The 134,999-nt window shown below is 34.5% G+C and overlaps 5 protein-coding genes across 9 annotated transcripts; 1 reads left to right on the top strand and 4 right to left on the bottom strand.

Annotated features, from left to right (window-relative positions):
- Positions 1-13,306: 13,306 nt before the first annotated feature.
- Positions 13,307-78,712, top strand: LOC135839115 (uncharacterized). 2 transcript variants are annotated; one of them, XM_065354992.1, is made up of 7 exons: positions 13,307-13,834; positions 71,917-72,147; positions 72,230-72,427; positions 72,749-72,847; positions 72,947-73,161; positions 76,344-76,506; positions 76,579-78,712. In XM_065354992.1, exons 1-7 carry the CDS (start codon positions 13,768-13,770, stop codon positions 76,692-76,694), a joined length of 1,089 nt encoding a protein of 362 aa, XP_065211064.1. In that variant the 5' UTR covers positions 13,307-13,767; the 3' UTR covers positions 76,695-78,712. The 2 variants fall into 2 exon arrangements, with proteins under 2 accessions (XP_065211064.1, XP_065211065.1); XM_065354993.1 differs by lacking the exon at positions 13,307-13,834 and adding an exon at positions 67,213-68,106.
- Positions 78,713-101,469: 22,757 nt separating this feature from the next.
- Positions 101,470-105,121, bottom strand: LOC135839113 (uncharacterized). The gene is made up of 10 exons (XM_065354990.1): positions 104,960-105,121; positions 104,710-104,857; positions 104,520-104,631; positions 104,159-104,401; positions 103,134-103,239; positions 102,864-103,025; positions 102,568-102,715; positions 102,374-102,482; positions 102,031-102,279; positions 101,470-101,878 (listed from the first exon to the last, which is right to left on the bottom strand). The coding sequence occupies exons 2-10, from the start codon at positions 104,772-104,774 to the stop codon at positions 101,726-101,728; spliced, it is 1,347 nt and encodes a 448-aa protein (XP_065211062.1). The 5' UTR covers positions 104,775-104,857; positions 104,960-105,121; the 3' UTR covers positions 101,470-101,725.
- A 5,208-nt stretch (positions 105,122-110,329) lies between these two features.
- Positions 110,330-112,165, bottom strand: LOC135841398 (uncharacterized). Its single transcript, XM_065358338.1, has 6 exons — positions 112,061-112,165; positions 111,829-111,972; positions 111,616-111,763; positions 111,432-111,540; positions 111,075-111,317; positions 110,330-110,650 (listed from the first exon to the last, which is right to left on the bottom strand). The coding sequence occupies exons 1-6, from the start codon at positions 112,128-112,130 to the stop codon at positions 110,492-110,494; spliced, it is 873 nt and encodes a 290-aa protein (XP_065214410.1). The 5' UTR covers positions 112,131-112,165; the 3' UTR covers positions 110,330-110,491.
- Positions 112,166-113,123: 958 nt separating this feature from the next.
- Positions 113,124-115,981, bottom strand: LOC135840656 (carbonic anhydrase 3-like). Its single transcript, XM_065357283.1, has 6 exons — positions 115,915-115,981; positions 115,679-115,843; positions 115,444-115,591; positions 115,242-115,350; positions 114,912-115,154; positions 113,124-113,279 (listed from the first exon to the last, which is right to left on the bottom strand). The coding sequence occupies exons 1-6, from the start codon at positions 115,979-115,981 to the stop codon at positions 113,124-113,126; spliced, it is 888 nt and encodes a 295-aa protein (XP_065213355.1).
- A 4,052-nt stretch (positions 115,982-120,033) lies between these two features.
- On the bottom strand, positions 120,034-127,468 carry LOC135839112 (putative carbonic anhydrase-like protein 1). 4 transcript variants are annotated; one of them, XM_065354986.1, is made up of 11 exons: positions 127,268-127,468; positions 127,014-127,181; positions 126,755-126,944; positions 126,566-126,674; positions 126,208-126,450; positions 121,790-126,112; positions 121,516-121,683; positions 121,273-121,420; positions 121,090-121,198; positions 120,745-120,990; positions 120,034-120,298 (listed from the first exon to the last, which is right to left on the bottom strand). In XM_065354986.1, exons 6-11 carry the CDS (start codon positions 121,854-121,856, stop codon positions 120,134-120,136), a joined length of 903 nt encoding a protein of 300 aa, XP_065211058.1. In that variant the 5' UTR covers positions 121,857-126,112; positions 126,208-126,450; positions 126,566-126,674; positions 126,755-126,944; positions 127,014-127,181; positions 127,268-127,468; the 3' UTR covers positions 120,034-120,133. The 4 variants fall into 4 exon arrangements, with proteins under 4 accessions (XP_065211058.1, XP_065211057.1, XP_065211059.1 ...); XM_065354985.1 differs by having other exon boundaries at positions 126,755-126,902; XM_065354987.1 differs by having other exon boundaries at positions 126,755-126,902; positions 127,268-127,451.
- Positions 127,469-134,999: the final 7,531 nt, after the last annotated feature.

Raw genomic sequence — 134,999 nt, 5'->3', positions numbered from 1 at the left:
ACCGCTAAGCAAGGACATGTGAGAAAATCCCCCTCTCCTATTTGTCAATGAATTTCAAAGTAGTTATAGAAATAGACTCCCGATTATCCGACCAAAAAAATGCATCCGACATCTTCCGATTAATCATTCAAAAAAAGTCGGATAATGTTTTATTATTTTAAATTTCCATTTTCATGATTTGTTTTACTCATTAACGATGATTGCGTTTTATTTTACAGAATTTATTTTAACTGATTTCTCAAAATTTCAATTTTTCAAGGTACATAAGTATTTTCAGTCGCTTTGTACTTACTTGAAATTTTGATTTTTCCAATTGTACCTAGGTATGCTCATTTGTTCGAATTTCTGAATAAAAAATTTCAATTTTTGAAAAGATGTGATGAGCAGGAGTGCCTTAACCACCATAGGTGGTTCGTGATGTAATTCCTCTGTGGGAAATATTAGTGTACTTAATTCTTCCATAACAGTGGGAAAAACAGGTATACCTGGTGAATTCTTTAGATCTACAGTCTGGTGCAAAGATCTAAAACTAACGAGAACCACTTCTAGTTTAGCGACTTGAGTAAGCCAATGCTTTTTGTCAATAGTGAAAATACAAAGGCAGGTTAGGGCCACCCCCTCACCCCCTAATAGTGATGTTGTCATTTATTGGTTAATATGTGTTTGAATTTTAACGTAAATTAATGTGATGCCGATTTATTTTATGGTTTCTCGGATTATCTCTCTATCATCCGGACATAGATGAGATGTACCCAATTTTCAAGTTACCTACCCAAGTATAGCACAAGCGATGCCAAAGTCAATGGAAAAGACAAGATTTTTTTTTTTTGTTATCATACTGCACTTTGAGACTGCTCATTTCTCCTAAACACCAACCTAACCTGCCGCTCAGACCACCTCGTGCTCACTTCACCCCACATGGCCGAAAGTCCCAAGCCCTGGCCCGCCAAGGCCCCACCAAAAAACCTGAAACCCACAAATTACGACGGGACAACTCGCACAAGGGATCCACAGCCCTGGGAGAAGGTGCCGAGAATTTGAATTTACATATTTATTTTGTTTATTTCACTTCTGCCCCTTGGTAGAGGCAACCAGCAGCGGGCCAAACTCGGTGGCTACTGATGAATGGTGTCTTGCCTCCAGACAGCAAGGTTTGCAGCGGAGTGTGGTTCTACCTGGAACAGTTTAACAGCAGATAGCATAATTAAGTACATAACACATAAACATAACGCATAAAACATATTTACAAAAACGAGAGACAAGATCTCTGATCTGTCACTTGTCGACAGGAAATTTGTAGACACCAATGTCGATACATGACGATCAGTGAGAAGTTGATATCAAAATCGACTGTCGTCTCCCTCCATTTTTTGTCTCAACAAGGTCTCAACATTGGTGTCATTTTTTCGAGTGTAAAAGAGACATTTTGATTGAAAATGTGCGAAATGTGCCCAAACTCTTTTTTTGATTCAAGTGAAGTTATTCTCAAAAATATTTCACCCTAAAAAAATTGTTTGAAAGAAAAAAACTTGCCCTGGGTAGGGATCAAACCCAGGTCGTCACTGTACTACTTACTTCTTTTGCGTTCTCTAACCACTAGACCATTGCCGCTGTTGAGAGAAGTCGCCTTAAAAGAATATTTAGTCCATCTTTTATTTTGGACTTGGAAAATTTTTCTTATTGTGTTGTCGACTCAGACATCGACAAACGAGTCAGCAACACATCAAAATTTCTAAAAATATTTTATAGATCTTGTAATTGACATCAACTTACCTACTCATCAATATTAGCCAGATGGTTGATGTCGATTACAAGATCTACAGAAGTCTACTTGAAGACGACATTTTGTAGATACTTTTGTAGACCCTCAATGTAATCAATATCAAAATTCAGGTTGTCTTGCCAATGCCAAAGTTGATGACAATTATTAGATCTACAAAAGTAACTATACAAGATCAAAATTTTGCAGATGCTTTTGTCGATCTTATTGTTGACATCAACTTTGGAATTGGATCGACAAGACAACCTGAATTTCGATATAGATTAGAGGGTCTACAAAGGTATCTACAATAAGTATATCAAAACCTTACACATGACTGTAGATACAAATGTAGACAGCAATGACAACCATTTTCATCATAATTTTTGAAAATAGTGTCAATTTTTAATAAATTATCTTAAACGTACTTAGATTAACCCATTTGTGGATAGTGTTCCGACTTTTTTCAATCAACAATCATGTAAAATCATGTTGATACTTTTGTCAAGGCCACTGACAATCTTGTCAGTGCTATGTGAGTACATGCCATCTTTCCACCAATAGCTGCCATTGCACCTAGTATTGGGGGATGCAAGGGAGAGGCAGTCAACATGTACAGAGTTCGGGGAAAGTTGAAATACCTTTCCTATCAGTTGTGTTTGCCCATCTGAATCTTCAATTAGTCAAATAAATATCAAAATGGTGAGTGTTTAACAGTCATTAATTCAATATTTTAGGCTAGAGATATGTTTTTAATGTGTCTCTGATTGATCTGCCATACTTTTTCTGTGCAATTTTCAGGTTTTCCTGCGAACATTGTAATCTATCTAGTCAGATTGGCATCTGACCATAGAAGCAAGGTAAGTAGTATTCGCTTTGCTCACACACAAGATAAATATTTATTTAGTTTAATTTTGCTGAACTGTTTATAATTATAATTAATAATTACATCATTAAAAGTGTATAAACTGTTCTGTCAAGGTGTTTTATTTCAGTTTGAGACCTTTCTGCTGTTGTTGAGACTGTTAAGGATCTAAAAGCCTACTCTCGGAACTAGTCAAGTAAGTAGAAGAGAAATGTTCCTTTCACTGATCTTTCTCACTCTCCTCTTTACAAAGAAAAGTTTTTCAGGATTTTGGGAATCAAAGGATTAGGGAAAATAGTACATATTTGGGAAATATCTCATTTGGGAAATGTCCATTCGGAAATTCGGATTCGGGAAAATGACTGTAATTTGCAAAAAAAAAAAACTTCAAAATTACCCGTTTAAAAAAAAATCATTACTGCTAAAAAGTTATGTTTTTTGCCTAAATTGAATAAAAACTCTTTTTTATGGTCAAAATTTCCAAAAAAGTTCTGTTTTTTTTTTGCTGAAATTGCAGATAAACTGTTACCTACTACGTGTACGTCCTCTTTGCTAAAACACCAACCAGAGAATTGAATATTCTAAAAATTTCACAAAAATTTTGCAAAATTTGAAAACTACTGTCTGTTTAGATTATCGCAAAAACTTTTGTTATGTACATTGTAGTGTACTCTCTCAAAACTACCACGCAAGCTAAGTACTCGACGTAGGTAAACTTTGAACCAAACTTTTCTCCGATCTCCTCAAGAGTGACCAATCATTCGCATGGTTTATCGCTAATTTACAATATTCTTTCAACCAGTTTACCATACTTACCATTGGCATAATGAACCGTACACACCACCGAAACTGTACCGAAAACTCAATTATACGTTAGGTATTCCTAGAACCGAATTAGATTATCTATAGGTGAACCTTTTCTCGACACGTGTAACCCTCTTTCGTAGGCATACCTTATGTATCATGAGTATATAGTACCACCATCCACGCACCGCAGGCAAATAACATGAGCACGCGGAGAGATAGAGACACATCTACTCGTACATCGAGCCAGAACAGAGACAGAGAGAGAAAGACAGATACTCCCACTTTAAATCTGTTTTCATCACATTGTCACCGTCACCTCCGACTAAAAAGGAGCTTACCGAACAAATACCAATCCCCTTTATAAGCTCATAAATAGATTAATGTAAAATAGTACACCATAGTAGATAACTCGACAAACCAAAGCTTTCCAAACTTACTGTAGCGTAGCCGACGATGCTGCTGTAGCGGTTGATGTGGCGTTTATAAAGCAAGTATTTCGCCTGCAGACACATACGACTCAACTTTCTTCGCCGTAATATACCTTACCTACATGGTAAGCCACTCACCTATCCGGGATAATTCGCGTATAGGTACCCTCAACTCATATTCTCGAACCATGCTGCTAAACTCGTACAATTTGAAAAAATATTCTAACAGGAAGTAAGGTAGGTGGAATTGACTACATATAAACCTTGAAACATTCTTTAGAAAACTTCAACGTTGGTAATTTCTTTCCTAAAATGCCTACAATAAAAATGAGGAAAAAAATCTCGAAATCTTCAACTGTTGCTTAAAGTATCATTGAAAAATTCATTTCGCGAACCAAATCCGAATATACCTACTTTCTCGCAGTGTCTCAAGCAGCAGAATCTACCACCGACATTGAAGCTGAACCAAGAATACAAAAAAAAGAACCAACGAGAAAATTCCAATTACCAAGAATCGTAGCTCGCCACGTCGTCGCCGCTTCGATAAAAAGCAACATTTTCGTAAATGAAAATACACACAGAACGAGTGGAACTGCAATAGAGTGAGACGGGGCTGGAGGACTTTTGTATAAATGTTAACCAACGATTACAGAAACAAGAAATCATCCGAGTGTAAAATGAACAACAGCAGTTAATGATTTTACCCAGCACCGCATCCCGACCGTATTATGTACAGGGATGCGGATTATTGAAACACGAACAAAGTTCAGCAAATTTAATTGTTTATCCTTGATTTTATAATACGAAATATCATTCCTTCTGTCTTGTTCTTGTGCTCTCTTTCTCTCCATATCGTATCTCATCGTTGCTATCTCGCTTCATCTTTTCTTAGCTGCTCGTTAACGCGACGCAACGTGATGAGAGAGAAATGTGCATCTTTACGTGTGTTGTACGTACTAGCTCCACTGACTTTGAGTTGAATTTATTCGGTTATTCTTCGCCTCGTCTTATATATCGCATTCATCAGCATTCGGCGCGCCAAACGAGTTATTATAATGTATCTTGCCTTGCCATAGGTTCAACTCATTCATTCGTTCGAGTACGTAACTGAAAAATTAGAGGAATTGTTCTCTTACACTGCAGAAATGCAGAATAGTCGTATTTGTCGGAACAGGGTCCATAATATTGCTACAAAATAATGTTACATGTAGTCAGTCGGGAACCCGGATATTAGGGATCGATTGCAACCCCCCCCCCCCCTCCACAAACGTCGATCCTCCGTGGTAACTTTTTTCTTAAAGGGGAAATCCTAAGGAACATTTCTAGCCCTTGTCCTCAAAAAAGTGGCACACTTACAAAATGGCGACCATTTTGATTGACAGGATCAGCCAAAATCGCAGACATTGCGTTCCAACATAGGACTTGGACGAAATTTTTTAAACCGTACAAGAGTAGATCGAAAGAGCAGGCAAAAATTCATCATCTGTCAAAATTTCAAGTGCTAAAGTGCCTTTTTAGATTTTTGGTGAATTTTTGAAAATCAATTTCAGGCCAACAAAATGAGGGAAGAAAATCAAAATTTTACCAAATTGACCTAGAAAGCTGAAATTTGGGATATACCCTATTTCTCACCTGCCAAATCGATTGGAAACTGTTTCAAACCGTGTTGAGTAGTTCTGGAGCCTCCAGTAGATTTTTGAAACTTGAAATTCCCACTAAATTTCATCAAAATGGAGTTGGAAAGCCGAAATTCATTCTGCAAACTAATTTCAATTCGCTACCTAGTCGACTGCAGGTGGATTTCAAGTCGTTTTGGAGCCTCCTGCACTTTTTAAAAATTACTAAAGCCTCCAATAGATTTCTGAAACTTGAAATTTTGTAAAATTTTATCAAACAGAGATGGAAAGTAGAAATTTACTCTGCACTCTATTTTTAACACCCTCTGAAGACGACTCCAGGTGGTCATTTTGGAGCCTCCAGTGACTTTTTTAAAATCCCTGGAGTCTCCAGCAGATTTTTGGAATTTTAAATTTCCACAACATTTTACCAGATGGAGTTGGAAAGCCGAAATGTGCTCCCCAAACTAATTTCAATACTATATATGAAGTCGACTGCAGGTGGATTTCAAGTGGTTCTGAAGCTTCTAACCAGTTTTTGGGAAACCCAATTTTCCAAAAAAAAAAACGTTATAAATCTGATCAAATAATCTTATAAGCACGCGTGCTCGAGATTGGTGCTTGTTAGTAACCTTGATGACCGATAAAGTACCCCTTTATTTCTGTGCGTCGATTTCATAGGTACTTAATACATATTTGAAAATTTTAAGAATTCACCCTTCCACCGCCGTTTGAGGTGAAAAGATTAAATTCAGTTGACACCCAGTTTTTGGCATTATTTCGAAGTGGATTTTAGGCAGTTTCAATTCATTTTGAAGCCTCTTGTGCTTTTTATAAAAATTCCGATTTTTAAAAAATGCCACAAAATCTGTCCGCATTAACTTTGGCAAGTAGGTACTTACTGTGCAGAGTGAACTTCGGCTTTCCAATTACATTTGATGAAATGTTGTTGAAATTTCAAGTTTCAAAAATTACCGATGGCTCCAGCAATTTTTGAAAACTCGTCGGAAGCTTGAAAACGACTTGAAATCCACCTGCAGTCGACTTCATGTTGTCGTATTGAATTGAAATTAGTTTGCAAAATGAAGTTCGGCCTTCCAACTGTGTTTGATGAAATTTCGTGGAAATTCAAGTTTCATAAATCTGCTGGAGACTTCAGGAATTGTCAAAAAGTCGTTGGAGGCTTCAAAATGACTTGAACCCACCTGAAGCAGTGGCGCCCAGAGGTTGCAAAAGTGGTATTGCAGAAATTTCAGAAGGGCCCCAAAATTTTTTTCAGGAGGGCCCCCATTTCTTCAGAAAAAGCCTAATGATTGCTATGGGTATACTTAATTGTGCAATATTTTTTATGGGAAATTTGGATGAGTCATATCTTGTCTAAAACTATCCCCTAAATTCAAATTTCTCAATTTCCATTCTTTTTTAGAGCCCTGTATTGATTTGGTTATGTTTATTAAACTGAAGTTGAATTTCCATTCTTGAAAATTTTTGAAAAATTGTGTACATAGCAGAACTTGAATTTGCGAAGGCAAAATGATGAAAAAATTAATTATTCAAAAAGTAAAATAACTGATGCAAAAAGTTGATTTTTGTAGCTTCAACATTTAAAAATTTCAACAATAGTTTTCAGGAAATTACAATATGTTCAAAAACAGAAATAGGTAAAGGCCCGAGCGAAGCGAGGGCAAAAGCTTTCGAAAATTGATAATTTTTAAAGTAAAACAACATCATTTTCGACGTGAGAAGTTAGGTTTTTTACCCCCAACTTTGGTCGGAGAAAAGAACAGGAAAATGATGATTCGAAACGTGAATACCTAGCATCATTCTTGAATATTCTTGATAATGCAAAAAAACTGGTTTTCATGACTTAGGCATTTTTAGTTTTCAGGAAATTATAATATTCTTAAAAATATGATGAATAAGGCTCGAGCGAGGTGAGGACAAAAGCTCTCGAAAATTCACAATTTTTTTTCTGAAGACATGATTTTTACATTTTTATAAAGAATAAATTTTTAATTTTCGGCGAAAAATAGGACATTTTTTGACATTTTATCGAAATTTGGGGCTTTTTGGAAGTTCTGATTGAAATACATTGCATTTTTTTTTGGAAAATTCCAGGTAAAACAACATTACTTTTGATGTGAGAAGTGAATATTTCTTCTCTCAAACTTTGGTCAAAGAAGGGGAAAAACGATCTGGCCCGGGCAAAAGCTTTCGAAAATTATTAATTCAAGAAGTAAAAACCTATGGTTTTTGGTAACTCTCCCAACTTTGCCCAAAAATTTCGAAGCTTTTATCAACAGCTTTCTGTCTTCAGGGACGCGCAGAGAAAATCTGTGTTTCGAAATGAGGGTATGGGACAAGTCATGCTATTTGGGAGGGTGAGGGTGCATCGTTCTTTTGCCAATAAAAAATTATAATTTTGACGCAATATTCAAAATTTTAAAGTGCTGAGCACTGTGATATCAAACATTTTTGAAATGAAAAATTTGCATTTTTCATATGCTTTGAGTATTATGAGTATTTTGAAAGCAGTAGGTATCATAAATGAGCCAAGCGAAGCGAGGACAGTTTTGGAAAATTTGTGATTTGAAAAGTAGAACATCATCAATTTTAATGAAAAAATTCAGTTTTTCTGATTTCAACATTTTTCAAATTCATTCATATACCTAGGTTTCTTGAAATTGTAATTCTGCAGAATAGAACCAAATTCGCCCGAGCGAAGCGAGGGCAAATGCTTTGGAGAATTTGTAATTCGAAAAGTAGAACAACATCAATTTTGATGCAAGCATTCAGTTTTTTTGATCTCTTCTTTTTCTAAATTTTATCAATGGTTTCTTGAAATTTTAAAAGTAAAAAGGAGAATCAAATTGACCCGAGTGAAACGATGGCAAAAGCGTTTCAAAATTTATGCTTTCAAGAAGCAAAACAGCAGTAATTTTGAAGTGAAAAGTCAGTTTTTCCATCACTGGAATTTTTGAGTATCAAACGCGTTACCGACGAAATGCCTACTTGGTTCACAAAAATTTACAGAGAAATCGTAAAAATTAGGGCCTGAAGGTCCATTTTCCTAATCTTGATTTACTATGCATTAAAAATTCATAGTCATAGCTAAAAAGGGGCCTCTTTTCACAAGAGGGCGCATTATCCACCCAGAGAACTTATTTCTTTTGGGGCTCACTTGAGCATAAATAGCATCATCGAACTCTGTTGAAAACATAGGCAAATACTCAACGAATAAAATATGTAGGTATGTAGATGTACCTTACATATGATGATATGAATAATGTTGTATTGCTGTATTAATTATGGTACTGTACACACTCATTGTGTTGTGGTTATTTCTTTTTTTTTTTACTCTAAATAGATTTTTTGTCTACCAAACTTTAACTTGAGGGGCCTCAAATTCTACTGGGGGCCCCAACATTGCAAGGGCCCCTATTGCAGCCGCAATAGCGCAATACCTACGTGGGCGCCACTGACCTGAAGTCGTCTTCAGAGGGTGTTAAAATTGGAGTGCAGAGTAAATTTTGGCTTTCCATCTCACTTTGATGAAATTTTGTGAAAATTTCAAGTAAGTATCAAAAACCTACTGGAGGCTTCAGTTTTCAAAAAGCCGCCGGAGACTTCGAAACGACTTGAAATCCACCTGTAGTTGACTTGGTAACGTATTAAAATTGAGGTGCAGAATGAATTTCGGCTTTCCAACTCTATTTGACGAAATTTTGCAGTGGTCAAAGATTTTGGCCAAATCATTAGGGAACAACTCTTCCAGGTATTCCAGGGTTTCCTTCAGGGGTACTTTGGTGAACAAGGACTCCACATCAAAGCTGACTAGAATGTCTCCTTCCTCAGTGATGATGTCTTTTGTTTTCTCAACAAGGTCTGCTGTGTTCTTCACAAAGCTGCTGGTGTTGCCAACATGGGGATAGCTCTTTGGACAGATATTTGGCCAGGTTGTAAGTTGGTCCATTGATACTAGATACAATTGGTCTCAGTGGTACATACATCATGTATCTGCTGTTTGGCAACATGGAAGAGACAAACTGCAAGAATTCATACAACACCTGAACAGCATTCATCCAGCCATAAAATTCACTGTAGAAGAGGAGAAAAACATTGAGCTTGCCTTCCTAGATGTTAAACTACACAGAGAAACTGGGAAGAAACTGCAACACAATGTATACAGGAAGCCCACACACACCAACAAATACATAAGGGCAGATTCCCACCACCATCCTGCGCAGAAGAAAGGAGTAATCCACACTCTAGCCAAATGTGCCAGGATAGTATGCCATGAAGAAAACCTGGAACAAGAACTGGAGAAACTTACTACCATTTTCCAAGAAAACGGATACAACAAACAGCTGATCAAATCAATAATCAGACAAACTGGGGAAGAAAGAGTACCTAAGGAGGAACCTAAAGAAAAAGAAAAGATTGTGATAATGCCATAGGTATGTCCAAAACACCACATACAGGATTGGAAAGCTGCTCAGGAAACATAACATAAAACCAGTGTTTAAATCTCTCAAAACCATCAAAGACACAATCCCCTCAACAAAGGACAAAGTCCCCTTGGAAACAGAAGGAGTATACAAGATAACCTGTGGATGTGGAAAACACTATGTTGGGCAAACTGGAAGACAGATAAAATCAAGGATAAAGGAACATGTGTAGAGGGTATTCGAGGACCAAAAGTACTCGCCATAGCAGGGAACTTTATGCCCTGTGGCCGAGGCTGCACTGCGTAGCAGCGCGCTCTGGACGGACCAGTTCGGACAGAGCGTAGGACGAGCCCAACGGACCTCTGCGGCCTCATTATAATTTCATACTATGGTCTTGGTCGCATCTAATGCAGAAGTGCTCATACGTTTTAACGTTGTACAAAGTCGTCGTTCTATTATTAAGTAGAATAGAACTAATATTCTGTATCAGATATCGTCATTCAATAAAACTATCGTGCATTGAATGTGTTATTGTTGAATATTAGATTAGTTAAAGACCTCAATCAAGGATACACCCAGGAAATGGGACAAAGACAGGACAACACCCCAGACTCTCACTCAGAGGACCACACCCAACACAATGAGAGAAGAAGCCACACCTGTGTGACAGGCCACACCCTTAGTGCTGGGACCAATCAGGAGAGAGACCACACCCAACTTGGACCTATAACTAGATCTCAATCAAGAAGGAACCCTCAGTGGTGAACACTGCTCTGAAGAAGCTAGATGTAATTCTTGGGAAATATTAGCAAAATTAATTGCTGTAATCCGGCTTAATATCTGTTAATAAAGTTTTTAAACAAAACAATGAGTGGACGTATTAGTTTAAAAAAAAAATTTGGAAACTTTTCTTTTTACAAATTTGAGAAAAAAGTAAGTAATGTTTTCCACAATTTTTGTAAAAAAAACAGGATTTTTTGGCAATTTTGAAAAAATGAACTTTTTTTTACTATTTTCCCAAAATAGCGGATTTTTTTGCAAATCTGGCGAGAAATATAATTTTTTTTGACAATTTTAATTTTGAAAAAAACTTGCTTTCCAATTTTGACAGAGAAGCAGTTTTTGCGACTAAAAAGAAAGTCTTGCTTGGAATTTTGACCCAAAAAAAGAGTTTCTCTGCAATTTTGGCACAAAACGGGGGTTTTCCGCAATTTCGGTTTTTTAATCAGTTATTTCGATAAATCTGACAGCAAATAGATATTTCTTGGCAGAGGAATAAAACTAAGAGCGGACCCCCCCCCCTCCAAAGATTGTGCAATTTTAATGAAAGTCGGAAAATTTAAGCGTTTTTCTTCTTTAACACCAAAATTTCTGAAAATCAATTACTCATTCAAACTTAAAAGATTTCTAAATCAAAAAAATCAACTCCTCACTTGAAAAATAAACATTTTTTTGCTTATCAAAACTTGAAATTTTTGAAAGTTTTTGCGCTTACTTCGTTCGGGTTAGTTTGCTTTTTTATTTCTGCAATTTCTAAAAAAAAAATCATTCAAATCTTAGAATTTTGTAACCAAAAAAGAAATCAAATTCATCCTCACATAAACAAAAACAAAGATCTTTCCTTTATCAGGTACATACGAATATTTGATAGCTTTTTCTACCCAGTTTGTTCAGGCCTGTTAAGTTCTAAAAAAATTATTAACCAAATTCTAATATGTACCTACCTATATTATGGAAAAATATTCTCTCACAAGTGAGAAATATCGAAGAAATGAACGTACTTTTAAAAATTATTCGATCCCTCTCCTCTCCTCTCTGTTTGGGAATGAATTGAATCCAAACTCATAGCAGAGGTCAAGCAATTCTGCCATTGCGTAATTAGATTAGATATACCTATCTACCTTCTGAAAATTTTCAAAAAAAGATCATTGTTTCTTTAAAATCTGCGTGTTTAAATTTATTTTCGTTTTGTTTTAAAGAATTTCATTTATTCGATAATTCGTTTCAATACTTAATACAAAAAAAAATACAAACGTTAAAAACAATGAAAAATAATATTTTAAACACAAAACAATTCCAAAGTTTATTTTTTTTTAAACAAAAAAACAAAATAATCCTTCACTAATCCACCGACGACCTAACTCCACCAAAACACTCGAACAAACTCGAGCATTATCAACAATTACAGAAAATCCGCCACACAAACTCGTACCATAATAAAACGAACGAAAACGCTCATTAAAATTAATCTTTAAAGCGCGTGGTATTCTCAATCAAATGATTTCCTCTTTTTCGAAAAAAATAAAAAAATAATATCTAGATTCGCTCGTCGAACCAATAATAATACAAGTCGAAGAAGTATAGAAGACAGTTCAAAATCTCTCGTGTTTTTCGTCTCCGCATCATTTCGAAAGAAGATTTCATTCTCGAATCATTCGACAGACACTTTTTTGTTTTGTTTCGCTTCGAAAATCGTCGTCTTCGTCTCGTTTCGATTTGGCACACGAAACAAGACGTTTCAAAATATTTGCTAAAATAATTGAAAATTTCAACCTCTCTACGTCAACTCGCAAAAATGATAGGGGAGGATAAGAAGCGAAAAAAAACACCCGGAACAACCTCATCATCATCGCATCTTCATCCTCATCCCCGCTGCAATGATTTTTTCGCAGCATAATACATATAAACTTATCACGTGTATACAGTACGTACGAATATATACGATCGTCGTGTATATACAGTAAATATATAAAAGCTCGTGAAAAAATTTCATCCTTTTTTTTTGTTCGCAGCATTTTTTATTTTTCTTCGGGGACAGGAAACAATTACCCGAATGACGGATTTTTCGACTCTGCTACATGTAAAACCAATTTAAATTTCACGCTAAAAATCTAGCGTTATCGGAATTATAAATATGAGAAAAAAATAACACTAAGTACCACTACCAGCGTTAAAACTACACCAGGTTAGGGGGTGTATAGGAGAAAAAAATGGCGGGAAAAAGGCGAATAACACCGCCGGTGTGGAAAAAAAGCTAAACTCGAAGCAACATTGAATAATAATGAAAGAGGTTGTTGCAGCACAGTTAGACCCTTCGACTTTCATACGAAAACAAATATTTAATATTATATTACAATTATTATTTTTCTCATGTTACCTGCGATTTTTAATCTGATAAAATTTTAACTATAACCGAGAATTACTGCGATAGAGCGAAGTACTCGGCAGGGCTGCGAAGGCCGAAGGGTGGCAGAGGCGACCACCACGACCAGCCTGAAACGAGGAGAGTGAACACGAATATACCCGCCAAATGCGCAGGATTCAAGCTCATATTAAATTCTATTCACATTTTCCCTACAAATGTTTATAAGTGTTTAGTATAGACAAAGTGCTCGTACTCGGTGACTTCGTCGTCTCGATCTCTTCCTGCTTCGCGATACGTTTTTCGTGTTGAAAATTTCGCGATTCGAGGTATTTTTTCCCTCTTCGACGTTTTTTTCGATTGATGAGAGATTTTCTTTCTTTCAATCGTGGTGGCGATTTTTTTTCCTCATTTTTTGGACGATTTTTTAAAATCAAATTTTGAAGTGTTTCGTTCGAGATGTAAAATTTTTAATATTATTCGCTTTAATGTCGACGTGAAATTTTTTAATTAGTTTATTGTGTATGTGTGTGTTGGTTTAATTTTTTTTTTCATTTAATTGGTTCGATTATACTTTTTTTAAATTTCGAATTCGAGTTCGATTCATAATTTTGCGCGATTTTATTTTATGTAAATTTTTTGATTTTTTTTTCAAAGTTTCGTGTGTCGTTGTCGCGTGGATTTGCGAACGAATTTTGTATTATGAAATATCTACGATTAAGACATCTGCTGATCATTTGGCTTCACTTGAGATTCGCTTTTGGACAAGGTAAAAAGACAAAAATGACCCAATTTTAGGTTTTTTTTTTTTTCGTAAAGCTTCATTTTAATAATGAAAATGATCCAGCGTTTGTTATTTTTTCCTTTCATCGTAAGGACTCGGGTTAAAAATCCTGGCGGATTTATTTTTAAAGCATTATCTTTTATTTTTATTTAATTATGGTACAAAATCAAATGAAAAAAGTAAATAAATAAACTCGGAGCTATTTTTTTTTCTTTTTGGTGGAAAAGTACCTTCTGTTCCTCTGGTATATTGAAAAAGTAATACAAGTGTACATAGAACTTCTCATTATATAGAGCCAGCAATTTATTCGTTTTATTTATTTATTTTTTTTTTAGACATCGGAGCGTTTTTTTAATCTTTTATCCTCTTTCCGAAAATGTACGCGAATTGAGCTACTCGTCGTGGTATTTTGTTCGTCACATTTTTTATCTCAGCTCAAAGCCCCATAGAAGCGGTTCGCGAGTGGGTATTGTACGAGTATTTTTCTTCCACCAGAGATAAAATACTTCTTACTTTGTTGCGCATAATCTCGAATGAAAAATTAAGCATCCGGAACAATTCAATTTTGAGATTTTATTAAGGGTTGATAGCGTTCGGTGACGATGGCCCTGGGTCGTCGACGTGTCACTGAGAAAGGGTAAGCAAGCATCCCACACATACACACAGGATGATGGCATAGTGAGAGAGAGAAGAGTTTCATTACTCGATAATGAGTATCATTAGTCTACATATAGACGATATATGGCTCGGCTTCATTATGTGGAAAAATTACGTCGTACTATGTAGGGGTTAATGGACGAGAATTTCTTAATTACTGTGTAAAGGTATCGCGTTATACTATATATTGTCGAATACCGAATTCCTGCCCCCCTGCCCCTGCCCCCTGCCTCCCTCTTGTGCTTGATATGGTATGTAATGTACACCCTGCGTATGGTGGATGGTGGATGGTGAGCATATAAGAGTGATCTGCTGCGTGGCTTACGAGTAATTGTCTTATATACTCGTATACCATCGTTTTGTGTGGATTCGCAGAATGGGGTGTTTTTTAATTAGTTCGAGGTGCTGGATTCTGCGAGAGCTTGGTCGACGATGCTTACTTAATGGTGATCTTGTGAAAGGGTACATATAATGATTTTTTTTTACTCGTGTGAAATCGGTCGAGAAATTAACCAGGACGAGGAATTCAGGATATGGTTTGATGTGATGATGGTGATTGGTGATGAATGGTAAAGGGGTCAAAAAATGTGCAGGAGTGGGAAAAATTTATGTTTATTTATGGTAATCGAAAAAATTAGAGGTTTAATTTTGGGCACGAGAGAATGAAAAAAATGAAATTTATGATCTCGGTGGAGTTCGGTATTTGAAAATTTTTTCCACGTTAGGATTTTTTTGGAGGGGAAAGGGGGGTTCAAGTGGTCTTCTGAAGTCAACGAGAACTCCCGAACTTGACAAAAAATAAATTTCAAAGCTTTTTTTAAATGGTTTGAACGTGATAATGCGGAAGTGATAAAAACATTGAGAGGCTACAGGTGAACAAAAAAAAAAAAGAAAATAGTAAAAAAATGAAATTTGAAAAATTTTCCAATTTTTTAAACATTTTAGCTCTTGTCGAAGGTAGAGTGTTTTAACGTTGATCTAAAAAATTGAAATTTTTTCTACGTCTTGTTGAGGTTAGTTGAAAGTTGTGTTTTTGGGTCCTCTTTCTATGAACAAAATCATTTTCCCCAAAACTGTTTGGTTTTTGAATAAATCAGTTTTTTGTGTTTCCTGAAAACTTGAAAAAGTGGACTTGGTCCCTTTCTATATTCTCAACAATTAAATTTTAGTTCCTAATTCATTGATTTTTTTTTCCAAAGTTAGACAAGTACACATAAAAAAATCAATAGATTGGTTTACAAGTTTTTAAGAATCTGACATAATGTCAAAAAGTCAGCAGGTTATTTTCTCGTTTTCAAAAGTCAACCTCACGCCAATTGATTGTTTTTTTTCCGAGTTTCTAAAAATCTGTGGGATAATGAATATTTTTTTTCCAAGTTTTCAAAAGTCAGTGTCTCTAAAAGTCGATCGATAGAAAAAAAATACCCCAACATGACAAATTTTGAGCAATGGATTTTAATTTTAGATTTTTTGAGCATTTTTGAAGTATGTAAGTTAAATTTGTAAAAATTGTCTGTAAAATTTTATCTTCTAAATTTTTTTCATTTTCATATATATGTATTTTTTCAAAATGACTTGCAAACGAAAAATTTTATATCCACCCCAAAAAACAGCATTTCATTTCTCTTTTTTAAAAGAACTTTGAAAGCTCACGAGGAATAATTTTCACACCACGAAAAAATTGGATCAAAATAAGACAAATTTTCAGAAAGAGAGGGACATTTTTGAAAAATCCATGTTGGAATTTTTGAAATTTCGGTTGAAGGATGAGTAAAGTTTATGTGCATATAAAAAACTCACAAACATAACAATTCTATGCAACATCAAAGTTTGGTTTCCCGAGAGAAAAAAATTTAATTCGTACGTAGAAAATATGCTTACCTATTGGTGAATTTTTTATTTTTGGAGTTTTATTTTTAATATACGAGGTGATTTTTTGATTTTTTTCGTCAAAGCATAGGGGATTATTAGGTTTTTGGAAGCGCTATTGATCTCGTTTTTCCCTTCAAATTCCAACAAATTTTTAACATACTCGTACTTGAGCTTTGCTCTCAAACTTCTGTTTTATCCAATTTTTAAAATTCATAAACATTACAATTTTATTGAATTTGTACAATTTTCAAAATCTTCAGTTTTTCACCAATTTTTTTTCAATTTCAAAATTTGTAAATTATAATTTTTCGAAATCGAAGATCCTCGTGACATTTGAGTTTTGACTCCACTTTGTTCAAATTTTGTCGTGATGTGCAAATTTTCTCTTGTAAGCTTTCAAAGTTTTCAAAAAAAGAGAATATGAAATGTTTTTTTTTTTTTAATTTTTTCTTCGTGGATCCTGAAAAAATTGAGAAAACTTTCAAGTGATGAAATCGACGAACAGTAAATCTGTCGTAAGAAATAAATTGTTTTTTGGAAATTAATTTTTTTTTTCAGAAGGAGTGATGAGGAGTCAAATTAAAGTTTTTTTTTTCTAATTTGACTGTTTTTTGTTTTGTTTTTCTTTTTAAATTCACAAGTCAATTTTTAAAAGCATATAATCTTGAGTGACATTTATCAGTCCATCTATCGATGTAAAGGGTTATGTACCATTGTCATCTGCATAGAAGAATTTAAAAATCCTGAAAAAATCAAAAATTACGCTGGTGACTTCAAAATGATCGATCAAAGTTTTCGAGTTTTTCTCTTCTGATTGAAAAAAAATTACACTCATCGAGGTATATCTGGCTCGAAATTACCCCAATCGTTGATGACGAGTGAACTTAGAAGTCAATTATTAGTTGAAGCATATGTTTCCAAAACGCACCAAGTCAATTTTCAAAGATTCTGAAGTTTCAAGGCCATCTAGCATAAGACGTTGCAGCCCAAAATGGCTGATTTTTTGATATGTTGTGCCCAAAAGTCTTGGCTACAACATATCAAAAAATCAGCCAATTTGGGCCATTTCTACGTTTCTAAATTGTACTAAGTACCATGAATTTCTTATCAATATTTTTTTGGACTTGGTGCGTTTTGGAAACATATTATCCTTCAGTTAATTTCTACGCAATTTAGAAAAATTTCGAGAATGCTGAAGGAAACAAAAATCGCTCTGGAGGCTCCAAAATTATTTGGAAGTGATGAAATTTGGTTAGGAGGATTGAACTGATTTTCATTATTTTCACTAGCTGAAATAAGTAAGTACTAAGTATATTAAAAAAAGACTAATTTCAAGAAAATTGCATTTTTTGATTTTCCAAAATTCGCAAAAATTTGAAAAATAAATTTGCCCACCTGAAAGTTTATTTTTTTTCTTCAAAAATTGCATTTCCGTTCAAATTTGAGGCTGACACTTTGAGTGGTTCCTTTTTCAGATCAATCGTCTTCATTGCTTATGAAGTCAGGGTGTCAGGAGGTGCTGCTCTCTTTGATGCACACCTTCTACTATTACACAAGACTCCTACAGGATAGCTAGCATGAATGAAAGGATGAAAAGGAGCCGTACACAGGTTTTACGGATTAACCACAGAGTACACATTAATGGTTGATAAAATCCTGATTTATTTTATCAACCTGCCGTTCGTGTATTTTTATATAACAGAGAATCTTTTCAAAACTGTAAAATCTAAGAATTCGCTGGAGGCTCCAGAATAGCTCAAAACCCCGACTAATTTGTTGAAAGAGGTTTTAAACAGGTTCGAACCAAAATCTCAGCCCTTTTTGAGTCGGATCAAATAGAATTGTGATTTTTTTTTTTCATGAAAAATTGATAGAATTGTGATTTTTTTTCATGAAAAATTGACCAGAGAAAATTGGAAAATTGATCAGAAAATGGATGAAGATGACCTCTGGCACTTTTTTTGATTTTGCTTCGAATCAGGTTCAATCATTTTTCTATACCAGCGAGAAGATACCTTCCTCTCATAATGAGTATTTTTTTTCTATTTTTCCCTCGCCAATTACTTCAACTTCATCAAAATAATTGAAATAGAAGGTAGGTAAACTTTCGTAGGGATTATTTTTTTTCTACAAGAGGTGAAAAATCTTAATTTCTCATATCCTAGACATTTTTCAGAGTGAAATTTGGAAAATTTTTGTCATATAGAGCGTTGATGAAGATAAGCTCTTTTTTTTCTTTTTTTTGATTAAGTAGGAGTATATTATTATTTTTTTAAAACTTCGACTCTGCTTTGTTCTGACTGATATTTCAATCTGTGTTCCAATGTATGTAACTGCAGACGCTAAAAGCCTAGATGTTGGGCGTCTTTAAATAAATATTTTCAGTTCAGTTCAGTTAAACTCAAAGTGTAAGATATATTATTTCCTTTTTGATTTTTTTTGAAGTTTCTGTGAAAAAGAGAGGATAATATAGCTTGAAAAAATTCAAAAGTTGAAAAAAAAACACCATAGGTAAATTGTCGATATTCAATTTTTTTCAAATTTTCATGGGGGGGGGGGGTGTTTATAATTGCATGATTATATTACACACGTCGTCGTGTGAGTGTTTATGTATATTGTATATCAAGTTGGTTATTGAATCAACTCATTAAAAAGAAATTTCGAGAATTGAAAATTGTGTTGATAGCTCGAAAAATCTCCAAAATATGATCCACTTTTGTTGGAGAGTGGAGAGAAAGTGCCTTCCTAAAAAAAAAACAATTGCGATCTCGTGTGCCTAATAAAAAAGACTATACCTTATTTTTTCAATGTTACAAAAATTCACGAGAAATTTGGGAATTTGTTAAAAGAAAATGCTCAAGAGAGAGGTGATCGGTGGGAAAAGAAAAGACCTAGGTACTCGTATTTCGACGCTAGAAATTTTTTATCGTACTTAATTTGTTGTGCACTTGGTCAAAAAATTCTTCATTATTATCGGCAGTTTCGAGAAAACCACCACCGATGACTTTTCATTTTACGAAATTGTTCTTTCTATATGTCGAGGTATGGCAAAAGTACAATTTTTTAGACATATTACTCGAACTGATTCCATTCCAGTACGTCTATACGAGTACTTGTTAACCGGAAAATTTATGTTTATTAAAAAAAATTCCCCACTGTAAACTCGAGAGTAATTCATCCTGTCGAAAATTTTCTCGCAATTTTCGCCAATTTCTCGTATGTTTTTTTTACTCTTTATCCATTTCCTAGAGAAAGAAAAGACAGAGCACGTACAAGTTGAAAAATTTCGTCTTCTGCCTTCTTTCAAAAAAAAAAACATAAGAAAAAAAAATACCGGCTTCATGGCGAAAATTCACCTCTTTCTCTTGTGTCGGCTGGTTCGCCTTGTAAGCAATTTTTTTTCCAACGTAAGACAAATATCCTTCAGGTTGTTCGCTTTGTGTTGAAAGAAACTCGCGGTCTCGTTCGTCGCCCCCTCAACCTTTCGAAATAGATTGGTTTTTCTTAACTAGCGACGAATTTGCATATTTTAATAAAATATTACAGAAAAGAGTAAATGGTTTACATTTCAGCGATGAATTATTATCAAGGTAAATTCTTCCTTTCTTTTTTTTTTCTATTTTAGGTACTTTTAATCATTTTACTCCTCGGTAGCGCATGTTTTACGTCTACTGCGAGAATTTACGTGTATGCTAAAGTATGAACCCGAAATGCAACGATGGTAAAACGCTGCTGGATGGTCGTCACATCTGCTCTGTTTCTTCTTCTCGGTGTAGTATAAAAGATACGATACGATGGAGGAATAGGGCAAACCTCGCGTGTATTTTTATACGATTAATCAAAATTAAAATGTATCGAAGGTTTCATACTTTGTACGTAGCTACGTACGTTATACCGAACGAATATGTACGTAATTTGTCACCTAGACAGAGTGTGTGGTATATTGAGTACGAGTCTGAGCAGCTCACACAGCTCACAACAACGTGCGATGTAGTGTCATTTGGCAACAGCATCAGCATCAGCATAATATATAAAAGTGCACGAAGAGCGTATGTATTTATTTGTATACTGTACAGTGTACATCCCGATTCTTCATATAACCTGATAAACCATCATCTGGTGTAGCATTATGGCAGCGGTTGTCACATAATTTATAAGCTACGCGACATATACTTCGAGAAACATGTCATATAACGCGAAGGATTTCGAGGTATTTTTTTTTCTTCTTCTTCATCTATTTCTATTTCTTTCTTCCTTATATACTTACCTATAGGTAGGTAGGTAGGTACTAGGTATAGGTATATACGGAAGACGAAATATCGTAAACCAATTTACAACGCGATAGACGTAAAGATATATATAAAAAAAATGAAGACGGAGAAAAAACTATCCAAATACTACGAAAAATACTTGTACGATGAATTCTCTCTTCTAGCAGAAGTTTTTGATTACTCTTTTTGGTTACTTTTGCTGCCGTTGTTGTTGTTGTTGTTTTCGTCTTCGACGTCGTAGTTCGGCCTGCGAATATGGTGTATACAGGGTGTCCTGTGTAAAGGTGATGTATTTTCATTGGTTACACGTAGGCAAGTTGTCTCGAGTTCGAGAGTAGATATTTGCATAGCCCCTGAATCGAGAAAAAATTGGGCTGGAATAAAAAAATATGGTATTTTTTTCGATGTTGTTCGGATGGAGCCATGATAATCAGTGACCAGCAAAATGAAAAAAAAATTAAAATTCAGGTACCACGAACAACTTTGATTCCGAAGGTCTCAAAAGCAGAGCATCCTTGTAAAAAATAGGTAAATCCCTTCAAGTAATGACAAAGGGTATTCCAGGGTAAAATAGGTGAAATGCCCATGTCCTTGGATTTTTGAAATTTTTATGAAACATTGTTGGGTGCCTTCAACAAAAATGTTGGAGCCAAAAACAATTTCCTCACCCCACCCCCTTGGCCACAATGGCAAAAAAACGTCGAGTTTTGAATAAAAAAATATGTTGAATTCATCCATTGAGGAGACATGAGTCTAGCAACGTGAATTTTTTCAGAATTTTTTGGCCCTCTTGGGGGGAGATATATTGACAAAAGAAAATTTAAAACCGCTGTATCTCCGAACCTAATTCCGGTACACATTTTTTTTTTCTTTCAAAATATTTGGTATTTTTTTCAAATTTTTTCTCCAGGTGGGTCATCTTCAAAAACTCAAAAAACACTCAAAAATGTATTTTTTGTGTCACAGCACCACCAAAAAAAGCGATAATTCCAGTGACATAATTCTGCGAGTTTGCATGGAGACCTCCAAAAACAAACACAAAATCAAGCAACTTCTGGAAAACCCAATTTTTGGGTCATAGGCATCCCCTCTCCCAATTTTGGGGCGAAAGAAGGTTGACAATATGGGTATGGTTATCATATGAATCGATTTCGCTAAACACGAACATGAAGTTGAATTTGCAGTTGGATCCTCCTAAGATTCACATTGGAGGAGGAGGATGCCCAAAAATCAAACAACACTTTCAGGCAGAATTTTAAATTTTCAGCTCAAAATACGTATTTCAAAAATTGAGCTCCATAAAGAATAAAAATCACCTGGAAAATTGTATGTTTTACAATTTTGTATCCCTCCATTTTTCTCGTAGAGTCGATAGTTTTTCGCATTAATCAATTTTTCGGTCTCGTACTCGTAAGATGAAAAAAGGTTCAAATTGACTTCATGACTCTAAATACTTAATCAGTCTCAAGTTGAACTTTTGAACTTCAGCTTACGTCAGAATATCTCAAAAACAGAGTCTCTTGAAAAAACGTTATCTTTTTCAAATAAGGTCAAATTTTATGCTCTATCATATACCCCATTTTATTCTTAAAAGTTCGTATTTTCCCCAAAAATTAATTTTCTTGCCTGATGAATGGAAAAACATCAAAATAACCTCAAACAGTCGTTTCGAGTTGGACTTATAAACTTTAGCTCAGAATTTCTCGAAAACGGTCCCTTCCAGTAGAGAATGAATCACCTTGACTGATGAATAATTTTACGCTCTGTACTCATTTTTTTCCTTAAATTTTTTTCGAAGGGTCCTCAATTTTCCTAAAATTAATTTTTCAAACTGATCAAGTAATTGACGAAAATTCAATTTGATCACAAACAGTCCTGTATTCACAAGAAAAAAAGTTTGAGACGAATGAAAAGGTAATTTAGAGAATCTCACAGAGAACTGAGTTTCTAAAAAATATATAAGTACATACTAGGTCGTTTTTGGAGGAAAATTTTGAGCTCTATAATTTTGGTTCTTTCAGTTTTCTTATTGGACCCTTGATTTTTCTCAAAATCAACTTTGCGTGTTGATTCGTCGTTTTTTGGGAAAGGAAGGGAAGGGAAGGGGAGGGGAGGGGAGTAGAGGGGAGGGGGCTCAGTTTTCGGTTCAGAATATTTCAAAAGTATAGCCTGTTGGAACAGAATAAATCACTCTGACTTTCATAGTTTTTCATCTCGTAGAAATCTAACTACTCCTCCCCCCTTCCTTTCAAAAAACGACGAATTAACACAAAACGTCAATTTGGAGAAATCAAAGAGTCCAGCAGACAAACTAAAAGAATCAAAATTTTCCGCCAGAAACGTGTGATTATTTTTTTAAGAAATTATATTTTTGGGATACTTATTTTGATAAAATAGAATCTCAGTTTTCTGAGAGATTCTTTGATTTTTTCATTTGTTTCAAATTTATTTTATTGAAAAAATGATGAGAAAATCAAATAAATACTTACCTAACTTTGAATTGAATATTTCAGAAAGTTGATTTTTTTTTTTGAAGAAAATATTTTTTATAGATATTTTGTGTCCTTTAAAATCTTAAGCTCTGTTCGACTTTGAATTTTTTTTTCATTGTTATTCATTCTACAACGCGATTCTGGAAGAAAAAAGAAGAAAGTGAGGAGGAGAGGATTCGAATCCTATGTTTTCTCCAGATTTTTCAATTTTGTTCAAAGAGTCCACAGATATTTTGAAAGGTGTGAAAATAATCAACGAAAAATGACTCCTTTGAATACATTTTTGGCATGTGATTCTTTTAGAAAAAGAATAGACGATTCAAAATTGCTCAAAAATTCATTCGTCGGCCTCGTGTGACGACTCAAATTGTACAAGCTCTGATTTTGATGTTTATTTCGATCTGCACTCAACTTCGAGCCCAAATTGAGTTGATGAGTCGAAGGATTTCTCACTTTCTCATTAGAGCGAATTTCCAAGAAGTACTTAATCTTCAAGAGATGAGTCTTTTCAGAGTTTTGCATCTTTAGAAAAGTTATTATTTCTTTTTCAAGAAACATAAAAATGATAATTCATGAAAAATTTTCACGATTTCCCAAAAAATTATCAAAATGATCAATTTTTGAACTCAAGGTGTCTGGCAAAGGATTAAAGTTGTAAAAAAGTAGTGAATTTGGTCAACATTTCTTTAAAAAGAGAAAAAAAAGAAATCAAGGTCACGTTTCGATGCTAAAAAGAGTTTCAAAAAATATTCATTTGTGAAAAAGTGCACATTTCTTTTAATGCATTGGTATCACTGTCCAAGTTCGTAACGATTTCAAATAATTTTTATTTTTAGAATTCTGAATTGAAGGAAGGATGTTGGCTTTTGAAAAAAAAATTGCAATTCACATTTTCGAAAAAATAGGTAGATACATAAAATACACTCGAAAAAATGTTTTGAAGAGGGAGGGGGAAGGGTGCTGTAAAGAGTTATTTTAATCTGATAACTGACAAGATTAATGAGAAAGATTTTTCTGATTTTGAATTTTCATGCACTGCAATTTTTTTTTTAAAACGACGCCAGAAAATTTTCAGTTTGTTCAACGTTTTTTTTCCATTCAATGAGAAATGTGATGGGAAAAATTGTAAAAATGTATTTCTAAGAAATTTTGATTTGAAATTAAATGATCAAATTGATTTAAAATCTATAATCAGATAAGTATCCCCATGACACATAAGGACTGAATTCAATTGTATTAATTTTAGCAAATTTTGAAAATTCCAACTTGGCCCATGAATGACTTCAAAATGTAATCCAATCGAGTTGGAAAGCTAACGTTTGAATGTGCATTTTATTGTCAAACTTCCAAACCGATGAAGGCGAGTTTGAGTCGTTCTGGAGCCTTCGCCAAATTTCTGAATTCTCTGTACATATTGAAAAATTCCTTCAAGGTGATTCAAATAAAATTTTAACTCGTTATACAAATTTGGATTTATTGTATTTGATGGCCCCTTTCAATTTTTTCAAAATCTCTTTCCATCAGTACATCGTTTTGTGTGACCCTTCGCAATCCGCCAAGTAAGACAATGATCGTTAACATACCTAATTTTGAGGTTAAGCAGATATCCAAACACGAGCTCGAGATATATTGCCTATCTTACTAATAAAAGTAGATTATACCTTTAGACATAGGACACCCTGTATATATCTAGTACCAATATACCGCATGCTAACCGAAAATTGATTTCTGCCAATGATGTGATACGTGGTACGTCGCTTTATTTAATCTAAAATAAATATACTCGCACGCAGACGTACACATATGTAGTGTACATACATATCTATAGAGTAGAGTAGAGGTACAGGGAAGCGAGTATATTCTGTGTGACATCATTTCCTCACATATTCTCTCTCTCTCATTCTCTTTCCATCGTTCGTCATCAGCACAGCTATAGGTCCTTTCAAAAAAAAAAAAAAAAAAAAAAAAAATACACATATATATCGAAACAAGTTATTTTTCAGAAATGTCAAAATACCATTCGTTAAATATTTTATGAGTTCGGTTTAGATAGTGACTACGGATAGACGTGCGTTCTGTTGCTCGCGTGTATGTGTTGTTACCTTTATAGAGCGTTTTGTTGCGTGTAGTTTAGTGCAGTGACTGCCTATTAAGGCACTTTTCAACATGGCAAACTCGCCAGGTGGAGTTAGTTACTCTGCCATGGCAAAAATGGACAGTTTCCCAAAAAAAGATCAAGCGATTGTTTTCCCAATTATAGAAGACCTAGAAAATGAAGATTATGCTCTCGCTCTGAGTGAAGTAGTCGATCCAAAGTGTATCCTGTTTCTTTCTCGTCGATCAAAGGGTCGAATGTGCGTAGTTCTCGATAGCCTCAAGACTGTAGATCAATTTATGGAAAAGTATGCTGAAATAAAAATCAAAAATTGTCCTCGTTCTGAAGATCGTATAATCTCAGCCAGACGTTTAGTTAACCCACTGAAGCAACTTACGATATCAAATGTATGCCCTTTCATCCCACACTCCACGCTAGAACGAGAGATAACAGTACAGACTGGTTTACCTTTACGATCTCCTATTGAATTTATCAAGGCTGGTTTTACTAGTACAAAATTATCTCACGTATGCAGTTTTCGGCGTGCTGTTCTCTATGATCCAACTGATATTGATTTGAAAAACGTTCCTGACTCGATTGTTATCAATTATGATGACGAAGAGCATCGTATATTTCTATCAACGGATGTAAACATGAAGTGTTTCCTATGTAAAAAGTCCGGGCATCCGGCAAAAAAATGTCCCAATAGAGCTTTAATTGAAAGACAGTCGAGTAATGTGATAAAAAATGACGTTGTGAAAGATAATGTTTCTACTGAGGAGAATAATCTTGAAAATGATATTGCTCCAACTGTGCAAGACATTCAACAAGCAGCTACTCAAAAAAGAACAGCTCCACCTATATCCACCTATACATCATCAAACAGCAATCAAACTGAGGGTAAACCTAAGAGAAAGAAAAAACCTAAGACTAAGGAATCACAAGTAGCAATGTTATCATCAATTGAGCTTGAAGACTTACGTGAAAATGTTGAAGCTGACCCACAGTTTGAGTCAAACCCAGTCATAAGCAGAGATGCATTTATTGAGATGATAGTAAATCTTCGTACCAGTAATGATAAGTTAGAATATGCCAAAAAATATACAAATCAACTCACTGAATTATCTTCACTGATTGAAAACATAAAACCTCTCGTAAATTCAAATGCAAAAAGAACGTTGACGTGCTTCCAGAAAATACTGAACAGTGAAGATTCATCAGACGAATCTTCCTCTGACTCATACGAGAATGCAGAATCTGACGCCAAAATGCAATAACAAATATCCTTCAAATATGCCAGAAACTATTATATCGTGGAATATCAACAGTGTAAAAAACAAATATCCAGAATTGCAAATCCTACTTCAAGATTCTTCACCTTTGGTCTTCTGCCTGCAAGAGACTAAATTAAGCAACACAGATAACTTTGTTATTAGAAATTATACAATCTACCGTAAAGAAATAAATGTGCCTGGAAATTTAAAGGGCGGTGTGTTGGTTGCTGTCCGTAACTCAAACCACTCGAAGATAATCAATTTACAAACGCCTATTCAATCTATTGCAACTCAAGTTTATTTGGAAAATGAAACCTATCTAACAGTTTGCTCAATTTATCTTCATCACAATGATACTGTTACTCTTGATGTGTTAGAACAAATAGCATCTCAATTACCTGCTCCTTATATTATAACTGGCGACTTCAATGCTCATAATCCTATTTGGGGATCTGCAAAACTTGATGCAAGAGGCCATGTTATTGAACAGTACCTACTTAGAAATGCAGACTGCCTATTAAATACAGGAGATGCTACCAGATTCAACTCATTCAATGGCTCTTTCTCAGCTATAGATCTATCAATATGTCATTCTTCTGTAGCCCACTTATTATCTTGGAACGTAGCTGAAAGTGCTTATCAGAGTGATCACTTCCCTCAAATGATTACTATGCACATAAACACCTGCCTACCTACTAAACTCTCACCAGCATGGAAAATTCACAAGGCAGATTGGGATTTATACCAAGATACACTCAATTTATATGATCTGCCTCACTCAGAAGATGTTAACATAGAATGCACCCAACTTACTGAACACATCATCCACACATCTCGACAATGTATTCCCATGACTAGTAGAGTTCCGAAGAAAAAATGTGTTCCATGGTGGAATGAAAACTGTGCAAATATAATCAAGCATAAAAATCGTTCATTTGCTTTTTATAAAAAGTACCCTACTTCAGAAAATTTACTAGCCTACAAAAAAGCAAGAGCACTTGCAAGAAGAATTATCAGAGAGTGTAAACGAAATACATGGTACTCTTTTCTGACATCTATTAACAGCAACACTCCAGCAAGAGCTTTCTGGCATAAGATCCGAAAAATATCCGGAAAAGGAAGTCACCTCCAGATAAATGCCATGAAAACCAACTGTGGAAAAATTGAGCATTCATCAGCAGCAATTGTTGAAATTCTAGCTAAAAGTTTTTCTGAAAACACCTCTTCAAGGAAGCTCCCTGCTCAGTTCTCCTCTCAACAATGTACAGGCAGTTATAACTTTGATACTGGTGTGTCACAAGAAGCCTACAATGCTCCTTTCACAATGTCAGAACTAAAAAGAGCATTAAAATATACAAAAAATTCAGCTCCAGGTCCTGACTTAGTACACATTCAAATGTTGAAAAACATGGATTATGAAAACCTGACTCAAGTGCTGAAGTTATACAACAACATCTGGAAAACTCACTGCATTCCTAACTCCTGGAAGGAGGCCATTGTTATACCAATCTTAAAGCCTGGAAAAACTCCTCAAGAGCCAAACAACTATCGTCCAATAGCTCTTACCAGTGTGCTGTGTAAAACAATGGAAAAAATGGTCACTCAACGTCTGATGAATTATTTAGAAGCTAACAACAAGATAGACCCCAATCAAAGTGGTTTTCGTAAAAATCATTCAACTATTGATCAGCTCATTAAACTTCAGCAAGAAATACTGGATGGATTCACCCAAAAGCAGTACATTGTCTGTGTTTTCTTTGATTTTGAAAAGGCATTTGATCGTATATCAAAAAAACCAATAATGAAAGCTTTGCATGCCTTGAATCTAAACGGAAATTTACCATTATTTGCTGAGGACTTTCTACAGAACAGAACTTTCAAAGTCAGGCTAAATGGTCATCTGTCTACCAGCCATGTGCAGGAAATAGGTACTCCACAAGGTGCTGTTATAAGCCCTCCTCTGTTCCTAGCTACATTGCATGATATACAAACACAAATAAAAAAACCAGTATCCTACTCACTGTTTGCTGATGACCTAGCTATATACATTCGGAGCTCATCTCTAGCCTACATCGAAAAAATACTGCAGAAAACCATAAATGATCTTGAGAAATGGGCCAGTAGTAAAGGTTTGCGCTTTTCTCCAGAAAAAACTATGCTGATCAATTTCCATCGAAAGCAGAACCTTCCTCCCCCTGTCAACATCACATTATATGGTCAACAAATTCAAAATGTAACAACCCACAAGTTTCTTGGGCTGCACTTCGATCGGCAGTTGAACTGGAAAATCCACATTCAGAATACAAAGAAAAAAAGCACAATTTCTCTGAATATACTCAAAAAAGTTGGTGGCACAAAATGGGGAGCTGATCGAAAATCTATGCTACGTATTTATTCAAGTCATGTGCAGTCTATCTTCGATTATGGATCAATAGTATACAACACTGCATCGAAAACTGATTTGAAAAAACTAAATTCAGTGCAAAATCAAGCACTTCGACTCTGCTCAGGAGCTTTTTGTACCAGCCCAATAACTAAGCTATTTGAAGAGACTGGAATACTCCCGCTATCACAGAGAAGAGATCAGCTTATGTTAAAGTGGTACCTGAAAGTTAAAAATTCTCCAAGTCATCCTAACTTCTACCAAATGTTCTATTCTCCACTGGAAGAAAAGTACACTACTTATCGCCCCATTGGCTGCCGATGTAGAGATCTACTGGTTAATCTACACATCAATCATAATGACATAAATGCCATAAAAAACCAAGTGCATCAAATGAAGCTCTGTTCTAATTCAAAAATCACATCATATAGAAAAAGCAGGAGAGAAGAAGTAGTGTTAACCAGATTACGAATTGGGCATACAGCTTACACCCATTCTCCTCTTTTCAAAAACAAGCAACTGGAACAATGTGACCCTTGTGGAGTGCCGATCACCATCATGCACTTAATAAACCAATGTAGCAAATATGAGAATGACAGAGAGCAGACCCTAGGAGAGCTTACCTACGAAGATGTGTACAAAGATGATGAAGATATTTGTCAAGCATTTTTCACTTTTTTGAAACATACTGGAATCTATGACCTTCTTTAAAACTTTATTTTTTCAATGTTATTTTATTTTTTACTTGTTATGCTATTTGTGCTTGATTCGTTTGTTTGTTTATTTGCCTTGTTAATTTATTGCCTGATGGTCCATATAGTATAGTGTAATGTATTGTGGACGCAAAAAAGCCTATGATGCTGAAGCGTCCTTAAATAAATTATTTCATTCATTCATTCAAATATTTTATTCTTAGAAATTCTTATGCCCTTGTATAGAGGCAGGCAGTGTGTTCTCTCAATATATATATTTTTTTTTCGTGAAAAGGAAGAGAACTAAACGCGAATACGTTAAAGATGATTCGAAGCTGCTTCATCGTCGAATAACGTATGCTGCGGACTTTTCCAAAAGTATTAGGAAGAAAGCGAGCGAAAAAAAAAGTTTGACCGATACTTTAGATTCGATAAGAATAAAGTTTTTCATTTTTCCATCTCTATATTTTTGAACGACGACGATGGTGGTGAAGCTGTGTAGTAGATAGATGAAGTAGGTGTATGTGTACCATAGTATACCTAAGCTACGTGAAAATAATATATCTATACATGCTAGAAACCTATTATTTTCTCGAATACTGGGCTTCGCACGCAGCAAAAAGCAGTCTACTGTACAGTACATGTACCTCTCTGTCTCATGCTCTACCCTGCCTAAGCTTCTATACGTAATACTACGTGGTACAGGCCTTTAGCGAGTTGTTCGACATTTCGTGTCTAAGGATCAATTAAACAACGCTACTCTCCAGGCAGTCCCAAAGCTATAGAATTTTTACAAGTTCGGAGTTTCGATGCCAAATGGCATGTTTTTCTCTGCGATGGGATGCTTTTGCTTGTGTTCGAAGTCGAGGTGCTTCGATATGTTCACGCTCGAGGGGTATAGAGTGAAAAATACTATATTTTTTTGGTCCGAGATGTTGGCGTAGGTATCGGTTGAAAGGAGGATTCGCGTGTGATATTTGCGAGGACTTTGGCCACATTCATCAGAGCGTTTTTTTTCTTCTTAAGAAGTCGAACGTGTAAACGGTGTAAAGGTAAAAGGATAGACGAATTTGATAATTTTCTATTGGCTTTCGGTCTAAGTAGAAATGTTTTTCAACGTTGAGGATTTGAAACAAGTCGATTGTGTTGTGTTAACATTTTCAGTATGGTTTTGGGCTTAACTCCAAGTCTCGTGTTTTTCGTCTGCTTGAAGTGGCATTCTTCGATTTGAACGAAACCAGACTAGATCGAAAGATGATGTTCTAAGATCCCCGTGACCAAAATTTCAAGAGTTGAACTTTTTTTCGGATTTTTGGTTAATTTTTGTTTAAAAAATTAAAAAAAACTGCTTCAAGGGGAATTTTTGAAAAATCCCAATTTGGTCCTTTTCTGGAGCATCCAGCAACTTTCAATTTTCTCCAGAAATTTTCAAATCGTTCTGGAGCGGATAAAAATGAGCTTTAGTGTTTATACCTTTTGGTCAGTGCTTATTGGGCACACTGTCGATCATTTCAAGTGGTTGCCGCGAAATTCCAGGGGAGCCAGTTCAAAAGCAAATTTTTGACCAATTTGTAAATTCCAAGAAAGTGATAAAAATTGAATTTTCCAGAAAGGGATGTAAAGGGGGCTTTTAATAAATCGCTGAAAAAGCACATTTTTGGTATTTCGAAAAATCGCCGAAAAATCGAAAAACTGAGCAAAGCAGCTGAGATTTTGATTATGGGGAGGGGGGGGGGGTTAATACATCTTGAACTCAACAAATTGTGATATTTGAAAAAAAGATTAAATTTGATCGAGTGATCACTCATTTTGGAAATTGAGGATTTTCCTCAGATTTCCTCCAGAACATTATGTTGATTTCCAAGTATAAATTTACAAAGACAGACGGAAACAAAAAGCAAAGTTTATAGAAAGTTGTAAGATTTCATCAGTTAGAAATTTTTTAAATTATTTGTCTCAATTTTTTTTATAAAATCTGCAAAGGAAAAATTGAATGCTCAAAAATTGGTACAAAATTTCAAACCATTTTTTTCAAAATTTTCGGCTACTCAGGACAAGAGAAAATTTCCACATCCCAATAAAATTGGAATAAAATAGGGTAAATAACGCTGGAGTTTTCAATTTTGATCAAGTATTATTATGTACCTAATTGACAAATGAATTTCAAAAAAAAGATCGATAAAAAATGGAATTTTTGAAAATTTTTCAAAGATTGATCAAATTTTTATGTTTGTAAATTTTAAAAAAATCATTCTTTGAATAAGATAGAAAAAAATTCATGCAAAGATGAAAAACGTAAATATTTTGAAATTTACTCTTAGGTAAGTACCTAGTTGAAATTTCTTTTTGGAATTTGAAGGAGAAATTAAGGTGTAAGTTTCTCATTTCAATAAAAGAATGAAGAAATAATTGGATTTGGAAAAAAAAATTCCAACGAGAAGTTATGAATAAGATCGAAGTCATTTAAAATGACAATTTTTTCTCTTTAGAAATTCTGATACTGCATAGCATCAATTTTATAATTCAACCGGATTCCCTGAAAATCTGAAATAAAATTCGATCAAAATCAGAAACATCGATATTTAATCCTATTTCATTTCAGTTTTGTTAACATAAGAATTTTTCCTCGGGAACTGTCAAAGTTGTTGAAGAAAAGAAATTAAATTTAAAATTTTGCGTTTTAAAGCATCAAATTTTTCTTTGGATGGCGGGTCTTATGGAAAAATTGAGCCAAATAATCAAAACAATTTTCAGCTGATGAAATTTTGCAGCAAATTGTAAAATCCTCAATTTTCAAAATGAGTAATTTGAATTCGATTTTTCCCCCAAATATCACTCTATATTTTAGGCGAATTTTTAAAAATTCAAAAACGACCAATTTTTAAATTTAAACGAAGAAAAATTGAAAGATTTTCCAAATATACCTAGGTATATCAAAAAATCGATGTCTCGCGTTGAATTTTTCGATTTTTGATGAATTTTTGAAAATTTGAACTGTCTAAGTACTTACTAATTTCCATAAGAGAGATCAAAACGTGGTATAGAAAAGTGAAATTTGGTTTATAACCCCCTCATGGTCTTCCGAATCAACTGATGATGCTTTTGAGCCATTTTGGAGCCTTCGGAAGGTTTTTAAATTGCTCAGTTGAGGGATTTGTCATAAAAAGGGTTACAATAAGATTCAACAACTTTTTAGGACTGAAGAAATCCAAAAATCAGCTGAAGGCCCTAAAGGGACTCAAAATTCTCATCGATTCATTTGAAAAATTGAAAATGAGATATAAACCAAATAAGTACATAATATACCTAATTAGAGTTTTTTATCTCAATTTTACCAAATTTTGATTCTTTTGTGGTAATTAAGCTAAATCTGAATTTTCTCAAATGTTCATCAAAAAGTTAAAAATCAAATTCAATAGGTACTTAGGTATGTATCTAAAATTGTTTGATTTGGTAGTTAATTTTTGTAATGCCTATCTTCTGATTTTTTTCTTCGATTGATCCAAGAAAATATCTGCTGACTGGTGTGCCTCTTGCATGAGGGAGGAAGACGAGGTAGCAAAAAATTGCCCACAGCGAAAAATATTTAATCAAGACCCTAATTTTGACGTCAAAGAAAATGATAATAGCTACATTAATTTCATTAATATTCACTCTCACAATCAGTCGAATTCTCAACTTTGGAAAAAAACCACACATCCTGTATGTATTTCTACTCTTTTGAATACCATTCATATGGAATTTTCAGACATCACATTAATCTTCGGATCAAAAAATAAGTCTGAAAAACCACCACATCATACAGCTCAGCCACCAACCACACGATGCAATAAAAGAATAAAGATCATATAGCCACCACCAACTCGACAATAATAGAAATTACCTTCATGCTCAGTCACGATATTTATCATACTCTTCGCGGGTATGTCATACCCTACACGTTGGTAATTTTGTACAAACGCGAACAACACACGCTTAGGGGCACTTATTAATCCGCGTAGCCTATCCTATACCGTACTATACGGTTCGAGCTACACGAGTATAGAGTACCTACATATAAAATAAAGAACATAGAGAGACGGAGCTTTGTCACCTATTGACAAAGCAATTAACACGATACTATAGCCGGACGATTTGTGGCTGACTCTATATACGCCATAATATAGACAAAGATAACCGGCTAAAGTGGATTCGTGCATTCGACCAATTGTTATCACGCATACGTAATTGAAACACCACTGCCACCACACAAACGACGACGTGACTCTTTTTACACACCTCTATAAATTGTGATGACTATACCATACTGTACTATAGTGTATACTGCAGTATATAGCATAGTTATCCCATACTTACTGTATTGTACAGTACGAGCTGGTAGAGAACGAATACGACGACTTTGAGCACGAGTGAAACTGATATTTACCCTTTGGCGTGGGTCTTGTATATAGCATTTAATTCGATTTAACTGGTGGTGGTGGTAATGGTGGAAGTGGCAGTGTCCGATTAATCGCGAGGGTTACCTATACCCTTTTGGAGCACGTGTGCGGACAATGAGTGATGCAGAAAGGGTTTCCTACATATATGGAATGCAACGTTTTCTAAGAGGATCATCTCGCGATATTTTATTCAGGGACTGGGCACCTGTCAATTTGAAAAATCAAGCTGAAAAATAGCAAGGAATAAAGTAAAGGAAGTTTTACCAAATTGACCAAGAAAGCTGAAATTTGGGATATGCTCTATTTTCAACATGCCAAATCTATTGGAAACGGTTTCAAACCGTTTTGAGCAGCTCTGGAGCCTCCAGCAGATTTTTATACCTCGATATTTCCACAAAATTTCATCAAATGGAGTTGGAAAGCCAAAATTCATTCTGCAAACTAATTTCAATTCACTACGAAGTCGACTGCAGGTGGATTTCAAGTCGTTTTGGAGCCTCCAGCGACTTTTTGAAAGTTACTGGAGCCTCCAGAAGATTTTTGAAACTTGAAATTTTCCAAAATGTCACCAAATATGAATAGAAAGTTGGAATTCATTCTGCAAACTAATTTCAATACGCTACAAAGTCGACTGCTGGTGGATTTCAAGTCGTTTTGGAGCCTCCAGCGACTTTTTGAAAGTTACTGGAGCCTCCATAAGATTTTTGAAACTTGAAATTTTCCAAAATGTCACCAAATATAAATAGAAAGTTGAAATTCATTCTGCAAACTAATTTCAATACGCTACAAAGTCGACTGCTGGTGGATTTCGAGTCGTTTTGGAGCCTCCAGCGACTTTTTGAAAGTTACTGGAGCCTCCAGAAGATTTTTGAAACTTGAAATTTTCCAAAATGTCACCAAATATAAATAGAAAGTTGAAATTCATTCTGCAAACTAATTTCAATACGCTACAAAGTCGACTGCTGGTGGATTTCAAGTCGTTTTGGAGCTTCCAGCGACTTTTTGAAAATTACTGGAGCTTCCAGTAGATTTTTGAAACTTGAAATTTTCCAAAATGTCATCAAACGTAAATAGAAAGTTGAAATTCATTCTGCAAACTAATTTCAATACGCTACAAAGTCGACTGCTGGTGGATTTCGAGTCGTTTTGGAGCCTCCAGTGACTTTTTAAAAGTTACTGGAGCCTCCAGTGACTTTTTGAAAGTTACTGGAGCCTCCAGAAGATTTTTGAAACTTGAAATTTTCCAAAATGTCATCAAATGTAAATAGAAAGTTGAAATTCATTCTGCAAACTAATTTCAATACGCTACAAAGTCGACTGCTGGTGGATTTCGAGTCGTTTTGGAGCCTCCAGCGACTTTTTGAAAGTTACTGGAGCCTCCAGAAGATTTTTGAAACTTGAAATTTTCCAAAATGTCATCAAATGTAAATGGAAAGTTGAAATTCATTCTGCAAACTAATTTCAATACGCTACGAAGTTGACTGCTGGTGGATTTCAAGTCGTTTGGGAGCCTCCAGCGACTTTTTGAAAATTACTAGTGCTTCCAGTAGATTTTTGAAACTTGAAATTTTCCAAAATGTCATCAAATGTAAATAGAAAGTTGAAATTCATTCTGCAAACTAATTTCAATACGCTACGAAGTCAACTGCTGGTGGGTTTAAAGTCGTTTGGGAGCCTCCAGCGATTTTTTGAAAATTACTGGTGCTTCCAGTAGATTTTTGAAACTTGAAATTTTCCAAAATGTCATCAAATGTAAATAGAAAGTTGAAATTCATTCTGCAAACTAATTTCAATACGCTACGAAGTCAACTGCTGGTGGGTTTAAAGTCGTTTGGGAGCCTCCAGCGATTTTTTGAAAATTACTGGTGCTTCCAGTAGATTTTTGAAACTTGAAATTTTCCAAAATGTCATCAAATGTAAATAGAAAGTTGAAATTCATTCTGCAAACTAATTTCAATACGCTACGAAGTCAACTGCTGGTGGGTTTAAAGTCGTTTTGGAGCCTCCAGCGAGTTTTTGAAAGGTTGTGTGGCGTTTTTTTGGAAAATTGAAATTTCCAAAAAGTAGCTGGAAGCTTCAAAATTTTTTGAAACCACCATGCAGTCGACTTCATATCGTATTGAAATTAGTTTGTAAAATAAATTTTGCCTTTTCATCTCAATTTGATGAAATTTTGTGGGAATTTCGAGTTTGAAAAATCTGCTGGAGGCTCCAGAACTGCTCAAAACGGTTTGAAACAGCTTCCAATCGATTTGGAATGTCGAAAGTAGGGTATAACTCAAGTTTCAGTTTACTTGGTCAATTTTATGAAATTTTGATTCTTTCCTTCATTTTTGGCCTTTTGATTTTTAAAAATTCACCAAAAATCGAAAAAGGCATTTTAGCACTTGAAATTTCGACATGTGATACATTTTTGCCTGATCTTTCGATCTATCTTTGTACGGTTTAAAAAATTTCGTGCAAGTCCTATGTTGCAACGATGATAAACGAGGGGGGAGTTTTGCGATACATAGATCCTTATGCGGTCTCCCCGACTACCTATATGTTGGTATATCGAATTTTAGCTTTCTAACTCAATTATGTAGATGCAGCTTTGATTTTTTTTTTACCTTCGAGTTCCAATTTTTAATAATTTTTGATTTTAAAAATAAATCTATCGAGAATGTTACTTTTAAAAAAGGAGTTTTGAGTAACTGGTAAAAAATTTGTTTTTATTGTTCAAATGACCATCGTGTTAACTACATTTTTTATCGTTCAATTAGTTATAGATTTCCCATTTTTATAAGTTCTTCTTTTCTTTTTTCCCCACAATTTCAAAAATGTACGTGGCACTAATTCATTTCTGAATTTTACGTAATCCCTCCTCCATCCTACCTTACCTTACTTTCATTTGACCTTTTTCGGCAATCTTACTCGAACAAAGTTTAAACCGAGTAAAAATAACACAACTTTGGAGAATATTCGTTTAAAAATACAATCTTTGAAATACATCTGCTCGTAGGCAGTTTTGCCCCCTTCCGCCGGCTCAACTTCCATCCCTCCGCAGCAGTTTGAAAATCGAAATGTACACGAAGAGGTAACAACCGCAGATTACCGAATACTCGGTGTACGTATAACAAAATTTCAAGATAAGGCAACTTTTGCGATCGTATCGAATAATTAAGAATGGAAATCTGATTTGAAAAATTTAATTACACGAGGAGGATACTGTGCAAAAACACAGCTACCCAGACCCAGTAGTAGTTGTAAAGAAAAACACGAATTGTAAAAACACATTGGCGTATACGATTATCTCTCGTCGCTCTGGCCAAAATGTACGCAATACGAACGAACCTAAAGGCTGATGGGAAAGGAAAAACTTGCTGCGGAGAAGAAAAATATAGTAATAAGCATTCCGAAAAAGCTCGTATAATAAGCCAAAGAATATTTCCTTTCGTCTAAATGAAAATGTACGAACATCATTATAGTAGTAGTAGCATTACCGTTCAACTATTACGATAATATTTTCCCTTTCTTTTTTTCCCGTTTCGGCGCTACGCTGTGTTTTTTTTAATCGTAAAAAAATATGTTATAAAAGGTCGTCTTGGTAAAAGTCAGGGGAGAAAAAAAAAACTACCAGAAGGGGAGTGAATGAAAGCAGTGTAGGTATACGTACACAATACAAACGCCCGTTATACATCTACGTACATATACGTGTGTTTTCACGTCGCGAAAATAAAACGTTTTTTTATGGATGAAAATAAGGGGTAGGTAGATGAGAGGGCAAGAGGGTATGTGGTATGTATACGTACGCATAAAGTAAACATATCATTAAAAATATTTCACTTTCCAAATTCACTTTTCCGTTTGAAATGCTCACGGGCGCAAAGGTAAAGGGCAAGGGACACGCAGAAAAAGTTAATTCAATCTTTCGACGGGATTGTTTATTTTTTCTCCCTATGTGTTGGTTTATTTTTAAATACGCCTAAAAGAAAAAAAAAGCCACTTCCATAAAAATCAAAGCGTAAAATTTTAATCTTTTGAAGTATTTTTATGCGCCTTTCTCTCTCCGTATTCCATTTAATACACTACCTACTCTACCTAGATACCTAGTTTTTGTGTATTTAAAATTTAAACGAAAAAAAAAACACCAAGCCGAGTAGGAATGAAAATAAAGCGAGAAAGAAAAATTTAATTAAAAATAAAATTTACATTTTTATACGGTTATTGTAAAAATAAAAGTTTTTTAATCCGATCATATCGTTTTGGGAATCGGTCACGTTGTATTCGCAAACTATCGAATATACCTACTATTCGAGTTTACGTATACGTCAAGTATTACGTATACTTTCGCTGTGTACTCGTTAAAATACGCGTATAACTGCCCCTGCGGCGTGATAAAAATCTTTACGGGTACTGGATGGGTAGGGGGATATGTACAGGGTGTCCTGAAGTAATGGAATGTTTTTTTTTTCGGGAGGAAATTTTTGAATCGAATTGATATAAGAGTTTATTGTTTTCACGATGGCAGAATGAAGCCTCTCCCCCTCCCAAAAAATACACACATTTTTATCACGTTTTCGTAAAATTATTCACAGATTATGAATTACAGGATATTTTTTGAAAAAAATATTTTTCGTCAACGAAAATGGGAATCATTTTTACAAAAGATCTAGTCGAAGTGTCCACCTCTGTTTTGAACGAGACCACGATTTTTGGAAAGAGCCTGGTCTGAAGATTTCATCAGGTTACCAAATTTTAAGCTGGAAAAATTATTTTTCAATTTTTGGTGAATTCTTGAAAATCTGAAATTAGTCGTTTTCGGCGACTCGTGCTTTAAAAAACAAAAATAAAAATGTGAGTAGGGTAAAGTCGCCGGTAGTTGAACAGATTTTTGATACTTTTTGATAAAAAGCAATCTACAGCTCAAGTTGATATTTTTTTGAAAACTTTGGTAAGTACATCTAAAAGAACACAGTTTTCCTTACATTTTGATTTGTGTTTCACATTTGTAAGTGCATTTTTGAGATTTTTATGATCATTTCAAAAAGTGTCCAAAAAACCCCAGTAAATTGACACCCAGCTTATCGAGCATGAAAATGTGATTATGAATCAATCAAAAGTAGTTAGAAAGAAAGTGTATCTCATTAGCTTTCAAATGGTATAATAATCATCTCAAAATGTTCAAAATTGTTTGATGTAGAAAAATAATTGTAAAACACTTTGCAAAGTTTTCATGGTGAAAATAAAAGTTGATAAAACGCAAAAAGTATGACTGATAATCATCACCTAACTCACGGCCAATAATAAGCGAGGTATGAATTAATTTTTAGTGCAATCAGTGTTTTCAATAATCACACTGGGACACCAAAATGGCGATTTTTGTGACATAGGTGTCAACTACTGGATCATGTCAACTACTGGTGACTTTACCCTATTTACTCAGTAAAGATGATGAACATTGGTCCTAAAACTGATATCAACTCCGCCAAATTTTTACCATATCCAGTACCTAATTCTGGAGCCTCCCTCTCCAGCGTAATTTTTGATTTCTCCAGAATTTCAAAATTTCTCCAGAGGGCAAAAAATTGATTCAAATTTGGATGAACTCGTCAACCAGGTTGAAAATTAGCAACAACTGGACTTTCAGCAACTCAAATTAATTTTCACACTTTATTTTGGAAAAATTGGAAAATTTTAGAGAAATCAAAAATCGCACTCAAGTTTGCAGAATGGTTCAAAAATGGCAAAATTTGGATTAGGAGGATTGATTTTAGACAAGAAATGGTCATGCAAACAAATTTTTAAAATTTCTCTGTCAACAAAGAATTTTTGATTTTTTGCTTTGGGTACTTGCTGGTAAAAGAAACTCGCTGAGAGTCTTTGCTTGAAAATCACCTCAATTGTGAACAATGAACTCGATTAGGTTAGGTTAGGTTAGGTTAGACCTAAGAATAAGTTGCAATTTTTTTGCATTCTGGTAAAATTCAATAAATCTGGAGAAATTGAAAATCAGCTACTGAATGCTCCAGAATGGCAGGCAATATTGAAATTCGGCTTGAAGGAGTTAATGTATGTATAAGTTTCAGGGCTAATTTTAGTAATTTTTAAAGAATAAAAATGAAGAGTGATATTCCAAAACTCGCTTTGTCCATTTTCACAACTTTTCAGTAGAGACAAAAAACAGTTTCCCTTTAAACGGGTAAATTGGCTTTTTAGGCGAGTTTAGCACTTTATTTGGGTGGATTTATGATGTAGGAGTGTAGGTATACATTTCATCCACTAAATACTGCTGAAAAAAATTTCAATAAAAATGGACAAAGCACGTTTTGGAACATTATTTTTTTTTTTAATTTTTAGTGAATTGGCTATTTAGGTGAGTTTAACACCTCATTTTGGTAGGTTGATGACGTAGGAATGTGAGTTAATACTTCATCTACCACGTACCACTGAAAACCCAACTTTGATGAAAATGGACAAAGCGAGTTTTGGAATATCACTCTTCAAATACATTTTTTCTGCAGCATAAATCGCTGAAAAAGTTTATTTTTGGGATTTCGAAAATTCGTCGAAAAAAATCGAAAAACCGAGTAAAGCAGCTGAGATTTTGATTATTGGAGGGGGCGGTGGCACCTCAAGTGGTTTCTTGGTCAACCCCTTCTAAAGCATGAGAGAGGTTCAACCAATAAGTTCCCAAGAATTTTTACGAGAGAGCTTGAACTAAACAATTGTGATATTTGAAAAAAGGGATTATTTTGGAAATCGAGGATTTTCCTCAGATTTTCTCTAAAAGATTATGTTGATTTCGAAATCCAAATTTACAGCTTCGGACAGAAACAAAAAGCCAAGTTGATGAAAATTTTTGATGTAAAAATTTATCAGTCAGAAAATTTTTTTGATTGGTTTTCTCAATTTTTTTACATAAAATCTGCAAAGGAAAAATTTAATGCTCAAAAATAAGTATAACATTTCGAACCAGTTTTTTCAAAATTTTCGCCTATTTAGGACAAGAAAAAATTATCTCGTCGCAATAAAATTGTAATAAAATAGGGTAATAGTAAATAACGTCGGAGTTTTCAATTTTGATCAATAATGCATAAAAAAGACTGATGAAAAATAGAATTTTTGAAACATTTTTAAGGATTGATTAAAAATTTTAATGTTCTTAAATGTTTTAAAGAATTGTTGCTTTGAATACATAGAAAAAAATGTATGCAAAGAGGAAAAGCGTAAATATTTTGAAAATTACTTGAATGAAATTTCATTCTTGAAAGACTATTTGAGCTACAAAATTCCCACTTTATTATCCAGTTAATGTATGTTCCCAGCCTCATTGGAATCACTGGAAACGAAGCTGTTGATACTTACCTATGCAAAATCTGCAACTACTCTTTCCCCCTTACCATCATCACAGCTGACGACATCAAATCTTTTCTCACTAAAAATATATACATGAATTGGCAAAATTTCTGGTCCCAACAAACAACCAACAAGCTCTTTAAACATAAAAAATCAGTTCATCCTTGGAAAAACGTATCTCACTTAAATAGACTTGAAGAAGTTATCTTGACAAGACTGAGAATTGGACACACCAAAATTACACATAACCATCTTTACCTAAAAGCCCCCAAGCCCTCATGTCAATTTTGCTCATCTGAACCTATATCTGTTCAACACCTACTGTTCTATTGTCCCCAATTACACCAAGATCGATTAGCTCTCCAAATAGATGAATACTCTCTCTCCATCCCTGGCAGCCCCTCGGAAATGGAAAAATTTATTACTCTTGTTAAAAAACACAACCTGACAAATTTAATATAATCTTACGTAGGGTGTAATAATCTTGTAATTATAAACACCAAAAAAAAAAAAAATTGGAAGGGGCCAGACATTACGACCTTGGGAAATCATACTGGCGAGTGAATTAACCTTGAAATGTCTGATAGACAAACGATCTCGGGGAGTCAGACAGGCACGCAGACAACCTTGAAATGCTGGACAGTTAGGTCAGTGACCTTGAGAGGCCGCACAGGCAGACAGACTGCCCCTCTAAAGCAATTTCAAGTTTCTGGAGAAAATTGAAAAAATCGTCCGAGGCTTTAAAAAGGTTAAATTGCGATTATTTGCGAGTCAGGCCTGCCAACAAGCTCCAACCAAAGTTGTAAGCCTTCAACTTCATTTTTGTAGTGATCTGTTCCTGGAGATGACAGAAAAATCGCTGAAATGAGTGGGTGTTCTTGAAACCTCATTTTTCCTCATTTAAGTACTAAAAATGACTCAAAAATAAACCCAAAGCTCTGAAGTGCCCGAGCATGTGCATAATGAAAATAATGATGCTCGAGCCTTTTTTTCTGGCTACTCAGAGACGCTCATTTAGGGATGGGGCCATTTTTCTCAAAACAGGTTGGGTAGTGTTTGGAGCAAAAAAAACATGATTTTTTTGAAAGTACTTCTTCTATGAGGGGCCATATTCCCCCTCCAGGGGCACCTTCCCAGCTAAAATTTCTTGTTAGTTACTTTCAGCTAAAAATGAAAGTCTCTGCTGAATTTGGTCAAAATTCGCTGACTTTTTTTTGGGCGATCCACTCCTGTGTTCATGTTCATATTTCATCTCTTTTTGGATTTTTAAAAATTTCTTGAAATATAAAGAAAAGGACTTGTGTATCTGAAATTTCAGCATGCTCTTTCTATCTAGTTTTGTTTGCTTCTGAAATTCTTTCATCACTTCTGATACCACCATTGTTAGTGATAGATGTTTCTCAATGTTATTGTGTAGAAGTCCTTTATAAAAATGTGTGGGAAAGGGAGAAATACACCTATTGTGATCTTTCAAAGATCCAGTATAGACAATTGAAATTGAAAATTCTTACATCCACACTAATTGCAATTTGCAACATCGTTGTCGCAACAAGAATTTATCAAAGTTGTAGTCCACCTGGCGCAGAACCCCCTAGTCATTTAGAGCCACATTCAGCATTATCCGACCAATATCTTATCACCCTAGTAGCCCACCTCCGTGAAATACTTTCATTTCTAAACACCCTATATTTAATGCATGCCCAAAAGCAAAAAAACAGATGAACGCAAACTCGTGTCATTTCATTTCTCGCTCTAGCGTAGCTGGTGCAAGCGAATTGATTTTCACGTGCAAATTTTTATACTACGTTCACGAGCGTTCTCTCATATGCGTGCAGATCGCCAACCCAGCCAAAAGGGATACGCGGGATACCAGTTAATTATTTTTTCACGCGTTAGAATATAAGTATGAGAGGGATGAAAACAGAAATGTGTTTTTTTGCGACCGCATGGTGGCGATAAGTGCGAGCACCTAGGGTGGTTGACACCGTATTGGCGCTCTGCATGTACCTATATCTCTCATATATAGATATACGAGTATAGCACCCTCTGAACCCTCACATGCCTCATACAAAGATAGCAGTAGCGGTGGTATAATTTTGAAAACTAATTCGTGTTCAAGTTCAGGTTCAAGTTATAAAGATATAGGGTGACGTTCACCACTTTTTTTTTTCATTTCAAGAGGCTTTTAACACTTGAAAATTCATAACCTTATGTGTGTGAGAGACTTCACGTATATGGCATATTACGTAACATGGCTGAAGCTGGCGGGAGCCAAGAAGGTCGTGTTTTTTTCCATGACTTTGCGCCATGTCACTCGTCGACTCGTATGCGTGTGTGATGTTTAAGTGAAATATACAGAATACAAGTGTTGGATTATGTGTGAGCCAGAGCCTGTGCTGGCCGACTCAAGTGGACGAAAAAAAAAAAAAGGTGACGAAGTCGACGTTAGCGAGTGAAATTCTGTATACGACGTCGTCGTACTGGATGTATGTAGATATTCGTTGGCTTATACTCGTATCAAAAGCAACGCACACGCGTGTAATTCGTATTAATTATGTAGCGATATGCGTGAGCGTATGAGAAGCTCATTTTCAGCGAAGCACGCGAGCATTAAATTACATACTATATCAGTTAGTTTTTCAATGTTTTTTTTTTTCTATTTTGTTTTTTACTTTCGCGAATTGCTACAGAATACGAAATTTTTCATTGGTTAATTTGAATTAGGTACGTAGGTGTAAAAGCAGAAGGTACAAACTATACATAGGTACCTACTCAAACACATATTCGATGGATTCGAGTAGGTACTCTCTATTTGAATTTTGAGTTAATTGCATAGGTGGTTTTATTTAGTTGAGGGAAAGATTGCTTTTGATCAGAAAGAGAATTTAAAACATACCTACTCGCGTATATGTTTTAATGGTCGTTAAAGTTGTTATAAAGGTTGAAAAAAATCGATGTCTACCTCCTTGATCATTTTTAATTACTGGCATAGTCAAAAATATGAGCAGAAACAGGAGAGAATCGTCTGAAATATAAATGTATGTACATAATATGAACAGTTTTATTTTCTTTTGTCATATTCACACTGGCCCATTTTGTTTAAAAAAAATTGTAACATTTCTAATCAATTTTGAAAAATTTTAAACTCATTTGTAAAAATCTCAATTTTTGATTATAGTGTTGGTACTCGTAATTTTTTTTTGAATTTCATTAATTACATATTTGTTAGCTTTAATCAGGTTTGTGTTTTTCATGTGTTTTTAGCTGATTTTGAAACTAAGTAGGCACTTATATTGCTCAATTTTACTGAAATTTTGTTTGTTTTTATTGACTTTTCATGATTGTGATGTCTTTTATGACATTTTTGACATGTTTTCAAGATGTTTTCTGTAAATTTTTCAAAATTTTGAAGAAATTTCGTTATTTTTCCACATTGATTTTAATGTTCTTTAAAATGTTTTCCAAGTCATTTTAAACATATTTTTTCAATGTTTCATACAAATTGTACTGAAATTGCTTCAGGATGATTTTTTCAAGTGTTTTTTAATGTAATTTTTGACATGTTTTCGCAATGTTTCGTGAAAATTTGACAGGTTGTGACAAAATTTTATTAGCTATTTAAGTAATTATGAATCATTTTTAGTTTTTTAAACATATATTTTTATATCATTTGAAACACGGTTTGCTTATGATGTATGGAAATTTTGCTCAATTTTGCTGAAATTTCATCGACTTTTGATAATGTTTTATAATTTTATTGCTTTTTTGTGTTTTGATGATATTCTAAATAGTGAATACCTATCTTTTTTTTGAGTGTTTTATGAAAATTCATCAAACTTTACTAATTATTTTGATTCAAAATTCGTTTTTGGTGATTTTGAGTAGGTATACACTTTCCATTTCACCAAATTCCACTAAACGTTTCTAAAATTTCATCAGTTTTGTATAATTTTTCAAAAAGTCTATTGTTTCTCAAGTATTTTTATGGTAGGTACATATTTTTAACACGTTTTAATGACGTGTTAGGCAATTTTTTATTGAATTGTGTAAAATTTTTCCAAAGTTTCGTCAGTTTTTGATGATTTTTTCATAATTTCAATGCTTTTTTTTGTGTGTTTTCAGATTTTTTGTTGTTTAGTTTATTCAACATGTTTTGTCAGTTGACACATAGTTTCATTTAATTTTGCAAATATTTTATCGCTTTTTCGCAATTTTTTGTAATTTTAATACTTTATTTTTATCCGCGAATAATTAATCAGAAATTAATAATTGAATGAATAGATTCATTCGCGCATGATTCATTAACAATTGAACAATTCGTTCGTGTATAATTTACCAAAAATCAATCGAATAATTCGATTCGTTCGCGAATGATTTTTTAACAATTGATTAATTTGTTTGTCAATTCGTTCGCGAATGATTCACAAAAAATTAATACATACAATGATTCATTGACAATAGAATTGATTAATAGGTTCGTTAATTCGTTCGTGAACAATTCACCAAAAATAAATTGAATAAATCGAGTCGTTCGCGAATGATTTACTAAAAATTTATAAATTCGTTCGTGAATGATTTACCAAAAATTAATCATATGAATCGATTCGTTCGCCAGTGATTCATTATTTATGAATCAATTCGTCCGCGAATGATTCACTAAAAATTATTCAATTTGTTCGCGAATGATTCATCAAAAATTCAGTAAATGAAACGATTCGCTCGCGAACGAGTCACTCATACGAATCAATTCGTTCGCGAATGATTCATCAAAATTTGAGTAAATGAATCAATTCGTTCACGAACGAGTCACTTTTATAAATCGATTCGTTCGCGAACAAGTCACTTATACGAATCAATTCGTTTGCGAATGATTCATCAACAATTAAGTAGATGAATCGATTCATTTTCGAACGAGTTCTTCATACGAATCAATTCGTTCGAGAATGATTCATCAAAACTTGAGTAAATGAATCGATTCGTTCGCGAACGATTCACTTATACGAATCAGTTCGTTCACGAATGATTCATCAAAAATTGAGTGAATGAATCGATTCGTTCGCGAATGATTCATCAAAAATTGAGTAAATGAATCGATTCGTTCGCGAACGATTCACTCATGCGAATCAATTTGTTCGCGAATGATTCATCAAAATTTGAGTAAATGAATCGATTCGTTCGCGAACGATTCACTCATGCGAATCAATTCGTTCGCGAATGATTCATCAAAATTTGAGTAAATGAATCAATTCGTTCACGAACGAGTCACTTTCACGAATCGATTCGTTCGCGAACAAGTCACTTATATGAATCAATTCGTTTGCGAATGATTCATCAACAATTAAGTAGATGAATCGATTCGTTTTCGAACGAGTCCTTCATACGCATCAATTCGTTCACGAATGATTTATCAAAACTTGAGTAAATGAATCGATTCGTTCGCGAACGATTCACTCATGCGAATCAATTCGTTCGCGAATGATTCATCAAAATTTGAGTAAATGAATCAATTCGTTCACGAACGAGTCACTTTCACGAATCGATTCGTTCGCGAACAAGTTACTTATATGAATCAATTCGTTTGCGAATGATTCATCAACAATTAAGTAGATGAATCGATTCGTTTTCGAACGAGTCCTTCATACGAATCAATTCGTTCGCGAATGATTCATCAACAATTGAGTAAATGAATCGATTCGTTTTCGAACGAGTCCTTCATACGAATCAATTCGTTCACGAATGATTCATCAAAACTTGAATGAATCGATTCGTTCGCGAACGATTCACTTATACGAATCAATTCGTTCGCAAATGATTCAGTAACTATTGATCAACTCGTTCGCAAATGATTCACCTAGAAATCAATCAATTTGTTCAAACGCCAATCGTTAGTAAATGAATAAATGATTCTATTCGATTGTAAGCAGATTAATTGCTGTACAAGTGTTTCAAAAAGAGCGAATCAATTCGTTCGTAAAATATTTTCATTTAGAGAAAAGTCGGGCTTCTCACGCTAAATGCGTGATTGTTGTTTTTTCAGTGACTTTTATACAATTTTCGCTCATTTTCTTCCAAATTTTCGTAAGATTTCATAAGTTTGATTTTAATGTAAATTCTGAACATCGAATCAGAAACATAGAAAAAAATTTAAAACTTGGAAAATGAAATCAAAAATGAAAAAAAAATCTGAAAAATATAATATCGAAAAATGAAAATAAAATAGAAAGCTAAAAAGTGAAATACTATACAATGATGTTATTTTGCGCTTCGAATGATAATTTTTTGCAGTTCTCGCCCTAACAAAGCAAGGATAAATATTCATTTTACTGCACAATTTTTCAATAATTTTCATGATTAGAAAAATGATTTTAGAAGTTTTGAAAACATAGGTTACCAAATACTTAAGTAAATAGAAAAATTCAAATTTTTTGCATAAAATAATCATTTTTGAAAATTTAAAATTATGCAACGTTTTTGTTTCCAACTCCCCTTCCAAAATATATTTGAACTACATCTGGCCAGTTGGCTAGAAAAATCTGGATAGTGGGGGAAGGGGATCTGAAGTAAAAAATCAAGAAAATTTCACCCTCCCCCTTCACCACCACACATCACTTCTTTACATGAATTTCTTTTTTATCCAAAATCGAAAATTTTAAACACCCAGGTACATCAAGATTTTGTTGATTGCCAAGAATGTTCAACAGTTTTCGTTCAAGTTTCAAAACGAATTTGATATCGAAGTCTCTACCAAAGATCCATTAAATTCAAACGGAAAATAGATAAGGCTTAAAATTCAAAAAATTCTCAGAATAGACGAATATTTTATCGTTTGATAATGAAGTGTTTATACTACTAATTTTGACGAATGAAAATGAAAGAAAACAATCTCAAACACCTTCATTAAATGTGACAAGGCGCGAGAAAAATTTTAAAAAACACACAATTAATTAATTAATTAAGTACAACGATACCGGAATAAATATGGACCCGCCGAATTAGTACGATCACGATTCCTCGTCACTATAGGTAGGTAGAGGTGTATGGCAGCGTATAAAATATGTCAGTTTTAATTCGTATTTTATTAGCGTTTCGTCGTCTCTCTACGGTATACGGTGAAAAGCCGCTTAAAATATTTACGACTAAAGCGATAAAATTCGCAACATCTTGTTCGCCATTGCCATTCAATTGGACGACGAGCATATAAATTATAGATCATACGCTCAAGCATACTCGTATTCTGAGGGCCGATGGTGACGAGAAAAAGGGGGTGCTTTACGACCCTTCTTCCAAGATTCCCCGTTACTCGTCGCTGCTAAAGCTAAAGATACCCATACAACCGAGAAGCAGATGATGAGGAAAAGAGTGCGGCGAAGATGCGAAAAATAATAAATAAACTGAAAGTATTATACATTTTGTAAACGTCGGACAACTCGAACGCGAGTTTATAAGAATTAAAATGATGCACGAACGAGTTATAATAATATTATTACACTTAATTAAAGTATTACTTCATATTCTTGCTTTTATAAAATAATACATATAACGTTATCGTTATTAGTATTTATACGGTGTGAGTTCGCATATTATATAGTTCTGTATCTTTATTTAATAATATATAGAACATTATTCTACGTACAGTGTGTTTGTAGTATACTCGTACTATGCAGAGGAGTGGCTGAAATTGTTATCTGTCCATTACATTTAAATAGTCGCTCTCTCGTGGCCCTCTAATATATATATTTTTATTTAATATCTCCACTCGCAACCGTGTGGACTTAGCTAGGTCCCTGCGTGTCCTGCAGTGCCGTCGACTTTTTTTTTTTTTTAATACCTACTCCTCTTCTACGCGAATAATAAAGTATCTCTAATCATACACAACGGATCTGTGCCTCTTAAAATGTGGCTTTATGTGCCCCAATGGGGAAATTTCCGGAGGTTTTTTTCTCTGTGACATTGCTTTGAGATTTCTTTAATGTTTTGCGACCTCGAATCACCGGCTTTAATGACAATATTTGAATTGGTTAGGAAGACTATAAGCCTACGTTTTTTTTCCAACTGCAGCCTTTCGAGTTTCGTCGAATATGCTGGTTTGTATTATTTTTAAGGGGATGGATATGAATGTGGATGGCGCATGCTCGTCCGAATATTAATGTGTAGTGTGTGTTTGTACATATTTTAATGAGGTCAAAAACATTATACTAAATGGTAATTGTGAAGTTCGTCGCAACTTCCAGCAACTTTGAAAATATTATAAATATACGTTGACGTTGATAATGATACTATAACTCGAACGTTGGTAGGACTGGGTACACATGTGAATGGTACTGAGTTTTTCCTAACGAATCGTAAATTATCTCGAGTGCTGGATATTTTATAGTCCGGCATATGACAATAGGAGTAATTGCACCCCCCCCGCCGATCTTCTGGGACAACTTTTTTCTTAAAGGGGACATCCTAAGGAACATTTTAAAGCAAACTTGCCACAAAAAAAAGTTGGCCTTACTTACAAAATGGCGGCCATTTTGATTGACAGGTCAGACGAAATCGCAGATTTTGCGTTTTAACATAGGACTTGCACGAACTTTTTCAAACTTTACAAAGGTAGATCGAGAGATCATGCAACAATTTATCACCTGTCAAAATTTCAAGTGCTAAAGTGCGTTTTTCGAGTTTTGGTGAATTTTTGAAAATCGAATTTAGGCCAAAAATGAGGGGAAAAATCAAAATTTTACCAAATTGACCAAGAAAGCTGAAATTTGAGATATACCCTATTTTCGACATGCCAAATCGATTGGAAACGGTTTCAACCACTTTTGAGCAGTTCTGGAGCCTCCAGCAGATTTTTTAAACTCGAAATTCCCACAAAATTTCCATAAAATTGGAGTTGTAAAGCTAAAACTTACTCTAAAAACTAATTTCAATACGCTACGAAGTACTGCAGGTAAATTTCAAGTCGTTTTGGATCCTCCAGCGACTTTTTGAAAATTCCTGAAGCCTCCAGCAAATTTTTGAAACTTTAAATTTTCACAAAATTTCATCAAATGGAGATGAAAAGCTGAAATTTACTCTACACTCCAATTTTAACACCCTCTGAAGACGACTTCAGGTGGGTTCAAATCATTTTAGGGCCTCCAGCGACTTTTTTGAAAATTACTGGAGCCTCCAGTTGATTTTTGAAACATGAAATTTCCTCAAAATGTCATCAAACTAAGATGGAGAGTCGAAATTCATTCTGCAAACTAATTTCAATACGCTACGAAGTTGACTGCTGGTGAATTTCAAGTTGTTTTGGAACCTCCAGCAACTTTTTGAAAGGTTGTATGAAGTTTTTTGGGAAAATTGAAATTTCCTAAAAGTAGCTGGAAGCTTCAAAACCATTTGAAACCACCATGTAGTCCGCGAAGTAAATTTCAGCTTGTCATCTCCATTTCATAAATTTTATTAATGTTGGCGAAATTTCAAGTTTCAAAAATCTACTGGAGGCTCCAGTAATTTTCAAAAAAGTCGCTGGAGGCCCTAAGATGATTTGAACCCACCTGAAGTCGTCTTCAGAGGGTGTTAAAATTGAAGTGTAGAGTAAATTTCAGCTTTTCATCTCCATTTTTGATGAAATTTTGTGAAAATTCAAAGTTTAAAAAATCTACTGGAGGCTCCAATAATTTTCAAAAAAAGTCGCTGTAGGCCCTAAAATGACTTGAACCCACCTGAAGTCGTCTTCAGAGGGTGTTAAAATTGGATTGTAGAGTAAATTTCAGCTTTCCATCTCCATTAGATGAAATTTTGTGAAAATTTAAAGTTTCGAAAATCTGCTGGAGGCTTCAGGAATTTTCAAAAAGTCGCGGGAGGATCCAAAGCGACTTGAAATTCACCTGCAGTACTTCGTAGCGTATTGAAATTAGTTTTTAGGATAAGTTTTAGCTTTACAACTCCAATTTGATGGAATTTTGTGGGACCTCGATTTTCAAAAATCTGCTGGAGGCTCCAGAACTACTCAAAAGTGGTTAAAACCGTTTCCTATCGATTTGGCATGTCGTCGAAAATAGGGTGTATCTCAAATTTCAGCTTTCTTGGTCAATTTGGTAAAATTTTGATTTTTTCCCTCATTTTTGGCCTAAATTCGATTTTCAAAAATTCACCAAAACTCGAAAAACGCACTTTAGCACTTGAAATTTTGACAGGTGATAAATTGTTGCATGATCTCTCGATCTACCTTTGTAAAGTTTGAAAAAGTTCGTGCAAGTCCTATGTTAAAACGCAAAATCTGCGGTTTCGGCTGACCTGTCAATCAAAATGGCCGCCATTTTGTAAGTAAGGCCAACTTTTTTTTGGCAAGTTTGCTTTAAAATGTTCCTTAGGATGTCCCCTTTAAGAAAAAAATTTGTCCCAGAGCATCGGGGGGGGGGGGTGCAATTACTCCTATTGTCATATGCCGGACTATTAGGCCATATAAGATGCAGAGTACCATCGAAAGTGAAATTTTTTTCTCACAAGAAGTAGTATATAGACATAGAGGAATCATTCTCTTTGTAGATATAACTCGACTATAAAGTGTGCGACTCAGAGTCAGACTCGTGCCGTCAGAATAATTGTTTCCACGTAGGGTGTTATCAAAGGGTTATATACGAGGGTGATAAATACGATAAGGGTAATTTTTTTTGAGTGCTCGGTGCACCGAAGCTCTACCATATGGCTTGTAAATCTGCATTTGCGTTTTGAATTAGCTTGTTCCTGCGGCGGTAATATTATTGAGTATTGATTGCGTGTAAAAGGTCAAATAGGAAGTTGTCTATATAGCTGGATCAAGTGAAAAGGGTTCATTAGGGTTTCAATATTTGATGTTTTAATGATTATAGTAGGTATAAGGGAAAAAAGGTTCGAATAAAGATGATATCGTTTATGCGACGGTATAAAAATATAGTGTAGAATGGTGTTGGAAAATGAATTTTTGACTGGGGAAAAATTATATAAGGAAAATTATGAAAAAGAGTAAACTTTGTATTCGTGTATAATGAAATTAAATTGTTCGTCGATTTTAATTTAATTTGTTTAGCTTGAAATGTCTGTTTTTTCCATTTTGTGAACTTATAATACGTTCAGATTTAAAGTAGGTACCTATGATTTGTTTTTCAATCTCACCATTCCCTCTGTGGACACCCTGTAGGCCTACCTATGTTGATTTACGCTTGAATTTTGAGTGAAAGTGATTGACTCCATGGCCATGTCTGTTTATTCATTTTCACCGATTTTGGAGGCTTCGTGAGATGTCAACATTGTTAGGAGGATCGAAGAAGGTTTTTTAAAGATGAAGGGGGGGGGGTGTTATTTAGAGAGATTCTGAATTTGGCGGGCTCCACATAAGGGCTAAAGGAACCAACAATGCATGGAAGAGTGCAAAAAAAACAACGAAACGTTCAACAAATAAGATAGGACTCTGCGTAGGTTTTTTCTCATAAACCAGAAAATACAATAACAAGTGTTTTCGAATAATATTCAAGCATTCCAGTAATTTTAATTTATTTCTAACCATAGAATGTCTCGAATTACTGTTTTTCTTTTCTTCGACTACAACGACGAAGAAGACGACGACGACAGATAAAGTAGGTGTATCTACTTATATATACCTCATGTACCTATAGTGGAAAAATTCCAAAAAAAAGTAGAAGTATAGAAGAAAGAAAAAAAAGAGGCGAATAAGAAAAAAAAAAGGTTATTGTGATACCGACATTAAATTAAAAATTCAACAAACCGAGTCTCTCATATACAGAGAAGAAAATTTTATTAAAAGATAATACCTACTTTTGCAACAGCCACAAAATTCCTATCGTTTAGAATTTCGTCACGTGGTTTTATCCTTTTCCTATTCTCCCCTCGCGGTACCCTCTCGCATCGAATTCTTTCTACCTTTACGACAACGTATAGAGTATTTTAGGAAAAGTTGGTAGGTATAGGTGGGCTTTTTATAACATATACGATACGAGCAGCCTCTTCCATAATCCTATAAGATCTTTTTGCTTTGCACTTCAATGCTTCCAGTAACATCTTTGTTGCGCCGTTGAGAATTTTCGGCAGGTAGCAGAAGCTGACGGAAGACAGTCGACGTGAAAACTGAAAAGGGATTCTTGGTAGGTTTTTTTTTCATCATCTCTCGGAACATATTTTCGAGTAAAATCTGACCTCGAGTGGAAATTTTGACCCAATTACCAATAACTTGATGTGGATTTCGATTCCCTAAGCGATTGAGAATTTACGCAAGAAGGAATATCTTGTGAGAGATGATGTGTTGTGGATGTTTGAAGTTGGTCGACCTGAAATATCGAGACTGCTAGAGTGAAATTTAGCAAATTTGTGAGGTATTTGGAAAGAATAGAACATCGAAAATTTTTAAATTTTGGAAGGATTTTTGATTTTATTTTCGGTTTTTATTTTTCAGTTTCATGATCAGAATTTTCAATTCTACCTATATCATTTTGGTTTAACCGTTCCTGAGAAATAAAATTTTAAAATTTTTAATGAATTGGTGTGCTAAGTCATATCCACTCGTAACTATATGAAAAATCCGAATGAGCTGAATTTGCCCCAAAAATTCATTTAAAATTTAATTTCTCAGCAACTGCTGAATCGATTTTGATCAAATTTGAAATTTCACGACCAGGCTATGTGACGGACATTTTGCCATCATCGCCAAGTTCCAAAAGCTCAAAGCTTCCAAGTTTATCGAGCGACAACATTTTATTTCAACATTTTTTAAGAACCGTTTGTCAACGAATCGATCAATTCTTTAATTTATGAATAAATTCGTTCGCGAATGATTCACAAAAAATGATTCAATTCGTTCGTGAAAGATTCATCAAAAATTGTGTAAATGAATCGATTCGTTCGCGAACGACTCACTTATACGAATCAATTCGTTCGCGAACGAGTTACTTATACGAATCAATTCGTTCGCGAATGATTCATTGAAATTTGAGTAGATGAATCGATTCGTTCGCGAATGATTCATCAAAAATTGAGTATATGAATCGACTCGTTCGCGAACGAGTTACTTATACGAATAAATTCGTTCACAAATGATTCATCAAAAATTGAATAAATGAATCGATTCGTTCGTGAACGAGTCACTTATACAAATCAATTCGTTCACGAATGATTCATCAGAGTATATGAATCAATTCGTTCGTGAATGATTCACCAAAAATTGAGTAAATGAATTGATTCGTTCGCAAATGATTCATAAAAAATTGAGTAGATGAATCAATTCGTTCGCGAATGAGTCATTTATACAAATCAATTCGTTCGCGAATGATTCGTCAAAAATTGAGTAAATGAATCGACTCGTTCGCGAACGAGTTACTTATACGAATAAATTCGTTCACGAATGATTCATCAAAAATTGAGTAAATGAATCGATTTGTTCGCGAATGATTCATCAAAAATTGTGTAAATCAATCGATTCGTTCACGAACTAGTCACTTATACGAATCAATTCGTTCACGAATGATTCATCGAAAATTGAGTAAATGAATCAATTCGTTCGCGAACGTTTCACCTATACGAATCCATTCGTTCACGAATGATTTTTCAAAAATTGAGTAAATGAATCGATTCGTTCGCGTACGAGTCACCCATACGAATCAATTCGTTCACGAATGATTCATCAAAAATTGAGTAAATGAATCGATTCGTTCGCGAATGATTCATCAAAAACTGAGTAAATGAATCGATTCTTTCGCGAACGAGTCACTTGGCGAATGACGAGTCACTTATACAGATCAATTCGTTCACGAATGATTCATCAGAGTAAATGAATCAATTCGTTCGCGAACGAGTCACCAATATGAATCAATTTGTTCACGAATGATTCATCAAAAATTGAGTAAATGAATCAATTAGTTCACGAACGAGTCACCTATACAAATCAATTCGTTCACGAATGATTCATTAAAAATTGTGTAAATGAATCGATTCGTTCACGAACTAGTCACTTATATACGAATCAATTCGTTCGCGAACGAGTCACCTATACAAATCAATTCTTTCACGAATGATTCGTCAAAAATTGAGTAAATGAATCAATTCGTTCGCGTACGAGTCACTTATGTGAATCAATTCGTTCACGAATGTGTCACCCATACAAATCAATTCGTTCACGAATGATTCATCAAAAATTGAGTCAATGAATCGATTCGTTCCCGAACGAGTCACTTATACGAATCAATTCGTTCGCGAATGAGTCATTTATACTAATCAATTCGTTCGTAAATGATTCATCAAAAATTGAGTAGATGAATCGATTCGTTCGAGAACGAGTCACTTATACGAATAAATTCGTGCGCGAACGAGTCATTTTCCTATACGAATCAATTCGTTCGCGAATGATTCACCTAGAAATCAATCAGTCTGTTCAATCGCCAATCGGTTGTGAATGATTCGATTCGGTTTGATTCCCTTCGCTTGAAAAGAGATCAATTTCTGTACAATAGTTTCACAAAAACCGAATCGATCGTAAATTAATTGATCCGTTTGCGAGTGATTCGCCAAGAAATCAAAATGTGTTTCAAAAAAAGTGAATTCGTTCGTAAAAGATTTTTATTTGAAGAAAAGTCGTTCTTCTCAAGCTGAACGCGTGAGTGTTTTTTTAATTTGATGTTCAAAGTTGTTTACTTCATTCTTAGTTTTCAGTTTCATTATCAGAATTTTCATTTTCATTTTCAGTTTTTAATTTGAAGTTCAATTTTGATATAATTTTGGCGGGGGGGGGGGGGCTTTCTTCTAGGTCAAGAATTTTGTCAATTTTTCACATTTTTTGATAAAGTTATTCTAGAGCTATAGGAATTGGTGAATTTCAAAATCAACCTGGTTTTGAAGATTAAAACATCCTAGCACCATATTCTGCACACAATAAGTGTAATTTTATAATAGGCTGGCTATTCCATTCACGTGGTAGAATTTTCCCATCGCTGGTATTACATTACTCGACCTTTTTATTTTTATTTATTCTAAATAATACGTTTAAATTACGAACGAAACGAACGTGGAGTAGATGGGAGAAAGGCAAAAAGAAAACGTGAAGGTAAAACTATACTGCTCGAGAGGAGATAGGAGAGCTAGCCGACGGTGAAAAATTTTCGTTAAAATAGAGAATGCTAAAAACGCAGCAGCAAACAAAGCAGGATACAGAGCAAAAAGGACTAGGATGGGGATCGAGTTGGAGTTCGTGTGGTATCTAAATATACACTGCTTTTTCGAGCCCTTTCTACACGTTTTAGCGAATTCGTTTATTTTAAAAAGAATGCGAAATATTTCGCGATGCGCTGTCTTTTTTTTTGTTCGCTTTTTTTTTGCTCACTGGCTTTTTTCGGCAAAGTCAGAGAGCGGAGGTGCGGTGCGGCGGAGAAAGATAGAAAGTAATCTGAATTAAAAGTTTTAGTTTAATAAACGCGCCGCTGTTGCGGGAGAGTTTGGGTTGCGTTTGGAGAAAGAGCAGGCGGTGCGGTATTCACGGGATTAAGAAAATTTTCAATTTACAACACTACCGAGTGTAATTAAAACTATTCATTCGTTTGAAAGAGCTCGCGCGGTTCGATGTTGAAAGAATTAAATTAAAAGAATGATTGCGAATTGATGAACTGCTTAAACTTCTGATAAATTAATTAGTCGAATGCCGAATAGATAGAAAATCACGTTAACGGTTTTCGACCAAAGAGTCCGTTTTGAGAATTTTAGAAGGTACGACGTATGTACTCGTATTTTATTTTTACCGCCTATCAAGGCCATGGAAAAAGAGCTGTACTTGTTTGTGAAATGGAAGTTGAGAGAAGATTTCGCAATTTTTTGATTGATATTATTTCAAAGGTAAGCTGAACTATATTGAAGTTCAAGTTATATAGAAATCATCATCAACGTAGGCGTGGTTATATGAAGAATCCTATTCGAACGTACATTTCTTCTTTTTTTCTCTTCATTTCGGCAACTAATTAATTCGTTTTCGACGATGTCGTTCTTTTGAGAAAATATTTTTAATGGTGACTTTTTTTTCCTCTTGCTCAAAAAAATATAAATTTATTATTTCGTTTGATAAGCGTATTTTGTATTTTTTTTTTAATTTGCCAAACTTAATATTCTATTGAAAAATCCCACTCTCGCTAAGAAATAGAATTATCGAATGTAATGATGACTTTCAATGCTTCTGGTTTCGATTCCCCTTCGATCGATTTTTATAAACCGGAGAAAAACGCTCTCGTTACCGCACTATTCGATGGTAACGATTCACCAGAGACCGTTGTACGGTCCTTTGGGAGTTCGGAGCCAGGAAACAGACCTGCACGCCATCCATGGAGGGAAAAGTCACACAGGACGCTTGGATTAGGGACTGTAATGAAAATTGACACGATATATTCGAAGACATTAGAATCGTCATCGATGAATCGTGTTAGCTTCCCTTCTACTGTAGCTGCAGCTTGACTCAGTTTCTCTGGCGTTTCTTAGGTACGTACTCTAGGGTATCGTGGCTGGAGAATAATTTCCGGCGAATTATGTCAAAGTGAACTCTCGAAGGTAATCTCGATATTTTACACCGAATACGAAAATTTTCATTCGCCGAATAACGAGAATTTCGGTGGCAGAAGGGGATTGAGTTTAATTTATGCGATGATGAGGATGATTGCACGTCATTCGTTGATTAATTTTTATGTTAAAAGTTGGATGAAAGAAGAATAGAGATAAGCGTGCTTGAAGTTTTCGTGATAAAGATGGAGGGTATGAGAAAAAAATGGCGAAAAGTAAATTGACGTCGATATTTTAGGTTTGGATGGGTTATTTTGTGATGTAATATCTCAACTTACCGACACTATCGAAAAGTTTCGACCCACCCTTATTTTATGCCAATTTTTAGAACTTACCTATATGTAAGCTAGGTACTTTTCAAGCAGTGCGTAGTGGAATCTAACGCCGCATTTTTTGTCCAAAAGAAAACTGAACTTTAAATTTTCCCAATTCCCTTCTAATTATCTTTAGGGCCCATCAAATGAAAAATTTCAACACATCATTTCATTCCATTTTTCTGACAATTTGGACAGCTTGAGGAAAAATTGTCACATCACGAGAAGCTTGGAATGAAACAAAGTCAAGCGTCACAGGGAGTTATTTGAATTTGAAATTTTAAAATTCGGAAAAACCGAAAAAAATTCAGAGCAAAAACTGAAAATTTTGGAAAAAAACTGACTACTTTGTGGTGTGTTACAATTTAAAAATGGATTAATTTTGGACACAAGGTTGTCAGTTTCATTTATGAACTAGTATCAAAAATTGGTAGGTATGAAAATAGGGTAGGTATCATAAGGAGAATTTCTAAACAGGTAGGTAGGATCATTTCAGAATAAATAACAAACCCTAACACACCACATAAGCTTCTCAATAATAGCAAAAACCATTCTCAAATAATAGCCTAAGAAAATTAGCATTGAATAGGGAAACGCTGCCGTACAAGCTGAATTTTGGTATACTAGCCCATTTTTGTACCCAGAATTCGAATCCGTGGAGTCCCCACCTGTCCCTAGCGAGCTTCTCCCCCAATTGTGGATTTTAGCCCCCCAAATGAGGTTTTTTGCCCCTATGTCCCCAAATTATGGTCCTAGCCCAAAAATGGGGTCTATAAAAGTTATTCTAAATCAAATTTCCTATCAGATGAGCTATGAACCAACTTCGTCCCCCTAAGGGGGGTGGACCTACAGTCAATAATAAGAAAATTAGCATTGAAGGGGGAAATGCGCGGGGGTAAGCTGAATTTTGGTATACTGGCTTTTTTTTGTACCCTGAACACGAATCCGTGGAGTCCCGACCTGTCCCAAGTAAAGTTTCCCCCGATCGTGGATTTTAGCCCCCCAAATGAAAGTTTTCAGACGTTTTTCGCCCCTATGTCCCCAAATTATGGTCCTAGCCCAAAAATGGGGTTTATAAAAGTTGTTCTACATCAAATTTCCAATCAGATGACCTATGAACCAACTTCTTCCCCCCAGGGGGGGTGGAGCTAGACTTAATCAAATATAGGTGGGTTTTTGAATATGAGTCATTGATAGTGATGATATTGTAAGTAGGAGGGTTCGGGGCACCCCCACTCAAATCTTTTGAGGTCATAATTCATTTTCCTACGGTTTTGTGAGGTCAAAATTGATGTGAAGAACCTAACTATGACTCATATTCAAAAACCCCCCTGTATTTGATTGAGTCTAGCTCCACCCCCCTTGGGGGGACGAAGTTGGTTCATAGCTCATCTGATAGGAAATTTGATGTAGAACAACTTTTATAAACCCCATTTTTGGGCTAGGACCATAATTTGGGGACATAGGGGTGAAAAACGTCTGAAAACTTTCATTTGGGGGGCTAAAATCCACAATTGGGGGAAACTTCACTTGGGACAGGTTGGGACTCCACGGATTCGTGTTCAGGGTACAAAAAAAAACCAGTATACCAAAATTCAGCTTACCCCCGCTCATTTCCCCCTTCAATGCTGATTTTCTTATTATTGACTGTAGGTCCACCCCCCTTAGGGGGACGAAGTTGGTTCATAGCTCATCTGATAGGAAATTTGATTTAGAATAACTTTTATGGACCCCATTTTTGGGCTAGGACCATAATTTGAGGACATAGGGGCAAAAAACCTCATTTGGGGGGCTAAAATCCACAATTGGGGGAGAAGCTCGCTAGGGACAGGTGGGGACTCCACGGATTCGAATTCTGGGTACAAAAATGGGCTAGTATACCAAAATTCAGCTTGTACGGCAGCGTTTCCTTATGAACCCCTTTTTTTGGCTAATTTTCTTAGGCTATAAAGAAACTAAAAATTCTTCTCCTTAAAAATAATTTGGAAACAAAGCCAAGAAGGAGATGAGATAGAAGATCTCATCTGAATAAATTTGGTTCAAAAAATCAAATACTGAAACTCAAAAGAAAAACGAACTCAACTCATGAACCAATTCATATTGGTAATTCGAAGATGTAAAAGTAGGAATCTCATATGTTGAGATATATCATTAAATTTAGAAAAAATAAACTCGATTCATAATTGAACCATTTCAATTTATAAAGCAAATAAAAAGCTAGTGTAAAGTCCTATTTGACTATTTCATACTATACAAAATATGTGATGTGCTCTACGAGAATTGACCTTAGGGAAAAGAATGAGTTTTAAGAAACATGCAGTTAAAGTTTTGCAGTGTGTTTTCGCCATATTTTTGGGTAGGTATGCAACAGAAACGTCTCCAGTAGTTTCATCTAGGTCCCCTTTTTTAGCTCTGTGACCGTTCCTGTAAACCAGTCATAACCGCGCGTTCCTATGCTGCCACGCTAGCCGAGTGGCGCAGCTGATGGACTATCACGCGGGAGGTACTGCGTTCAAATCCTACCTGAACCAACAATTTTTTTTAAATTTTTTTCAGTTGTTTTTTTTATTTTAATATTTTTTCAAGCAGATTTTTCATTGAAAATGAAATTTATTCTACTTTTTCAAAATTAATGAATTAACAAGTTTTTATGAAGTGAAATACACGAATGGGGCTTGATAAGTGTTTGTATGCAAATTAGGTTATTTTTTACTGCCAAAATCATAAAAAATAAAAAAAATGAATTTTGAGTTGATTTTGGCCCTACCCCTCAACTTTGGGGTCGATTTCCGAGGAAAGTAAAAGAGATAGGAAGTTGCGGTTTGCCCCATTGGAAAGAGCGTCTTTTTTTCTATAAGAATCGCTCATTAACTTGAAACCCCTTTTTTTGACCTAAGGTCGATTCTTGTAGAGCACATCACATATACATAAAAACTATAAAATCGTGGTATATCTTACGGGACATTTCTTGCTCACCTACTTAGGTCATGGCAAAGCCATGCCAACACCAGCACCCTCGGTGCAGCGACTTAGGCTTCCATAATTAGCCTGATGAGCACTTTGAATAATATTTAAGAATCACGAACTCCGAAAATAAGTAAAATTCTCGATTCAAATCATAGTCTTTTAATCTTCTTCAAAACACAACATCAAAAAACATTACAAAAATAGGAATATCGAACCAATATAAAAACGCACATGTCTATCTTCTAACAGTTCTAACGCGGTAAAAATACAAGCCATCTCGAACAAGGAAGTTTATCTCGACGACTCCGTACTTTTTCCTTTACCTTCTCCATTTTCCTCATCCAAAGAGAATAATCTTCTACCAGTAAAATACGTAATTACGAGGTAATACCTATTTTACCACAACTTACAGCGAATAATTACTCATCTAAACCCCCCTCCCATTCGAAAAATGATTTTTGAAGAGTTTTTAAAATTGAAAAATTCGACAAAGCTGTTTTAAGGGCTATTTTCAAACTTTTTTTATGAAATAGGAAATTTTTTCAGCAAAATGAATCAATGTTGATGATGGGTCATTCATGGCAAATCCGTTGATTATTATCATTTTCTCCAGTTTAGGTAATTTTAAATCATTCTGGAGGAGTTAAAAATGAATTTCAAGATCTATCGCTTTCGGTCGGTGCTTATTGGGCATCTAATTGACCATCCTTAGATAGTTACTGCGAAATTCTTGAAGTATGCGTTCAAAAATAAAATTTTGATCAATTTTCAAACTCTAGATAAAAAAATTAAGTTTCCAAAACTCGTTGTTGACTTTGAAAAAAGGTCAAATTGACAAAAATTTTCAATAAAATTTTATCAACAAAATTTTTTAAAATTTCTGTCTCCTCAATTTTATTTTATCAGGACTCGCAAAAGAAATACATAATTATTTGAATGCTCCGAAAGACAACATTTGATATTATTCCCTTTTCTCGACAACTTCGACAGCTCAAATGAAAAATTTCAGATCGCTTTCATAATTTATTTTTGAATTCAACTTCGAAAAATTTGGCGAGGACAAGGACCCAAAAACTGACCAATCTGGAATTTATAAGATCACATGCTCTGGCTGTGACAAACTTTACATAGGACAGACTAAGAGAAACATCATAACCAGATACAAGGAACATATGCACAAAGCTAGATACAATATTGAAGGAAAATCAGCAATAGGAGACCACATTATAGCAACTGGACACACAATAACTGAACTCAACTTGACCCTAGAAAAACCAGAAGCCAGAATATCAGAACTACCAATTAGGGAAGCAATAGCCATGCACAAAAACAATAGAGAAAAACTCCTCAATGATGACTTGGGACCTTTGGACATTGACCTGCTCAAATGCCTACATGGAACCAGTCACATACACATTCCAAGAAACAAACACACCCATCCTGGTAGTGACCACACCCAAGTTTTAGGACCAATCACAACACAGAGAAACTGACACACCCAAAGGAGTGACCACACCCAACCTTTACTTTAAGATGCACACTTTGTATTTGTTCATTAAGTGCTCTTGCCTGATGATGAAAAGTTGTACTTTTTGAAAAGATCTTTGCAATAAAAAGCATTAAAAATAAGGAGAGAGTTTTTTCTTTTCCAATTATTGGACTCCTTAGTTTTGGTTCATCCTTTACCTATTCTCACATCTTAAATAATGTTGTTTTACCAACTTGAAATTTTCCAAAAGAATGTCCCGACGGTGCCACGCATTTGCCATAAATGTGCCATGCCACATGTCACATAATAGAGCATATAAATTTCGTTTATCATGCAACATTAATGTAACATGAGCAGAGGCCTTTTTCATTGGCATATCTATTATACATTTCTGCATCATGTTAAAATTTCATAAATGGCACATGAAAAACGAAATTTATAGGCTGTATTATGTGACATATGCCATGGCACTTTCTAAGTACAATTTCATGTTACATAAATTTTATCCCTCCCAAGTGACATAAATGTTGCATGAAAAACGAAATTTATATGCTCTATTATGTGCCATCAGCTATGGCACATTTCTAGCCTGATTTCATGTCACATAAATTGTGTTCTTTCCAGGTGACAAAAATGTTGCATGAAAAACGAAATTTATATGCTCTATTATGTGCCATCAGCTATGGCACTTTTCTGTTGTCATTTCAAGTAACTTGAATATCATTTCATTCAAGTGACATAAGTGCTCCATGAAAAACGAAATTTATATGCTCTATTATGTGCCATACATCATGACACCTGTATGAGAAGTTTTTATGAACTCTAAATGTTGTCCTTTCAAAGTGACATAAGGGCTCCATGAAAAACGAAATTTATATGCTCTATTATGTGCCATAATCTATGGTACTTTTCTGTTGCCATTTCAAGTTACTTAAATAGCATTTCATGCAAGTGACATAAGTGCTCCATGAAAAACGAAATTTATATGCTCTATTATGTGCCATACATTACGACACCTATATGACAAGATTTTTATGTACCCTAAATGTTGTCCTTTCAAAGTCACATAAATACCTCATGAAAAACGAAATTTATAGGCTCTATTATGTGCCATAAATTATGACACATTTAAGTCGCGTTTAAAAATATTTATTTCGCAGTAGTTGTTGAGTAATTAGTTTGCTTAGCGTGTAACGTAACATTCTCATGTCACAGATTTGTCACATTTATGTTACGTTATATCCATTTCTGAAACGCACTATGTTTCAGTTATTTATCACGCATTACTTACATTTATTATTTTATATTTATTTTTCCTCGATTTACCGTACATCAATTCCATTTTCATAATCCCATTCGTCGCGATGATCGAATAAATTTTTTGCCGGCGGCGGGATTCGAACCCGGGTCGTCTGGATCTCGGAGCGTGATTTAGTGCAAGCAGCTACCCTGTGAACATGTGGTACTAGGGCTATAGCGCGAATACTACGTGGCGTTCTATAAAAACTGGTGGTTCCAAATGTTCTAATAAATAGTATAATTTTGCACAAGCAACGAGAGTTCATTTAAATGAAACATCATTTAATGGTCTTTAGATATCTTTACATTATGTATTGAAGATTATAGAAGAAATAAATTTCATCATCGCTAAGAGTTCTATAAAATAAATACCTCCATTTGAGTTAAAACACAGGAGGTGTACTGTACGTATGAATAATTAAATAATATCGATAATGATTATAGAAACGCACGGCATTTAGACTTGTTGATAATTCATCGATGTTCAGTTTTCTCAGAAATTTGTTCACGATGTAATAATTAAATTGTTCCGAAAAATTGAGAAAAAACTGTATAAGAAGCTGCGTTCATTTTTCAACTGGATTTAGTTCACAATTCTATAAAATACCTCCATTTGAGTTGAATTACACGAGGTAGCGTATGAATATTAAATAATATCGATAATAAATGGGAATGCACGGCATTTAGACTTGACGATAATTTATCGATGTCCATTTTTCTCATAAATTTGTTCACAATGTAATAAATATATTGTTCCGAAAAATTAAGAAAAAACTATAAGAAGCTGGCGCGCGTTATTTTTCAACTGGATTTAATTCTCATCGAATAAAGAATCACAAAGAAAATGCTTAATCTCAATTTTGATTAATCATTCGAGTACCTCCAGCATATTTCTTACATCTTGAGTATCTTTCCTTTCTCGTTTTTAAATTGTAAATTTCCAAAAACATTTGCTCTGAAATTGCTATACCTAAACTACATAGTACTCGTACATGAAATGAATTACATTCAAATTTCAAAAGTGCGAGCGATGGGTTATTTAAAATACTCGTATATACAAAATATCAAGAAAATGAACTACTGACTCTATTAAAGATTGTGTGGTTTCTTTTAAAGAATTATAAATTTTCCAACAGGTACATAGGTAAGTACCTTAAGTATACTTAATAGTAGTTATATCTACTTGCTCTTTTATTCTAAGACTGAAATTTTGTTGTCAAAGCCCAAATACCGAAAAACTAACCTGAAGTATGTCATTCTATCTCTCTAATTGGAAATTTTCAAAAGCTTTTGCATTGCTAGATTATAATTTTTTGAAAATTATTGCTCAGAAGCAGACATGATTCAAAGCTTGCAAAAATCAAAACAAAACTAATGTCGTTTTATTTCTTGAGAACTATAAGTTACTGAAAGCTCTTGTCCTTGGCTTGCTCGAGCCAATCTTACCCTTCCCTTCAGATTCAAAATGAAACTTTTTGAAAATGATTTTTCGTATTTTAAACGTGTGAAAAGCGATGCTGGTTTGTTTTTTGATTCATAAATTTTCAAAAGCTTTTGCTCTCGCATTTTTTTTTGTTTCAAAACTGAATTTTTTTGAAAATTTTGTTCAAATTTTTCTAAATAATTCAACATAAAAAACAAAAACTCGTACGTCATCCGAAAATCATTGCGGTAAAATTCATTTTGAATTCCTCCCACAGAAAATTAATTTGTAACAATCAATCATAGCTTTCGATTTCAAAATGCAATTTTTTGAAAATGATTTTTTAAATTTTAAACGTGTGAAAACCAATAAAATTAAATCTTAAACGATGCTGGTTTGTTTTTTGATTTAAAAATTTTCCAAAGCTTTGCTCTCGTATTCATTTTTTTTTAATTAGGTACAAAACTGATTTTTTTTTATTACAATTCAAATTTTTCAAAAGAATTCAACATTAAAAACAAAAGCGCAAGTCATCCGAAATCAATGTGGGAAAATACATTTGGAATTCCTCCCACAGAAAATTAATTTGAAACAATCGTATCATAGCTTATTACGGTTTCAAAATGAAATTTTTTGAAAATGATTTTTCGATTTTGAAACGTGTGAAAACCAATAAAAAAAAATCTTAAACGATGCTGGTTTGTTTTTTGATTTATAAATTTTCAAAAGCTTTCGCTCTCGCAATTTTTTTTGTACCAAAACTCATTTTTTCTTGAAAGTTATTACTGTTCAAATTTTTTAAATGGATTCAAAATTAAAAACAAAAGCTTAATACGTCATCCGAAATCATTGTGGGAAAGTTCATTTGGAATTGCTCCCACAGAAAATTAATTTGAAACAATCAATCATAGCTTTCGGTTTCAAAATGAAATTTCTTGAAAATGATTTTTCGATTTTGAAACGTGTGAAAACCAATAAAAAAAAATCTTAAACGATGCTGGTTTGTTTTTTGATTTATAAATTTTCAAAAGCTTTCGCTCTCGCAATTTTTTTTGTACCAAAACTCATTTTTTCTTGAAAGTTATTACTGTTCAAATTTTTTAAATGGATTCAAAATTAAAAACAAAAGCTTAATACGTCATCCGAAATCAATGTGGGAAAATTCATTTGGAATTCCTCCCACAGAAAATTAATTTGAAACAATCGTATCATAGCTTATTACGGTTTCAAAATGAAATTTTTTGAAAATGATTTTTCGATTTTGAAACGTGTGAAAACCAATAAAATAAAATCTTAAACGATGCTGGTTTGTTTTTTGATTTATAAATTTTCAAAAGCTTTCGCTCTCGCAATTTTTTTTGTACCAAAACTCATTTTTTCTTGAAAGTTATTACTGTTCAAATTTTTTAAATGGATTCAACATTAAAAACAAAAGCTTAATACGTCATCCGAAATCATTGTGGGAAAGTTCATTTGGAATTCCTCCCACAGAAAATTACTTACTCTAATTTGAAACAATCACTAAAAATTCTTAGGTCTTACTGAATAAGGAAGTGAAATTCTGAATCTGAATTTTACATTTAATTGGGAGAGGCGAATTAAATGCGAAAATCGCACATAAAAAGTCTTGCAAAAAATTCCTCCAATTTCGTGTTCTAAACTATTCAAATGCGAACCGAATTTTTAAAAATTTCGAACACAGCAAAATAAAATTTTTGCATCTAAAATGATGTAGTTTCATTTTTTGAATCATAAATTTTCGAAAGTTTTTGCTTTCGTTTCATTTGGACCTATTGATAATATTATAGTTTTATGTTTTGAATTCTAGTTTTTCAAAAGCTTTTTCTCTCGCATGTATGTCGCATTTCTCGGATCAATTTTCTCCTCGTTCAGGGATAAAAAATTACTGTAGTCAACACATTACGTATTTTTTTTCATCCAAATACGTTTTTCACAATTTTTACCGTTAAATTATTGAAAAAAATCCCAAAGATGATCATGGTACGAGTAGGTTAGTTTGAACGCTACAATTATTTATGAATATGAAATTGATCGAAATTTTGAAGCATTGTTGATGGCATGTAATTAATATTAACTTATTATAGAATCGATATTAAAAATTTCTGGATTTTATTTTTTTAAAAATTCATAAATATTAAAGCACTTAAAACACAAACCACACTTTTTTTTTTAATACCTCGTACCTAAATGAATACATAATAATAAGACTCTCTGATTCAATGACCATAAGTACAGATACTACAAATTTTAAAGTATGGATACTGTTAGTCTGACAAAATAAAAAGAATCAATAAATTAAATTGAATAACTTTACAAATTAAGTCATCCTTTGAAATTTAAATAAATTTCAATTTGAATTGAAATATGGTAATGAGCGCCCTCACCGCTATTGTGTTGATCAATTGAAATGTGACGAACGTGACATATCGTTGGCTGTCTGTATGCTACTCAAAACGCGTGAAAAGGCCACCTACAGCGTGAATGATAAAAAATTGTCTTCGCAGAAGTACGGAAGCCAACAAAAATGGTTTTTTAATTTTAGATCGATATATTCGATTGAATTGAAGTGAATTTTTGCGGTTGTGCATATGGTGTTTAGGTGTTTAATGTGTGATTCCAGATTATCCAGAATTCCAGATTTTATCGGGTCAGACGTAATTAACATTGTTACGTAAGTACAGGTATCATTTTTTTTCAATATATAACTATGGCGAAAAATTACCGGATATCGGCCGGTAAAAAGAAAGTTAAATTTGAGGGTCGTTTCGTTTCAAAACGGCGTGCTCAACAAATTCGCAAGGAGAGGAAACTATTGTTGGGCACTTCTACGCATACTTCGAATGATGTTGTAATCTTAAATACTGCAACAACCTCTCCGACTATCTCTTCAGTGAATTCAACTTGTACTACGAATGTAATCTTGAATAATGCAACAACCTCTCCGGGTATCTCTTCAGTTAGCACAACGTGTACTCACACTACGTCGCATACTTCGAATGATGTTGTAATCTTAAATACTGCAACAACCTCTCCGACTATCTCTTCAGTGAACACAACTTGTACTACGAATGTAATCTTGAATAATGCAACAACCTCTCCGGGTATCTCTTCAGTTAGCACAACGTGTACTCACACTACGTCAAACAGTAAGAACGAAACCGATACGGTTCCAATTTATAACAATGCAACATCTTCAGTGATTGATGGTAACAATAGTTTCTCTGATTCAACGCCGATGACCACTGACAACGAAAGATTAAACGAGTTTCGGCGAATAATTTTGAAACACAACTTGACACGATCTGCTACAGACGACATATTACATTTTTTTAAACCTCAAGATATGCCGATTACTTACCGAACAATAATGGTACGCCAACGAACTAAACTCGGGATAGAAACTTTTTCGAATGGGGGGCAATATTATTATTTTGGCGTCGCGAGTGGGTTATTAAATTTTAAAAATTGTTACAAAATGCCAAACGACGGAATCATCAAGCTAAAAATAAACGTTGATGGGCTACCGTTGTTTGGCAGTTCTAAGAAAAGTTTGTGGCCAATATTGATGCAGGTCGACGGCGATCTGCGTAATGAAGTGATCATGGTGGCAGCGTATTGGGAAGGGGAAGGTACGGAATCAGTTACCAGCGACGAATTTCTCACCGACTTTGTTGACGAAGTTAATGGATTAATTAATAATGGCATTGTTATTGATGATAGAAAATTTGAGGTACGTGTTCAAAATTTTATCTGCGATGCGCCAGCGAAGGCGTTTATACTGGATATTAAAGGTCATACAGGGTACAGTAGTTGTCATCGTTGTTCGATTCGAGGCGAGCGAATTGGAAATCGAACATCGTTTAGAAAAAATCCAAAGGAAGAAACACCGGTGAATAGAACAGCTGCCGATTTTTTAAATGTAGTGGATCCGGATCATCATAGAAAGAGAAACAACGAAGAAACACTTTCACCTATCGCCAATATTATCGATTTTGATGTAATACTCGGATTCCCCTTCGATTACATGCATCTGATGTCATTGGGAATAACAAAAAAAGTGTTAGATTACTGGGTAAACGGACTGCCAAAAACTGCTGTAAATAAAGGTTCAAGTAAAGTTAAAATGACGAGCGATGACATAAAAACTGCGAATACCGTATTATTGAGAATCAAACCGTTTACTCCTGTCGAATTCCAGAGACGTTGTCGAAACATTGACGAATTCGCGTTCTGGAAAGCCACCGAATTCAGACAATTTTTAATTTACACGGGTCCGATTGTTTTGAGTCAGATATTTTTTCCACATGATACCTTACGATGGAAGATGTATCAAAATTTTTTAAAGTTTCACAAAATAGGTCGTTTGTTGTTAGGTTGTGAAAATGTCGAAACAAATGCAGTTGAAGCACAGAAGATGATCTCAAAATTTTTGAAGGAGTTTGAAAAAATTTATGGTGGTGATCTGATCAGTCACAATTTTCATTCTTTAACGCATTTACCAGAAGACGTGTTACGATACGGTCCCGCGGACAACTTTTGTTGTTTTCAGTTTGAAAGTTTTTTACAGAAGGTAAAAGGATTTGTAAAGCAGGGAAACTTACCGTTGCAGCAAGTTGTTTTAAAGTATAAAGATCAAAGGTTGGCGGCTGTAAATCTAACTCGAAATGAAGACATCGAATTTTTCAAAAGGCATTCAGTGGATCGATTCGCAAAATTATTTATTAGTGATTCGGATTTAAGCCATTATGAATTGTACGAAAAATTAAAAACGAAGGAATTTACGATTAAGACAAAACCAAAAAATCCGATTTTTCAGAAACGAGAAATGAGAAATTCGTTCGTGATTTCCCGGAATGATGATATCTGCGTTGTTTTAGAAATTATTAAATCCTTAAAAAGTAACGACGTCTTTCTAGTGCTGGGTAAATTTGAGAAAAAGGAACGTTTCCTGAAGAATTATTTCAAAGTGGAAATGGCGCACTTCAACGAACGGAAACCGATGTTGTTCCCATTGAATTGTATAAAAAGTAAACTCTTTGCAATGCCACTTACCGATGATGAAGAAACATTTGCCACAATTCCGATATCACATATCTGTCGTTTTGCAGCCCCGGAGTAAACTATGCCGAAGTTTTAGTTTTTATGTTTAGTTTTTATGTGTAACACCAAAATTTTTCTATTAATTTCATATTCAACATTTGTGGTTTTATAGGTACTCAGTCGATTTCATTTCGTCAATTGTCTCAAGTTTAGGTATAGATCGAGTAACGGTAGTGTATGAAGGGGATGAACTTACTTAAATTTTCAACAAAAAAATCTAAAATGCAAACATTTTTGAAAAAAATTTCAAAATGTTCATTTTTAAGAATTTTTTTTCTTAAATTTGAAAACTTTTTACGAATAAATTTGACTTTGTTTGAAGGGAGCAATTAGATTTTAGTTACCTACATAATTTTTGAAAAATTTCTAAAAATTAGTTCGTGAAAAATGAATAGAAATGAGTCTCACTGGATCTCTGCGACGAAAAATTCAATATTTCTTAATGTTCAGTAGGTAGGTATATTAAATCAGTCAACTCATTTCCAAGTTTTTTTCCTGGAATTTTTGAAATTTCAAGTTTGGTTTCCCCGAAATACGAACATTCTCAAAATAAAATCAGAAATTGTTCATTTTAGAAAATTTTTTCTCAAAGAGCCTTTCACGATGAGATGGTGAAATCAGTACTTTCTCCAATTGTGACGATTTGAAAATTTGAAAAAAAATTCCCAAAATGCTCAATTTTTAATTTTTTTTTTCGAAACTGTTTGCATTTTTGATTTTTTTTTGTTGAAAATTCAAGTAAATTCATCCCATTTCTATATTCTCACCGGATCTCACTGTGCAGAAAAATTTGATATTCCATTAGCGTAATTTTGGAAAGTTGGTTATTTTTTTTTCAAGTCAAAAGTTGATATTCAGGAATTTGTCAATTTCTTTTAATGGAAATCAATATTTCTTAAAAATAAGACTGTACCAAGTTCAATGTGAAAAATTTTTACGAGTCAAAAATTTTGTACAAATCCTTCTAGCGCGAAAAAACATTTCGTCTACGTGGGAGGTACTGATTTTAGAAAAAATATACCCCTTAAATACATAATTAGAGTTGCCTCTCTCTTTCTCTCTCTCTCTCAAAAAAAAAAAAATGATTTTGAGTATGAAAATCTGGTATTTACAAAAAGTATGTACAAAAGTTATGAATTTCTTAGGTTTTTTAAAGAATTTGCTGGTTTTGCTATAATATATTTTTTTTAATAACATTTGCTCCAACTTCGTTTGAGCAGTATAGTTAATTTCACGTTGATCTTCATAAGCTAGCTTTCTTAATCGTCTCTGAAACGACCGATAGTTACAGAATAATTATACCTACGAGCATGGAAAAAATCCAATAAGTAGAAATACGAGGGTTTTTAATTTTTATTTGTTTTGTTTTGATTGATTTTAGAAGGTACATATTTTTTGAGCATGGCGGCATCATTTAAAATTGTATCAACAAAAAACGTTGACAGCGGAATCGTGGAGATATGTACGGTTCCAACATGTTGGTTCATCGAAGGTGAAAAGAAGTTTTATTACCCACCTCCGAAACACGCTACAGTAAAAAGGATTTCATCTGGAAAAGAACCTAATACAAAATGGCCTGTGTATTCGGTTGAAAATATTCATCATGTCTTGGGTAAGTTGAAAAATCAGGTATAAAATTTAGGTAAGAAGGTATACTTTGATGGAAATTTTAAATCTTGTTGTCTAATTAATAGACGATTATGATAAATGCAAGCCGCTCGAAGAACAGCTTCTCCAATCCAGTTCGGCTTCATTAATTGCACCCCGTAGGGACGAAGTTCATGAAAAATCCGATAAAGATAAGGAAAAATCCGATAAAGATAAGGAAAAATCCCATAAAGATGACGAAAAATCCGATAAATATGACGACGAAAGCAGCGACATAACATCAGGTAAAAATACAAATTTTAAAGTTCAAACATTTACCTATATCCGTGAAAAAAAATTTGGAGCCGCGAAAAATTATTTTTACTATCAAAGAAAAAACAGCATGTAAAAATTTCTACACTAAAAAATGTTCAATTTTTTTTTAAATTGAAAAAAATGACTCACAGAAAAAGTATAATTTATGTATAAAGTGCAATAGCAAAATTATATGTATAGTTCTTTCCAGCACTCTACTTAACGTCCCCGCATATATATTTTTCGCGAAAACATTCAAAAAATTTGAAAAGTAATGTCAATTTTTACTTTAATCTGTAATTTTGTTTCAGACACGGACAAAAGTGATGATACGACTCATCCCACTCCTGAAAATAAAAGAAAACGCGTGAAACGATTTGTGGTGAAACCAAAACGAATGAAATACTTGGGTGAGTTTTAAAATCCAGAAACTTCACGTACCTATACATCGTACCTGTATTCGAAGTTTTATTTTTTAATAATATGAATTTCGCTTTCCCTCTGTTTAGAAGAAGATATCATCGATATCAAAAATCGGCTTTTCTTAATTGAGAAATCTAATAGAAGTCAACAAGATGATATAAAAGAAATTAAAAACCTCGTCATCGATTTGGCCCGTTCTTCTAAAAGACATATGGACTTCGATAGCTTTCCACTTGAATGCATGGATGATTTTATGCAAATGGAAGAAAAACTGAAGGATGTCGATTATTTCGAATCGATGGTAATTCATACTAAGATACCTACTGAATTTTTACTCGAGTACTTTTTTTTTTGTTTAGTTAGAATATTTATAAATTTTGAATTTATGCTGCATAAAGGCTCACATAGGAATTGTGTATAAATGAAATTCGAATTAGTGAAGTTCTCAATGACCAACATTTTTTCTATTATTGCTCGGACGTGAATGGGACTTGATCCCGCATCCAAAGTACATCAAATGCCGGTGTTCTACCGATTGAATTTACCCGAATGCCTCGAAGAAATTTTATATTTCGTTAATTTTATTTTATTTTTTTGAAAATCGCTCATTTTCAGTCATTAAAAATGTCAAAAATTGTACTTTTCGAAGTGAATGGTTATTTTTTTGTAATAGACACAACAAATTTCCCAAGAAATTCAGTAAATTTCAATTTTTTTGAAAAAAATAAAAAATCCATTTTTACTGACACTCTGAAATTACTACATAGGCTACATATTAGTAACTTTTGGTTACTTTCTAAAAATGTTGGTTACTAAAAGTTATTTTTTTCTAGTTTTTTTATTTTTTTTTACAAATTTCCTTTTTCCCCCCAAAATTATAACTAGAATTTTTGAAGAAGAAAAAATTAAAATTGTTACGAATTTCATTTTTCCTGATTTGATGGTTTTTCTTTAGAATTTGTTTGGGGTTTTTCTAATTTTAACAAAGTATTGCTCATTATTTTTGAATTTCTCGATAGTTTTAACTGGATTTGGTTCTGTTTTGATCGATTTTTACATCTTGAGTTGTAGCGGTTTTTTTAATGATTTTGTTTTGAATAATTTTGATGTTTTTTTTTTCGCTTGAATTGTTGCTGAATTTTATCACCTCAAATTCTCGTAATTTCTTTATAACAATTTTTTCTTTTGAATTTTTAAGAATTCTTTTTTTTTGGTTTTTCAATGATTTTCCCGCAATTTTCATTTTTTTTTGTGTTCAAATTTTTGCAAAGATTTCTCCAGTTTTGATGGAATTTTTAACTTCGAATTTTCACGATTTTATTTTTGCTTTAAATTACGGTTATTTTTTTGCCTTAATTTGGACTGTTTTCTTAGCAGTTTTTTATCTGGTCATAGTGCTTTAAAAAAACTAGCTTGTGGAATTGTGAATTTTTTTCTTCCAAAAGTTATGATTTCCTTTGAATTTTGATAATTTTTTTAGGGAGGGAGGGAAGCTTCTTCATGATTTGATGAGTTTGTTTTTTCATTTTCATCTTTTGTGGTGGATTTTTTTTCGGAGTCTTGATATCTTTTATTCGTCGATCCCTGTCTTCTTTCTCTTTCCCTCTCAGTTATGAGAAAGGTCCTCAGGATTTCCTCTCTCTCTCTGAACAATTTTTTTTTTCAAGTACGAATTATTTTTTTCTTTTGAGTCGTCTTGAGTTTTACTCGAAATTTTTTGATGATTTTTCTCAAAATGTTTGTGGTTTTTTCTGTAGATATTCATACTTTTAATTTAATTTTCGCGAGTTCCATGTCCTGATTTCTCATTGATTTTTCCTGAACTGAATTTTCGAAAGTTTTCCATTTTCATCCCTTCCATAATTTTATTTTGAATTTTATGGGTTCGTTTTTCTGACTAAATTTTTGTTCTTAATTTCGGCGAAACCTTTTTTCTTGAATTTTCGTGACTTTTATGAAATTTCCTCCTAATTTTGCGCCAAATTTCAGTAATTTTCTTCAGCTTACATACATTTTTGTGAAATTTTTTTACAGTTTTTTTTTTTGAGTTTTGTTTTGGTTTGGATTTCAAGACTTGATGTTTTTATTTCGAATTTTTTGGGGAGCTTTCTTGTTTTTTTTTCGCGTTTTAGTTTTCTCTCAATTTCAATAATTTTGGTTTGCATTTTTTTTTTTTTTTTTTTTTTTTATTGAAACTTGTGTCAATTTTTTCCAGGTTTTGATGTATTTTATTCGCGAAATTGAGGATTTTTTTTTGAATTTTGATGTTTTTTTTCTGGTTACTTTTTCAGCTACCAAAATGGAAGTTTTTCCTATAGTTAGGGGGTTTGAAAAGTTTTTTGATAGTATCATAAAAATCTGTGTTGTCACTTTTTTTCGTACAAAAATTAGCTCAAAAAGTTTCAAAATGTAGTTTTTATATCGTTCCGACTCTCAAAAACTCTGAAAAAAATATATTATGGACAACATTTTCATGCTAGCTGAACAACATATTAAAAAATTGCGATGACACTATGTCGTAAAGTCGATTTAAAATAATTTCAAGTTTGCAAAAAAATATGATTTTTTTATTTAAAACATGAAAAAAACTTTTGATTGGTGAAGTTGACCCATTTAACCCCTATTTTTGCGTGTCTGTTGAAAAAGTTGAAAAGGGTTCAAAATTACGAATATACAGGGAGTTTTATTCATCTTTTTCATCTAGATTATTGAATATATACTTCAAAACGTTACGTTTGGCGCAAATTACAGGTTTCTAATTTTCCAGGGATTCCCAAAACATCGAAATTACGAAAAATCAGAAAATTGGATTTTTGAGTACCAGCGCAAAATTTTATTGAGCTCAAAATTTGGTATGATGGAGGTCTTTCAGATACTAATAAACTGTAAGCAGCTTTTTAGCGGGGCTTAGAGGGGTAGGTCCAAAATGGTGGTTCCAAAATTTTCCAAAAATCAAAACCCCCCAATTGCTGCCCTCGAGGGTTGAGAATAGAAAAATCACCTCGCATAACGTTTATTGGGTTCAAACAGATATTTTACGCTGAAAAAGTTTTTGAAAATGATACTCAGTGGTTCCTAAAATTCTTTTTTTATTCACAACTTTGGGAACCCCCCTGGAGCCCAAAAATGGGGATTCGTATTTGGGACATTTTTTACAACATTTTATGAGTGATCGAGTCGATAAGGTAACTGTGCAGGGCCCAAAAAGTGGCCTTATCGGGACTCCTTTATTCAGTTGCCTTATTTTGGCCTCTTTCTGACGTATTTTATGAAAAAGTTGATAGAAATTACACTCGCAACAAAAAAATAAAAACTAGTTTATTTTGTGAATCTTTTCAAATTTTAATTATTTTTTTTTGATGAGTTCATTTCATCGAGTGAAAGGGTTTTTTAAATCTCAAATTAATCTGTTTCTTCGTTTTTTCCTGGGCAGAAAATTACGTTTATAAAATATGTGTGTTATAATTTTTTTTTTTTTTTTAGAAAACTTATCTGACGGATTTCGGAGGGAAAAGCCTGAAGGAAACAGTACCAGTCATAATGAAGGCGGTCCTGACCCCAGGCATCGTTCGCAACAAAATAAACTTTACCGGTCAAAACAACAAATTAACATTTTGTAAATCCAGTATTTACAAAGTTATTGAAAGTGAGTACACCTGAACAATATTAAATTTACATGACAGGTAAATAATTCTTCATTTTCATTTGTTTTTTGCAGAAGTTTTGAGTGAAAAACATGGTAAAAACGAAGCGGCGGACATACCTGCCAGAATTTCGAAGTGGTTACGGTATACGCATGATAATTGTAAAGAGAAGAATAACGAAGATGCGTAAGTCCAAAAATCGAAGGTATATAGGACCGTAATTCAAAATTTTTACGGTTAAGATGGCTCGGAGGTCTCAAATCTTCAAGTTGTTTAAAATTATAATTTAGATTTATCGTTTCGTGTATTTTTAGATTTTTATAATTACAGATTTTTTAGATCTTATTCTAGAACTGTTTAGTTAAATTCAAAATTTAATAATTGAGAGGCGTTTCGCGATATGGGTCCTTGTGGTGATTCGATGTTTTTTTTTATTGACGATTCCAACTTACTTTTTCACGAGAAATCGAATGGTGTAATCAGATTTCGCCTATCTCATCAACTTCTCGTTTTAAAAATTACTTTAACATGAATACTCAAAAACTCACATTTTTGGGAAATCAAAAAACATAGTTTTTGTTTGTTTTTGATTTTTTTTTTTTAAAAAAAGGTCGATGGAAAAATCATTTTATTGTTGTTACCTATGTAAAATTTCATGGCTAATCCGAATTTCTCAGTATTTTTTTGCGGAGTAGTCTGTAACGTTGTGTAAATTTGGCTGTTCACCACAAGGTCTCTTTTCTAAATCACTGATATCAGGCGATGATGAACGAATTTCTTCAAAATTTCCCATCCAACCTATGCGCAGGACAACACTGCACCCAAAAATAAAAAAAAAAAAAAAAAAATCGAAGCAATTCGATGTTTTTTCTCTCCTGAAAAAAAAACGAAATATCACCACAAGGGCCCTTATCGCAAAACCCCTCTCAATTTTTTTCAAGAAACAATAATTCTTTATCATCTCTTTTCATTAAAATACTCTTATCATTTAAGATCAAGTATGATGCAACTATAGTCTGGTAATTAGTGGCCAAGGTAGCCTTACATAAAGGGAAATGAGAATGGTACATACTCAAACAAAAAGGTTCATTTTTTTCTGGTTAATGATCAACTGATTCAACTGAAGTGGATAAAACTTGATCACATTTTGCAACAAGTTAAGAGAGACTTTGTTCTCAAAAAATTTGCTGGACACCAGTTGATGTGTGCACAGGGTTTGATATGAAAGCCAGTTGTGATTTATGGTACTGTGTAGTTTGTCAGAACACCGTCATATTTTACAAACTCGTGTGAACGATTGCACTGTTTATCTCGATCATTTTTCAACTGATTCAACCGAAGTGGATAAAACTTGATCACATTTTGCAACAAGTTAAGAGAGACTACGTTCTAAAAAAATTTGTTGGACACCTGTTGATGTGTGCACAGGGTTTGATATCAAAGCCAGTTGTGTTTTATGGTACTGTGTAGTTTGTCAGAACACCATTACCCATTCATATTTTACAAACTCGTGTGAACGATTGAGAAAATTTATGGAATAATTTTCTACAAATTTCTGCGTTGTAAGGCACGCTCATATTAATGAGAATCGCTTATTTAGGTATAGTTGATGACTGTAGTTGATGTCAGAGTAATACTGAGGGAAACTGTACTAATAAAACCTTCGATAACAGTTTATTGCTACGATATCTTCATGCATTTCACTTTATCATGAAGAAATGTTCGAAAGAATGATTCAAAAATTTTCTGATAATTTATAATAGCTACATACGTTGACAAATTCACTATATTTTGGTAAATTCGAAAATTTATTTAATTCAATATTTTCTCATTAAAGAAATTTGCATCTTTATTTCTTTTTAAAAAATATGTTGATAGTTGTAAGGCTACCTGACCTGCTATGCACAACTCGTTGTTGAATTCACTTTTTTTTCACTTGTAAACTATGTATAAATTGCAATTATGTATTTACAGTTGGCATTTTTTGACTTGTTGAAGACGTTGTCACCCTACACACATTTGTGTTACATAATATGCGAATGTTCTTATTTTAATTTGTCATTTAAAACTTTTTTGACAATCTCTTGGAGAAATTTTGTAATGTAATTAATTATGGTTTGCATTTATTTTATTTTAATCTAAGTTTGAAGGCTAAACTACACATTTACTGTGCATCATTGAGTTTATTACACTGTTTTTTTACTGTGATGCGTCTATTTTCTTTCAATACTTTGCTCTTCAAAGTATACCTATGTCATTTTTTGGGACATTCAGGTGTCATGTCATTCCTATGGGCCAGGAGACCCCCTACAATGGGCGCAATTCAATATCTTATCCCAGTATATATAAATATTAAAAAAAGTTAATGACCCACATGTTTTGAGGTAGTAGAATCTGAATTTTATAATATTTTTTGTGGGGAGAGGTGAGATGTTAAGAGCGGGAGAAATGACAAATTTGAGCATATCAACGTGCAATACATCAATATGTATGTTTTTGAGGTCATAGAATCCGAATTTGATAATATTTTTTTCATGGGGTGAGGGGATGAGCCGTTAGCAGGGAAGAAATGAACATTACTTTTTTCAAAAATAATTTTTCAAAGAGATACCATTTTTTAAATGATGGTGATTTACATGTTTCTATAAAAGTAATCAAATACCCTCTAATCCCGCGTACTTTTTGATTTACATAGGTTCAGTAGTATGTTTAGGTGTAGAATTAGGAATGCATGATTTTTGGGTGCTTGCAGGTGCTCCTAGGATTATTTATGAAATTTTTCAGTTTTCAAAAATACATAATTTTGATGCAAATCTCTCCAATCTCACACACATGAATTTTTCTCTTCTCTCAAAATACGCACTTCATCCACATCCCTTAAAAAAAAAAAAAACAAAAAAAAAACAATCAAATTCGGATTGTACAACCTTAAAAACGTGCTTTTCAATGTGCCACACGTTGATATGTTCAAATTTTTCATTTTAAGGTCATACAATCCGAATATGATGATGATATTTTATTTTCAAGAGATATTTTTTTTTGAGTGCAATTTAAAGCCTGTGTTCAAAGCAGTTTTATGTTGCATGGGGAGATATGTAGTTATGTCATGTAATCAAGAAACTTAAACAGTAACTAGAAACTGTATCATCAAAGTGCCAATTTGGTAAAAGATTTGCGGCATCTTGTGGTGGTTTCATGAATACATGCCTATTATTTGTCATTGCAAGTTTCAATTTATGTACCATCATTATGAGCCCTTATATTGCACAATGTGAAAAGTATATAATACCATCATTTAAAAGTGCCATTTGTAGTGATGATATGATTGCCCATAATTCCAACAAATTACGACTCACTTCATAGCATGCCATTTTTCAGTCACAATTTAAACCATCTGTATACAGTACTGAAATATGACGTTTTTAATGCGCATATTTTAGTTCTTGATAATGAGACATGGGTGGTGTTTTTTGAGTGCAATTTAAAGCATTTCTTTAAAGCACTTTTATGTTACACTGAGAGATATGTAGTTATGTAACATAATGGAGTCACTTGAGCTGTGATTTGAAACTGTATCAATAATGTGCCAATTTAGTGAATGATATGCGGCATCTTATGGTGGCATCATGTGTACATGCCTATTATTTGTCGTTGCAAGTTTCAATTTAAGTACCATCATTATGAGCCCTTATATTGCACAACCTGAAAAGTCTATAATACATCATTTGAAAGTGCCATTTGAAGTGACGAGATAATTGCTCATAATTCCAACAAAATTACGACTCAGTTCATGGCACACCATTTTTTAGTCACATTTCAAACAACTGTAAATAGTATTGATATATGACGTTTTTGATGCGCATATTTTGGTTCTTGATAATGAGACATAAGTAGTACTTTTTCAGTGCAATTAAAAGCATTTCTTTAAAGCACTTTTATGTTAAGTTGAGAGATATGTAGGTTTGCAACATAATCGAGTCACTTAGAAAGTGACCAAAAAGTGTATCTTTAATGTGCCAATTTAGTTTGTGATATGAGGCATCTTGTGGTATTTGGGTCATTCCATGTCAACTCAACCAACGTTTTTGGGTCATGTCCTTTGATTTCGCTCAAATTTTGTTTACAATATCTACCCACCTAGTAAGTAAGAAAGCCGCAATCAGTTTGGTCCCAGCCCCCTCAGGGGGCGGGTGAGGAGGCTTCCATTATTTTCACATTGTCTCGAGGTACTCAACTTCAGCAGCCCATTCCTCCAACACTATGATACTTTGATCAAAACTGATTTCACAGTTCGAAAGGGCATTGAATTTTGAACTTTTTAAGTATTTTGAAATTTTCAAAAGTTGAAAGTTGAACTTTCAATTTGAAAGTTCAAATTTCTAAATGACGCTGTAAGTGGGAGCTACCATTTAAAAGTTTGAAAAAATTTCCATAGATGTACATTTTGATACTTTCTTGAAATATTTAGGTTTCAAGATGGAACTTTTGACGGAGGGGGAGCACCCCCTCCCCCCAATTTTGGGTGAAACTTTCGAAAGAAAATCTGGGGCATGTGATATATCGAATTGTATTTTTTCGGCGACGCTGAACACGAATATTACGTTAGATTTTTGATAGGACCCATCCACGGCCCCCAGCACCTCCCCAAAGGGGGTAAAAGTTCAAAAAAGTGTTTTGTTCGTGCGACACATGGAATAATATGTTTTTGGTGACGCTGAACAGGAATACGACGTCAGATTTTTGATTGGACCTCATCCACGGCCCCCAACAATTTTTTTGGGCTTTTACCTATTGGGGGAGGTTCTGGGGGCCATGGGTGAGGTCGATTTAAAAAAACAATGGCTATATTCGTGTTCAGCGTTATCGAAAACATACTATTTCATGTGTCACACGAATGTTACAATTTTTTGGGGGTTTATCCCCTTTGGGGAGGTGCAGGGGGCCATGGACGGGTCAAATCAAAAATCTGACGTCATATTCGTGTTCAGCGTCACCAAAAACATATTATTCCATGTGTCGCACGAACAAAACACTTTTTTGAACTTTCACCCCCTTTGGGGAGGTGCTGGGGGCCGTGGATGGGGTCCTATCAAAAATCTAACGTCATATTCGTGTTCAGCGTCGCCGAAAACATACAATTCGATATATCACATGCCCCAGATTTTCTTTCGAAAGTTTCACCCAAAATTGGGGGGAGGGGGTGCTCCCCCTCCGTCAAGAGTTTCATCTCGAAACCTAAATATTTCAAGAAAGTATCAAAATGTACATCTATGGAAATTTTTTCAAAATTTCAAATGGTAGCTCCCACTTACAGCGCCATTTAGAAATTTGAACTTTCAAATTGAAAGTTCAACTTTCAACTTTTGAAAATTTCAAAACACTTAAAAAGTTCAAAATTCAATGCCCTTTTGAACTGTGAAATCAGTTTTGATCAAAGTATCATAGTTTTGGAGGAATGAGCTGCTGAAGTTGAGTACCTCGAGACAATGTGAAAATAATGGAAGCCCCCCCCCCACCCACCCCCTGAGGGGGCTGGGACCAAACTGATTGCGGCTTTCTTACTTACTGGGTGGGTAGATATTGTAAAAAAAATTTGAGCGAAATCGAAAGACATGACTTTCAAAATTGACTTTATTTGGTTGAGCTTGACATGGAATGACCCATTTGTCATTGCATGGTTACATTTATGTATCATTATTATGAGCTCTTTTGTTGCATGACATGAACGGTCTATAACGCATCATTTGTAAGTGCCATTTTTAGTGGCGAGATTATTGCTCATAATTCTAACAAAATAACGACTAACTTCATGGCACACCATTTTTTAGTCACATTTCAAACAATTGTAAATGGTATTGATATACGACGTTTTTGATGCGCATCTTTTGGTTCTTGATAATGAGACATAAGTAGTACTTTTTGAGTGCCATTTAAAGCATTCCTTTAAAGCACTTTTATGTCACGTTGAGAGATATGTAGGCTTGCCACATAATCAAGTCACTTAGACAGTGACCAAAAAGTGTATCTTTAATGTGCCAATTTAGTTTGTGATATGCGGCATCTTGCGGTGGTATCATAAGTACATGCCTATTATTTGTCATTAATGGTTAGATTTATGTATCATCATAATGAGCTGTTTTGTTGCATATCATTTGTAAGTGCCATTTTTAGTGGTGAGATTATTGCTCATAATTCCAGCAACATAACGGCTCATTTCATGACATGCCATTTTTTGGTCACATTTTAAAACACTGAATATGGTATTGAAATATGACGTTTTTAAATGCGCATACTTTAATTCTTGATAATGAGACAGAAGTTTATTTTTTTGAGTGCAGTTTGAAGCATTCCTTTAAAGCACTTTTGTGCTACCTTGGGAGATATGTTGGTATACCACATAATCAAGTCACTTAGACAGTGACCAAGAAGTGTATCTCTAATGTGCCAATTTGGTGAATGATATGCGGCACCTTGTGCTGGTATCATGAGTATATGCCTATTAATTTGTCATTGAATGGTTAGATTTATCTATCAGTATTACGAGCTCTCTTGTTGCATGACATGAACAGTCTATAATGCATCATTTGTAAGTGCTACTTGAAGTGATGAGATAATTGCTCATAATTCCAACAAAATTACGACTCACTTCATGGCACGCCATTTTTCAGTCACATTTTAAACCAGTGTATTTAGTATTGAAATATGACGTTTTTAAAGCGTATATTTTAGTTCTTGATAATGAGACATGAGTGATATTTTTTTGAGTGCAGTTTATAGCATTCCTTTAGAGCACTTTTATGTTGAGTTGAGAGATATGTAGTTATGTAACATAATCAAGTCACCTGAGCAGTGATCAGAAACTGTATCAATAATGTGCCAATTTGGTGAATGATTTGTAGCATCTCATGGTGATATCATGAGTACAGGTATATTACTTGTCATTGTAATGTTTGATTTGTGTATCATTATTATGGTCCATTTTGTGGCCCAACATAAATAGCCTATATGGCATCATTTATAAGTGTCATTTACTGGGGTGAGATAATGACTCATAATCCCAACGATATAACGACTCATTTCATGGCATGCCATTTTTGGGTCACATTTTAAAACACTGAATATGGTATTGAAATATGACGTTTTTATAACGTATATTTTAGTTCCTGATAATGTGACATAAGTGATATTTTTTTGAGTGCAGTTTAAAGCATTCCTTTAGAGCACTTTTATGTTGAGTTGAGAGATATGTAATTATGTAACATAATCAAGTCACCTGAGCAGTGATCAGAAACTGTATCAATAATGTGCCAATTTGGTGATTGATTTGTGGCATCTCATGGTGATATCATGAATACAGGTATATTATTTGTCATTGTAATGTTCGATTTGTGTATCATGATTATGGTCCATTTTGTGGCCCAACATAAATAGCCTATATGGCATCATTTATAAGTGTCATTTACTGGGGTGAGATAATGACTCATAATCCCAACGATATAACGACTCATTTCATGGCATGCCATTTTTGGGTCACATTTTAAAACACTGAATATGGTATTGAAATATGACGTTTTTATAACGTATATTTTAGTTCCTGATAATGTGACATAAGTGATATTTTTTTGAGTGCAGTTTAAAGCATTCCTTTAGAGCACTTTTATGTTGAGTTGAGAGATATGTAATTATGTAACATAATCAAGTCACCTGAGCAGTGATCAGAAACTGTATCAATAATGTGCCAATTTGGTGAATGATTTATGGTGATATCATGAGTACAGGTCTATTATTTGTCTTTGTAATGTTCGATTCGTGCATCATTATTATAGTCCATTTTGTGGCACAACATAAACAGCCTATATGGCATCATTTATAAGTGTCATTTACTGGGGTGAGATAATGGCTCATAATCCCAACAGTATAACGACTCATTTCATGGCATGCCATTTTTGGGTCACATTTTAAAACACTGAATATGGTATTGATATGCGCCATTTCAAAGTCCATTCATGTCACTTCAATATGGTTTGATTTCTTTCCATAAAAGTACAAGTTTTATGGCATGAGATAATTGCAACTTTTTTATGTCACGTACTTGATGTCCTATTTGAAGCACTTTTATTTCTTGTCATGAAATGACGCAATTATGTCACTTTTATGTGCCGAGGGTGCCATAAATTTCGTTTTTTGGCACCGTCGGGGTCTCTTCATTCCAATAAAAACTGCCAGAAAGTCACAACTTTTGCTAAAATATTTTGCTCAGTCCCCACAACAGTATTGGTCCTTTTGCTAGGAAATCCCCCCTCCCCTCCAAGGGTAAAAATTTTGAGAAAATCAGCAAAGGTAAAAATGTAGAAGAAATTTTTCAGCAATTTTTCATTCCTGGTAAAAAAAAACATCTAAAATAGACCCCCTCTCTTCCCCCCCCCCAAAAAACACCTTCCTTGGTCCTCCAAGTGATATTGATGCCCTTAAGTACAGATTTCTCTCGTCGTAAGTAAGTTGAAAATTTTTGAAAAATCAAAAATTAAAAATGTAATTTTTTTTGAAAATTTTTCATTTTTTGTCAAAATTTTTCTGAAAACCCACCTTTAAAAAAAAAGCTTTCCTGACATTCTGTACAATATATTTTGTTTTCTGTAGAAAGCCGTTGAGAAGTTGCAAAAAGTCAAAACTGAATTATGTAAAAATGGTTTTGAAAATTTTTCATTTTTGGTGAGACTTCCTCAAGTATTCTAAATTACTCCCTTTTCAAGTAGGTACTCAAGCAAAATCCTCCCTGGATCTCCCAAGCTATGTTGGTTCCTCACGCTGAGCCTCTCAAAAATGAAAAAAAAAAAAAATAAGTACAACATAACTAAATCGAAGTTGATATATTTTTTTTTTATTTTCAAGGAAATTCTGAAAAATTTAATTTTGTTTTTTTGACTTCTTCAACTTTAGAGGGCTTTATGCAACCAGATCAGATAAAAGGAGGTTTTTGCTTGTGGGTGGGGGGATGGATAGTCATTTAAACAAATTCTGACCACAAATGAAATTCTTTCAAAATTTTTATACAGATTTAAAATTTTGTAATTTTATTTTTTCAATTTTGGGTGCTCCAAGAAAAAGACCACCAGAACAGCTCGTAAGAAAACAAGACAGTTTTTATTTGAAAAATAATGATGCAGGGGCAGGGATGAAAATAATTCTGACACAGAAATGGTAAATTTTTAGACAAATTTGATTTTTCGAGCAGTGGGTAAAAATGTAAGTGAACATAAAACCCAAAATTTTATTTTTAAAATCGTACCAACATCTCATCGCCTGACGTGGAAATTACCGTTAAAAAATTTTAATTGAGGACGAAAAGCCTTTTCAAAAATGATGGTTATTTTTTTATTAAAATCTTAAGCAAAGAATGGGTATTTAAAAAGTAAGGAAAAAAACATCTTCGAAATTACTTTATAAACTGGAAGAACAGTCATGACTCATACTGAGCTAAGAGGTGCGAAAGGTGGGGGGTGGGATAGATGGTGCGTCGAAATGATTAAATGCAAATTTTTCATTTACCTAAAGGTTTATCCGAAAGGTCATAAATTTGCGTCGCTTTATTAATATCTCGGGCGCTTTTTTGATAAATAGACGGAGGAAAGACTCACGCGCGCGAGAAGGTACGAGAAAATATAGTTCTCTATTAATATAGTAGATACCGAGTTCGGGGCGATGCTTTGTTTCGTTAATAAGCTTTCTTTTTCTATATAATGAATCGTTTAAAAGTGTATACTGCTGTTGTAGTATACTACCTTGCTCTAGACCTATAGCGACTATCAAGCTAATACAGGATAGGTAGAGGTACCTGGTAGGTAGTAGGTATATACTCTTACACTGTGCGTTTATTAGCTACCTGGGTATCTGCCATGGTGCTTTACTTATACCTTATACTCTATAGTATTTGCGACGCGATGACGTCACGTCGAACTTATATATTAATAAAAATTTCAAACTTTTATCTCATCAGTATGGCCTGGGACGAGGATGAAGAAGAAGAATGGCTACAGAGCTGTGTAGACGGGCGAAGCGATGGGAAAGGTATAACTCGCGCGCGATCCTTTAACTGGAAACTTTTAACTTGGCTGTGCGAGTTTGAAAAGTTCACAAAGGCTGCCGAAAAGTTTATTAATGTATTTGGTGTGAAAGTAGAGAGAAGTTGTAGCAGAGCGTTGGAAATTGCATGCCATATATACCTATGTATATTGTGTGTATAATATGTATGTGTAGGTATTGCGATATACTTTACTTACCATACTTATACGATACATACACAGGCAGACGCGCACGTATATAATACCATCGTCGTTTTACACCTTCTCTCCCTTTAGTATGTGTTTCTGTATACCCTTCTGTATTGCCTTGGCATATTCTTCTTCTCGTCTGGTGTGTTAATTTAACGCGTATGCCGTTTTAATTATATTAAAGTCGGGATATGGTATACGCTGTGCTATTGCTAGATGCGATGCCACACCGCCATCGCGCCATCCTTATACAAGCGTCACTTTTTTATGCTTACCCTTCTGATTCTATACGGTGTGCTATGTCATCTCATGTTGAATCCCTGCGGTGAACGTAAGATTTGTACTATGGTGTGTCGTCTTTTTATTGTACAGGGTGGTGTATTGGGGTTTTGCAGCGGTATCTATACACAACTAGAGTGTTGGTATAGCGTGTAGAAAGTAGAAACGTATACTACAGTACGAGTATATATGTTATGTATACCGATAAAGTTTTCTAATAATTTTGGTGTTTGGTTTTGTGTTTCAGGTAATGGTGAACTTATACACGTATTTCATAACGTATACCTACTTACACGTATACTGGGTGTTCAGTAAAAAAGCGTCGAGTAATTCAACTGACAACGCAGCTTGAGCTACGTAAAATACACGAGAGTTAATTGGATTGCCGATCTATTAATATTGAAGGATACATGAATCGAGTCCTCTAATTTTGCTCAATTTTTTGTTGTAAGTTTGGGAAGTTGAGAACTTTTTTAAAAATGGGAGCAGGAGGGGAAAACGGGGATTTGAATTGAAGTAATAGGATGACTAATCTGTGAATCGCCTGGAAAAAATTTGGGAATTTCTGCGTTCTGGAAAAAAGGAAAGTCTGGGAATTTTGTAATTTTCACTTCAAAATCAGGGCATGTTTGAGAATAAAATCAAAAAAAAATAATTTGAAAACATAATAAATTATTAGATGATTCATTCAAACAGATCTTTTACAGTTGTCAGCGAAAAAAGGAACGAGATAATGCAATGTGCAGGTATGGTTTTCAATTCGTTTCCAATTTTAAAAAATTGTTCACTTTTCAATTTTATTTTGTGATTTTGAGTTCTTCAAATTTACAATCTCTTTCGAGTATCATATAATTACTCCAGAGAATGTTTTCTTTATAATAGGTATGTGATTATTATACATACCTAATAGTAGATTGCTGTTTTATTTGCAAAAACAGATGAAACTAGACTTCAAAAATTGGAAGAAAGAAGAAAGATGAGGGATAGCTGAAGCAGGAATTTGTCAACAAGTAGTTGAGAATTCTAAAAGTGATTTTTGTATGAAAAACTGCAGAATTTGATGGTTTTTGAGGCAAACTTGAAAAATTCAAAGTAATAATTTATCTACAATGAATGAAACCGCATCCTTTCTTCAAAAATTTTGAAAAATTGTCAATTTCGACCGAATTTTTCTAATACAACCGACGTTTTTCTTTTGAGAGAAAAAATTAGATGAAAAATTGACAACTACATCATGTAGCCCTGGGTGGACTTTGTAAATAAAAAAATTAATTCTAAATCATTTAAAAAAATTAATTAAAAATTAATTCTGAAAAATTTACTTGAAAAGGCCACTGACTGTTCAATGATCTTGAGATGTCAGACAGACAGTTCGATGACCTTGGGAACTCAGACAGATAGGTCGATGACATCAAGATACCAGACAGGCAACCAGACAGATCAATGACCTCAAAAAGCCAGACCAAAAGACAGACAACTTTGAAAAAACAGACATGCAGGTCAATGACCTTGATAATTATGGTAAGCAGCAAATGTACAACCTTGGAAGGTCAGACAGAGACAGACAGGTCAGTGCCCTCAACAAACCAGACCAATAGACAGGCAACTTTGAAAAGTCAGACATACAGGTCAATGACCTTGATTTATGGTAAACAGCAAATGTACGATCTTGAAGGACCAGACGGAGACAGACAGGTCATTGACCTCAAACGCCAGATATGAAGACAGTCGGCTTTAAAAATTCAGAAAGACGGGTCAATGACCTTTAGAGATCCGGCATGTAGGTCAATGACCTTAAAAACCAAGACTGGAAGACTTACCACCTTGGGAGACCAGACAGAGAGATCAGTGTTAGAAAAGGAAGACGTATCACCGTGGTCAGCCAGACAGACAGGTCAATGACCTAAAAAGGCCAGACATTTAAGACAGACGACATTGAAAATCTATAAAGACGGGTCAGTGACTTTTAGAGACCAGACATGTAGGAAGTGATCTGAAAAAAGCAAGACTGATAACATTACCACCTTGAGAAACCCGACAGACAGATCAATGCCAGAAAAGAAAGACCTACTACCTCGGGGAGCCAGACAAACAGGTCAATGACCTCAAAAGTCCAGACAGTAAAATATATGACCTTAAAAAGCCAGACAGCAGGGTCAATGATCTCAAGAGCCGGTCAGGTAGGTCAACGACCTAAAAAAAATCAGATAGGAAGACTTACAACCTTGGGAAGCCAGATAGACAGATTAATGACCTCAATACGGCAGACAGGAAGACAGACGACATTGAAAAGACAGATAGACACCTGGCTCAATGATGGTAAGAGGCTAGACAGAAAAACAGACGAACTTGTGCAGCCAAACAAGCGGTTCAATGACCTGAAGATGCCAGACAGACAGGTCAATGACCTCAAAGTGCCAGACATGAAGAAAGATGACCTTGAAAATCCAGACAAATAGGTCAATGGCTTTAAGGGCAAGCCAGGTAGGTCAATGACCAAAAAAAGCCAGATGGGAAGACTTACGACCACATTGAGAAGCAAGCCAGACAGGTTAATGACCTCAATATGGCAGACAGGAAGACAGATGTCATTGAAAAGACGGACAAACACCTGGGTCAATGACCGTAAGAGGCTAGATAGAAAAACAGACGAACTTGTGCAGCCAGACAGACGGTTCAATGACCTGAAGATGCCAGACAGATGGGTCAATGACCTCAAAAGGCCAGACAGGAAGAAATATGACTTTGAAAATCTAGATGAACGGGTCAATGGCCTTTATAGGTTAGCCAGATAGGTCAATAACCTTTAAAATTAGCCAGATGGGAAGACTTATGACCTTGGGAAGCCAGACAGACAGGTTAATGATCTCAATAGGGCACACCAAGAAGACAGACAACATTGAAAAGGCAGACAGACACCCGGATCAGTAACCATAAGAGGCTACATACAGAAAAACTGACGAACTTGGGCAGCCAGACAGATAGGTCAATGACCTAAAGATGCCAAATAGGTGGGTCAATGACTTCAAAATACGTCAGCCAGGAAAGCAGACGTTCTTGGTTCTTGGAAGGCCGGACAGATGAGCCAATGACCTTAAAAGGTTAGACTGGAAGTGAGAGGACGACTTCGGAAAGCCAGACAAATGGGTCAATGACCTCACAATGCCAGACAGACAAACATGCGACCTTGAGAGCCCAGGCAGATAGGTCAATCACCTCAAAACGCCAGACTGGAAGAGGACGACTTTGAAAACCCAGACAGACGAATCATGTAAGTATATTTTGTACGAACTTCCATTCCTGGCGCAGAATCCGCCCCGCCATAACGTCAAATTTTACCCTCAAATTCAAATTAATGCACGCAATTTCAAAATATCAAATCAATATTTAAAACGCATGCGTTGTCCTCATCTTGTCATCTTGTTGTGAGGATGAATTTTTGTTCGTCGTATTCGTCATTCATCGGTAGAAATTTCTACTCCTGGCGCAGAATCCGCCATCACGTTATACATACTCTCAATTGCAAATTTACCTAGATACCTACAAACTCAAATATGACGCACTCGTTGTCCTCATTATGTCATCTCGGCGTGAGGATGATTTTTGTTAGCTCAAAGTATGTACCTACTTATTTGTCATTTCTCTGTACGAATTTCTATTCCTGGCGCAGAATCCGCCATCACGTCACATTATTCTCTAATTCCGAAAAACGCACAAATTGCAATATCAAATCCACATTTAAAACTCCTGCATCGATCGTCCTCATTCTAATCATTGTTAGTATGAGGTTGTTGGGGACCCAGAAAATTGGAAAAAATGGTCTCAAAACCAAGGAAAAATCAAAGCAAATAATTTCTTTGAAAGACTGAGTACTCTGGAGGGCTTAGATTCAAAAAAAATACCAATACCTATTTTGAACTCTACGCCTCCAAATTAATATCACTCAATACCTATATGCCATTTTATTTTCAATTTTTTTTTGTTTTTAAATTAGAAATTCGATCAAAATTGGGAATTTTTATATTAACGAGGGGTTTTGAGATCCCTTCTTGAAAATTATGGCCCATTGCAAAAAATAAGAAAATGTCGCTTAATTTTAGTAATTGTTTCAAATTTTGGCACCTTTTCGTCTCTGTCCTTGAATTTTTTAGAATTGACCAACCAAATCATCTTTTTGTAATTTTGGGTCGCTGTATACCTATCAGGCGAATTATTCGACACTCATTACAGAACACCCAGTACAGTACAAGTTGATAAAAAAAACCACACAAATACAGAACGTTTTCGGATATAAATTGATGTCCTTACACAAAGTACGTACACCTACAATCTACATACATAACTACGTACGATAACACGTGCTCGAAGAATTCGTAAGGTACGTTCTTCTGTTGTGTGCTAATGTCGTTAGCATGGTACACTGTCTCTACGACGTTTCGCTCGTGTAACCCGGCCGTGTGTGTATTAAAGAACACCCGTCAAGATTAAGCGCGCTTCGTGAATTACGGTAATTGTTGAAAATGTCAATTATTAGGATGTTTTCCGCGATTCTACACACATATACGAGTACGTAAACGTATGCCACGGTATATATACCCAAAAGCTATACGTACACCTCCTCCTACGTAACGTACGCTTGCATCACAATGTACATCCCTTTGTGCTAACGCTTCTCATTAGAGAGTCACCGCAGTGCAGTGTGCCTTCTGCCTCATTCTGGTTGAATTCTGAGATGTTGGCGCTTTGGCACGCCAACGTTTGTATTCTGTACTCGAGTGAACTTTGGAGTGTTATAAGAGAAGTCGTGTATTGTTAAGTGAAGGAAATCTTGTACCTACTGAAGATATTGTCCGTGTTTGATTGAAGAGAGGGTGTAAGATTGGATTTATAGCAGCGAAATAATATACATAAATCATGCGATTGTAAGAGAAGTTCATCGTGTTTAGAAAGATTCCCAAATTGCGAAAAAATTTAACAAGTTTGTCTGACAACTGAAAAGTCATTTATTAAATTTTCAGGAATGCTAATTTCACATTTGGACTCACTTTTTTCAAATAAACTCCTAAAAAAGTTCTCACATTTGGAAAAAAATGCAGAAAACCCCTACGACTTGTTTGAGGTATTTTCAAAGGTGCAGATTTTGAATTACTTAAAGCTCATTTTTTTCATTTGAATTTTCCAAGTCCCACACAATAAGGCATTCAAATTGAAAAAATCGGGAAATTTGAATAACCCTCACTTTTTGGATTTTTCAAGGTGGTGATTTAGAATTTGAACTCAATTTTCACACATTTATTGTCTCCCAAATTTCACAATGAATTTAGTCCGGTATATGACAATAGGAGTAATTGCAACCCCCCCCCCCCGCTGATCCTCCGGGATAACTTTTTTCTTAAAGGGGACATCGCAAGGAACATTTTAAAGCAAACTTGCCCAAAAAAAAACTGGCCTTACTTACAAAATGGCGGCCATTTTGATTGACAGGTCAGCCGAAATCGCACATTTTGCGTTTCAACATAGGACTTGCACGAAATTTTTCAAACTTTACAAAGGTAGATCGAAAGATCATGCAAAAATTTATCACCTGCCAAAATTTCAAGTGCTAAAGTGCGTTTTTCGATTTTTGGTGAATTTTTGAAAATCGAATTTAGGCCAAAAATGAGGGAAAAAATCAAAGTTTTACCAAATTGACCAAGAAAGCTGAAATTTGGGATATACCCTATTTTCGACATGCCAAATTGATTGGAAACTGTTTCAACCCGTTTTGAGCAGTTCTGGAGCCTCCAGCAGATTTTTGAGACTCAAAATTCCCACAAAATTCCATCAAATTGGAGTTGTAAAGCTGAAATTTATTCTAAAAACTAATTTCAATACGCTACGAAGTACTGCAGGTGAATTTAAGTCGTTTTGGAACCTCCAGCGACTTTTTGAAAATTCCTGAAGCCTCCAGCAGATGTTTGAAACTTTAAATTTCCACAAAATTTCATCAAACTGAGATGGAGAGTCGAAATTCATTCTGCAAACTAATTTCAACACCCCCTGATGACGATTTCAGGTGGGTTCAAGTCATTTTAGAGCCCCCAGCGACTATTTTTAAAATTACTGGAGCCTCCAGCAGATTTTTAAAACTTTAAATTTTCACAAAATTTCTCAAATGGAGTTGGAAAGCCAAAATGAATTCTGCAAACTAATTTCAATACGCTACGAAGTACTACAGGTGAATTTCAAGTCGTTTTGGAGCCTCCAGCGACTTTTTGAAAATTCCTGAAGCCTCCAGCAGATGTTTGAAACTTTAAATTTTCACAAAATTTCATCAACAGGAGATGGAAAGCTGCAATTTACTCAACACTCTCCAATTTTAACACCCTCTGAAGACGACTTCAGGTGGGTTCAAGTCATTTTAGAGCCTCCAGCGACTTTTATGAAAATTACTGGAGCCTCCAGTAGATTTTTGAAACTTGAAATTTCCCCAAAATTTCATCAAACTGAGATGGAGAGTCGATATTCATTCTGCAAACTAATTTCATCACGCTACGAAGTTGACTGCTGGTAGATTTCAAGTCATTTTGGAGCCTCCAGCGACTTTTTGAAAAATTGTGTGGCGTTTTTTTTTTTTTGGAAAATTGAAATTTCCTAAAAGTAGCTGGAGGCTTCAAAACCATTTGAAACCACCATGTAGTCTGCGAAGTAAATTTCAGCTTGCCAACTCCATTTTGATAAATTAATGTTGGGAGAATTTCAAGTTTCAAAAATCTACTGGAGGCTCTAGTAATTTTCAGAAAAGTCGCTGGAGGCTCTAAAATGACTTGAACCCACCTGAAGTCGTCTTCAGAGGGTGTTAAAATTGGAGTGTAGAGTAAATTTCAGCTTTCCATCTCCATTTGATGAAATTTTGTGAGAATTTAAAGTTTCAAAAATCTGATGGAGGCTCCAGTAATTTTAAAAATAGTCGCTGGGGGCTCTAAAATGACTTGAACCTACCTGAAATCGTCATCGGGGGGGGGGGGGGGTGTTGAAATTAGTTTGCAGAATGAATTTCAGCTTTACGCAACTCCAATTTGATGGAATATTGTGGGAATTTCGAATTTCAAAAATCTGCTGGATGCTCCAGAACTGCTCAAAACGAGTTGAAACAGTTTCCAATCGATTTGGCAGGTCGAAAATAGGGTATATCCCAAATTCCAACTTTCTTGGTCAATCTGGTAAAATTGTGATTTTTTCCTTCATTTTTGGCCTAAATTCGATTTTTAAAAATTCACCAAAAATAGAAAAACGCACTTTAGCACTTGAAATTTTGGCAGGTGATAAATTTTTGCATGATCTTTCGATCTACCTTTTGTAAAGTTTGAAAAGTTTCGTGCAAGTCCTATGTTGAAACGCAAAATCTGCGATAAGGGCAACTTTTTTTTTGGGCAAGTTTGCTTCAAAATGTTCCTTGCGATGTCCCCTTTAAGAAAAAAGTTGTTCCGGAGGATCGGCGGGGGGGGGGGGGGGGGTTGTATAAAACAAACATACCTTTACTTTATGGTTATAAAGTTAAGCACTAGTTTTATGAATAAAAGCATGTACGCAACACTGGCCGTCAGTGGGTTACGACTGCATAAAGTAGCATAAGCCAAAAGAAACAAGTAAATTATAACACAATTACCGTGGCAAAGAGTTATAATTCAGCTAATAAAGTTCACAAATATAAAATAAAGAGATCAACACAAAATGACAAAATAACGGTCTAAGTTCATTAAAGGCTATTAATTTATACATCAATGCACATCCGACCACAAGAAATACACCAACATATAAAAACCTCAGCACGAATATTCAACTAAACGTGGAAAATATCTCAGCTGCAGCTAACAATACATTGATTTACGTAGCTCAACGTTCTCAGCTCTAGCCACATCTTGGTCCTATTGGACCATCTGCGCGCGCACGAACTTCATAGAGCGCAAAGTTCAACTTGTTTCACAAGGAAACAAGTTGGATGCAATCCTACTCGCTACAGGGTGCAATTACTCCTATTGTCATATGCCGGACTATTCCCAAATTAAACGAAAATGAGAGCCGTCCAACTATAGATTCCAAAAAATTTTATTGTATTTGTTGAGCTTACGTGCTTGTGTACCAAAATCGAGTAATTTAATTTTGAAACGTTCCAAAATTTGAGCCTGAAACAAAAAGTTGGAGTGCATTTTCTCCTAATCTCCACCCGGGAGAAGATCGGTAAAAAAAAGTGAAATTATCAAGACTCTTGAAAAGATGACGAGCAAAATCGAAAGGTTTTTCTGTTTATGAAATTTTACAAAACTTTCCCTCAAAAGTAACCAAAGTCGGTATTTCGTTTTTAAAAAAATCCACTCACGAATCCACGATGAAAAAAATCACGCAAAAAGAACCAACCGAAACACGACGTCGCGTCGTTTCGTGCAGTTAAAATCTCTATTACGATATAGATTCGAGACCTCGTCCACTTGGCGAATGATTAATGGATAAAAGGCAGCCGAAATAAACCTTAAACAAGCAATTATAAAGCCGAGCTCGCCCAACAAAAGGTAAATGAGAAAACTATATAAGCAATTTAATAACCCAACGCGTGATACGTCAATTACGCGTAAAATCCATTAATAAACGATACGATGCGATATAGCAAGCGCGACATTTCTTCATCGTTGTCGTCGTTTTTTTTCCCATTCAACACAAATGTGCGAACTACACGCTTCATCCGTTTCGCCGTCGTCAATATTCCGAAAAAAAAGAGAGAACCTAGCTGTATTTTCAAATAACTCCCCCTTCAAGGTAGTACCAAACCACCATAAAAATTCCATACGAACCGATAGGTAAGTGAGGCGAGAAGGGTACTACAGGTACTTCAATTCCACGCGTTTATCATATACAATAACAACAATAACATCGGGAGTCGTGGAGTAAAAAAAAAAGAACCATAGTACACTCGAGCATATCGACGTTGTATAGTACGTAGAAAATTAAAGCCGTAAATTAACAACTGGCCCATATTTCGCTCGTTTCACAGTTCGTAAAATTTATCAAGTTGCCATTAACGATTTAGCAGCGCGGAAGGGTAGGTAGGTATTCCACCATCGACGTACCCTTCCCCCAACCCCCTCCCACCGCATTGTTTGGGGCGCACGACTAGCGAGAGAAGAGCGACTTTTGTGTAAACAATATCGATATCGTATATATATAGAGTCGAAAAGGTAAAAAGTTCCCGGTAAACACATAGTACGCGATACGCCAGCGAATAGAAGGCGATCATCGTATTGGCAGCCGGCGTATCGCCGGCGGGAATCGCGTTCGAATCGCCGGCGAAAATGTCCGCTTTTTCCGCAGCGAAATCCGAAGGCGATACGCCGGCGGGAATCGCAGCGATATCGCTGTTGAAATAGAACGCGATTCGAAGGCGATTCGTCGGCGGAAATCGCAGCGATATCAGAACGCGATTCGAAGGCGATTCGAAGGCGATAATCGCAATGATGTTTTGCTTTGGTTTTTTCCTAGTTTTTTCTCCCACATTAGAATCAGAACGTATTCTTCAATTAATTTTACGAGTAATTTACTAGTTTACATAATTAAAAATCAAGAAAACAAAATAAATAACGAGTAAATTAAGTGAAGAATGCTTTCTGATTCTGATGTAGGAAGACAAACTAGGAAATAACAAAAGAAAAAACGATGAAGTACCTATACTTGGGTAAATCACTTCACACAAGAATGCAACAACATCAATTGTAATTTATTAAAATAACCAAAAACACAAAAATTGAATTATGGAGATTTAGAATAATTATTCTAAGTCACCATACAAAATCCATTTGAAATCATTAAAAATTTATCAGAATTCATCACTAAAAAACAGTTCAAAATCACCATGAAAAATTCCAAGCTGAATAAAAAAATTAAATTTGAATCAATACAGTGAAAAATTTATTTTAAAAATCACAAAAAAGTGTCAAAAATTGGTAAAAAAAAATTCATTAGAAATAATCACAAAAAAATTCCAATCTGACTCATCGCCGAAAAATTTATTCTATGTACACACCACGAAAAAAAATTGTTCGTTATCACTCCAAAAAAATTAATCAAAATTCAACACCAGAAAACCAATTTGAAATAAACACGAACGAAAAGATAAAAAAAAACACAACATTCTGCTCGTTATTGCATGCTTGCGTAAGAACATCTGAATGCTCACTCGATTGAACGCGAAACAAATGCGAAAATCGCATGAAAAATATTGTAAAAGAACTCTACTAAATTCGCCTTCTATTCGCCGACGAATAGACCGCGGAAATCGCGCTGAAAAAAATGAAAAAGATCGTTGCGAAATTCGTAGGCGTATCGCCGGCGGATTCAGCAGTGTTTTTTTCAAATTTTTTCAGCGCGATTGTCGCGTTCGATTCGCCGGCGGATAGAACGCGAGTATCGCGTTCAAAATATCACTGCTGAATCCGCCGGCGATACGCCTACGATTTTCGCAACGAGTTTTTTCATTTTTTTCACTGCGATTTCCGCCGTCTATTCGCCCGCGATACGCCTACGATTTTTGCAAGGAGATTTTTCATTTTTTTCACTGCGATTTCTGCCTTCTATTCGCCGGCGAATCGAACGCGATTTTCGCGACCGCGATTTCCGCCGGCGATTCGCGTTCGGTGTGTTTACCGGGTTACTTCCTAGCTCGACGAGACTTGGTGTATCATGATAAAAGTTCTCGCCCCAAGACCACGCTATCGCATCTATTACTCGTACATTCATACTTAAAAGAGTCGATTAATCCAAATTAACGTTCTTAGTAATCTTTTAAACAACCATACTTACGACTTTCGGGTCAATTGTTTATTGCTGAATAACTTCCGATAAAGATTTTATTGTAGCTAGTATCTTTCTCTGTATACTATGCACAACCGAGAGACCGAATCGACGAACGAGTTAAATGGAAATAACGTATATATACGTGCCCTGCTCGCTACTCCCTGCCTCAACCTTTACCGTATTCTCTATACTCTATACACAACCTCGAAGATGTATTGTTTTTGATCGTAAAACTAACCCACCCTTAACTGCCTCCCCCCTTCGTCTTTCGTGCGATTCGAGAATTCTACGGCATCGGCATCGCGCAAAGCGTGTTTCCAACTCTTCGGCATCCCTTGTTGCCGAAAATGCTTTCCACGCCACCAGCAAAAAGACACAGATGTTTCGCCAAATCACACGCTCAAATATTCCACCATTACGGAAAAAATGATATCATTTTTTTTATTTTTCTTCACCTCCTGCCCTCGCTCCGCTTATCTTTTTCGTTTCTACACGTACTACTAAGCAGAAGGACTGAACGATGCCTTTTTTTTTCACTACTACTCGCTCTCATCGTACGGCTCCATATTCGCACGCCTACGTTCTACTCGTATATTAAACAAAAAATACGAGTAAAAGTTACACGAAACGTGAAAATAAAAGTGTGGAATTTTTTTTACTCCATGTTAAGCTGAGCTGATATTAAGATTAAATTACTGCAGAGAATGAGGCATTATTTTTCAGCAGAGTTTAGAACAATTTGAAAAAAATCATCGTGCTGTTTGTTTTATTAGGTTGCAAACATGCTTTTAAACTCTACTCTTGCAAAAGCTCAACAAACACGATAAAAATCCACTAAAAATTGAAAAAAAGTAAATAATTCGTGTAATTTTTATTACCTAATGGAGTGAGAGCTCAAAAAAGACGTAAGTAAGTATTTTTAATTCGCCTTCAAGGAGATTTTATTTAAATTTTTAGTTCAAAAATTTTGAGTTCAGCGCTTTTTATACGACTTTCTCAGGTTTCTGACCAAGTTCTGTAATACCTAAATGAAATTCATCACTTCCAAAAACCCACCAAACAGTATTTTGAAGATTTTCGAGTTTCGCCCCATCTCATCCTTGTTTTTCCTTTCACCTTTTTTCTTTCAAAACCTGACTTTTAGAAGATAACCTCTCCAGATGCTTGCCTCTTATTTGAACGAGACCACGATTTTTGGATAGAGGAATGTCTGGAACCCCTAAAACCAAAATTTCAGCTGGGCAAAATAATTTTCTGGTTTTTGGCAAATTTTTGATGATCCAAAATTGGTCATTTTTGGCGATTCAAGTACCTATTTGTGTTTAAAAAAAATATATATAAAAATGAAAAAGTATTTACCTATCTAGTACCTATTCAATAAAATTAATAAGTGAAAAAAATTAGTATTGCAAGAGCTGATTTCGATGATCGATCCTATCACCGCCTCACTACTCTAAAAAAGTTGAAAAAACACCAAATGATGATAATCGTTCGTGGTTTTTGAAATCTCTAGTTTTAAGGGCCTCATTTTTTTTTTTTTTTTTTCGAATTCAGCAGCACTGAAAACCAAACATTACGAATATTGCAATTTAATTGCAATTTGGGTACCTATCTGTAAGATTTGGAGAGCTTATGCAAAAAATAAGTTCAAATTCCACCTTAAAAAATCCATGAAATGACAAGCCATTCAATTTTTCAATTTTTTTCCATTTGAGGACCTTATTCTGAAATTTAAAAATTTGATACCTTAACGAAACAAATTAGTTTGAATTGACAATCAGAACCCTTGAAAATACCTTAAACAAAGTCACACGGAATTTTCACTTTTTTTTTCTTTTAATTTAGGGACTTGGAGTTTGTGTGAAAAAAGTAAGTTGAAATTTGAAATTGGAATTCCTAAAAATTTAACAAATCGTTAATCTGACTAATTTGTTGATTTTTTTTTTTTTTAAATTCGGGACTCATAATGGAGTTTTGGAGCTTCGTTTGAAAAAAGTGAGTCCAAATTCAAATTCAGCGGCCTGAAAATCTGACTAATCCAATCACAGGTCAAACAAATTTTTCAACTTTTTTCAACTCGGAGGATTCAGTTTTAAGCTTAGGGAGCGAATGTAGAAAAAATGAATTAAAATTTGATATCAGCACCTCTAAAAATTCAGTAAACTACAGATCACACAAGTTTTTTTTTTTTTTAGAAATTTAAGGACTCATCATGGGGTTTATTACTCATATGATCAAAATAAGTTCAAATTAATTCTAAATCAGCACCCACAAAACGTAGGTAATGATTCCTAAGAGTTGGGATACACATTTTGAGGCTCGAGGAGCTCTCAGTCAAAAAATAAATTCAATTAACTACAGATCACATATCTGATTACTTTAATTTCATTGAAATTTAGGGGCATTATTTTGACCCTAAAACAGTGACGAGAAACTGAAACTGGAACTAAAACTGAAACTGAAAAGAAGAAATTGATATCAAAACTGAAGCTGAAACAGAAATGAGCTATACTGAAACAAAAAACTGTAAACTAAAACTGAAAAAAGCAAACGTGATTTTTGGTAGGTAGTTCATTTTTTCCAATAAATTTCCAAAATATTACGAATTTTGAAGCTGATGTGAGCAAAATTGAAACTGAAAACTTAAACTAAAAACTGAAATATGAAATTTACGAATTTTTGCCATCACTGGGCTAAAGAGAGTTCCGATTAAATTATAGCACCCCCAAAAAATCCACAAAATGAAGAGTCACACAAATTTTTCATCTTTTTTAATTTTTTTGGATTTAAAGGACTCATTGCTCATTGTGACGTTCAAGGAGCTCATATGAAAAAAAAAAAGTTCAAATTAGAAATTAGCATCTTTGAAAATCCACAAACAATTAGACCAAAATGATTTTTCTTCACTGTTTTTCAATTTGAGAAACTTATTGTGGGACTCGGGGGACTTATTCAATGAAAATAGGATTTTAATTCGAAATCAGCCTTTTTGACCATCAAAAAAACCACAAGTAACGTTTACGAATATGATTTTTTTGAATTTTGACGATTCGTTGTAGCACTTGGGAAATCGTTTGAAAAAGTGGGTACAAATTCAAAATGAGTGCCCCTGAAAATCAAAGTTGCCACGGCTCTGCTCAGAAAAATATAGTATTTTTTTTTAATTTTGGGGTTGTTGTATGGCTTTCAAGAGACTCATAATAAAATTAGGTACCTAGCTCAAATTTGATATATCAGTACCTCCGTTATAAGATTATTTGAATTTGAGGCCTCATCATGGGTTTCGTGGTGCTCGTAAAAAATTGACTTTCTAAAGAAAAAATAAATGATCAAATTAATTTAAAAAAAAAAAAAAAAAAACATTTTAAATTCATTTGTATCACTTTTCAAGACTTTGCTAGCAGATTTACTTGTACTTCAGTCGATTCAAATTCAAACTGCTTCAAATTTAGGTATCGAAACAACGAAAAATTGGAACTGTAAAATAACACTAGACCCTTTCCCTTTTTAACCTCACAAGAAATTCAAGTGTGAAGGAGATGGTGGGGTTCTCTGAATCCATCTTCAGCAAGAAAAACTCATTGAAAGATGTTGAGAAAAAATCAAAAACTTTAATCAGAAATGATTCATCTTCAAGTTTCATGAATTGCTAATACGGACTTTGAAAGAGGAACCTAATGGACCTTTGAATGTCTTCAGCTAGATTTATTTGATCGAAAGAATCTACCAACGTCATGAATAAAGCCAACCAAATATGAACAAAGCAATACATATTACTGCAATGAATAGATGAAATTGGTAGATCTCTGATGAGATCCCATTGTAATAGACATTGTACCATTAAAAATCACTCCCTGGACGGTATTACTCCTCCCAAAGTAAGAATTGCAAGCGCTCCAGCGGTTTGAACTAATGGTCTACGACCTCGTGGATATTGTTTGCGTTTATTCGTCAATGGTTTCCCGTCGAATCCGAGCAAAGAACCGTAAGTGTCATCGAACTGTAAAATAAAAAACACAGTGACTAAGACTATAAAGTACTAAGCAATGGAATCGCGTATCGTAGATATAGGTACATTGAAAAAATCACATAAAACACTATAATTGCAATTTTGAGATGTACCTATGTATTGTACAATATTTTCCTACGTACTTGTTTCTTCGATATGTAATGAAACGGATACGCTGGGACAACAAGTGTTGTGGTACAATAATACATTTTCCCTGTCGATTCATCAACATATGATCCTGGATACGCAGTGTAGGGGGCGTTAGGAGGCACCAGAGCGTACCAAATGAAAGCTATAGCAATTAAAAGCTCAACAGAATTTCCAGGTTTGCGGACTTTCTTCATGTATTGTTCAAATGGAATAAATAATGGGTTAGGAATTGGTCCTGGGAACTGTTTATCGTTAGAATTGAATAGAATCAAAAACATATTTTCACACATTTCTTTATAAAAAGCCTGAAAGGTATGAAATTTTTTTGGTAATTACCACATTGACGCGAACTAGGATTTCAGCCAAGCCATCTCGAAAATTCAAGGCGTTATGAAAAGATCCATATTTCACGTTGTAGTACAATAAGGATATTTCTAAAGGGGTTCTGAAGAATAGAGCATCTCTTACAGCCTTTCATTGTTTTACTTATCAAAATAAAAATGAACTGAATTGAGACGAAAATTACGAACCCATGTTTTCCATTGACTGTCGAACCAGCCACACCATCTGTACTTGATGTCCAGTAAAATCTGCATTTTCTGTAAATGTATATTTCTTTGTATAAAAGACCCCCTGTTAACACTGTTGATGTGAGAGGCTCTGCTAATGTCACTTCAACTGTAAAAAATTATAAAATGCTATCTTAGGTGTGGGGATATAACAACATGAAATAGAGAGATTCGTTTGAATAGGTGCCTCCAAATGTTTATTTATAATCTTACTTTGAACTTTCAAGAACGTTTCTAGGCGTTGTTTTGAGACCAACCTGAATGTCCAGTGTTGTTCAATGTAGCTCTTTCAGTCAATCCACCAAAAATCAACAACGGAAACGTGGTGACATTTTTTGCTTGACTTAATTCCACATTTATCGGTTCCGGAGTCTTTGGAGGAATTGGATGCAATCCACTGAATGGCAGCGTGATTCCAACTGAACGTCAAAAAAGAACGATAGTTATGTGGAAAAATACAGAAAAAAATTCACCAGGTATTTCAGAATTCAGATTGTGAAATGGAAAATTCCAGCAACGATATTTACTTGAAGCTGAAGTCAGTCTACTTAGACTGAGGAGTATTAGAATGAAAATCATCGTCCCGATTGGAGGTATTTTTTGAAAAAAACAAACCATGTCTGGCTGCATTTGCTGTAGCTCACCAAAAAAACACAATTCAACGTACGAATAAATTGAAATATCTAACGGGTACGTGCCTCTGTCTACTTGTTAGTGATAATTTCAGATATGGTTTTTTTTTCATGTTATCAAAATACGTAGGTAACTTACAGTTCGGTGAAGTTTTTTTTTTTTTTTTGTTCGAATAGGTATGTACTTATCAAATAGAAACTTGCGAAGGTTGAAGGTTTCGAAACGTGTGTACTTGTTTCTAAAAAATGGCCACTTTCAATTTTCATGGATATTTTTTACAAGTCGACGGTTCATGTTTTTTTCTTTCTTTCATCAACGTCAAATGTATTGGAAAGGACGGTCAAGTTCGATAATCCTACTGCATTTGTTGTTACCTATCGAGCTGTTTCGAAAGTGATTTGTAATTTAACCATCTGGAAAAACGAAATTCTCGGATTGAATTTCTTTTTTTGGAAATGAAAGTATACCTAGGTACCTTCTTGTGAGTATTTATCGATTGATTTGAGGAATAAACGAACGAAGAATTAATTTACTGTGATTGGTGAAGTTGACGCAAACTTAAAATGAGTTTGGAGAATTGAAACTTTTATTTACTTAAATTTTTGAAGAAAAAAAATCGTAGATCTTGTAAAAGAATTGATAAAATTCTAAAATTGAACCAAATTTTGAAAAAAAATCATCAGTTTTCCATCTTTGAAGGTATTCCGACAATATTTGGAATTTTAAGCAATCCAATGCTCTGTGCTAAAGGCCTTTTCCCTACAGGAGCTTGTTCAACAGTGTTACTGAAAGGTTTGCCATTGGAATCATGTAAAGATAAAAATGTATCTTGGAACTGTAAATTTCAATTAAAAAAATTAGCCCCTGCGTCTTGTTTTTATTTTAATATCGAATTCAGTTTTGTTAACTAGGTAGGTACCTGTTGTTTTGAAATAAAATGGGTAGGATTGAGCGGAGGCACGATTACAGTGACGCAGGAATATCTTTTTCCTGTCGTTATATTGTGATATGCTCCTGGGTAAACGAAGTAGTTGGATATTGGTGGGAAAAGAACGAAATACAGGAAGGACAACAGAAGGGGGAACTCTGCTTGGGATCCAGCTTTTTGAATTTTTTTCAGGGTTCCTCCAACTGGAGTAAATGCTGGATTCGGTATCGATCCCTGAGAAAAATATGTTATCCATTATTATATTTCTTAGACTGATTCTTACATCCTCAGGTACGTTGAAGATTGTTTTTTTTTAGTAAATAAATGTTCTTAAGATAGGCTGGCTACTCACAACGACACTTATCCGGAAAACAACTTCGGCCAGCCCGTTGCGGTATTTCAGAGCCTCGTGAAATGATCCATATTTAACGTTGTAGTAAAGTATGTGAACTTCAAGAGGTGTGCTAGTAGAATAAAACAATTTCAGGAGTTCCAACGCAAAATATTCTTGTATTATTTGCTTTGAGATGAATGTTTTTTACCCATTTTCACCATTAACCGTTGTAGTAGCAACACCATCAGCACTATCAGCCCAATAATAAATCATTTGCCGGAAAACATACAAGTTTAGACCAAGTACACCTCCAATTAAAGCATTTGATGTCACGGGTTCAACCAGATTGATCTCAACTGAAAAAAAAATAGAAGTACTTACTCGATTTTATTTAGTATAGATTCATACATTTTTGAAGTTATTAATATTATGTGAGTATAATTATGGAAGAAACGAACCTGAGTATCCTGTATTTTTCACTGAACCTATTTCCAATACGTTGATACTCGTAAGGAAACCAACAGGGAAAGTTGTGATATTTTTCACGTCTTTGACATCGATATTAATCGGTCCAGGTGTGTAGGGAGGTATGGGATGGAATCCACTGAATGGCAAATACCTGCCGACTTATTTTTAGATGCATTTTGAGTACGATACATAAATACCTATGTAATATTCTCATTAGAAATGAACAAGCGACGTGTTTACTTGATGCTTCGGTGGACCCGAGCCCCACAAAAACGAGTAGCAGTAAAAGTAAGTTTTTCAATGATTTGTGCATAATTTTGTTCAGTAAAACGAAACTTGCTAACTAATTTTCTTGAACCATTATTGAAAGTGACGTAAAATTTATGACACTGGTATGTATAACGAATGTTATCTATAGTTCAATACAATTTGTGGCTTCTTTTATGGTGCTTTTTTCATGGACGTACATTTTGTGTACATAGTGTTTGTCGGACATTAAATTTTATTGATACAAGTAGGTGGGTGTTTCTAATCAGCCAACTAAAAAAATTCACCAGGTATTTCAGATTATGAAATGATAATTTTCTGCTGCGATATTTACTTGAAGCTGAAGCCGGTCTACCTATAGACTGAAGAGTATTAAAGTGAAAATCGTCCTTATTTGTGGTACCTATTTTTTGGAGAAAAAAAAAACAACCCTGACTCTGTGTGGCTGCATGTGCAGTAAGTCACGAAAAAAACACCATTCAACATACTTACAAATGAATTGAAATATCATTGCAAGTAGGTACCTAGGTATTTTTTTCATGAAGTTTTTTTTCCGAATGGGTACTTATCAAATCCAAATTCAAATATCTTTATTGCAAGTCACAGCTTTCTCTGCATTTACAATGCCATAAACAATCTATGTACTACTAATGAATATGGGTAGGTATAAATACAGGGTGCCCAGAAATATCGGGTACCCCTAAGAAAGTTTTTCATTAAACATATAGGTTGGCAACGTGAAATAGATGCATATGATTGGTGGAATGTTATCTCTCTAGTCCAGCAACCAATCATGTGCTATCATTATTATCATTCACTATGACCAACCGCGAAGTATTTGGCAGAAAACTTTTTAGGGGTACCCGATATTTCTGGGCACCCTGTAACATTTAGCATACAGACCATTTTTTCAAATGTTAGGTATAAAAGGGTTTAAAAATAAATAAATAAATGAAATAAAATAAGTAAATAAATAAATAAATAAATAAATAAATAAATAAATAAAAGCAAAAAACAGAGAACAAAGTAAACTTAATGAAGAGTGATATTCCAAAACTCGCTTTGTCCATTTTTATCAAAGTTAGGTTTTCAATGGTACCTGGTAGATGAAGTATTAACTCACATTCCTACATCATCAACTTACCAAAATGAGGTGTTAAACTCACCTAAATAGCCAATTCACTAAAAATTTTTAAAAAAATAATGTTCCAAAACGCGCTTTGCCCATTTTTATTGAACTTTTTTTCAGCAGTATTTAGTGGATGAAATGTATACCTACACTCCTACCTCATAAATCCACCCAAATAAAGTGCTAAACTCGTCTAAAATGCCAATTTACCCGTTTAAAGGGAAACTGTTTTTCCTCTCTCCTGAAAAGTTGTGAAAATGGACAAAGCGAGTTTTGGAATATCACTCTTCTTATGCATTTAGCTGCAGCATTTCTTCAACATCGTAGAACGCATATCTCTGTAGCCAATTTTTCAGTTTCTTTTTAAAACGGTTTTTGGATTGTACATATATTTTTTAGTTTCCGTGGTATTTTATTGTAAATTTTTGAGGCCATGAAATCAACGTTCGGTAATTATCTAGATCTTGAATCGATGACATCAGTTCAGATTGCTCTTGTAAAATTGACAATCTCAGGCATAGTAAAGGCTTCATTAGAATATCAGCCAATTGCTGCTCGGAGCTCTCATGATTTATGTTGATCATATTTCCTAAAATTCGGTCTCTGATAAAGAAGTACTTCCTCTGGATATGCTTCATTCTGCTATGAAATTTGACGTTCTTCTCAGCAATTTTAATGGTGTTTTCATTATCCACTAATAGAACTGGAATTTCAGTTGAATCAATTATCTCTCAAAACAATCTCGACATACAGATAACTTCTTTTGATGCTTCATTAGTGGTCAGGCCCGGACCTTACCAAGTTACTGAGAAAATCTTGGTGGGCCATGATGTATTTGGGCAGGTGAGGTAAACTTCTTTGAGCCCCCTATTTCTCCTCCAGCACCAATTCCGGAGCTAAGATTTTTTCTGAGTGACCTTTAACTCAAGATGAAGGTCTCCACTGAATTTTGTCAAAATCCTCCGACATGTTTTGTTTGATTTTGCAATCCATCTTAATGCGGATAGACAAGTAGGTAGCCTACTTATTTTTCCTACCTGTCTTGGTCACTACCATCCAAAGAATGTATATGAAATGAAGTGACGACGACACTGTTACCTTTATTACTAGTTCGAGGACTTCTGACAAAAATCTACAACATTGCAATAAGATCATATTTAAGGGATTAAAAAAGATTGAATTCGATGATAAACCCCTCTGGCCTCTCAAAACTCCCAGAGACCATCCAACAAAGAATTAAAAGAACTGCAGAATTTAAGCAAAAAATATCAAGCAAGGTCGATCGATTGCAAATTAGACAACAATGTTGACCTTGAAGAACAAAACAAATTTCTGTGAATTTACAAACACCTTCGCAATTGATTAATTATCTCACGATGAAGCTTCCACCAACTCATCTGCCATAGTTCAACAGCCATCAAGGTACCTGGATTAATTTCAGAAACATTTTCACTACAATGGTTCATAAAAATGAAAATATGACAAATCTCGACAACAACTTCTGTCAGCACAATTGCCTTGAAGGTGCTGCAAAAGACTTTATACTTACAGAAAATCAATACTTTTAGGAAAAAACTATAAATATGTACGCCTAATAAGCAGAAAAAAAAATAAACCGCACACAATTTTATTTGGCATTGAAAATTTAACCAACGAATTGGAAGACCACGTTTTGATTGTTCTATTCTGTGTACTGAAGACCTGCACTGGCTTCACTATAGGCCAAATAAACATGTCAATTTTATTGACACATCATACATTTACTGACTCCCCATTTTGGTTGATATTTTTATGGGATTTGGTATCACTACAAATCCAGCTGTTTTAACGACTTTCCTCATTCCTTGCGGAACTGGTTGCGGATTATTAACCAATTTTTTCCCATCGGAGTCACGGAATGATAAAAATGTGTCATTGAACTGAAATAATAATTGAAGAAAAAGCGAATTGCGATAGGATAATTTTCTGATGTCGTATTCACGTAGGTATGGAATGGTATTGGTTGTTACCTGTTTCTCTGATATAAAATGGAATGGAAATTGAGGAGTGATGATGGTTGTTGTGCAGTAGTATGTCTTTCCAGTATTATCTTCTGTTGATCCATGATAAGCATAATACGTCTCGATCGGTGATATACTGGCGTAAAATAGGAAAGCTGGGAGCAGTTTTATTTCAACAGAGGAATTCGGTTCTTTAATTTTTTCCAAGGAGGGTGCGAATTTGTTGAATAATGGATTTTCATGTGGACCCTAAAAAATGCACAGAGTACTTGCTTTAAAAGTTGATCATCACTTATGAGTTATGATCCTAATAAAATTTTCAGTGGGACCTCACTTACCACATTTATTGGATTACAGATTTTGGCAATACCATTTCGATAATTCAGAGCATCATTGAACGATCGATACCTTATGTTGTAGTACAATACGCAAATTACTAATGGAGCTCTGTTTTCAAAAAAAAATCGTCCATAATCAGATCGTTTTACAAAATATGTAGGTACCTAGTAATTTGTGAATAAACTAGCCTCACCTACTTAATTTCATCTCCGACTGTTGTGTAAGCTACGCCATCTGAACTATCAGCCCAGTAGAATATAGTTTCACCATAAACATATTTTTCCAGACCTAAAACTCCTCCTGTCAATATGTTCCCTGATGCAGGATCATTCTCGATTAATCTGACTGTGGAATCATTAATGTATACAATTATACATGTTGAGCTGATACGTGCATTATGATATGATTTTATCCACTATAAAAAGGAATTTCTAAATCTCGAAAAAAATACAATGTAAACTTGCCTGAATGTCCAGTATTTTTGACTAGAATATTGTCAAAAAAACTTAAAAGAACGATTAATGGAAGAGGAGTAAAGATTCTTTCTACTCTATCAGGAACAATATTTATCGGATCCGGAGTTTTTAAATCAGTTGAAGATCCTCCACCTGAATAAAACGATACAATAATATCGCAATGATGGAAGTGTTGAAATTAAAATTGTATTAGGTAAATAAATGAACAAAAATTAGGTACCTACTCAAAGCGGTAGTTGATTTGTCCAAGCTGAGTAAAATGAGAAAAACTGTGCTGAACGACACCAACAACATCTTAACAAACTAATATTTTCAGTCTTCAACTCTAAAGTTGAAAATTCAAAAAATAGCGATACTTGTTCATTAGACGATAATTTCTCGAGCACAAAGTTAAAAGCAGTTGCCTTGAACAACTGATAGACCTCTACCTAGAAGGAAATGGAATATCTATATCGAAAGCAATATTAGTTAAAGTAGATATATTTTTTTTTTTTTGGAATTCGCAGGGTATGAGCTCACTTTGCACTTTGGTACCATGTGGAGAGTGCTTTCTATATTGTGAGTGTTTCCACGATATGGTACCTACCTATACCTATACCTATCAATTCGAGCTAATTTTAAATATCAGATACCTACCTACCTAGGTAGATATGCTAACTCCCAGTTTTTACGTAGAGTCATTCCATATTATCACAAGAGAAATTATTATTCAATTTATTATTGAAATGTTAATTGAAAATTAGTGAACTGAATTGAAGTTCTTATGTTCTAATAATTGAAAGTAGGAAAAATTATTGTTGATCATGCATTTAACCACCAATAAAATTGGATTTTCGGATCTAAGATACAGATATCTACATATTAAATTCCAATTACGAATCGTTGATGAACCTAGATCCAATTTTGTTAGATCTAGCTCAATCGTGGCACTTGAGAAATGAAAAATTGAAAAACTGTGACTTTTCAAGTGGATAGATTCTTAAGTGATTAGGTATAGGTAGGTATCTGCTTGATGTTTAATAGGTGAATAGGTAAACATTCGACTTTTTTTTTATTGGAAATTTTCCAGGATTGCTACGAATAATTGGATTACCTACTTTTGAAGTTATTTATTTTTAATAAGCACAAAAAAAACTGTAAAAAACAGTATAGGTATCTTTATATATATTTGACATTGAAAGTTTGAACAGTGAATTAAAAACTTCGGTTTAACTTCCTCCATTCGTGTAAACCTTTAATTAGGTCAAATAAACAATCTACCTACCTATTTTATTGACACACCGTCTCAAAAAATAAAATATCTTCACCGAATTATTGGCTTCCAATTCTGGTGGGTGTTTTTATGAAGTTTATTATTTTCAATATGCCGTATGATTGAACAACTTTGCTCATTCCTTGCGGAGCTGGTTGAGGATTATTCACCAATTTTTTGCCATTGGGGCCGTGTAATTGTAAAAATGTGTCATGAAACTGAAATTGAAAAAATTTAAGGTAAAGTCATCTCTTCAGGAAAGTTTTAAATCATGGACATGGTTTTTGCTTTTTTCAAAGTTTTTGAAAAGTCTGATACCTGCATGGTATTGAAAAGTAAGAAATTGGTAATTTTTTTCCAAGTTTTTAAAAGTCAAATTAAGCATTAGGACATCCTTAGTACAACCATAGTATCTATTTTTTTCATAATTTTGAAATGTCAGAAATTGACATAAAATCTCAAAAGGTCCCATAATAATTAAAAATTGATGGATTTTACTTATAAGCTTTTAAAAATCCAACCTTACGTCAAAAAGTCAATTTTTGAAAAAAATTCCAATTTTTTCCAATTTTTTGAACATTTAGCATAATAATTGAAATGCCAGAAATCGTCATTAGTTCTTAAAAATCTCAGTGTGGTTACCTGTTTTTTTGATATAAAATGATATGGTAATTGAGGAGCAATGATGGTTGTTGTGCAATAATATGTTTTTCCACTTTCATCATCCTGTATTGATCCATGATAAGCATAATACTTGCTGAGAGGTGGTGTAATAGCGTAAAATATGAAAGCTGGTAGAAGTTTTATTTTAACTGAGGATTTCGGTTGTTGAATTTCTTTCAAGGAAAGTGCGAATGGGACGAATAATGGATTATCAATTGGACCCTGAAATATATGCGCAAAGATTATATGTAGTATGTAGGTATTGATGGAGTTTATCCTTTTCAAAAATTAATCATCATGCTTAATTGAAATAAAAATTGAGTTGTTATTACTTACAACGTTTATAGGAAAGCAGATTTTGGCTATACCATTGCTGTAATGCAGAGCATCGTTGAACGATTTGTATCTTTTGTTGTAGTACATTATGCAAGCCACTAATGGAGCCCTGTTTACAAAACAAACAAAAAATCAACAATTGGTCATTTTAGGAGTAATAATTTGTGATTGAACTTAGTTTCACCTTATTTCATCTTCAACTGTTGTGTAAGCTACGCCATATGAGCTATTAGCCCAGTAAAATATAGTTTCCCCGTAAACATATATTTCAAAGCCTAGAACTCCTCCTGTTATTATATTCGCCGTAATAGGATCATCCTCGATTAGTCGGACTGTGGAATCATTAATTTATGAGTTACTTACTATGATTTCATCGATGAAAAAATAATGAACTCACCTGATCTTCCGGTATTATTGACCAGAATATTATCAAACGCATTTTCAAGAACGATCAATGGTGCAAGAAAGATTGTTTTCACTTTGCTAGGAACAATATTTATCGGATCTTGAGTTTGGAATTGAGTTGAAGATCCTTTGGTACCTGCAGAATAAAATGATTGTAATACCTAACGTGATCACCTCTCCAAAATTTGGAATTTACAAAGTATAAATAAATCAATGAAAATTACTCAAAGCAGTGGTCGATTTGTCCAAGCTTAGTAAAATTAGGAAAACTGCGTTTAAGGACATCAACAACATTTTCACTCAAGAAAATATTTTCTTTTTCGCATTCAATTCTTAGTTGAAACACTACGCTAAGAACTTTTTGAAAAAATTTGCAATACTTGTTCGTATAAGACGATGATTTGCTTTAGGAGCAGAACTGTACAAACATAAAGTTTAACTGCCCTTGAACGATTGATAGAAGTTTAATGTACATACCTATACACCTTGAGGCAGCAAGAAGGGGCTACTCATAAAAAAAATCAGTGCTGGTCATGCTTTTATTTTAGAATTCAGCGTAGGAACTTTCTTTGTTCGAAATTCATTTTATTGTAAAGTGTACCATGTTGAGAATGCTTCCGATAGTATCGCAAGTATTTCCACTAGGTGCCTATCAAATCGAGCTAAATTTAAACTTTGCTGTTATCTTTATGTAGGTCGATAACTTCGCAGTTTTCACGAGTTGTGTTATGTTATCACAAATCACATAGGGTATGGAAATTTTTTTTTTAATTTTAAATTATTTGACGGGAATTTCCATCTTGATTAAAAAGTTTTAAATGTTGGGCAAGTAAAAAATGAGTTCCACGACTTGGACTTGTTATGTAGGTAATGGAACAAAGACACCATTCATAAAGAGGATCTAATAAAACAGTTCAATAAAATAAAGAGAATTTATATACACACGAAAATAATGTATCTAATCATTAAAAACACGAGCCATCGAAGTCACTTCAAACGTTCAGAGCCGGGGTATTCTCAGATCTTTGGGACAATCTAAGTCTATTACAGGCTACGTAGAATTTTATCTCGAAGTTTTCTATAGAAGTGGAAGCCTGCGCCGCTTTGTAGGTCATTAAATTTATCAAGAGCCCGGATTTGGATCCGAAGTTGAAGCTTAGGTTGTCCAGAATAGAACAAAACAGATCTGGAGTTTGATAAAAATGTGACAGACCATATATTAATTTATTGAATAAGCTTACCTACTTTGTGAAAGTTAATATTGATGAATACCTACCTTTGTGATATTCATTCGACGGATGGGAAATTTATGGCGTTCTTGAGACGTATCAAGAGTATTCCGAAAGATTCTACTACTGGTCTGTTGTCCTGAGGTACTTGTGGCCTTTGATTGATCAGCGGGTTTCCATTATCTCCGATTAGACGTAGAAATGTTTCTTTAAACTGCACAAAGTAGGTACATGAGACAACAAATTCAGCATTGAGGACTCAAAATAGGTAATGAATTTATCACGTTTGAACAATGAACACATATACAGAGTATTTCTAGAGCAGATGAAGAACTTCCATTCAGAACCTATGCAACGCATACGAAGTCCCTGTGCTTATGATTGCCTAACCTCGGATCACAGGTGCAGCGTTATGTTGACTGAAAAATTTTCGGATCCAATTCGGTCAAAGTGAATTCAAATTGACCCAAAGAAATGTTCAGATCTGACGTAATTTGATCAAACAGGCACAGTAAGATCTGAACATATGTAATAAGATCAACATCTTAATCTGATTAGACTTGACCTGATGAAATCAAACCCGAGGCGTATTCAGATCTGATCTGATCTCATCAACAAGTCTAATCGAATCTGATCAGATCTAATCAGACCAAAATGGATCTGAGGAATGTTCAGATCTGACCCAATCAGATCAGACAAGCTTGATAAAGTTCCGAACAGATCTAATCTGATTGAAATCTTGATCTGATAAGATTTTATAAGACCTTCGCACATTGAATTCGATCCTAGGAATGTTAGATCTGATCTCATCTGATCAAACAAGTCTAATAAAATCTGAACAGATCTTATCAGATCAAATTGGATCCAAGGAATGTTCAGAACTGACCTAATCAGATAAAACAGGCTTGATCAGATCTGAATAAGTTTAATCTAATTGAAATTTTGATCTGATAAGATTTGATTAGACCTGTGAAGATTGAGTTCGATCCCAGGAATTGTTCAGATCTGATCTCATCGGATCATATGTGATTGGATCTGGGCAGATCAAATTGAATCTGAGGAATGTTCAGATGTGATCTAATCTGATCAGATCAAATCAGATTTCAGGAATTCCTACTTTGATTAGACCTGGCCAGATGGAATGGCATCTGCAGAATATTTTGAATGTGATCTAATCTGACCAGATTAAATCGGATTTGAAGAATTCCTACACCTTATCTGATTTAGTCTGATCATATCTGATTAGACCGGACCGGATCAAATGGCGTCTGAAGAATGTTTATATTACCATGTAATCTAATCTGATCAGATCAAATCCATTTCTACGAATTCCGAGACCAGATCAGATTAGACCTGACCATGATCAAATGGCGTCTGAAGAATGTTCAGATGTGATCTAATCCGATCAGATTCTGAGAATTTCTAGACCTGATCGAATCACATCAGATCTTAACAGATCTGAAGATCTGAATAAAATTCTGATCTGCTCAGATCTGATTAGATCTGGACAAATCAAATTGAAATTGAGGAATGTCTATAGTAGACCAGTTCAGATCAGATCTGAATATATCTAATCCGAACATTTAATCTTATTAATCAAAAAATCCTCAGACCAGATCAGATCCAAACTAATCAGATCAAGCAGACCTAATAAGATCTGAACAGGAGTAATCATCCATAGTTTATCAGATCTAATTAGATCTAGTGAGGTCAAATTACGAGTAGATTCAGAAAATGTCCTGATCTGCTCTGATCAGCGACTCAGAGGTTATGCAAACATCCTAACATGGAATGGAGGTAGTTTCATTGGAAGACTTCATTTATTTTTGTACCTACATATACCTACCTGTTTTTTGGATATAGACGGAATTGTATTCTGTTCCACAAGGACTGTCGTTGTACAGTAATATACTGTATGCGAGGTTTCATTCGTCTCAGCTCCTGGGTAGGCAAAATATGCAACGTTGGTTAAAGATTCTTCAAACCACAAAAACGAGTCTGTCAATTCAATCGTAGCCACTTGAGTAGGTTGTCGAACTTTTCTTAAAGCTTGGCCGAATTTCTCAAATTTTCGACTCGATTTTGATCCCTGTTTGTATGATAATGCATGAAGTGGTACAAAACTAACATTTGCTGACGGATTAAAAAAGTAGTTTTGGTAAATGGCTTTGCTTACAATACGTATCCGAAATAAAACTTCGAATAAACCGTCGCGATATTTTAAAGCTTCACGATATGTTCCATATTTCAAATTGTAATATACTACAGACGCTTCCAAAGGAGAGCTAAATAACCATACTCACAGTCAGATCAGAATTCTGAATCATATTATAGGTAAGTAATTTGATATGATTATTGATTGTATGAAGAAATTTTACCCATTTTTGCCATTGACCGTTGAGTAAGCTTCGCCATTTGTCTCATTTGTCCAATAAAATCTTGTTTTCGAGTAAACGTATAGATTGAAACCAAGTACGCCTCCGATTACTATTTCCGCGGTTTTTGGTTCTTTTAGGAACACTTCGACTGCAAAGTATCTCGATGATTCATTTTATAATCAATCATCCTAGAGTGTACAAAAAAAGCTACTATTTCTAAAAACTTTTAGCTAACCAGAATGCCCAGTATTAACCAAAACAGCTTTTTGGTGTCCATGATTCCCAATGAATGTCAGAGGAAAGGTGAAAATCTTTTTCGCTTGGCTGGTTTCGATATTCATAGGTTCCGGTGTCTTGCTAGGTATCGGACAAAGTCCAGTAAATGGTAAAGTCGTTCCAACTACCAAATAAAAACGAAATGAAGACCATCACAGATACTAAATTTGACTTTGATTTTTCAAATGTACTCACTTGAAGCTGCTGTCAGTCCTATCAGTGTTGATAACACCAGAATTAAATGAATGTGATATTCGGACATTTTATTTGAAAAAAAAAAACTACAAGATATTGTAATAATTACTGAAATGCAGGTGCAAAGTGAAACAGTCGATACTCTTTCAACAAGAGCATGAATTGCGATTTATGCCAAGTGAACTGAATTTTTATATTCCACCTTGGTGTAGATATTTTTTGCAGATGGAGTCTTGTCAATATAATATGTTATCGTAGTCCCATTCTTTAGTTTTATTTTCCTTGCGTCATCGCAATTAGCGAAAAGGAGTGTACAATTTTTGTCGTGTTTTGCTCTAGATTTCGGATTTTATTATCTACTTGCTGGTACTTTTACTGTTGAAAAAAAATTCTTCGATAAGCGTAGAAGTAGGTAGGTAGGTAGGTAGGTACATATTTGCGAACGAAAAATACTTTTTATTTAAGGTTTGGCAATCAAGCTCTAGACCTTGATTTTCACTCTCTTCTTGACTTTCCAATTAAATCTCAAGCACCTAAATTTTTTTTCGCCCTGAAATCTGAAAATTTTTGACAAAAAATCTGTATAGGCTAAAAATTGAGCAAAATAATTGCAAAAAAGTGCATTTTGAGGTAATTCAACTTCAACTCACCGAATACAAATTTGAAATTTGTAAGTCGACTTTATGATTGGAAAAGTAAATTTCTCCAACCTTAATTTTTCCATCTGATTTTTCTTGAAAATATCAAATTTTGGGGTGATTAAAGTCCATTTTAGAGGTCATAAAAGCTCAAAAAAATCATTTTCACATTTCTTAAAAAAAATTTTCGTTCAGTTCAATATCTGATGTTAATTTTTATTTTTTATTAGTCTGGAGCTTTCGGATTGGTTTGATTAAGTTTTCCAAATTTTGAATTCAGCACTTATTAAAATTTGGAAGCAAAATTGCCAGAAGAATATTTATTTAAGTTTATTCTATAATCATTTATTATAGGTATACCTTGAAATCAAATCTGAAATTTAAAATTTAAAGCTAGATTTTTTGAAAAAGCCAGATGATTTGAAAAATCATATTTCCCATGTCAGTGTGGTACAGATGGTGAATATTTGACGAACAAAAATGGCGTTTGAAGTATACCAAAAGAGCGAACCGTTGGTTTGATCCTTGAGGAACTTGAGGCTCTTGATTAATCAGTAGTTTTCCATTCTCGTTCAACAGTTTCAAAAATGTGCTCTCGAACTGCTCAATAGGAGCATTAAATAGATAGATATCAATGATCAAGAATATCGAATAATTGAATTAATCATTCTAGTGCAATACGTATTCAAACCTACTGACATGTTTTTTAGATATAAATTGTTTTGGAGTTAGTGTATTAACGATGGTAGTAGTACAATATTCTGTTACTCCAGTCGATTCATTTGTGTAAGATCCCGGATAAGCGAAATAATGATTAAAAAGGGGAATATCCATGTACCATGAGAAGGCATCCGATAGCTGTATATCGGTAATTTTTCCTGCTTTTTGGATTTTTTTCATCGCTGCAGCAAAGTTTTTGAATGCTGGGTTTGGTTTCGATCCCTGAATAAGATAATAATTTCTACTCAGTCACAATTCATTGTCAGTAAACTAAGTAAACATTCAGATCTTGGCATATAAGCTTACAATGTTGACTCGAACAAGAAATTTAGCCACACCGTTGCGATATTTCAAAGCTTCGCGGAAAGAAGGGTATCTTGTATTGTAATATTGTATCGATACTTCCAAAGGACGACTGAAAATTTAATTAAATATAAATTCACGCTAAACTATAGATAGGTAGGTACTCGATACCTTACATATGAGTAGGTATATGAAGAATTTACCCATTTTTTCCATTGACAGTGGTATAAGCTGAAGCTGTTGATCGTGTGTTATTCGCCCAGTAGAATCTGGTTTTCCTGTACACGTATCTTTCGCTGCCTAGAACGCCTCCTGTTACCATTTGCGTTGTGTACGGCTCACTCAAGATCGCTTCGACTGCGAGATTTCTCAAAAATTTAGCTTACGAATTTGTATTTTTTATATGCATCTAATCTTAGATACCTAGGAAGAAGAAATGTCGAACAATGAATTGATTTTTTTTACCCGAATATCCGGTATTTTTTAAATAAGCTTTTTCCACGTATCGATTTCCTGAAAATATCAACGGTATTGGGTTGTAGAAAAATGTCGTTGCACTAGTTTTCACATCAACAGGTTCCGGAGTTCGGGAAGGTATTCGATGAAATCCAGTAAACGACAAAAAACTTCCGACTGAAAAAATTCACTGAATGAAGAAGCAATATAGCCTACTTAATGATCTGAAAAGCTAATTTTTGATTTTGTATTTGCCTACTCGAAGCTGTGGCCAATCCAGCGAATACTGCAAACGAGAGAATGAAAACTATCTGTTGATTGTGCATGTTTTTAGATTTTAAGTACGACTGCGTGACTGTTCGAAGGAGTTGTGTAGAAATTTAGTATTTGTCAAAAAAGTTGGGAATTTATCTGCAAGTACGAGCATATGAGTTCCAATGTCCTTCTTGCAGTTTATTTTATAGTGCGGTACCTTACTTTGTATCTACCTACACTAAGGCCTATACACTTGTGGTTATTTTTATCGCTGATATTTTAATTGTTTTTTCATGTTTTCCGTTACTATATGAATGTTTTTTTCTTCCTGTCATCGTTAAAATTCAATATTTATTTATCTATCTACTATTTTTGAATCTACCTACATTGTACATAGCTCAGTTAGGTACAAGTTTTTCATATTTGTTAAAAATTAACAACGTTTTTTGGCTAAGGTAAACTTTCTTCGTATCTATTTTCCGGCTGCGATAACGTAATGCGAGGGAAAAGGTCAAGGAGTTGAAGGAGTTTTTAATGTTCACCTAATACTTGCTATTGAGCTACAATATTGCAGAGGTTGAAGAAAATTGGAGCTACGGTGTGAAAAATTCCCTGAAGCAAGCGAGTGAAATTCAGTTTCGAAAATAATTGATACTTAATGTTCGTTTTGATTCTTCTCATAGGTCCATTATCTATTATTATGGTTTTTATTGTATATTTCAAAATACATACACATAAATTATCCCATTTTTTATCCAATCTTCGAAAAAGGAAGGGGGCGAGTAATATTTTAAAATTAAGGATCCTACCATATCATCTATAACTTATAAGAACTTGAGAGGATTTTATCTATATTTTCACAAGTCTAGATAAATACCTGGATAGAATAATACTTATGCAGAAAGTAGAATGTTTTTTACGAGTAGGTACATAATTTCAGGAGCTCAACAGGTTTTTTTTTCAAGTTTTCAAAAACCTGACAAAAGTCAGAAAATTGTTTTTGAAAATTCAATATCATTTTATGGTAATTTATTTATTGCCTTACCTATTTTTCAAAGTTTTCAAAAGTCAGACTTCATATCTTGAAAGTTGAATTCTGTGCAACTGAAAGTGTTAGAAATTAGTCATTTTTCTCAAAGTATTTGAAAGTCTGTAAAAATGCCAGAAAATCATTTTCGAGAGTTGGGCATGATTTTAATGTTTATTTTTATTTTTATTCATTTTTTTTTTTTGTTTTTTTACTTCAACATAACTCGAACACTCAATTAATGGTCAAAAATTGACCGTTTTTTTCTTTTCCAAGTTCTCAAACGCCAGACTGAATGTCTGAAAGTTTATTTCACTGTAATTGAAAGTGTCAGAAACTGGTCATTTTTTAAATGTTTTTATAAATTTGGCATAAGCTCTTGAGTAATTGGTTATTTACTCAAAAAGCCCTCTGATCTTTTTCTTCACATCCATCGAGCCTTCGATTGAGTTGCTGTGGCCACCTTCCCTGTTTTTGGGGGTTCAAAATGATCCAGGCTATTTTCGAACCTATACTGAGCACGAGTCCGGTGTAAATTCTTCAATTAGAAGACTTTTAAGTCAATTGAGCCTCGAATAGGACATTGTAGCCCCTTTCCCTTTACTTTTTGGGTCCAGACTTTTTACACAATGTAGACATCGTTCTCATGACGAATAAAACATTTAAGAATTTTGCATGAACTAAGGAATAAAGCTTAGGTACTCTAAAAATGAATCACAGTCACCCTCGCCATTCCTTTATTGGCTGATGACATTGACATGAACTTAAAAAAAATCACGGTTGATGTAAAATTATGAGAAATTGTCCCTGATCCTCATTCTCATTCTGGATCTGTACTGGTTGCATGGTACACTGTCAGGTTTGAGTATGGTTGAACAATGCCTCGGCTTCGTGCTACAGGTCTCAGTCCTCGAGGATATTGTGGCTTTTGATTAATCAATTGCGTCCCATCGTATTTCAACAGTTTTAAGAATGTGTCATCGAACTGTGAAAGGTAAAATGAAGTTGATAGATATAAATTACCTAGGTACCTATGTTTCAACGTTGAAAAGTGCACTATCTACTTTTTTTAAATCGAATTCCTAGTCTTGAACTCAGATATGCAGGTTCATTATATGTATCTACTGTAATACTTGAATAAAATTTTGAATGGGCACCTAAGTAGGTACCTAAATTATTAATTGAAATCAACTAATTCACATTGTATTTTTTTAATTTTGTTTCAGGTGAGTACGAATTTTTTCTTCTATTCGGTGATAGAAGCTGTATAGCCTTGATACCACATATGAGAGGAAGTAAGTCATTATAATAGGTACCTAAGGTATACCTCTTTATAGAAGAGCTTCGAAGTACTTCAAAATAGAAAAATATGAATTTATGCTTTTTTTTCAAGTTTCATTTTCGATATTCATAAATAATGTATCTACTTGCCTGTTTTTTTGATATAAACTGAGTCGGATGAGTAGCAACTGGAATTGTAGTGGTGCAATAGAATTGCTCTCCCGTTGTCTCGTCTGATACTAATGATCCCGGGTATGCAAAATATCTGGTGTTGGTGGGAAATTCGTTGAACAATTTAAAGACATCGTGAAGTTTGATAGGAACTAGAGGTCCGGCTTTTTGAATTTTTTTCATCGCTGCTGCAATTTGATCAAATTTTGGATTCGGTTCTGATCCCTGTGCATTTCATTACATCGACATTAAATCATCATTGATTATTCGTTAGGTATTTTATGCTAAATCATAGGGATTTCAGATTTTTGAATTTTCTCTTACAATTTGTATTCTGAAGAGAACTGTTGACACACCATCTCGATATCTCATCGCATTCGTCAATGGACCGTATTTCAAATTGACGTATACAACTGCCACTTCCAAAGGAGAACTGAAACATGGCAGTTCTAATATTATACTGTTCGTTAGTGTATGATTTGAAGTAGGTGTTCACTGCTTATTTACCCATTTTTTCCATTTACAGTTGTATAAGCAGTGCCATTAGCATTATTCGCCCAATAGAAAATTATTTTCCTGAATCTATAAAGGTTACCATAAAGTGGTCCACCTGTTGCCGTTACTGTTGTGGAGGAGTTTTTCAAGAATACTTGTACTGTAAAGTTGGGATAATTTTATCTGTATTACTATAGGTGTGCAGATTCGTACGAACTAATGAAAGGGATACCTACCATGATTTGAAGTTTATACCTGAAAATCCAGTGTTTCTTATAAATGCTGCTTCATGTTCATTATTTCCACTGAGTGTTAATGGCTTAAAAGTGAGAAGTGGATACGTCAAAAACGTGTTGACATTAATTGGTTCTGGAGTTTCGCGAGGAATTGGATAAAATCCACTGAACGGTAAGAATCTCCCAACTGTGGATAAAAATGAGACAAACCGCGCGAGTTACAGAATACATATAAATGTACTACCTGGGTATAAAAATGAATTGGTTTCCAAGTGAGGATCTCCTCTGCCTACTTGATGCTTTTGTCGATCCAGAAATAGCTATAAACACTAAAATGAAAAAAATTACAAACGGGCGCATTTTATCAAGTGCGAAGCACGATAGTATTTGAACAATTTGAAGCGAAAGGTGCTCTGCGCATTCGCGTTGTTTGTACACTTCTTATTTAGATAATGAGCTGGCGGTCATGGGCCATGTCCTTATAGGAAGGTTAGTTGGATTTCTGGTATGTCTTGTCAATACTATCGTGTTAATTATGCTCAACTTTGAACTTACTAGTTTTTTTATCATCTTTTTGGTTTACGTCACTGTAATTAGCATGAGATACGAGTAACCATGTTCTAGCTTTCTTTGAGCTTTTTGTTGATTTTATTACCGTACAGAAACCAATTTCGTGAAAAATATCGGTGTGATCTTCTCCAAAACGACTTGAAATCTACCTGTAGTCGACTTCATAGCGTATTTGAATCAGTTTGCAGACCTTATAACTCCATGAAGTTTCAAAAATCTACTGGAGGCTCCAAGAATTTTCAAAAAGTTGTTGGAGGCTCCAAAATGACCCTAAACCCATCAGCAGTCGACTTAATGACGTGTTTAAATTGGAGTACAGCGTAAATTTCGGATTTCCAACTCCATTTGACGAAAATTTCAAGTTTCAAAAATCTGCTGGAGGCTCCAGAACTGCTAAAAACGGGTTGAAACCGATTCCAATCGATTTGACAGGTTGAAAATAGGGTAAATTCCAAATTTCAGCTTCCTTAAGTCAATTTAGTGAAGTTTTGATTTTTTTCTCCCTCATTGTTGACCTAAATTTGATTTTTTTAAATTCACCAATAATAAAAAAAAAACACTTCAGCACTTGAAATGTTGGCTGATGATAAATTTTTGCAATTTTGTAAGCTTTTCAATCTGGCTTTGTCCAGTTCAAAAAATCTAGTGTGAGTTCTACGTTAGGAAGATTTCAGTTGACCTGCCAATCAAAATCGCTAGCTGCCATTATTTGTTAGTAAGGCTTACTTTTTTTTGGCAAGCTGGCTTCAAAATATTCCTTAGGAGTTAGGATGTCTCTTTTAGAAAAAAGTTGTCTCAGATGTGGGGGGGTGCAATCTTTCCTATTCTCATATGATAACTTATTACCTGTTTTTACATATTTTAGCTCAATTTTCACAAAACTTTGTCCAATTATTCGCAACTAATTGGCAAATTTCAATAATTCAGAGAGTCACTCAAGTACACTTATGTTTTGGAGGAAAGCACTCTTTTGGAACAAAGCTTTCAAAAATCCATTTATTTGAAAAATTGTATGAAATAATTTATGCCCACTTACTCAATTATGTATGCTGGGTGTTCAGTTTCCAGTGCCTGAAATTCGCCTAGTAACACAGGAACCCTAATTACACAGCTGTAAACTAGTTTGCAGACTCTAGAAACTGAAGGAGCAAATTTATATGGCATAAAGTATTGATTTTTCAAGGTTGTGTTGCTCCTTAAATAATTCCCCACGTAGAAAAAGTACACTGGTGTCTATTGGAAAATCAGCAGTGTTTCTTAGTAAGGAATTGCCACTAGTGATTTACTTCTCCTACTCAAAATTATGAGTGATGAATTACTGCTGATTTCTCAGTAGAGTAGCACTACTGATCCACATATGCAAATCAATGGTATTTCACTACTGTCTAGTATGTGTGTAGTAAATCACTACTGGCAATTCCTTACTAGGAAACACTACTCATTTCCAAGTGTGTGTCAGAAGTGTTTCACTACATGCTATCAGTATCAGTGGGGTGCAATAATTTTCAAAAATCAAAAAAATAGGGTTGGGGAACTTTATTTTGAATTTCCCTATCATCAATGTGATGCTCACGTCATGTATGATTTTTCCTGCCTATAACATTTTTAGAAAATTCCTACACCTATACCTCGCGGGGATTCGAACCGGGGACCTACGGATGTCTGACTACACAACCCTAACCACCTGACTACTAGTGCACTACAGTGGATAGGGCATTCAAAGAATATATTTGTTTGCAAACACTCAATTTCAACAGTTCATGAATTTGAATGTCAAAACTTGAAACTATGAATAATTGGTGAAGTTCTCAAGAGTGTCGAATTCATTTTTGAAAACTATTTGATCCCAAACTCAAAATGAGCTTCAGAGAGGGGGGAGGCACAAAATTGCAAATTTTTTAAAGAAGTGCGCTGTTGATGTCAAAATTTGAAATTTTAATGGCGCTGAATCAATTTTTAAAGACCATTTGACCCCAAACCCCAAAATGGGCTCCAGAAGGGGAGGTATACAAAAGTACAAAACCAAAAATTATCAAAAAAAATATATATGGGTATCAAAATCTCAAATTTATGGGTTCAGAATTCATTTTTCAAGACAATTTGACCTCGAACCTCAAAATGGGCACCAATGGGGGAGGTACAAAATTTTAAACTTTTTAAAGAAGTACATTATTGATATCAAAATTTGAGTTTTCAATGGCACAGAATCCATTTTTGAAGACCATTCTACCCCAAATCCCAAAATGGGCTTCAAAAGGGGAGGTACAAAACCAAAATTTAAAAAAAAAATTGAAAAAGTATGTAATTGATATCAACATTTGAGGTTTCAATGGCTCAGAATCAATTTTTGAAGACCATTCAATACCAAACCCGAAAATGGGTTCCAAAACTTGGGAGGTACAAAAATGAAAATTTTCCAAAAAAAGTGCAATATTGGTGTGAATTGAAAATTTGGATTTTCAATGGTGTAGATCAGACTTACTTTTTGAAAATCATTTGATTGTAAACTCCAAAACAATATCCACAGCGGAGATTCAAAACCAAAAATTAAATTTTCTTATATATTTGAACACAAAATTCATTTTTGAGAACGATTTGATCCTAACTTCCCAAAATGGACTTCAAAGGGGAGGTACAAAGTTGAAAATTTTCCAAAAAGATACAAAAATAGTACAATATTGGTATCAAAATTGGGATTTTCAATGCCCAGAAATAATGTTTGAAGATCATGTGACTCCAAAACCCAAAATAAGCCTCAAAAAGGTGTAAAATTGCAAATCTTCTCAAAAAAAATTTTCAATATCAGTATTAAAATCTGGATTTGCAATGGCACAGAATTTTTTGTTGAAGATCATTAGACCCTAAATTTGAATCTGCAATCCTTCATGTTCAAAATCGTATATACATAATCTGATATCTGCATAGCATTCTTCAAAACTTTTGAATTTTTTTCCTCTTCTCCCACCCTAATTGGGGTATTTTTAGTTAGCAGGGCAATTGGTTGATGACATCACTGGTAAGGTGTACGTTTACTAGTAAATAACTATATTAGACCATTTGTTCAGTAGGCAAACTGCAAACATGACTGCTGAGTGGTGCATTGTGTGATAAATAATTATTGATGTGTAGTAAAAAACTACAACACATCTACTGAGTTGTAGTAAGTAACTACTGAGCCATACTACTCTGTAGGTGAACACCATTGTTGAGTGGTTCATTGAATGGTGAAATATTACCAATGTATAGTTAAAAACTACTAATCTACCACTGAGCTGTAGTAAATAACTACTGAACCACTACTACTGAATAGGTAAACACCACTGTTGAGTGGTGTATTGAATGGTGAAGTATTATTGAGTAGTAGTTAGAAACTACTACTTTACTACTAAGCTGTAGTGAATTACTGCAGAAGTCACACTACCCTGCAGTGCAACACTACTGTCCAGTAATGAATCAAGTACTGAAAGCACTACTGATGTGGTGTGAATTACTACTTAGCACTACTGTTAAGTAGTGAATTACCACTGCCCCCTGTAAGTTTTTTCTACGTGGGTCTGCTAATGCTAATAGTTTCAATTTATTTGCCCAATGTTTCTAAACTTTGAAAAACAAGTTAAAAGTTTTTTTTTTCAATTTTAATACAATTTTGAAGTTGAAAGGGGATAACAATTGATGGAAATATTCGAAGTAAGTAAGTACCTACACTAAGACCTTCAATGTATAGCTGACTCAGAATTTTGATTGCTGTAGCTTATTCGCAACTTCGCCCCTTCAATGTTCAAGATAGGCAACCCCATTTAAACTTGAGTAGTTTGGGTTGCTGTGTTATCAGGCGAATTATTCCACCTTTTAAATAGGACACCAGGTATAATAATCCTGGTTTACATATAAAGTGGTTAAATGACGGATGGATAAAATTTGTTGGAGACTATTCTCTTTATTTTTCGAGCTCGTGCCACTGGTCGAAACCCTTGAGGATTTTGATCCCTCTGATTGATCAATTGTTTCCCATTTTTATCTTGTAATTCCAAGAATGCTTCCCTGAACTGCAATTCCAAGAGTTGTATTGAATCAATCAGGTACAGACTACATATTCTGGTATTTTGAATTAGGTATATAGAAACGTTATTTTTTTACCAACCTGTTTTTCAGATATGAATTGAAGTTTACTTTTGTCAAATACAATTGTAGTGCTGCAATAAAATGTTCCTCCACTTGTTTCATTGAATTGCGATCCTGGATATACAAAATATCCTATTGTTTGGGGAACATTATAATACCATTTGAATGCGTCATACAGTTTTATCTCAGTAGGAGGTCCAGGTTTTTGGACAGTTTTCATTGCCTTGAGGAATGGTTCGAAGTCTGGGTTGTGTTTTGAGCCCTGTATGAAATTACAAACCAAGTAACAATATGTATATTCGTGTTCGAGTTTAATCTCGATTCAATTTTTTGGAATAATTATGTTCAACGTCAGTTCTATAGGTACGAGTACTCACAACATTTATTCGGACAAGAGTTTCAACGATGCCATCTCTATAATTTAGAGAATTGTAATGTGATCCGTATTCTTCATTGTAATATATCATTGCCACCTCCAAAGGAGCCCTGAAATTTTTATCAGTAAAAATTAAATACCACATTATCAAGTGTATTGTTTGCATTGGTACCTAAATTTGGTATCTCACCCATTGCGGCCATTTACAGTTGTGTAGGCTGCACCTTTTAGATCGTTCGTCCAGTAAAATTTGGTCTCCGTGTAGATATATCTCTTATTATAGAGAGGTCCTCCGAATACCACTTGAGTGGTATTAAGAAACTTTAAATCTATTTTGACTGCAAAGTTTTATTGAGAGAGTAGGTACAGATATGATATGTCTAAAGATTTATTTCCAAAAAATCAACTCATCGTTATTAGTTACTAGAACACTATACCTATATACTTACTTACGGTTCCAGTATTTGTCAAGTAGACTTGTTCTCGTCCAAGATTCCCTTTAAATGTTATTGTCACAGGAGTATGTAAAGGGTACGTGAATTTGGAGATGATATTAACTGGTTCTGGAGTTTTCTCAGGTATTGGATACAATCCACTGAATGGTAGGTAATTTCCAACTGAAGAATAAACAGACAGGTAATGCTTACCATTATTGGTGCTGATCCGAATGAACCATTAAAATCACGATTATCAGGTATATTACTCGAAGCTGAAGTTAATCCAACAAATATTGGAAATGCTATAAAAATGATCCATTTGGGTTTTTGCATTTCAATTTTGTATTCGTGGCATATCGAAATCGTAAACTGTACGTAGGAAATAAACACAAACTGCGAACGTGTGCTTTTAGTTGGTAAGTACCTATAACTTATGAGGTCTTATCAATTGTACCTATACCTGAGGCTACGGAAATTTTTTCTCCCAATTGACGTAGGTAATGTTTGTCGTAAGGATTTTTGGCGAAAATGTAGATTTCGCCGTGTTTCATAATTTGGTTATCTTTTTTTTTCGGTTTAGAATTTTTATGAAGAACTTTTTTGTTATCTGAGTCGGGTTCATGACTTTTCTACAGCAGTACAGCGATTGTCACGTACTTATAAGTACCTACTCATAGATACGTTTTCATTTAGTAGAGTTATTCACTAGCTTGTATATGGATAGCTAATAACTTACCTGCAATTCGTTCAATTTTTAGGGATTTTATTTTAATAAATGGCTTCTTATCATAAATAATTTACTGATACCATCCAGAATGTTTATCAAATTCTTTACCTTACAATGTTTTTTAAATGCTTCATTTTAGTTCCAGGAGTGTACATACTATAGAAGTAGATTTCTGATCAAGGAGGGATAGTAGAAGAATATTCCAGAATAGGTAACACAAAAAATAAGCCCTCAAGCTGTGAAATAGAACTGAAAAATTTTCAGTTTTATTTTTCTAAATTTTTAAAAAATTGAATGAAAGTTCTTTTTTTTAAAAAAAGGAGAAAACATTTTCAATTTCCTCTACACATGGAAAAATCTCAGCCTTAACCCGTCCTTGTCCTTTTATACACCTTTTTTTAAATAGAATCTCATTCAAGAGAGCAAAAGGTATTCCGAATCGAAAACAAACACATACACTAAAATGTTCACTACTCTCCCTACCCATTTTAGGAGAGTTCATCCATTTTCTTCAGAAAAAACTCCCATACCTACAGCAATTTTTTGTCCAGAGTCGTCACTTGATACCAAGCAAAATATTTCCAGTATTTATTAAAATTTTGATCAAACCTCACCTTTTCAGCCATTTTTTCAAATAATCAATCTAAATTTGTGACATTTTCAATCAAACTCTAAAATGAAAATTTTTCATACCTTTCGAGGATTTCAACTTTTAGTCGGGGAGCCCGCATAAGGATCTATTGTACCCATCCAAGAGCATCTCTGGGACCAACAGCTTATGAACACCCAACAGTGATTCTCATAATGGTTTCTGTAGGTACAGGATTATGGCTTAATGCGTCAGCATGCTTCAATCGGTTACCAGGTTGATATTTCATCGTGAAGGTGTACTCTTGAAGTTGTAACTACCACCTGGCAATACGTGGTAATAAGTAGATCTTTCTTCTCACTGGTAGTGCGACCGTCATAACAGACTGAAACGCACTTTGCGCTACCAGTGAGAAGAAAGATCTACTTATTACCACGTATTGCCAGGTGGTAGTTACAACTTCAAGAGTACACCTTCACTGTGAAATATCAACCTGGTAACCGATTGAAGCATGCTGACGCATTAAGCCATAATCCTGTGCCTACAGAAACCGTTATGAGAATCACTGTTGCTGATTAGGTTCTCTCTGGCCAACTTACCGATGATCGAATAAATTTGCGAACTAATTTAAATACACTATGAAGTTGACTGCTGGTGGGTTTAAAGTCATTTTGGAGCCTCCAGCAACTTTTTGAAAGGCTGTATGGTGTTTTTTTTTGGAAAATTGAAATTTCAAAAAAGTAGTCTAAACTATTTGAAACCACCATGCAGTCGACTTAATATCATATTAAAATTAGTTTGCGAAGTAAATTTTAGCTTCATGCCAACTCCATTTGATAAAATGTTGGGAAATTTCAAGATTCAAAACTCTGGCGGAGACTCCAGTAATTTTCAAAAACTCGCTGGAGGCTTCAAAACGACTCAAAATCCACCTGCAGTCGACTTTGTAGCTAATTGAAATTATTAGTAGGTATGCGGAAAAAATTTTGGTTTTCCATCTTCATTTGGTGCAATTTTGGGAAATTGTGATCTGTCACGAGAAAACCAGGTTAGTGTCCAAAACGTAAATTTTACAGGATGGACATTTGAAGTTTTGAATCTATGTGTTCGGCGATCTATGATTCGTCGGTCCCTGAAACTTGGACCACTTTTGGCCACAAGGGGTGCCAACATAACCTGACATTTTTTTTTCAAAATCAGGGTTGCCAAAGGCCAATAATCAAAATTTCCCTAAATCGATTTTATCTTTTTTTTAAAATTTTGCGCCAAAAATTTCGCGAAAACTACCTACTAGGAATGAATTATTAATATAAAATGAAGTTATTTATTGAGTTTTTCAATTTCTTTAAAAATTTTGTTCAAGGTGAAAAGAGTTGATTTTTCCAGCTTAAGCCTCATTAAAATTTCAATAAAATGGCACTAATCCTCCAAATGTGGGCCGATTGCCCCAAAAATTTGCATATTGACTCCCCAGAACATACTTTTCAAGAAAATCACAAAAAAAAATTTTTCAAAATTTTTTTGTAGTTGCTCTATTTTTTCAACTTTGAATTTAGGGTCAAAAGAATCGTTCGCGAACGTTTTAACCACCACAGGCGGATTCTGCACACTGAGTACTACCAATATCCATAAAAAAAAAACAAATCGATTTTTTGGACACTAACCTGGTTTTCTCGTGACAGATCACAATTTTGAGTTTCAAAAATCTGCTGAAGGCTTCAGAACTGTGCAAAACGGTTTGAAACAGTTTCCAATCGATTTGGCATGTCGGAAATATGGTATATATCCCAAATTTCAGCTTTCTCGGTCAATTTGGTAGAATTTTGATTTTTTCCTCATTTTTGGCCTCTATCTGATTTTCAAAAATTCGCCAAAAATCAAAAAAGGCACTTTAGCACTTGAAATTTTGACTGGTGATGAATTTTTGCCTAATCTTTTGATCTATCTTTAGATGGTTCAAAAAATTTCATGCAAGTCCTACGTTTTGGAACGCAAAATCTGCGATTTCAGCTGACCTGTCAATTAAAATGGCCGCCATTTTGTAATAGTAGGGCCACTTGTTTTATGAGGACAAGGGGTAGAAATGTTCTTTATCCTCCTTTTAAAAAAAAAAGTTGTCCCGGAAGATCGAGACGTGGGGGGGGGGGGTACAATAGATCCTTATGCGGGCTCCCCGAATATTTCCAAAATTTTCTGAAGGTACCAGAACTGTGTACTCAAAATTGTTCAAAACTGTTTTCCATTGATTCGGGGGTGTCAAAAATGGGACAAGTGCTCCCTACGTGTCAAGTTTTAGTTTCGTAGGTCATTTTAGAAAAATTTTGATTTTTTCACATTTTTGGCCCAAATTGTAAAAATTGAAAATTGCACTTTTTTCCTTGGAAGTTCATATAATGATGTAAGTATTTTATTTGTACCTGTGATCTTTTGACTTTTGGCTTTGTGCAGCTCAGCTATTTTTTTGTCGATCAAGATACTTTCCTAGGTAAATTTTCATTCAACATACTCGTATCTATAAAAATTTTCAGTTTAACAAAATTTCAGAGTTTAAGCCGTCTAAATAAATCAGTCTGTAATGTAGGACTCTATATGATCTTATGACGAGACTTTCTTAATTTTCATCCTCAAATGCCAAAATGATTTTTTTTTTTTCGTAATCGAGAAATTCTCAAGACTTAGCTACCTAATTTAATCATTCGATCTAATTTTTAAAATTGACTTTTCACACGAAGCTTTTTTCAGAAATCCCCTCAAAAGTTCTTCGGAACGTTACTAAACACTTCATTAATTTTCGATTCGTAAATATCACGCTCCTAATAACGGAAATCCGGTGTCTAAGTATTCCTAAAATATTTCATTTCAATTCACAATACCTACCTTCTGTTAAATTATTTTATCATTACCGTATCGTAAATATCCACTTGTAAACCGAAGGTATCTTATCAAATTTGTAGGTGTGTTTAGCTTCGTTTTCTCGTTCATTCTCGTAACTCGAACCCATCGAGTAGGTAGAAGGTGCAAGCACACCTACCCAAATTTCGGCGAAAAATTCTCGACACAAGTTTGCGTGTTTAACTAGGTAATTAAATACTCGAAACCTCCAAAAACACCGCGACACGACATTCTTAATTAGTGCAATGTAGATAAGTTCCTACCTACACTTTACCAGCATAGAAGAAGTCTGTTTTTGTCTCAACCAATAAGACTGCTTCACGATTTTATGGAAATAACAATAAGGATGATGAACGAGGAAGACTTTGAAACACGTGTAACTCTTACATGTTCTTTAGAAAACATGTAAAGGGGTACCCACAAAAATACTATGTATAAGGTATTACACATTTAGGTGCCTACCAAAGTACAGTACCACCATGTCGAGCTTTTCTGTTTAATTCACGTTGACTAAAATACACGTACGATCTTGGGCGAAGCTTTTTGAAATTCTGCTCTTGATTTTGGTTCGCTCCAACAACAACAACACCAGCATCTACGAAGACGAAGACTTCAGCATTACCTACATGATGAGGCGGAGTATGCACGAGGATAAAATGTGTAATGAGCATATAAATGTTTCCCCTCTGAATTCCTCCACCATCAGCCCCACATTACAGTACACTTTTTGTTTCATCTTTCTAAACATGGTGCAGTTTAAAAGTTATAAATTCTAATCGTTTCGTCTCCTCCCTGAAGGTTTATGCGTCTAGCATTTAATAATGAAATAGGTTCGAATACTCTAATGGTCTTAGTTTTGAAATTTTCAACGACTCGTGTTCATTTTTTCCATTATTATATTACTACATTTCACGCGGATGTGATGATGAGCCTGTACAGTCTACACTGCCGCCGGATCTTGTTGCTATTTACTCTGCCTCTACTCTCCTCCCTCGACAGGCTTCCACCCTCAATGTTCTCATTCATGCCACACTATATCTACTTGTATGAGGATGTGAACGAAGTAAAATATTGATCAAAACATTTACAAGTTGGTCTTCTCTCTCTCTCTCTTTTTTCTCTCTTTTTTCTAGCACTTTTTAAAGCATCGCCAACACGAATAATAAATTTTATCGAGGACGCGTTACTATCGTACTCGATGTGCATTTTACGATGTACTCATCTTTATTGGGATATACACGTACGATGATGACGCTGGCTCTGGCTTATACGCTCGCTTGCTGGTTGATTTGCATTGAAAATTACTTTTCACGGCTGTATCTATAGGTATATATTATAGGTACGAAGAAAGAGGCTCGAATAAAAAAAAAAAAATGACGAGAGAGAATAACTACTCTAATTTTACAGCTCGATTTTTTCCACCTTCGTTGTTTTTTCACCGCTCGTATAAATACAAGTAGGTATTCGTTCACCATTTTTTTGCGGAATCTGTGAACTATGTGACAAGGTGAAGCTTTATCCTTGAATTTAAGAACACATTTTTCTTCTCGCTCGTTCAGGGCCATAGCGAATAAGAACCAGAAACTCTCAACACAGAATCATGAATTCCCCAACTGGCTCTTTAGGCTACAGTTGGCTGAAAAAAGTTCTCATGTACATAAGGATCAGCTGCACCACCCTTCCGATTCTCCGGGACAACTTTTTTCTTAAAGAGGAAGACCTAAGGAACATTTCTAGCCCTTGTCCTCAAAAAAAAAGTGGCCCTACTTACAAAATGGCGGCCATTTTGATTGACAGGTCAGCCGAAATCGCAGGTTTTGCGTTCCAACATAGGACTTTCACGGAATTTTTTAAACTGTACAAAGGTAGATCGAAAGAGCAGGCAAAAATTCATCACCTGTCAAAATTTCAGGTGCTAAAGTGCCTTTTTCGATTTTTGGTGAATTTTTAAAAATCAAATTTTGGCCAAAATGTGAGAAAAAATCAAAATTTTACCAAATTGACCTAGGAAAGCTGAAATTTGGGATATATCCTATTTCCGACCTGCCAAATCGATTGGAAACGGTTTCAAATCGTTTTGAGCAGTTCTGGAGCCTCCAGCAGATTTTTGAAACTCGAAATTCTCACAAAATTTCATCAAATGGAGTTGGAAAGCCGAAATTCATTCTGCAAACTTATTTTAATACGCTATGAAGTCGACTGCAGATGATTTTCAAGTCGTTTTCTAGCCTCCAGCGATTTTTTGAAAATTACTGGAGCCTCCAGTAGATTTTTGAAACTTGAAATTTCCCCAAAATTTCATCAAATGGGGTTAGCAAGCTGAAATTAACTCTGCACTTCAATTTTAACAACCTCTGAAGACGACTTCAGGCGAGTTCAAGTAATTTTGGAGCCTCTAGCAATTTTTTGAAAATTACTGGAGCCTCCAGGAGATTTTTGAAACTTGAAATTTCCCCAAAATTTCATCGAATGGTGATGGAAAGCTGAAATTAACTCTGCAAACTTATTTTAATACGCTATGAAGTCGACTGCAGATGATTTTCAAGTCGTTTTGGAGCCTCCAGCGATTTTTTGAAAATTACTGGACCCTCCATTAGATTTTTGAACCTCGAAATTCCCACAAAATTTCATCAAATGGGGTTAGCAAGCTGAAATTAACTCTGCACTTCAATTTTAACACCCTCTGAAGACGACTTCAGGCGAGTTCAAGTAATTTTGGAGCCACTAGCAATTTTTTGAAAATTACTGGAGTCTCCAGGAGATTTTTGAAACTTGAAATTTCCCCAAAATTTCATCAAATGGTGATGGAGAGCTGAAATCAACTCTGCACTTCAATTTTAACACCCTCTGAAGACGACTTCAGGCGAGTTCATGTAATTTTGGAGCCACCAGTGACTTTTTAAAAAGTTTCATCGCGTTTTTAGGAGAATTGAAATTTCTAAAAAGTAGCTGGAAGTTTCAAAACCACTTGAAACCACCATGCAGTCGACTTCATATTGCATTGAAATTAGTTGGCAGAGTAAATTTCGGCTTGCTAACCCCATTTGATGAAATGTTGGGGAAATTTCAAGTTTCAAAAATCTACTGGAGGCTCCAGTAATTTTCAAAAAATCGCTGGAGGCTCCAAAACAACTTGAAAATCACCTGCAGTCGACTTCATAGCGTATTGGAATTAGTTTGCAGAATAAATTTCGGCTTTCCAACTCCATTTGATGAGATTTTGTGAGAATTTCGAGTTTCAAAAATCTGCTGGAGGCTCCAGTAATTTTCAAAAAATTGCTGGAGGCTCCAAAACGACTTGAAAATCACCTGCAGTCGACTTCATAGCGTATTGAAATTAGTTTGCAGAATGAATTTCGGCTTTCCAACTCCATTTGATGAAATTTTGTAAGAATTTCGAGTTTCAAAAATCTGCTGGAGACTCCAGAACTGCTCAAAACGGTTTGAAACAGTTTCCAATCGATTTGGCAGATCAAAAATAGGATATATCCCAAATTTCAGCTTTCCTAGGTCAATTTGGTAAAATTTTGATTTTTTCTCACATTTTGGCCAAAATTTGATTTTTGAAAATTCACCAAAACTCGAAAAAGGCACTTTAGTTCTTGAAATTTTGACAGGTGATGAATTTTTGCCTGCTCTTTCGATCTACTTTTGTACGGTTTAAAAAATTCCGTGAAAGTCCTATGTTGTAACGCAAAACCTGCGATTTCGGCTGACCTGTCAATCAAAATGGCCGCCATTTTGTGAGTAGGGCCACTTTTTTTTTGAGGGCAATGCCTAGAAATGTTCC

The sequence above is a fragment of the Planococcus citri genome, chromosome 3 (genome assembly GCF_950023065.1).
Source record: "Planococcus citri chromosome 3, ihPlaCitr1.1, whole genome shotgun sequence".
Lineage (NCBI taxonomy): Eukaryota > Metazoa > Arthropoda > Insecta > Hemiptera > Pseudococcidae > Planococcus > Planococcus citri.
The sequence above is the reverse complement of the archived record's forward strand: the minus strand, read 5'-3'. Positions and strand labels throughout refer to the sequence as shown.

Bases quoted from the DNA above. Each gene is read 5' to 3' on its own strand.
- LOC135839115 (XM_065354992.1), top strand. From the start codon at position 13,768: ATGAAATATCTACGATTAAGACATCTGCTGATCATTTGGCTTCACTTG. The intron at 72,428-72,748 runs GTAAAAATACAA...ATTTTGTTTCAG, and splicing joins AAGCAGCGACATAACATCAG to ACACGGACAAAAGTGATGAT. The intron at 76,507-76,578 runs GTGAGTACACCT...TGTTTTTTGCAG, and splicing joins TATTTACAAAGTTATTGAAA to AAGTTTTGAGTGAAAAACAT.
- LOC135839113 (XM_065354990.1), bottom strand. From the start codon at position 104,774: ATGATTTATTATTGGGCTGATAGTGCTGATGGTGTTGCTACTACAACG. The intron at 103,026-103,133 runs GTAAATATCGTT...TTTGACGTTCAG, and splicing joins TAGACTGACTTCAGCTTCAA to TTGGAATCACGCTGCCATTC. The intron at 102,483-102,567 runs GTTCGTAATTTT...TCTATTCTTCAG, and splicing joins ACAGTCAATGGAAAACATGG to AACCCCTTTAGAAATATCCT.
- LOC135841398 (XM_065358338.1), bottom strand. From the start codon at position 112,130: ATGTTGTTGATGTCCTTAAACGCAGTTTTCCTAATTTTACTAAGCTTG. The intron at 111,764-111,828 runs GTGAGTTCATTA...ATGATTCCACAG, and splicing joins CAATAATACCGGAAGATCAG to TCCGACTAATCGAGGATGAT. The intron at 110,651-111,074 runs GTAACCACACTG...TTTCAATTTCAG, and splicing joins ATTTTATATCAAAAAAACAG to TTTCATGACACATTTTTACA.
- LOC135840656 (XM_065357283.1), bottom strand. From the start codon at position 115,981: ATGTCCGAATATCACATTCATTTAATTCTGGTGTTATCAACACTGATA. The intron at 115,844-115,914 runs GTGAGTACATTT...TTTATTTGGTAG, and splicing joins AGGACTGACAGCAGCTTCAA to TTGGAACGACTTTACCATTT. The intron at 115,351-115,443 runs GTAAAATTTCTT...ATGGTTATTTAG, and splicing joins ACGGTCAATGGCAAAAATGG to CTCTCCTTTGGAAGCGTCTG.
- LOC135839112 (XM_065354986.1), bottom strand. From the start codon at position 121,856: ATGCGCCCGTTTGTAATTTTTTTCATTTTAGTGTTTATAGCTATTTCT. The intron at 121,684-121,789 runs GTAGGCAGAGGA...TTTTATCCACAG, and splicing joins TGGATCGACAAAAGCATCAA to TTGGGAGATTCTTACCGTTC. The intron at 120,299-120,744 runs GCAAGTAGATAC...TACCTTTCACAG, and splicing joins AGTTTATATCAAAAAAACAG to TTCGATGACACATTCTTAAA.